Here is a 144179-nt window from a genome sequence, read left to right as displayed (position 1 = left end):
CCTATCCAAGGCCAAAACGATGACAGAAATGGTGGAAGGATACAAATTCTGTAAGGTTGAAAAGAGTTCTCTGTTTGGAAGAACAGTCCTCTGTTGTACGACCTGTTGTTCATCACTTATCCTCTCCCATAGGCTTCCCTCATTTTAACCACCCTCAACACTCAATACTGCAGAGCCAAGCCATGGAGGTTGTCATCACCAACACAAAGTTTAGCTTTGCAGGATTAAACCCATGTTACTGTCTTAGCAGCTTCATCCCAAATCACAAGCCCATGTTTGTGTTCCTCCCACCTTTTCTCCAATTGTAAGTTCCAATCTTTGCGCCTCAAATCGGCAGTACCATGAAGCTCTAGATTTTAAAGGATCTGGAAGTAGTTGTGAAAAAGGAAAATAAATTAGTAAAATAGTATAGGAAGAATTTTGTTTCATGTAATCCAAACTCAGGCTGAAGGGTTCCTTTATCCTGAGTTTGTGGGAGCTGCAGGGGTAGGGGTTGTTAACTGTAATTACTTGGTTATATAAGTTGCTAGGTTGCTGTTAATTGCTATATAAACACAAGTTGCATCAGATTGTTTTCACAGTTCTCAATATGAACTTTATTTGTGTTATTAAGAGATCTCTCATTTTGTTCCAACCACAAATACTTTCCCTTTGATGTGGACCCTGTATTATGTCATTTAAGGGGGGATAACTAAAAATCTTGCCAGCCTTTCACCCTTTTCGTGCCTTTTGTACCTGAGGTGGAATCAATATACCGCCACACTTAAGTCTTCCTTGACCAGATACAGTTGCGGCAGCACTTCTATCTCAATTGAAAGTTGAAACTTTGCCAGCCTTTCACCCTTTTCGTGCCTTTTGTACCTTCAGTCAAATTATCAAATACTCCAATCTCCTGTCTTTAAAGGAGTTACACTTGCATGCGTCTTCCTAGAGTTTTTTTTTTCAGTCACATAGGGATAAGGGCTGGCTGATGATGCTCAATAGGCTTACTCTATAGAAAAAAAAGGCCAAACCTTAAATTCAGTATTCCTAAAATCAAATACTTCAGCCTATCTGTTTTTATTTTTATGAAATAATCAAAAAAAGGGCAGTATCAATTATGCTTAACACTCAGACTTCTCACCTATGTTTATTCTACACTGAAATGTAATTCAGGAGAAAAGCAATGTTATCACTTTGAAGGAAATAATAGCATTAGATGCAAATTGAAATCTTTGAGATAAACTTGTGAGGTAGAAGTATTAATATCAATAGGGGAGTTTGAAGATATGTCTAACATTGCAAACCTTTACCTGGTGGAATTTGTACAGGATGGCAGTTTTTTGACCAATATATTAAAGAAAATAAAAAATTCACAGGTTAATAACCGGTAACCGAGCAAGAGGTTGAAAATTTTGATGAAGTGGTCAATGAATGAGAGTGTGATAATAAGAGTGTTTCAAAGGGTGTGTCCTTAGCATTCCTCTTAGGAAATTGAGGTTCTGTTTCAGAATATTGTGCTTAGTGTACTGTAGACTATTGATGTATCTAGGAGGTTAATTGTTCAAGCTAACTTAACAGCGTTTCCGAGACATGTATAAAATTGGTACGTAGAGAAAATTTTCTCTGATATGGAATGCCCAAAATTTTATACAACCTTCTATGCGTAGGGTTTTGTTGAGATTGAAGGTTGTGCGTGAACCGCTGTTTCAAGTATCCTTGCAATTGCTCATATTTGTTATACTACAATGAGTCAAAATTTGCATTATCTTGTTCTTATGTGAAACATGATTATAATTGTCACAATGCCAACTTTACTTTCTCAAGATCAATTATCTGAGATAATAAAACTGTCAGATATCCCTGAGCAAAATTCTTTTGACACATGATTTTATTTCTTCTATACAATAGATCTGATCTGAGGTTATCTGTCCGATTCTTCTTTATCATCATCTTATACCTAGCTAGTTAAGCCAGGGTTGGCATTGAACAGCTGGCATAAATTATGGTAATGTTACTGTTACAGTTGGATTCCAACTTCCAAGGTTGAAACAGTCTACATTTATGCTCGACTAGGTTTTCAGACCGAGTTCTGTATTTTGTGTGGAGGACAAAATAAAGAAAATCTGTTTGAAACTTTCAATGCCATCTGCCAACATATGTTACTAGAAAATTAGCAATGACTAAATAGGTGTATAATCAAACTTAAAAAATAACGGCTCCGAAGGTGAAACTTTTCTTCAAGATGGTAAAGAACCCATAAGCCAATAACGGGGTATTGAAATTGCTTTCCTTTTTTTTTATAATCTTTTTCAATAATTTTTCCTTTTGAGTGCACAAAGTTGGGTGATGACTTGGTCATTGAGGATCTTATATTCATTAGCTCATAATGGATTCTGTTAGAAGCAGTTATTCGAAATGGTAAATTTTAATTAGTGAAGGTCCATTTTGGCCTTAAAATTGTTGGGTGTTTGTTAGGTTTGTCTCTGAAATTAAGTTGACAGAAACGTCTCAAAAATTGAAATTTGTCAATCATTTTAATTACATGTTATGTTACCCTTGAGATTCACAAGTAATTTTTCCATGACTAATTTGATTATTAAGTATTTAACTTTAGGTAATAGTTTTAAACATTTGCTAATAAAAGGTAACATATGGAGTTCTGGGTTAAATGAAATACGATCTACAATTTGGGGACGTTTTTGGCCAATTTCTTAATTTTGAGGACCAACTTGAGCTGCCCCTACAATTTCAGGGACCAACGTGGAGATTCACTCAAACTTTGTAGGATTCGGTGAATGTACACTATAGACTAACCTGGTATCCAAATGGCACATTAGACCCCTATTAACCTGACTCGACCACGGTGAACCTATTTAAGGGGACAGAACTACAACTCTATTTAAAATAGGACATATCAATCAATATAAAAGGTTGCTAGAGTCTGATGTTTCCATGTGCACGGCATTGTTTTGACACATGAAGTTACAAATATTTCCATTTATATGAACATAATCCATCTATTGAAGTCCTTGGTATTATCATTACCACATTATATTTTGTTTGCAGAATAAAAAAGTATCTTATCTGTGAAATAATTTATAAATATCCTTTTGTTGATCTTTCAGGCGACATACATGGTCAATTTTCCGATCTTCTAAGGCTTTTTGAGTATGGTGGATTACCTCCTCAGGCCAACTACTTGTTTTTGGGTGATTATGTGGATCGAGGGAAGCAAAGTTTAGAAACAATATGCCTTCTCCTAGCATATAAAATAAAATATCCTGAGAATTTTTTTCTTTTAAGGGGAAACCACGAATGTGCTTCTATTAACCGTATTTATGGATTTTATGATGAGTGTAAAAGAAGGTTCAATGTAAGGATATGGAAGGTGTTTACGGAATGCTTCAATTGCCTACCTGTGGCAGCTCTCATTGATGAAAAGATTTTGTGTATGCATGGCGGACTTTCTCCTGACTTAAATAGTTTGGATCAGATTAGAAATCTACAGCGACCGACTGATGTGCCTGATACAGGTTTGCTTTGCGATCTCCTATGGTCAGATCCTAGCAAAGAAGTTCAAGGTTGGGGAATGAATGACAGGGGAGTATCATATACATTTGGTGCTGATAAGGTCTCAGAGTTTCTTCAGAAACATGATTTGGATCTTATTTGTCGAGCTCATCAGGTTAAACTTTTGTCTTTGGTTCTCAATATGTTGCTGGGTATTCAGGGTTGAGTTTATATCCCCATTTCTATATATCCTTATCTTTCTCTCAGTATTATTACAGTTGTGTTATCTATGGGAACTTAGAATTACTGTTTGATTTTGACAACATTTATGCATCGAGGATTAACTTCTCCCTTCAAATGCCATTTATTATCTATGCATTACGCTTCATTCTGTACATTCCTCTATTGGGATTTGAGAATAGCACATCTCAATCAGCTGTGTTGTTAAATTTAAATTGCATTATTATCTTTTGACCAGGTAGTGGAGGATGGATATGAGTTCTTTGCTAACCGTCAGCTTGTAACAATATTTTCGGCGCCTAATTACTGTGGGGAGTTTGACAATGCCGGTGCTATGATGAGTGTTGATGAGACACTAATGTGCTCTTTCCAAATATTAAAGCCAGCTGATAAAAAACCAAAGCTCAATTTCGGAAGTACAACCACTGCTAAACCAGGAAACTCTCCAGCAGGTGTAAAGGTAGGAAGATAGTTTAATATTTGCAGATGCAATACATGCACAAAATCAGGGGAAACATATTTTATGGTATGTGTGCAAGATATATGCATATATTTGTGAAGTTCAACCGTCAGAGTGAGTTGGCAATTCTATGCACTTGACATTTTTTTTCCCCTCTCTTTCTGGCTGGGACTTCTTGATTTGTCTGCGTATTATGGAGAGGTTATATTACAATCAAATAAATGCATGGCCATGCTTCTAGAATCTGATTTATTTTAAAAAGTAATTCTTACAATAGGTGCTTATCACGACACCACATAATATGGAGATAAGGTGACTAATTTGTTAAAGTAGACCTTCGCTGTTATGTGGTTTATTTCATGATAAATATATTTCTGGTGTACAATATTGTATCTTTGTGTGACTTCCATATTAATCGTATCTGGCATAATTGTAAATTATTGGAATGATCAGAGATTTTATGTGATAGTCGTGCAAGAAAGCATTTGGGGCATTGAATTTAGCAATGGAAAAAGCTACATGCATGGAGATTTTCTACTGAGAACTCTGAAGCAGCCAAAGCCATTGGATGAATCAATTGTTTCAAATGCTCCCTCCATATATACAGATACTGCTGCATTCATTTTTTTTCTTTCAGTATGAAAAGTTTATGCTAACTAAATAGCAGAGCTTTTAAGCAATTTCATTACCAATCACTTAATCTAGGTTATTGCTATATCGCAGAAGTTTGCATCGCTATTGTCAATGTTTTATATTTTTATTTGCTTGCCTTGATGCATTTACAAAATATATTTCTAAGTTTCCGCCCTTTTTGCTTCCTTGCAGTCCTTCCTTGGTACAAAAGTATGAAGTTGATTTTGGCGAAAAAGGTTGCTGTCACAACTGGTCAGCAAAGGAAAGTCGAGTTCCATATGTTATTTTGGAATTGTAAAAACAAAGGGAAACACCATCATGAACTATGCAGACCATTGTTTTTCACTGTTACAAATTTCTATTTTGAGATTAGACTGTCCATAATCTCCTCCTTGTTTTCTTTGTACACTAATTATCTGGTATATGTTCTGAGTTTTAAGCTTCTCAAGCATTCATATACATGCATCTGTTGCTGAAATTAAATGAAAATGCTCAAACGATTGATTTATGGGTGGAATTTGGGAATAAAGGATGGGATTAATTGTTATGCATTGACTTGACATGCAATTTATTTTACACATGTATTCAAATTAAACCCCGTTATTATGTCATTTTATTTTTTAATTATTTAAATATCTTCATAAATATCAATATGGTGTGTAAAAACAATTGCACCAAAAGTGCACATAATTTATATTAAAAGAAAATTTCAAAAAAAAAAAAATATTAAAAAAAGATATGATTGAATCTCCATATTACTTTTTTTTTCTGGATATCTGCTGTTTATGCATATCACTACGTCGTAAAATACTTTTAGGAAACCTTGATTCAAGACATTAAGACCTTACTAAAATGAGACACATGTCCTCACATTCAAAAGTTGTGACCAATTGAATAGTGACAATAAGAATACAGTTGGTTAAATGTGTGGTGGATAAGTAAAAGCGATTTAAGAGACATTTGAAATAACATATTTGAACTTGTAACACAAGTACTTGTGTAAGATGTTTTCTCTTCCGACCTTTTTATATTCTTGAATTTCCAATTTTGCTTTTGTAAAAAAATTCGGTTTTTAAAAACCGAATTTTTCTCTGAATTTGTACTATAAAAAATTCGGTTTCTGCGAATCGAAATTTTCTGCAAGGACAAAATTGAAATATTGGAGTGTTAAAAAGAATCACGGGGGTCGGATGAGAAAACATCCTTGTGTAATCGTTTAGAATAACTTACAAATTATGCAATGATTTGTGTATGAGTTATTTTTTTAATTTTTTTTTCTTCTAATAACACCTCTTAAAAATCTTTTAGCACCTAAAAATGACCAAAAATACTCTTACACCCCAAACACTTTCTCTCCTCTTCCAAAACCCCTAACCCCTTCGTCAAAACTGTTTGTTTTTCTCTTTCTAGGGAAATGATTCTCTCCTATCTTTTTTTCTCATGTTTCTCCGGTGGATACATTTCCACCATTAAACGCACTTTTGCTATTATTTTCTTTTTCTCTCCTATTACAGGAGGAGAATCCTTTCCCCTCTTTCTGTAACCCGATTTAAGCGTCTCATTTTGATTATATAAGCCAATTTTGCAAGTTTACAAATAACTCAATATGTGCAAGTTTTCTACTTTACGTGAACTTAGTTTACATAGGTTACATGAATTTATATGATGTACAATGTTTATAAAGCAATGCATACATCAGCTTATTTTACACATGCCTACTTAAGTCAGTTGGCAGGTATTATGTAACAAAAATTTGAGTTTCGGGACCTACGTAAACTCTAAAATTATAATTTTAAACAACACATATGATTCGTAGATGAAGAAAAAAATGCGACTATACATAAATCATTATTGAAAAAGCATAAATTCACTTATGATTCAATATTTAATGTTTTATTGAGATTGATCACAATTTTTTGGATGTTAGTATAAGAAAGGATGTGATAATTTAGAGTGAGAGACGAAAAGTAGATTTTTCAAAAAATTATATGAACAAAGGGCACTTTCGATAGTACTATGAAATTTTAATTTAATTTGGGATGCTTGTTTGACCAAATTTTTTCTGTATGAGTTTTACATATTTTACATAATAGGTTATGAAAAATAACATATATAGATATAATTATACAAAAACATATTTTGAGAGATAGTGAGGTATGTGGTATGTTCTAATTTTGACAGTGCCATGGATGGTTTTTATGAAACGATTTCTAATTTTGGTACGTGTTCTGTTTAGTAAAATTGTTCAGGACATGAAAGTTAAGCTTGACATGACCACAAGACATAGAACACTTTTTGGAAGTTTGTAAGCAGCACATGCTCAAGATTTTCTTCTTGCTATCTCTATTGATGGATTATGTAGCATATGTCACAATTGAAGTATCGTACTATCCTTAAATATCGTTTCATAATTCCTTTTTTTTTCGTTGATGAGGTTTGCTTTGTTTGTCGTAAGGTTGTCTGGATAACTTTGAAGAACACATAGTACATTGTTGAGAGCTTTCAGGCTTGAAATACATGTAAAACTTTGTTTGGAATGACCCTTTTAATATTTCTAAGTGAGCGAAAATATCTGTGAAAAATGAGGTGCCTGTCTCTTTTTATCTTTATTCATATGTAATTATTCATAATTATTCCAATATATATAAAAGTTACACAAAAAAAAAGAAACTTATATCTAGCTAGCCACATATTTGACAACGTTTAATTAAATCGTTTAGCCAAATACTTCCTTAACTAAGCACTTATTTCAAAAGTGCTTAACATTGATATACATCCCCTGTCGGAATATTCCTAGGATTGTGATAGATGTTCAGTGTAAAAATTGAATTGGTGGATGAAAATCTCTAATAACTTTGATTGAGACAATATTTTGTTTAATACCCAATATTTTGTAGACATTAGACAAGGTTTCCTTAACGTTTGTCTTCCTCAACTACATGAAGGAACACATAAATAATAGTGAGAGAATAATTATATGTCAAATCATCTCTCACTATTTGACTAACCTATTATAAGAGAATAATGTAAGGGATCATACAATGTTTTAGATGTAACATAATTTTGACTCTAACAATAATTTAATAGCTTCCAAACAATTATTCATAACTGCTATTAAACAAAAACTAAATATTTCCAATTGACTAGATAAATAAATATTATATTATTTCTAACATGTCAAATACTCATAAGTTTGTAATACATTCTTCATCAAGTATATCAAGGGTTAAAATATGCATATACTCTTATTTTAATATTTTTTGAAAGTGATATATTTTATAAACACTTATTTTAATATTTTTTGAAAATGATATATTTTATAAAGAAGTGAGAAATTATTGGATGGTGTCGTCAGTAGTTCATTTTAAATTGGAAAACTTCATGGTTCAGCCCATGGTTTTGGTCATGAATAATTGATTTTTCATTCATTTGATTATTATTTTTAATTTTTTGTTGGTGTGTTTGATGCAAGATAGTGAAATGGAAAATGCGGAGAATGAGCTGTGTCATTTTTTTTGTCGAGCTGATGTGTTTTTTTTGGAGAGTAATAAGAAAGAGACTGGTGATGTAGTTTCATCCTAGGATTGGCTGAGAGTATTTTCAGTGTCTCAAAGGTCAAGAGAGAAATAATAATAATAATGATGATGATGGAGGGAAAAAATTATTTATTAGTTTTTTTTAATATTTGTAGTAACTCATTTTTCAAAATCAATTTTTGGAAAGATGCCTCCCAAATATAAATTTAAATTCATTTTTATATCTCTATATTTAATGTGAAACTCTTAATACACCACTAATATGCATTGAGAAAATTGACCTCTTAAACGTGATTGTGGCGACAAGAAAAATGATGCGCTCGACCATGCATAAAAAAGAGAAGTAAAATTTTAATTTTATAAATGGCAAATATAATATTATATATACTACTTTAGATTTTTATATATCGAGTCTAATCATCCTTATAAACTCATTTGTACAGTGAGCGTGTCTACCTTTTTTATTTGTGTCTCTCACTTATAAGCTCATTTTAAGATCATATATCATCAAATATGAGTGAATATCTTAATAGTATTCATGAGTAGTTATATAATGGGTCAAGTTGGTCCTTTTTATTAAGATTTCTCCCTTTTTAGGTTCTAATGTGATTTGAGTTCTAATGTGATGTTTTATAAACTGTGTCCAACTTATATTAGTCATTTACTTATTGCCGATACTATTGGGACTAGTATTTCCAAATTAGTTAGTTTGCAATTTTTTTCTCCGAGCTCCAGCACTCCATTTTATCAACCAACAAAAAGGTTTATTCTATGTTTTCAAAAAAAAAAAAGGTTTATTCTATAAAAAATTCATGTATTGAGAGGGTTTAAACTCCCTCCTAACTAGAGCTGCAAATGGCACGACCCAGTCTAGCCCGATAGACTAAACTATATATACGAGCTAGACTAACCTGACATAATTATTATTGGGCTACACATTAACGATTTTGGCAGTGGCGGAGCCACAGTAGGGGCAAGGGGTGGCCACAGTCCCCCCCAACATTTCCAACTTTTTTTTACACTATATTGATATACTATTAAATTAGGCTTATGTACATTTTTTATTTGCCTGTATACATATTTTCTTTTTGCTGATAAAAAGCCATATCCTTGATCACATAAAAGAATATTAAAATAGACATATATGAAAGATTACTACTCCCATTTTATCATAGATTTAATTTGTATTTATGAATAGATAAAATAATTCTTACACCAACATTAATCATAAATGTTGAATTATTAAAATATGATTTTTTTTACCGTGATATTTAGTTAGGTATCAATATCTCATAGACAAAAATGTATTTAAAATGACATTTTAATATAATTAATATAAAATATGACATGACATTCAATTTTATCTATGAGAGTATTCAACTAAATTCCGAAGTACCAAAATATTCACCTTATTAAAAAAATACTCATCGTTAATAATATCTTTCTAAAAGAGATACGTTACTGGAAAAATATTGTATCAAAATGAATTTTTTTTACTATAATTTTTATAATCTCTTTTTAAGTGTTTTTTTGTCTTTTCACATGATATATTTCTTCGCACTGCTATATTCTAAATTTAATTGAAAAAATTAAGTTTAAAGATGGTTAGGTAAAAAATAATTCACTTATTTCATTTACTTATAAATTCTAAAATTATTTGTATATATTTAACATTAAAATTTATTTTTTCTCTTCGAAATTAAACTTGTTGGACTTGGTCCCCCCAAGTTTTAATTCCTGGCTCCGCCCCTGGATTTTGGCCCGGTCCATATGGGCCATTTGGGCTAGCCCGACCCATTTTATATAATAAATTTTTAATTAAATACTAATTTTTTATGTTATTCAATATTATTTTTACAATAATTGACATATTTTTTAATAATGAACCGGTCTAAAGACTTGCCCGGCCCAACCCAATTTTCATATCGACTACATGAGCTTGAACCCCAAACGGCTCAATTGCACTTGGCTAAGTTTTTTAGTCCCAATCCATCCAAGTTTGTGGACTGATGAGCCGACCGATTAGTCCGGCGAAATTTTGACGACTCTCCTCCCAACCCCAACTCTTGACCAATAAAACACTCATTAAATTTTTTTATAATATTTTGACTAAGATATTTAAATTTAGTAATTGAATTTATTGGAAAATATAGAAAAATAAAAAATACAGTGACGTGGGCTTCACTCTTGTAAGTGTTGTCTAGTCCAGGTTTACTTGATGGTCACGAGAAAGACTGACTGGTACGTAAGATACTCCTAACTTCCTTAACAGCACACCTCACACCAGTGACACCACAACTACATTCATTAGTGCATTATTATTTTTAGGAAAATGCTAACTAGTGTCCCGGGGCACTAGTTAAGGATACTAATTATAGTAAAATTATATTGAAACTTGTGTAGTTAATGTTTGTAAAGTATAAAAAGTGTCATTTTCAATGCAAAAATTACTTTTTTTGTATCCTTAACTAGTGCCCCGGGGGCACTAGTTAGCATGACCCTTATTTTTATAAAAAAAAAGGTCTTGCTAACGAGTGCCCCCGGGGCACTCTTTAAGCATTCCATTAAAAGAAACTTTTTATTCAAAAAATTAAACACTCCAATTACCAATGCATTGACTTTACGCATTTCCATAAAAATTCTATAAAAAACTTACTATTTAAGGGTTTAAAGAGTGCCCGGTGCACTATTTAGCATTTGCCAAAAAAAAAAAATTTATTATTATTATTTTTTGTTGATAAATGTTAGTATTTCTTCATTATTAGATTCTGATGACTCCTCCTCCAAAAATATATTAAAGACTAACTGATATGAATGTGATACCCCACTTATAATTAATAAATGATAATCCTATTCTATCCACTTTGTTTGGTTTTAAATATCTCTTAGTATTAGGACTCTTTATTTTTTAGCTACAAGTAGATAATAGTTAAATTATGGGTCACATGGGTAGGACCTTGCTTATCAGTTAGGACATGTGGAGATGTTGTGGGTTAACATTTGGTAGACCCTTCAATTATTGCTCTAACAACTATCCAATTTTTTAACACAAAAATTAAATCACTAGGTCGATGTTGGAATCTTTCTCAGCAACCTAAATAAAAATCAAAAACCATTATAAAAAACAGTTGAATCTTTTTGGGCCAACCCTACTACATGCGCTATCATTTGTTTTCCCAGAACTGCACGTAGAATATTACTTTTTTTTTCTTAATTAATTTATTGGTCCCTTAAAGTTATTTTAAGTTTCACAATGGTTCCTTAAAGAAAAAAAGTTCGGATTGGTCCCTTAAAAAATTGACGAAAAGAACCAATGTGAGAAACGGACGTGTCTTTAAGGGATCAATCTGGACTTTTTTTTCTTTAAGGGACCATTGTGAAATCTAAAATATCTTTAAGGGACCAATAGACTAATTAAGTTTTTTTTTTGTTTAAAAATAGTTTTTAAAGTTGATGATGTACGTACTACTATAAATTTTTGGAAATATAAAAAATAAATAAACTTGACTATGTCAACATTTTTATTAAATTAATTATGTTTTATTAACTTAATAAACATTTAAAAAAGGTTGACAAAAAAATTTAAATAGACTAAAAATATTGATTAAAAAAAAAGACTAAAAATATACCTTATTATTTTTAAAATTAATTTAAAATTATTAAGGTGATGATGCTCCATGAATCTTGCTCATATTAAAACAGAGATCATGTGTTTAAAAAATGAAAAATAGAAATTTGAGTTGCTTAGCCTCAAAATCACGCCGTTCTATTTCGTGTATTATATTTTAACGACTAATTACATCTAAAGTCCATAAGTTGTAAAAAAAAAAACTTGAAATCCAATTTTTAAGCTAGGAAATGTCCCTGTCAAAAAAAGAAGCAAGAACAATGTCACATATTTTCGAAACATTTTCTCAAATGACTTACAATATAAAATATTAATTTCATATTGAAAACTCAATTATATTTACTATTTAGAAATAATATAAAATATTGAAAATCATGCAAGTTGAAGTTCTGGTATGTTCAAAGTCTAATAAAATGTCTTGTGCTGTAACTAACGAAGAATCTTGTCTTGATTGATATATATAATGCACATGCTTATGATGGCTTAATTTACCAAACAAATTATTCTCCGCAGGTATCAGCAAATCAACTACCGATTAAATGATTAAATGAAGACAAATGGCAAGGCAAGCTGCAAAGAAAATTATGTGGGCGAGAAATTTTTATGTGATTCGTCAAAAAAATAAAATAAAAAAAAGAAGTGAAAAATATAAGAAATGAAGACAAAATAGTATATCTTAATTGAGATTAGACACTACAAAATTTAGTTTAGTTTTTTCTATGGTCGAACCCTACAAAAATTAGTTAACAGTTACTACAACTATCATATTATGAAATCCTATTCTAACAAAAGTTGCTCGTGGGAGACAGTGCGGTCTCCCTTGTTTTTCCATACAATGTAGTTGTGGGGGGGTTTTTTTTTTAATAGGACTCTCTTTGTTTTAAAATATAAGAATTAATTGAATATATTTAATTATTTATTAATAAAAATTATAAATTTTTGTTATTTTGAAAATATTTATTGAAATAAATTAAAAAAGATCTTATATAATTATATGATAGTAATATTTATATTTATATACTTTTAGAAAAATACGGTCAAAACAAGACACATATATATAGTGCATTTAGTCAAAACATTTCTTATAAAATAGGACGGAGGAAGAAGTACTATAAGTTAATCCAAAATTTCCGTATTTTTCTCTCTTTCTCTATTTCTTTCTTTGAAACCAAGCATACTCTAACCTTTCAATAATTAGATAAGTCATGATGCAATAACATTGTTAGCAACAACACTCAGCTATGATGTTTTTGTTTTAACATTTATTTTTTTATTGTGTGTTATTTAATGTGAGGCAAGGTTTTAAATTGCGGTTGGGGTCGCGGTTACGGTAACGGTTGCGGTTGTTGTGAATGCGTTCATTGTGGTTGCCGCAGCGCGCAATGCGGCTGTTGCGGCATGAAATCATTTTGAAATTTCACAAGCTATATATAATGAAACTACTATGTAATTACACTATTTATCCATCATTGCATAGTCTTAGTTTATTCCATAAACACTAATTTGAATGTTTTTAAAATACACGGTTGAAAGATTGTTAAAAGTAAGATTTTTCATTAGATTTGACACAAATTAAGATTTAAAATTCATAAATTTTATTTTTTTAGGGAAAATTTTAACGAACATAGCCGAAAATGTCTGATGCGGTTACGATGGATTCGTACACGTGAACTAAGCTCACACCACAACCGCATCAGCAATACTGCGGTCGCAATTGTGGAGGGAGACCGCAATTTAAAACCGTATATATTTTATATGAGAAGAGCCACTTAAATTTATTCAATAAAAAGTGAGTGTATGTAAAAAATAAAGGCTTAACTACACATTTGGTCCCTTACGTTTATTTTAGGTTTCAATTTGGTCCCTTACGTTTAAAAAGTATCAATTTGGTCCCTTATGTTTATTTTAGGTTTCAAGTTAGTCCTTTCCGTTAGTTTTGTCACTAACACCGTTTGAACAGTACACGTGTCAGCGTGTCCAAGTGCCACGTGTCAGTCCACGTATGCAAATTGACTGCCACATGTGACAAAATTGACGGAAAGGACTAACTTGAAACGTAAAATAAACGTAAGGGACCAAATTGACACTTTTTAAACGTAAGGGACCAAATTGAAACCTAAAATAAACGTAAGGGACCAAATGTATAGTTAAACCAAAAATAAAACATTAGAGTGAATAAGTTTTCTTTTTTGACGAAATATTACTAGCACTTGTCGCTAAATAACGTCATAGTGGAAGGTGGATTCCATTATGTGCTTTAATGAAAAGTTGGTCACTGGCAAACGTGGCAGAGGAAGTGATGATGATTTCCACTGCACTCTGCCCCCAGAGATATGTGTTTGGGTTTATGATGACAAAAATTGGGAAACAAATTTTTTTTTCAGTACATTTTTTTCCCTTTGATTTCATGGTAAAAGGTGATTTGATTATTTTCTTTGATCTCCGTAAAATTAGCGAATTTGAGTTTTAGTTAATGTAAAAAAATTCTCCCATTTTGCTCATATAATTTCAAATTAATTTCTATTTCTATTGTATGTTTTTTTTAACAAGGCAAAATGAGACACACATATTAATAAATTCAATTAATCTCCTCGGTACAAGATGTACCGAAGGAGATTATGAAAGATTACAAAAGAGTCATAGATAGAATTCCAAAAGAGCAAATGATACAAGACCCAAACAAAACAAAGGAATAAACCATCAGTTATGGTAATTTAAAGCTAAAGTAATACTCGTCACATTCAACCACCTATAAGAAAAAATCTTGATCTTGTCTAACATGTGATGTAATGAGTTTGTTGAGCCTTTGAACAATCTATGGTTTCTTTCGTTCCACACAACACACCCACAAACTAGTCAAATGAATTGTATAAAGGAACGGCGCGATCGAAAACCACATGCTGAATAAGTAAACTGAACAAAGTGATCTATTGTATGTTTTATATTTGCAATGTTAAATTCAACGTCACTAAATTAGTAGTATTTAGTTTAGGAAAATATTTTAATGAGTGTCTTGGGGGCACCAAATAAGCACATTAATAAAGAAATTTCATCTTGTGATCGACTTATGTATATTATATCTAAAAATATAAAAAGTTATTTTCTCAACATTAATTTTATCTTTAATTTTGTTAGTTTTCTTTTGTAATAAGTGTCCTTAAGTAATCGTTGTCACGATCCTTTAATTTATTTTATTTTTTTTGGTTAAATAGCTTAGTGGCTAGAAATTCTATCTTAAAAGTGGATAAGTGGGATGATCGGAGTTCAAGATTTGCCCCTTGTATATATAATGCAATGTCCTCGCTAACTAAACTAAGCTCACGGGACTCACCCTTTATTTTATTATAACTTTTTAATAAGTTTAATATCAATATCAAAATTATATTTTTATTTTATTAGAAAACAAGAGACAGAGTAATCTCTCTGGTCATTATTATAAGCAAATTTAACTTTTTTATACATTATTATTTCAATATAAAAATATCTTTTTTGTTTGTTAGGTAGAGTTTAGTGACTAGAAATTTCATCCATGAGATGAATAAGTGAGGTGTTTGAGGTTCGAACCTTGATCACTGCGTATAAAATGCGATGTGATCTATTTTTTAAGTTTACCAAGTATCATATGCACACAACTATTGAGACTAATACAAATTAATACCTTGTGCCTTATATATGATTTAAATGAGCGGCAAATTTTCCTAAACCAGAAATTGAATCCATAATACTTTGTATTTTTTTTTGCCTTTCACCATCAATTTAATCTAGTTCGGGGTCAGTTATGGCATCAAGTGGTTCCATAATACTTTGTATTAGTTAAACTATTCCCTTCGTCCCAAATATTTGGTTCTTTTAAGAAATCAAAGTAATTAATGATGTTTTATCATTTATACCCTTGCAAAAACTAAAACATTCATTACACAAAAATAAAAAACTAAAACATTCATTAAATAAATTATCTTTCTTAATAAAGTAAGAGTAAAAATGACTTAATTTTTCGATTTTTATTACTAGTACTGCGTGTGTAAAACTATAAAAAAAGACCAAAATTTTAGAATAAAAGTGTAAAAGAGACTCGTATTATCTCAAATAAATATTATTTTCTTATAATTACGACTAAATGGAATTTTTCTTAATCGGTGTGTAAAACTCTAAAAGAACCAAAATTTTATTACAAAAAGAATAAAAAAGACTTGTATTATCTCATGTAAATGTTCTTCGGTGATACTCCCTCCGTCCCAATTTGATTGACAAAGTTGACTGTTTTACGCATGCCTATGCATAACGTTGACAATTAATATTTTTAATTGTATAATAGTAAAAATTATAAAAATTTGATATTTTGAAAATACTCATCGAGACGAATCAAACAACATCTTATATGCAATTTATGTTTGTTTATTAGTAGAAAAATAAAGTGAAAGCAACATATGTGAATAATACACAACAGTCAACTGTATCAATCAAATTGAGACGAAAGGAGTATTATTTAAAGTTTTAATTAAAGAAAGTTTCACTTTTGAGCATAAAGAACAGTTTAATTTTTAACGGTGTTTGTTCATTTCAGACAGTCATCAAACGAATCACGTGCTAAACCAGACAGTCAAAGGCAGGCAGCAATAGCATGTGGTTAGTTCAAAATTTGAAACAGAACATGTCCCGCTGCAGTTGCACCCACCCAACACTCACTGATCATCATGTGATAAGTACAATATTCCTTATTTTAGACACCTTATCACATTAATCGCTATCACTTATATGTAGTATGCTAAAGCTAAACTCACACATTATTCCAATTCAACCCTAAGAGATTTCTAATCAAAGTAGTAGTAACTAAAAGTGAATTAAATATAATATAAAGTGATTTTATTTGATCAAATTTCTATATTTAACTATTACTTCATCCGGTTCTAAATATAAGAAGAAGTTTAGTTTTTAGATTAATTGAGAATCTAATATATCTAGACTATATTATGAATAACATACATTAGATTTTCAATAAATCTAAAAAGTAGACTTTCTCTTATATTTTGGATCGGAGGGAGTAATTACCAAAAGTAATTCTAACATCTTACATCTTATGTGTATGTATAAAAGTTTGTAAAAAACATCTCAAGAGTGTTTAAAGAAAGAGCATTTAAATGGTCCATAAATCATAGATTAACCGATAGAAATATCGAAATCGTTAGTGTCGGGCGTCACGATCGGGGTTCGAACTCAGGTCACTAAACTTTATTCATGTGAGTTTTAGTAATTTTATCATTTCGTCTATCAAAAAAAAAAATTAAGAGCGTTTAAATGAGATGCAAATCGATTCTAAGCTTGAATATAATACAATATTTGTAATATTTAGCAACGCTCGTTGTTGATACAAGATGTTAAAGACATTTTATTAATAATCTAAAATTCTAAATAAAGATGATTCCGATAAAAAGACATATGTCGATTGGGTTTGGTTATGGTGCATAAGCCCAAACTTATGCACCATGCATAAACTTGCTTCCTACACCCACCATATTTGCTTCCTACACCAAAAGTCAGCCCAAGCCCAAAATTAGGCAATTCATTACTCGCGCGCCCCCCATATACTACCTCATTACTTGCGCGCCCCTCATTTGCTTAGCGCACCCCCTAGTTTTTTTTCCCTAGATTTCTTGTGAGCCCCCCAATTTTTTTTTCCTCCCCTAGATTTCTAGCGCGTCCCCAATTTTTTTCCCTCCTCCAAACTTCTAGCGCACCCCCCAAATTTCTAGCGCGCCCCCCGTTTCCAATTAAATAATAACTTTTGTTTCTTTGAAGTATATATTATAAAAATCCATTTTTAATTAATTTTCGTCATACACCCCCTCGAATCCCAACATAATAACGAATGGTTCAAGTATATATAAAGCATACTTGTCAAACATACAATTTAATTTTAAGTTTTATCAATCATAATCACAATATAAATAAAATCTCATACATTAATTACATATATATATATATATATATATATATATATATATATATATATATATATATATATATGGGGGCTGCTAACTTAGACCCAGTTTGGTCTAAGTTAGCAAGGTGCACCTTTTGAGTTGGACAAAAATACCCATTTTTTTAATTTTTGAAAGAATAGAGCAACAGGGGCATTTCTGTAATTTTCTGCAATTTTACACGCGCCCCCCACTTCTTTTTCCCCCCCCAGGACATGTGGCAGCGTGTTAGTGGACAACATTCACGCGCGTGCACCACACGCGCCGACAGGCGCGCGTGGCTGAAGCCCAATCGCGGAGAGAGAAAGCCTTTTGAAAAGGCAAGCCACGTGTCAGCATATGATTGGCTGCGTTAATTTTTTTCCATTTTATACTTTAAACTCGATTATTTCGTCGTAAATTAATTTTTTATTTTTTATTTTTTATACCAAAATTCATAATTTTTTTTTCTCTACAAATAGAGACTTGTTTCGTTTGATTTGGACACCGAAAAAAAAAACGCAATTTTTCACTACTTTAAACTCGATTATTTCGTCGTAAATTAATTTTTTATTTTTTATACCAAAATTCATAATTTTTTTTTCTCTACAAATAGAGACTTGGTTCGTTTGATTTGGACACAGAAAAAAAAACCCAATTTTTCACTACCTTAATCTCATTTTTCACTACCTTATATCAACTCACTGAAACCATTCTACCAGAAAAATGGTTTCGGAGTACAAATCTCGGAAACCATTCTACAAGCTAAATGGTTTCAGAAGCAAATAACTAATAATCAACTTACTGAAACCATTTTACCAGCAAAATGGTTTCAGATTACAACTCTCTGAAACCATTCTACCAGATAAATGGTTTCAGAAGCAAACACAATTTATAAATTACTTACTGAAACCATTCTACCAGTAAAATGGTTTCAGAATACAACTATGTGCAACCATTCTACAAGCTAAATGGTTTCAGAAGCAAATAACTAATAATCAACTTACTGAAACCATTATACCAGCAAAATGGTTTCAGATTACAACTCTCTGAAACAATTGTACCAGATAAATGGTTTCAGAAGCAAACACAATTAATAAATTACTCACTGAAACCATTCTACCAGTAAAATGGTTTCAGAATACAACTATGTGCAACCATTCTACAAGCTAAATGGTTTCAGAAGCAAATAACTAATAATCAACTTACTGAAACCATTCTACCAGCAAAATGGTTTCAGATTACAACTCTCTGAAACCATTGTACCAGATAAATGGTTTCAGAAGCAAACACAATTAATAAATTACCCATTGAAACCATTCTACCAGTAAAATGGTTTCAGAATACAACTATGTGCAACCATTCTACCAATTAAATGGTTTCAGAAGCAAACATTAGTTTTTAATTACCGTTTTATCTCATTTAATTAACTAAAAATAGTTTCAGGTCTCCAAAAATTTCATAAAATATACCAAAAGTTCCAGAATATTATCTACTATTTTCCTGGTATAATGGTTTCAGTGAGTTGGTTGAGTTTACAACACACAAGTAACGTATTTAGTAAACAATAAAATGAGTTTAAAGTAGTGAAAAATTGCGTTTTTTTTTCGGTGTCCAAATCAAACGAACCAAGTCTCTATTTGTAGAGAAAAAAAAATTATGAATTTTGGTATAAAAAATAAAAAATAAAAAATTAATTTACGACGAAATAATCGAGTTTAAAGTATAAAATGGAAAAAATCACGCAGACCCATTCATATGCTGACACGTGGCCGCCTTTTCAAAAGCAAAATTTTCTCTCTCCAGCTTATAATCTAGTGTGGCGCAGACAGGATGATCTGATAGATCAGGATGATCTGGGCTGTCTGATTGATCAGACAGTCTTAATGAGATCACATCTTGGCTGTCTGATGGAAATCAACGGTCTGTAACCATGGTCCTTCCGTACGCGCGCGACACTGGATCCACGTCTATTAATTGTTTAAGAAGGTGGGGCGCGTGTTGTTATGTTTTTTTTTTAGGTAAAATTACAGAAATGCCCCTGTTGCTCTATTCTTTCAAAAATTAAAAGAATGGGTATTTTGGTCCAATTGAAAAGGTGCACCTTGCTAACTTAGACCAAACTAGGGTCTAAGTTAGAAAACCCCTATATATATATATATATATATATATATATATATATATATATATATATATATATATATATATATATATATATATATATATATATATATATATATATCGATTTTTCTTTACAATAAAAAAATGATCGAATCCAATATCTCATGCATACTATCCAAATTTTTTTCAACTAAACTAACCCTAATTGCTTTATATGATTTTTTGCTTTATGTAGCATGGTTTTGTAAAATGGTTATGTGATGTTTTACTTAATAACAATGGTTTCAGTGTATAACATCTTGGCACTAATGCCCATATGAAACCATTTAACTAAAATAATGGTTTCAGTGTATAACGCTATGAAACCATTTAACCAGACTAATGGTTTCAGTGTATAACATCTTGAAACCAAATAACAAGACTAATGGTTTCAGTGTATAACAGTATGAAACCATTTAACTAGACAAATGGTTTCAGTGTATAACATCTTGAAACCAATTAACAAGACTAATAGTTTCAGTGTATAACATCTTGACACTAATGCTCATATAAAACCATTTAACTATAATAATGGTTTTGATGTATAACGCCATGAAACCATTTAACTAGACTAATGGTTTCAGTGTATAACGGTATGAAACCATTTTTGCTGTGGAATGGTTTCAAAGAGTTGTTCTCCAAAAACATATTTAACCCTTAATAAAAATTGTGAAATAAATTAAAATTTTTAAGACGATATAAAACCGGAGAGAGTGAGGTATCTCCAACCGTTCCAAATAATTCAAAATACCCTAAATAAAATTTTGGGAAAATTTTATTAATATCTGATATTTATAAAAGCATATTTACCTCATTTAATTAACTAAAAATAGTTCCAGATCTCAGAAAAATACCTAACCGGTCCCAAAATTTCCAGAAAATTATTTACTATTTTTATGTAAAAACAATAAAAAAAATTGGAGTCTCCTTGGCACCGCACGCGCCCCCACGCGCCGCCAGTGAGAGTGGGCGTGGAGGCGCGTCACTGTTCATCATCTTCCTCACCCATTTTTCTGCAGAAACGGGTCGCGACGACCCGGTTCGTTGACCCGGTTCGTTCTCCCTCAATAATCAACGAAACTCGACGTTCTTTATACCGTTTTGATCGTCGTTCGATTTTATGAATGTTTCCGGTATTATTTTTCGAAATCGGTGATCGAATCGCATATAAAATGTGGCCGAAATTGAGCAAGCTTTTTGTTTTCGTTTTTGTGTTCTGTTACATGCTTGAATTTGTTGGTGGTTGTGATGCTCACGCTCGTGATCGTAGTGGCGATCGGAATGGTGGTCTGATTTCAGTTTGCGAGGTCACGGTGGCTCCGCCTCTTGCATAGATCGTGATCGTAGTGGTGAGTGTGAGCTGAAGAAGGCTATGATTAATACACGTGTAAAAAAAATCTAATGGTTGCCAAGGCCTTATGCACTGTGCATAAAAAAACCCTTATGGATATTAACTTTTGCCATGACGATTATGTGCAATGTCTTTCTAATAAAATTGTTAACTAATAAGTCATAATTCGGATGTGAGTTGGTCTAAACATAAATTTATAAGTAAAAGATAATTCTCAACTTACAAATCAATTTTGTAAGATTTTAGTTAGGCTCAATTCTAAAAAAAATTATATGCAATACTCATGGCCGGCTATGAGTATGTGCAAAGTGTGCTACATATGTCGGGCCTCCATTTTTTGGGGCCTCAACAAAAACTTATAGGGTAGTAGGTCTCTACAAAAATATGAAAAAAATTGATTCACAAAAATAAAATAAGAACTCAATATTTTTTCGGATCCGTCTTTGTTAAAAAATAATTTGAAAGGTCCAAATAAAATGGCTAAGCTCCAGAAAACACATAAAATGAACAAAAAAAATACAATATGAAGTTTTGTTTGGTGAGTTTACTTCAAAAACTGCTAGAAGTGAGGTGTTATTTTTACATAGTTAAAATGTATTTTTTTTTTTGACAAGCAATGTATTTTGTTGTTACTGATTAAAATATAAATAATTTATATGTTTGTTACATGGATGACAATTTTTTATATTATTAACGTTATTTAGAATTTCCTGTCAAAAAAAAAACGTTATTTAGAATTTAAATAAGAATTATTCCTTTTAAATTTTTTACATATTTTTTAATTAAGGCATCTATTCTTAATATTTGGAGTCAGGGGCCTCCAAATAGTCAGGACCGGCCTTACAATACTGTATACTTGTCTCCTAATAAAATTTGTTGATGTACTTGAATATAAGAATATGGGTATCAACATGGAGTCTTGTTGAAGAATGAATCTGCTTTACCACACTTATCATGGAATAAATTTGTAAACATTTAAATATGCAAGGCAATTTGGCAAATATTCTATTTAATCTCGAAGCTAATTAAGCAAAAAATATCGATCATATATTCGATCGTCTTAATATAATCAAATATAGTAGCTAGTTTTGTAATTTAATCATGTGTCATTTTTGAAATATTCCTAATTAAGTTGTACAAATTTTGTTTTTTAATAACTACTTTATTCTCATAAAACTATATTTTATGATGATGTTTTATTTTTTATTATGTAGGCGAAATAACAAATATTACTAAATTAAATTCTCACCCACAACTGTGCGGTCTCTAAAATGCGTCAAATTCTAATTATGAATATCTCTCTTAGATAGGAGTGTAATTAAGTGGATCATACAAAATCGATTAAAGCAAAGATCTAAGCAAATCCAAACTGGGGGAAAAATCAATTTGGTTTGGTTTGGAATTTGGTTCAAAAATTAAAGTGAACTGATAAAAATTGATCCAACTTGGTTCGATTCTCAATTTTTTATCTTAAAAATTGATTAGGCGAAACAATATGTATAATAAGTAATAACTATACTATTATGTTTATTTCAGTCTAACATGAAATGAAGTAATGAACCATGGTTCAAACTAAAGAGGAAACATGCTCACTTGAATCACTTCCTAAATTCTCCGTGTACTTCATTTAAGTACTTATACAATTTCTCTGTCTCACTCTCACAAACCCTAAACAACTTTTAAAAACACCGGGAAATATATGAAATAGTTTGTATATATGATGAAACGTATTGTTGAAAAATGTTAGTTGGGAATACACCGGGAAACAAACAAAAATAGCTGAGAATACACATGATAAATGTAATGTTAAAAAAAATTAGCATTTTAGGATAGGGATTATTCCCTCGAGCCTTGTGGGAGTCGAATGAGTGGCAATATCTCCCTACAAGTTTTAACAATATTGCATGTATAAGTTAGGGATTGAACCCCAAGACTTTGTTAAGTTAAAAAAAACTCTCGTATCATATCATCTAAGTGCTCTTAGGTGGTAATCTTTGTTGGTGCTGCCTATAATATATTATTATTTTACACAATTAATGGTAGAATTATTTTTTGACTAGTTTTTATTTGTATTCGTAATTGCGACCCGAATAAAGTAGGTGAGAGCATATCCGGTGGCATAATTGCATATGCCATTGGCATAGTATTTTCTTCATAAAAATGGCACTGTTTGTTGACATATATAAGCAGACCTTGTTTAGTTTCTAAAAGTACTAAGGTGTGAAATGTGAATAGTGAATATCCGCTGTTGAAGTTTGAATACCCTACAAACGTGTTCGTTAAGGTTCTCACTTTCATTTCCTTCCTTTTGACAATTGAAACATACATACATACCCGTTGGTCTCATCTGACGGTCTAAACTTTACTACTACTAAATAAAATTAAACAATATATTAATTAAGTAAATAAAAAGATATTTACTGTACTATTTATTTGGCTTAACTACACATTTGGTCCCTTACGTTTATTTTAGGTTTCAATTTGGTCCCTTACGTTTAAAAAGTATCAATTTGGTCCCTTACGTTTATTTTAGGTTTCAAGTTAGTCCTTTCCGTTAGTTTTGTCACTAACACCGTTTGAACAGTACACGTGTCAGCGTGTCAAAGTGCCACGTGTCAGTCCACGTATGCAAATTGACTGCCACATGTGACAAAATTGACGGAAAGGACTAACTTGAAACCTAAAATAAACGTAAGGGACCAAATTGATACTTTTTAAACGTAAGGGACCAAATTGAAACCTAAAATAAACGTAAGGGACCAAATGTATAGTTAAATCTATTTATTTTGATTTGAGGGATTCCCATCCCATGTGAATGGTGGTCCAAAATCCAAATACTAATAAATAAAATAAATAAATAAATAAGTGGTACCAACGTTGAGTACGTTACGTACTGAGAAGGGACCCACGATAAGTTACACTATTTGATTTGATAAGGGCATCGACATATTGCATGCCACGGCTTATATTTTCAATTTATTTCGTCAACACTCTCACTCGCCTCCACTGACATCACTGCCTACGCTCTTCTCTCTAAACCACCGGAATGTACTCCGACTTAAATTGAGTGACACGGTTGATCTTAGTGTATTATGTGCACATTTTGATTTGATTATATTTTTTTTCACAAATAATTAAAAATAAACATTAGCATATAAAAAATTATTTGATTTATTTCGATGATTATTTTCAAAATATAAATTGCTATTATACAATTAAATATATTAATCGTCAAAAAATTATGCATTGACATGCGTTAATCGTCAAAGATATGCAACATGCGTAAAACAATCAACTGAGTCACTCATTGTGGGACGGAGACAATATCTCTTTATTACTATCTTCGATCGTTTTTATAAAAAAATACATTTTCCTTATTTTTATGTTGGTTGACTACCCAACTGATAACCTAGTCCATACCACTCATCCGGAGCGATTTTGCCTCCTATCGAAGAAGGACTTTATCAATTATAATAATCTGATTACAATTACGTACTAGGATAAAATTTACCATAGATTTTCTTCCTCGGAGACTAGAAGATTTCCACATAGTAACTTCACCAAGATTTTCTACCTTACAAGCGAGGACTTCTCTTATCCAAGATAAGTTGTTGCTACTAATGGGTGGGTTACACAAAATGTTTGAGTTTGTATAAGTGTGATACAAAATTTGTTCTAGGAGTCTAACTCTCAATGAGAGGATATACAATTTAATCTTATATCAGTCTAAGTTATAATATGATCTAGGTAACTCTCCAATAAAGGATTTGTATGAAGATCGCTCATATCATATTCCTTGATGATGTGTTGTCTGGAGGATGGCGACCTTAGACTAGCACTTTTCTTCACGTGAAGTCTTCGTCGTTGTCCAGATGATTGACGGTCACTGACTTGAGTTTGTGTGATCTTCTATGGCGTCCTAAGGATGAGAAATAGTTTTGTTTCAACCTTGTTATGTAGAGGATCATGAGAATGTATAAAGAATACTTTATATTTTTATTTTTGAAAAAACCAATTTTAGTAATTATTATTGTTAATTTTTGTTGAGGGTACGTAAAAATCGAAACTCTGACCTCCTTATCATTTCACTCCCTATCACATCCATCCTCGCCACCAAACCATGACCTCCATGTTGATTTGTTATCGTCAAAACCATCATGAATGATATATTGTCTTAAATATATTTTATTCTAACAATCTAATGACACCGAGCTGAAAATTTCAATGACATATTTGAGGTCACACACAAAGTTTCCCCGAGTATTAGTGATGTTAAATTACAGTTAAAATCGAACAATTATAATATGGAAAAAAATTAGGAAATATTAAATACATTTTAATAAGAGGGCGTTTGTTTCAAGTTTACTAAATTTAAATTTAATTTCTAGGAATAACTTTTCTCGTTTAAATATTCTCATAAACCTTTATAATAGGGATATTAGTCGATAGTATACATGTATTTATTCCCATATTTGACGAAAATTGTTTCCCACCATTTTTATTTGCGAGAATTATTCTTTTTTCAAGAAATCTTTTATATTAGGAATAAAATTTAACAAACTTGTAACAAACACAAAAATGTATTTTCCTAGCACTTTATTTTCAAGAGTAAAAAAATATAACTTAAAACAAACGACCAAAGTTTGAGGATTTACAACATTGCACTACATTTAAAGAATACTCCTTAAAGCATTCGGGATAATGAATATTTATATATGACGATTAAGAGTTATTGGTGAGACTCATTTAAAACTTTTTAAATTAATGGTGCATTCGAATGATTAAGTGCTTATTAAATACTATTATGAAGTATATACTCCACTTATTCACCTTTAAAACAGCGAATTCTAGCAACTAGGATATTGAAAAGAAAAAAAAAAACTATTATTTTAGTAATATGGTCAAATTATTATTTCACCAACAACTCGAGTTCTCGGTAACCAAAAACAACTCGAGTTCTCCTGAACGAATTTAACTCGCATTAACTACTATTATATTCTATAAATAGATAAAATGAATTTAGTCATTTTTCTTGACTAGAATATAGTGATCGATCGATCATATTTATTATTCCTCTGTTTCCTTATGGTAAAAATTTATATGAACACATTGAAACACAAATCCACACAATAAAAATATTAAAAGCACTTCTCATAAAAAAAATAAAATATTAAAAGCATTTCTCATAAAAAAAATAAAATATTAAAAGCACTTATCATTCAAAATTATGATACCATAGTACTATTATACAAAAAAGTAACCCAGATCTACATCATTTTATTCAACAAAAAAAAAGTTTGATTCTTCAGATAGAAAATTAAAAATCCCTGAAGATTCTCTCAACTAAACAAACTCATCTACAGAGTCTTCTTCGATTCCTAAACCGAAGAAATACTCTTCTTAAAAAAGTAACAAAAAAAAAAAAACTACTCGCATCGCTTCATCGGAATTTACACTATCGTATGCTCTGTTTCCTCTGCCTCCGGTAGCCATACTTTCTACATCTTCTTTCAATTCTGATTTGTTGTTTCACCTCCACTCACTATCCAAGGGTGTCCTGAAAATTCATAACAAAAAAAAACCCATCAAAATCAATAATAATCGATTATTTCCTTAATTAATTCATAATGAATAATTGAAAAATTAGTTGAAAAAGTATTAAAAGCGAAAAGTGATTATTAGAAGACATACTCAAGGCTTGTTCTGCAGAAAATCTTCTAGAATCATCTCTACAAATCATCTTTCTCAACAGATCTTTAGCACCAGAAGAAACAGAACGGAAGATTCTAGAAGGAAATCTGAGATTCCCTCTAATAACCGCCTCAAAAATCTCAGACGCAGAATCACCGTAAAAAGGCGGAATCCCGCTCAACATTATATACAGTATCACACCACAGCTCCACACATCAACTTTCTCTGTATAATCTCTTCCTAAAAGAACCTCCGGAGCAACGTAATACGGCGTTCCAACAACTCCGTTCATCGTTCTTCCGTCGCCGAACCATTCAGCCGAACCGAAATCAGCTAATTTAAGATTATCATCAGCATCGAAGAGAATGTTGTCCGGTTTAATATCACGGTGAGCGACACCGAGACGGTGACAGTGAACAACGGCTTCTAGAAGCTTCTTGATGAGAGAAGAAGCTTGTTGTTCAGAGAAAGGATTAGAAACGATACGATCGAGAAGAGTTAACGGTTGACAAAGCTCTAAAACGATTGATAAGAAATCGTCGTTTTCGAAAACATCCAAGATTTGAAGAACGTTAGGGTGAGGTGAAAGAAGAGAAAGAAATTTTGGTTCGTTTTCAAGACACTCACGATCGGTTGAATCTGAGAGGAGAGATTTGTCGATCACTTTGCAGGCGTAAGGTACGGCGGAGTTAGGGTGGAAGCACCGGAAGATGGTGCCGAAACGGCCGCGACCGATTTCTTCGGTGAGTTGGTACTTTGATTTTAGGGTTTCGCACATTTCAACAATTTTTGATCAATTTTGTGAATTTGAGTTTTGAGTTAAATGTGTTGAGGTTAGTTTAATTTATAGAAAAAAAATAAGATAACTGAAGAGAGAGTGAGAGGGTGAATTTTTTTGGAATGTGCTTTTGGCATATTAGAAAAACGAATATTCTTTCGGTGGATACTACCATTAAGAATGTGACACGTAGCATATAACTGACGGGATTGGTTTATTCTGAATTGTATACCTGCTTATCAAAAAAACTAACTGGTTGTTTAGTTACGGCGTAACGTCCGTTTTCTATTTTTTTTCTGTTTTTGAATTTCAATGAAATTGGGTTTACTTGGTGAATTTTTGTTATATTTTGTTGATTGTGAAACAAGAAAAAAAACAGAAAGAGAGAAAATAGGGAAAAACAAACTAATTTCTAATTAAAGATATTTTTGATCATTGCATTTGACTGAAATTGAATTATAAATAAAAAATTAATTAACAAATAATGAAATATATGTTATTTTAAAATAAATTTATTTAAAAATTTATTCTAAGAAATTATAAATATGTCCTTTGATGTATCAAAAATTTAAAATTGATTGATATATTGTTTTTGGTAGAGATCTATAGTTACTACTGTATTTATTAAAGCTCTATAACTTTATTGGTCAAATAAATAAGTTAAGGTTATATATTTTTTAAAGGAAAATGCTAAACATTGCTCCCGAGCAGTAGTTAAGCACATAAATGAGGAAATTCTACCTTGAAACATGTGCATTGAATATCTTGAATGTGTAAAATATTCTCTTACCAGCATTAATTTTATACTTTATTTCCTTTTTGGGTATGCTTAATAAGTACCCCGAGGGCATTGTTTAGCATGTCCTTTTCTTAAAAAAGGCATTTTATGATTACAACTCAAATTTAAACTTTTAAGAGCCATTTTGTTACATACTAGTATAATATTTTTTTTTTTGGGTACATTGTTACATACTTCACATTTTTGGTTCATCAAAATATCAAATAATTAATGTATTTGGTCTATATTATAGACTAGATACATAATTATTCCATAAATTTAAAAAGTGTGATTTTTTTGTTTATAATGAAGAATCTAGTGACCAATTGTTTTTTTCCTTCTCAAAGGAGTAAAACATCGAACACAAGACCTCATGCATATTATCAAAATTCCTTACCATTAAACGAAATCTAGTAATTTTAATGACCTATTTTTTTTTATCCAAAACACAAGTTTGCCAAGAATAAAAAATACAATTACATCATGCGTATGAAGAAACTTCGGTTGGGAGAGAGCCTTATGTGCCCCACAGGTTCCCCGACGAAGATTAACGACGGTGAAAACTAGGGATGACAATTTGACCCATACCCAGAGGATACCCGCAAAAATTACCTGCAACAGGTAGGGTAAAAACCCGCAGTTTGGGTACGGGTACGAGTATGGGTAAACTTCGTACTATCATAACCCAAAAAAGAAAAAATACAATTACAAGTCACAAAACATCTAATCAAAGCCAAAAAAAAACAAACCACCGCCACTCAATTCATAACAAAAACTCCATAAAAGACTAAAAAATAACATTTAAGCTAAGGATCTCAAACACGTACATTATAGGAAAATGTTTATAAGGGATTTAAAATAGGAAAATGGATAATTTTTAAAGTTGAAACTAAAATTCTTAAAGTTTTTTTGTTGATATTAACTCTCTAATTTTAAAGAAAATTTCTAGCAATTCCATGACGTTTATCATTTCACATAATTAAGTTGTGCGATATTTAAAATGTGCCACATTGTAATGTTTTAGTTTTAAGAAAATAGGGGATGGACTGCCCCTTCATTATGCAAAAAAAAAAAAAAAAAAATAGGGGATGGACCAAAATTGAATTTTTTTAAATAGGGTGACCAATATTATTAGCAGGTTAAATTAAAATGACTAAAACCGTAATCAAGCTAATTTTAAATCATCACCAGAGGTCCACAACTTAATTGTTTCTATGCTACCCAAGACAATCTCTCTGTCAAACTAAAAAAAAATCTCACACACAAGCTCTTTATGAATTTTTAAAATATGCAACAAACATCCTAGAAACAATTACTAGATTATAAAAAAAAAAAATACATTTTTTATGGACTAATCTTAAAATAACTTAACCCTAGAAAACTGGATTGGACTAAGATAAACATTTTGAAGTTTGAAGTTTGAAGTTTGAACCCATTGGGTCACGGCTACGGCAAAGAAATACTGTATATTTTGTTGATAATGTCTGCAAAGAAATTTACAATCTCAGTCAACTTATTTTATTTTTATAGTAAAAGGGATAATTAATGGACTAAACGAGGGGTGGAAACCCCCTTATAATTCAACACCAAAAATGTACGTAAAAAATTAAAATCCGAATTAACTAAAACTTGAGAGAAAGATCATCAAAGTCTAAGAAATCCGCATATGAGTTGGCTTTTCTGAAGCAATGTTAAATAGTGGCAGACCAATTCTAAAGGCGAAATAAGTTAAGAACCTCTTCTAAGAGAGGTTTGAGATAAGAGATGGTGATAGAACAATTAAGGACAACGGTTGCAACAAGACTAGAATTCGTTTAAAAAATAACTCGATCAAGGTGGAGATGACAATACGCATAACATGAATAATCTCCGCATCTCAGCATCCTGAGAATTATTACGGCCAAGAAATTCTATGAGCTCCATCTTCAGCGTAGCTCAACTCGACCACGAGCTCCATCTTCAGCCTAGATCAACTCGACCATGAGCTCCATCTTCAGCCTAACTCAACTCAAACCATGATCCTCACCTTCAACACAACAAGCTCATCATGGCCATTAAGGTCATGTAGAGCGCAATCTTTGGTTCAACTATGCAAGTCATGTTGACTTCGTCTTGGCCTGCCAAAGCCTCCTCTACGAAGGAACATAGTGACATAACACAGACGGATGCGTGAGCTACGCGTGCTTCGACTCTACGTGTTTTGCACGTGACACGCGTCAGCTCCACGTGTCCTGTACGAGCGAGCTGCGTATGGAATATGAGTCATAGCTTATTGGGCTTGACACCCAAATCTAAGAAAAGCTCATTAGGTCAAGGAATGATGGACTATAAAAGGAGGCACTTTGGAAAAGAAAAAAAAAGAGATCCATTCTAAGGTAAAACCGTGGATTGTAACGGTCATATATTTAGAATGCTCCAAAACTCTTTAAGACAACTCACCTTATATATTAGTCTTGTATTTACATACGTGAACAACAGACAATACCTAAAAACGCAGCTATTAATTAATTTTCATAAAAAGGAGAATTAATTTATGTATGCCTTTTCCTGGAGAGCTTAAAATGGATAGACACTATACTTGAAAATAAACTTTAGATTGCTTTCATGCAAAATTGTGTACATGCCATCCCTTAATTGGATAATGTAACTGAGCTTAACTTTATAGCCACCTACACATACAATTCATCACAAACAGACAATCTATCTTCTCTTACTATATGAATCATGATATGATTTCACCTTATTTTATTTCTCTTCCTAGGCGTACGTGTATTCATGTTATTTTTTCATTGTTATAAAACTATGAAACGTGGCTTGATGATAAAAATACAATAAAATTCTTAAAATTGAGTATTGGGCTTAACTCAACCTTACAAAACCGGTTTGTAAGGTGATGATTGCCTCTAGTATATATTATAAACACTTATTCAGGTCATCTCGCAACCGATGTGGGACTTCTTAACACACCATATCACGCCCAGCACTATTGGGCTTGGTGCGTGGATATAAACGGTAGGTGGCCCGATAGCGGAAACCTGATAATAGGTGGCCCAGCGGATCGTGGAGATGCTTTGATACCAACTTAAAATTGAGTATTGGGCCTAACCCAACCTTACAAAGCCGGTTTTGTAAGGATGAGTTAGGCTCAATACTCAATTCTAAGATGGTATCAGAGCCTCTATGACTAAGTGGTCTAGAGTTCGATCCCCGCTCCCCTCACTTTCTAATTAAAAAGTGGAATTTAAGCATATGGTAGGTGGGCCTATGCATTATCCACGCTTCAAGTCTAAGTGAGACTCTTAACACACCCCCTCACGCCCAACACTATTGGGCTTGGTGCGTGAATATAAACGGTGAGTGGTCCGATAGCGGAAACCTGATAACAGGTGGCCCAGCGGATCGTGGAGAGGCTCTGATACCATCTTGAAATTGAGTATTGGGCCTAACTCAACCTTACAAAGCCGATTTTGTAAGGATGAGTTAAGCCATGTATGAAAATATATCCCCATATACTTTAAGACTTATTACGAAATTTAGCTAATCACAATAAATCTAATTATTCCCATAAAAAAATAAAGGCATTTCTAAAAGTATCATTCATACGTACCAACTCATTTCATAGAAATAAAATAGTTATTGAAGAATACCATTCTGTATATAAGCTTACATTTAAAACCACTAAATATAAACATACATTTTTATGGTTTAAATTCAATATCAGAGTATACTACTAAGCATATCCAAAGGTATTTATATTCTTTCCAGAGATATATGAAAATAATCTTTTTTCGGAATCTAACCAAATATAAATATTTTTTGTCAAATAATTTAGTAGTTAGAATTTTATTTTTTAAAAAATGAATAAGTAAATTTCCGCAACTGCAATCGAGAAGGGACTGAAATCACTTGATGCCAGAACTGGCCACCGAACCCAATTAAACTGGTGGTGAAAGCCAAAAAAAAAATGAATAAGTTAATGTATCAAAATTCGAACTTAAATTTTATATATTACATACAATATCCGTAGTATCAACTGAATTATGCTCACGAAAAGTTGCAAAAAAAAATTTCAATATATGCACGATATTTTGTTTCAAATAAACAAATTAAGGATTCGTGGGGTACCCAATAAGTGTTGCTCTCACCAACATGTCAATTATTCTTTTTATGAAACCATTTCACTTTGAGGTCCTTTCTTACACACAAACCTTATCGTGGAATCCATTGTCACTTACTAAATAAAACAAAAGGTATTAATATTGGGGTCCAACATAAATGATGATAAGGATATGCACCAAAAAATTTCCATTGAGCACCTTAAAAAGATTATGATAATTTTTTTTCTTAAATAATTGGTGCCCCATGACTTACCGGACAATGTAAGGTACATGGCTAGGACAATCACTTTATACGAATGAGCACTATAAGTAACACGTCCACCACAACACAACATTCCAAAATAGGTACGGAAAAAATCACTTTGTACCAAAATAAAAAATCTTATGTTTATAAAAGTGTTCCTCAAAATTGCTTAGATTGTCCAAAATCATACATTTAAACACAAAAAATTGATTGTCTTATTTGATGACTTTTCTGAATGCATGATGTTGAGTGTGTGTGAAAAGTATCCCAAAAGAGATTACGTGATTTAAATGGGCTTGTTTTGTGCCTCTTTTTTTTTCATGAGTGGCTTGTTTTGAGCCTTAATTTTCAAATTCACCAAAATAAATTTTATTTTTTTAATTAACAAGATATAGAATAGAAGTTTATTCATTTAATTTCTTTTACCGTCACTGTAAAAAAAATTGTCAGTCAATTATAAACATATATTAAAAACGTCTTACTTCACAATTCAAAAATTACACATTTTTTTTAATCAAATTCAAAATTACACATTAATGCTTATATATGGTTATAATTTCTTGAGTGTGATTTTAATTTTATATTTTCAACTTAGTATCGTATTCAACTTATTTAATATGTGAATATAAGCTCGTGCACTTATATAAGTTGAAATTTGACTCGATAGAGTCGCCAAAATGGCCACCTACCTCAAATTGTTAACAAGACTTGTCAATTAGTCAACAAATGAAAAAACACATTGACAAAATAAATTAAGAAAATATCAAAACAAAGAGGCTAGGAATTGATCAAATGATACGCGTATACTCACACCAATTCAATTGACTTCCAAAGAGTCTCTGCTCTTAAAAATAATTAGTACTATAAAATTAATAAATCAGATGCTGACTTAGTCATTTATTTATTTCTTATAATTACCTAGAAGTTAGTAGGAAATGACACTTGAGAGTAATAAGGCCTGTTTAAATAATCCTGCATAAACTCCAGTAAAAAAGATCCTACACATAAATCTTGAAAGATAAGTTTGTTTGTCGAAAAATAAGCGACATTTTATTTGTCTAGCATTATTTTCTAAATTCTTCAATTCCTAGAAAAAAAATAAAATAAAAATCATTGAAAGACAACAACCAAATGCACATATGAAAAACTAATGTACTCTTTGACAGATGCGGGACAACCGGGACTTGATCATTGAAGCAAACCACTAAAAGATCGAAACGTGAGAAAAATCCTGCTATTTATTTAAGTTCCTAAACAAATTAGATGCCCCTAAATAACAACATACTCAATGATGTCTATAATTCATTCTGCCAAATCACTTCTCAGCAAACCTCCTCACTTTGCATGGATATTGGTACACGGCAGCAAAACTTTCATGATCAATTTATGTCACTACCAGCAAATCTGAATATATTCATGGAGCCCGCCAATAAAAAACACATTCCATAGTGAAGCTTGGAATTTCCCACTATTAGAAGCAAAGCTGGTACAATCCAACTTAAAAGCTGATCCTGTGGCCAGTATCTGAACAAAGGCCAGTCCATAAATTTTGGGGCGCTAATCTCTTTTCATCCCTATATATCGAGCAAAATAAGAGAATATTAGACAGGGTCCGTTACTATATGTTTTTAAACATGAATAAAGGAGGGAATATACGCTACAGTGAACAAAGACTACAGCTTTCTGTATTCAAGTGTGTCACACAAATAGAACTTCTGAGCATGTACTACGTTCAGAAGATTGGTCGCATTTCAAAAGTACTTACATAAATTATTTTAAAAGGGAGCCTCTAGTGATTCATCCCAGACTTCTGCACTTCCATTAGAGACATCTTCTACATCTTCTTCCATTGAAAGCCTAATATATTCTCTATGAGCAAATCGATCCCACTCTGTCAATGTTGGATTCTCACGTTCCTATTCAAACAAGACACGCATATCAATTACCACAGAACTCATCAATAACGGTCAACCATACTTAATAATGCAATAATTATTAACAAATATTTTATGCACCTGACGAATCAAAAATGGGTCACGAGTTTCAAAGGCCATGAACTTGTTCAGATTGAACAGGATGTTGAAAACACTTCCTGAAAGTTTACTTCCTTTCAAGTCACGCAGAGTTACATAGCTATCATCCTGCCAACGCAAAAAATATTACAATTTGAAAATATCAGAAACGACATGATGTAAATAAAATAAGTTTGGGATATGCCAATGATCAAACAGCCAGTCAAAGATGAAAAGGCAAACCTCGGGATGAATCATGTCAATTATCTGGCACAATATATCCTCAAAAAGCACAGGCTCTTGGGCCATGCACTCCATCCGATGCAATTGCTCCTCATAAAAAAATTGAAGCTCATTCCTTGTCAGAATCCCATTTGCATCCAAATCTATGCACTTGAACCTAATTGAGATGAGTTCAAATCAGCTCATACCTTGATGATTTAAAATTTTTAGGAATAAGGCAACCATAAAGTCAAATATTCAAGTGTTTCAAATTGCATGCATAGTAGTGAATTTTGGAAATGGAGAGAGAAATGACAATGTAAAGCATTTCATTATCACTCTTTAATACCTACGTAATGTTTGGTTGGGGGAAAATGGAGAGGAGGGAAGCAAATTTGCCCCTTGATATTTTTAATCCCCTCTAATATTGGAGGGGGATTAGCAGAGGAGAGGTGAGCTTGTAAAATTTTAAATGTACCGATTAATTTAACACTGAATGTTCCTTATAAAGAAAAATATAAACATGCATAATTTTACATCAAACAATCCTTTACATTTGCAGCTGCGTATCAACTAGTCTGATAACTACTTTCAGAAAAAGAAATTGACAAATGAAACCAATCATGAATGGGAAATAAATACCAATACTCAAGACTAGGTTCAGATGATTTGTCCTCCTCTGAGAGTATGAAGTAAACAAAATCTTCATATCCCATCTTTCCCTCAACCTTACTGGTAAACTTTCTTGGGACCTGAGATAATATTAAAGCAAGTCAAAATCTGAACTACAATAAATAATCTGATAAATCATATATAAACAAAATTGGATGGACAGTGAACCAAACGCAACTTGTATTCAGAAAGAGAAGGGGTGTAGGGTTTGTGGCTAAAGACGGAAAATTTCAAGACAGGAGAAACGTGTAGTTCTCACAAACCTGAGAAAATATTCTGTCAACAATTCGATAGGTAAGCGCATGGTTACCATATCTGATAAGATTCTCTTTGTCTATCAAGAAATCATGATCCGTATCCAGCTCCCAAAACTTGCAGTATATAACATAAAAATGCTCATAAGAGAAATACCTGAAGACAATTATTAGGAAAAGTAAAATCGATTAATGCACTTCAGTAATAATGTGTTTTGGATAAAAAGACACGGTCATTATGCGTGAAGTTAATAATAATGATAGTATATCTACCTCAAAACCTTGTTGATGTCTTCCTCTTCATCAGCATGTTGCATTGCATCAATTATGTTTCCACGCTTAAGCTCCCTCAGAGTCATACGACCATTTCCGGTTCTATTAATGTAATAATAGATTCGGTATACTACAGTTTCAGCTGGGCCATTGGAAAAACAATTTAAGAATATTGCACCCAGTAAACAAAATAAAACAAATTTACACCAGAAACCAGACTTTGCATAGATTTCATTTCAACAGTTGACTTTAATGAGGAACTCCCCTAAATTGAGATGCGTGAAGAGTTAAATGCATAAAAATATATGCAATATACATTATAATCGCAATTATCAGTGATAATAGTAAATAAACTATATACAAAAAGTATGTAAATGGTATTCATTGCATAATTTATATATATTGGCTAGTAATTGATTGAAAATTTAACTTCAAAAATGGAAAACGTTTAAAATATGAAAGAAACGAGATGTATTCCTTCGCTGCAAGGCATTTCTGTATAAACTAGTTGTGCTAGTATTATGTCGATGAAATATGAAACAAACATACAAGGCAAGATTGGTTTCAGATGGGCATGATTAGAGAAGCTTTGTCATGTAATAACAAACAAATGTTGTAGAAGCTCAGATGATGGTGGTGACAACATATTGGTGAGACTGGTATAGATGGAAACACACAAGTCGGTATCTTGGAATAGGATACACATATATACTCTATTGATGTGCAAAAGTTTGACTAAATTCAAATATTTGGATATCGGAAAAGGCAACAAATAAAGTATTAAAATAAAATGGACGAAAATTCTTTCTGCAAGAAACTTTAGAAAAACATGCAAGAAAATAACTGATAGATCTCAGTTGAGTTCAAAATCTCATAATACAAAATTATGCATTGATTTAGACTTCAGGAAATAAATTATGAAACCCAAAGTGAAGATTATTTTTGTTCAACAAGCACTAGATAATGAAATGTGCCTCCAAATCCAATGTCACTCTTGTTTCATTTTGAATCATGACATAAGATGCCAAACAAAATTTTAGAAAAAATCTCATGTATGGGGTAACTATTTGTCCCTTTCTACTTTAGATAATTTTTGTATTTAATATTTATAAAATATTATCCAGTTACACAAACTTATTTGTAATAAACAAAGAATTGATTTTTACCTAACATTATTAACTAGGAACGTATCACAAAAATACCGTCTACAGTCACAAAGGGACTACATCCCAGGTATTTCTCAAGGAAACTGATTATCAGTAAAAAAGAAATAAAAACTCCTCAAGTAAAACAAAGTTTCTACGGAACTAATTATTGCAAGAATTTAAATTCATTTGCATCAATAAAAAATCACAAACCATATCTTTCTTGAAACTCAGGTGTGCTCTGCAGGAACTCCAGGCCCGGATGACTTGCTAAAAGCTCGCGTAGGACAGGTTTAAAATCATCCTGAAATGTGGTACAATATTGTTTTGATGTGAGAGAAATGGAGACTGGTCTATAATATCAAAGCTAATGAAATATATAGACACTATACAGGGCCAAAAATAACAGTCATCATAGTATGTATCAGGGCGTGAATAGATGACATTTTTGATAAATTGACTAAGGCTGAGAGCACTTTTTGGAGGAGTAGAAGGTAATTAAATGAAATGAAAAACAGAAGAAATAGAATAATTAAGGAGAAAAAAACCTGAGTTAGGTAATTCAGCTGTGGTTGCTTTAAAATTGTGAATATTTGAGTAGCTAAATCCATCGTCAACAGGTTGCCATTAATCCAATAATCAATAAATGCTTCCCTGCAGGAAACATTAAATCACAGATTTAAGCATAAAGAAATACTAGGAAATAAAAATTACAAGGCACAAGATTATTCAACAAAAATTTCCTACACCAACAGAAAAAAGAGAATCAAATAAACCATGTTTACTTTTTATTTTTTGCTATAATCTAAGGTTTCACACAACAATTCAACCAGAAAAATATATGGTGTCAAAAAAAGATGAAGTGGTTGAACATGATGTACTTCCAAATATGAGTAGGATGCCTAGAAACATACAGGCCGACTAAGATTGCAATTCGTCAAGGAGAATTCTTGTTTAGTGCCAAGCACAGCAACAGGCACCCTCTCAACAAATCAGTGTATAATTAATTTAACAGGTAAATTAGTTAATTAGGTTTAGCAGGTTAGAGGGTTATTGTGATGTATATAAATAAGAGGAATGGGAGAAGAAAAAGACTATTTGTCATTTGAAATAGAGTTCAGTTTCGCATGACATATGCAGACCCTAGAAGTTGTGCATTATCTTTATAATAAAAATACCAATTCCTATCAATTGGTACAAAGCTCCAATCTTGGAGCAATGAGTCATGTGTATCAACAAATTCAAGTTTGTTAGAGTCAACAAGAATGAAGGATGCCATTATTGACATTCTTGGAGAATACAAGGAGCTTGCATGTTTCAGAGGAGAGCTCAAGGAGCAACATTTAGGAAGAACAGGTAAAGAACAGAGGCTATCAGAGACTGTAAAACTACCAAGAGGTTGTTCTTTCTCACTTGGTACCTATTTTGGGTTTTGCTCAATCCAAGTGCAACATGGTGGAGTTTTGTGAAGGAAATTCTTAAGTGATTTCAACCTGTGTAACAAAATAAAAAGGAACGATGAAGGTCTAAAATTCAAGAACCAGAACCATGGTGATGGAGGGGAGACTGTTAAAGGGGAATCAAAAGAACAAAGAAGAAAACAAAGCTGGTTTTAAATACAATGCAGGAAGAACTTCATCAACCTGTAGAAGACAAGACACAACAGTTGTACAAAGTACAAAATATAATTCTAAAGATCGTCCCTGAGTAATCAATGGGGAGGTGAAGGCAGAACTGAAAGCTGCAACTTGTGCGACCAACCCATTGCGGCCACCGAATCCACTAGTCTAAGATTCTGTCATAGTGGGGGTGGATCATAAACAATAGCTGAGTTTTAGTCTCATGTCTCTCAGGTAAAGCTTCCCCTGCCGAACCACCGGTCAACAACACTTGCAAATGGGCTGAAGCAACATCAGTGACAGGGGTTTCACTGCCTGAACTACTAAACACGGATCACAGAACGGGGATTTCATTTCACAACCTTCATGGTGTAACTGTCACGTTAAAAAACCAGACAGTTTCTTGGGTTAAACAAAAATGACACTTGACTGGTTTCCAATTCAAGTAGTTGAACCAGTTTTCAAAACTGTGAACTGGGGAGTTGATCCCTTTTTCTTTCTAATAAAAATACTAATTCCTATTTAATGGCTTCCATATTATGAGTTGCTGCTTCCCTTCACCTTGGTCACTCCTAATTAATTTTTGTCCCTTCCTTCTTTAAGCCTTGGGCATACAGTGTCAAAAGTTATATATCATACACACTAGTACAAGGAATAAACAATACTCATAATTAAAGAAGATTTAGAAAATAAAATATAGGTCTAGTAAAACTAAACTCAGTTCGGAAATGCAATTAATCAGCATTAAAGATAATGAAATATTGAAGAACTTGTAGGCTTGCGACATTATTCATGTGGTATTGAAGAATTCAATATACCAAACAATCACAAAGATAGCAAGAGAACGTCTTGAATAGACGCACCCCAACACTTCACTTTAAAGGGGAATCTGTTAAAGGGGAAGCAAAAGAACAAAGAAGAAAACAGAATTATCTCTGAATTCGTTTCTATTTGTTTTTTAACCGTCTCTCTCATTTCTCAATAAAAAAATTCCCAACCCTCTTCTTCAAGATGCAGACTCGGATCCATCATTATTCACTAGATCTTATTTTCCAAACTTTTTCCATTTGATTGTGTTATTGCTGTTCAAATTTTGGTTTTTCCGAGTGAGATAGGAGAGATTGGAGATAGCTCCGGGATAAGGTTGATTAAAGGGCGATATTTCTTTTGATAAGTTCGTTGTGGGAAGAAGTGGAAACGTTTTACTGCAGAGATTGGGGGGAAAGAAGACGAAGAGTGGAGAGAGAATAAAAAAACACTTATTTTTAAAAAAACATAAAAAATTATGTGCAGTCAAAATTTTATTTGATGTGCACCCAAATGCCATGTGTTGGGTTTGTGACCAAGTAAGACTTTCTTTGATAGTAACTCATTCAAACACACTTCTAGTTGTACATTGAGAACCTTTTTTTAAAAAGGAATATAACAAACTAGGGGAAATGGACAATGTAGATAAGAAGCCAAGCAAAGGGACAACTTTCCATTTGATTCACTGGTGAAAGAGAGTTCAAAATCATCCTTTTACAAAAACAAATACTGCAATAATAAGGTCTCCACAGCTCAGTTGTGGAAAAATCTTTCTGAATGATTCACAAAAATTGTGATGCTACTCCAACATCTAGACCAAAAACTTAAAAGTGCCTAACAGCCCAAACAAGAATCACCATCCATGACACAAAGGCGTTAAATGTTGTGCCCAGAAAAATAAAGCACTCACCTTGTCACAACACCGGCTCCGTTGTCAATTTTTCTGAAAAGAGAAGTGGAAAAAAATGATGGCAGCTTGCATACTTCCTTAGTAATTGATTTGAATTCTGACATACCAATGAAACAAATAAAACAATTCTCAGAACTGGCTGTTACAACGCTTTATTACATTATAAAGTGAATTTATACAGATCATCACTTTTTTACTACAGCAAAATTTAAAATCAGTAATTTTCACTCAACTTAAAGAGGGAAGAGTGCATAATTCTTAACTTACCATGCACCTGCAGTCCATCCAAGTGATCGTGGAATAACTGATCAGTTTTAAACAAACATTGTTCTTTTAGATCATTTGGAGGTGGCCGTCCATGTTGAAAGAAAAACTGCAGTTGGGCAAATACTTATGTTGTAAGGATAACGTAACAGACAGGAATAGAAAGGAAGAAAAAAAAACAGACACACATTGACACACCAGACCGGGTATAAGAGAAAAGCGTTGTTGAATAAAGTATTAAGAGAACTGAACAGTAGTCATTAAAAGTTCATCAGGTGTTAGTGGGTGTTTGGTGTAATTAGTAGTCATTAAAAGTTCATTAGGTACCCCTTAAGCAAAACAAGGCAAAAGTTTTGTGCAATCTACACAGTCTAAGCAATTCTTTGGCACATTTGGTTTTAGTGCAATCTACACAGTCTATGCAATTCTTTGGCACATTATCCATTTCCTCTAGTTTGTTATATACTTTTCTAAAGGGTATGATATTATATGGCCTTGCATTGGCGTTCTGCAAATGACTGTCTCGAGAAAAGTTGCCGTATCATTTATGCAATGATATTGGTCAACTTGGCTGCAATAGTTTTCTTCCTCGCCGATGAACTTTTCTTTTTCTGTTTTGGAGAATAGCTTATTCTCTTTTAATCTTTTATACTTCCCCTCCCCATTTTCTAATAAATTTTAATTTTACTACATGTAAAAATAAAAAAAAATAAAAAAATATCAGATTTGTAGAACCTGGGGTATCACTTCTTTAATTGGCTCGCTGACAACTTTCAAAGGAGAGCCCAAATTAGAAGGGCCGGCTCTCTGTTTCACAATGCGAGGAGAACCGGATGAACTTCTTGGTGAAAGTGGCGGAGCAGTGCCAGCCGGAAACATGGAAGGCAATGTATTACTCGCAGCATTTGGGCTAGAGCAACTCCCAGGAACATTCAAAGGAGCCCCTGACTTAGCATCATTGAGCAATGATGTTACCTACAGAATTAACAAGAGAAACAATAAAATGGGATTGCAAGTGCATATGTTATATTTGTCTCTATTCAAGAAGAACAACTAAAATATTGAAGTAAACCCAAAAAAAAATAACACAAATGGTATAGCATTATAACCATGATTACATTTCAAGTATCACTAGAAGCTCACTCATTTACATGGCTTGAGTAAGTAAAGCAGGATTGACAAGAATTCGCGACAGCAATCCTCATAAGAGTAAAAACTATAACAGATGAAACCGACTACTACTTAATATGCCGACGATAAAAGCAGACTCAGATCAAATTCATAATTCCTCATGAAGTTTGTCGGGTGCACTAAAACCTATGGTATCCGATTAAAAAATTTTGACCAGAAGTAGCAGCAGCATTTCCTGTTGATATTACTATTCTATCGAATTTTTTTAATGATAAATGTTACAATATTTGTTATTGGAGAGAATTCAACCATGATATCCTTAACACCCCAACCCTTATGTCCCTCCTCCAAACCACCAAATCATCTTAACACTCTCGTTACTATTATGTAAATTAATTAACTCTAAATAACTTTAATGTAAGAATGACGCATCTTTCTCACAAACCTTTATCATCTAAATTGTAAATAATCATTACTTATTTTTCAAAAACAAAATCATTACTTAATAACCACAATTACTATCTCACCCTTTCAACCCCACCCACCAGCAATTTCAGATCAATTCTCATGAAGTAAGTTTGTCAACTGCACTAAAACCTATGGTATCTGATTAACAAATTTTGACCAGAAGTAGCAGCAGCATTTCCTATTGATATTACTATTCTATCGATTTTTTTTAAGCATAAATGTTACAAAATTTGTTATTGGAGAGAATTCAACCATGGTATCCTTATCACCCCCACCCCTATTTCCCTCCTCCAAACCATCAAATCATCTTACCTACCACTCTCACTACAATTATGTAAATTAGTTAACTTTAAATAACTTAGGATGATGCATCTTTCTCACAAACCTTTATTATCTAAATTCTAAACAATCATTACTCAATAACCACAATTACTATCTCACCCCTTTCAGCAATTTCAGATCAATTCATTCTCCATGCACAAAAATGCATATATACGAAAATGTAGCAATTTTTGCATATAAAGTTTCATAATTGAATGAAAAATGAAACATTACCAATCGATTACTTTCAGGAAGCGACAACCACTGTTCAAATAGCTTCTCAACGAAATTGATATTAGTTTTGAGAGCCAAAGTGGAAAATTCAGGGAGCTGCAACAATTCGACGTCCAACGACGCCGCATCAGTAACTACCTCCATACTCATCTAAACCAATCTCTCATTCAAAAAACCAAATCACAGAAAGCACAAAACTCAAAAAACGAATCCTGAATTTGATTTTGATTCTAATTTTTTTTTCTCCCTTTTTCTAACACTGAAATGAGTTGAATTTCAATGCATTCGAATCGAAGCGGTGTAATCGAAATGGAAGAAAAGAAATGCGGTTGAGATTTGGAGGTGCAGATTGAGAACGGAACCCTAGATCTTTCTGATGAATGAATTAGCAATATCTGTGGCAGTGATCTGAAATGGAATCGATGGAATTTTGCAGAGATCTAACGCGAATTTGGAGGGAGAAGGAGAAGGAACAAATAATTGAGATCGAAGAAGGAAAAGAGAGACTTTTCTTTTTGCCAAACTATAAAGAGAGACGTGTTGTTTGTCTTTTTTTTTTTTTTTTTTTTTTTTTGTAAAGTGTTATAAAATGTTTAATGGATAATATTTGGTCAAGAAAAAGTTTAATGGATAATACATCAATTATTATTATCTTTTTATCTAATTTTTATTTTATTTTGGAAAGGGAAGGGGTCTAAGAGGAAAAAACTATGATCGAATAAGAAATAGAAATTCCAAAGTTATCGATAAATAATAAGTAATTAATACTGTAGGAGTAAGCTCATTAAGGAGGGTCGACTATCATGATTAATATTGGTTAGAAGCATCGGCGCAACAATTTGCTTCATAATAATCATGATAAATATTAACTTCTCAATTCATATGTAAAAAGTCTTTGAATCTTTTGTAGCAACTGAAGATTTCAAATATAAACCTTGAAATTATAAATTTTCTTCACCACCACATTTGAATCTGATTGTAGATCAGTTGCAAGAAAAAATATTAAAAAAAAAAACATCTTTTTCAAGTCATCTTCAGACTTTCGTACACTCTGAAGTATCCGCATTACAACTATCAACGAATGTAGATAAACCTCCAAGTCATTCGCCATTAAGACATGAAAAACACCACAAACTACATCTATGTCGCCAAAGCACCATTGTATTTAATTAAACCCAACTCGATACAATGACGATGATAACCTAAGTTTTAACGATGATAGTGAACCCAACCCGACTTAAGGGATTGATGATAGTGAATAACCCACATATGACCCTCCACCCATGGACAATGACGATGTTCAAAGGAATCAAAATGCAAATCCTTGTTTCACCATTATTGTAAAGAATGACAACAATTTTTCCATCTTCCGTCAAAAAAACAAATTTTCCATCTATATTTCAATTTCAACCTAAAACAAACTCTCCATTCAAATTTAATAAAAAGTTATACTTTAAATATCTTCAAAATTTACTCAATTTTTTTCAAGTACAACCGTTCTTAATACTCCTTCTGATATTTAATAATATAAAAACTTTATTTTTAGATTCATTAAAAATCTAATTTATCTAGTCATTAATATGGATTATTATCAATATTATTGACTAGATATATTAGATTTTCATTAAAAAAAAGTATATTAGATTTTCAATAAATCTAAAAAGTAAAATTTCGCTTATATTAAGAATCAAAGGGAGTAATAATTTTTCCTTCACCCGACTTTCCATATTTAACATCCCTAAATACCAAATTAATATATTCACTTTTCAAGTCTAACTTTATTTGTCACCGTGAACATAGCTCAATTAACAGCGATATTGCAAATTCATTATAGAGAAAGAGAAAAAAAAAAAAAAACAATGACATTGCAAATTATTGTATTAATCGGGTATTCTCACTTATTCACCTTAAAAAAGTGAAATTTTAGCTATTAAAAAAAAAAAATCCTAACTTTATTTTATTTTTTTGCTGAAAATCAATTTTATACATAGGGTACCATATAATTAGGATAAAGTAAAAAATTCAAAATAAAATACTCCTAAATAAAATAATTAAGGTCTGAATTCATTTGTATATTGTGTTGGATTGAATTCAAACCCACTTCTTACCCTAACTTGTGTTGCAGACCCTTATCCATAGTAACATAAAATATCCACACACACACACACACTATGCAGCGGCAGCAACATATTTTTCTCCAAACCCCAATCCATGAATCAATGACAACAACATTTTCAACTGAATTCCTCTCAAACACTCTCAATTTCACCACAATCAACCCAAATCGTACTTCATGGCATTCAAAACCCAACAAAATCATAATTTCCTCAACCCCATTCCTAAACGAAGGTAACAACTACCGAAGAAGAATCAACAAAGAACAAAAAAAATTCTGGGGCAATAATGAAATAAGACCAAAAACCTACCCAGATTACGATCTTACCGACCAAAATTTCATGTATCAACTCAACAAATCATGCAAATTAGCTAAGTATGATGAATCTCTCTATTATCTTCAGCATATGGTTGATAGAGGTTATAAACCTGATGTTATTCTTTGTACTAAATTGTTAAAAGGTTTTTTCAATTCCAAAAAACTCGAAAAAGCTATTCATGTTATGGAGATTTTGGAAAAATATGGTGAGCCTGATGTTTTTTCTTATAATGCTGTTATAAGTGGGTTTTGTAAAGCTGATAGAATTGATGATGCTAATAAGGTGCTTGATAGAATGAAAAAGAGAGGTTTTTTACCTGATGTTGTTACTTATAATATTCTCATTGGGAATCTTTGTGGGAGGGGGAAACTTGATTCGGCTTTAGCGGTTATGGATCAGTTGTTGAAAGATAATTGTAAGCCAACTGTTATAACTTATACTATTTTGATTGAAGCAACTATTTTTCAAGGTGGTATTGATCAGGCTATGAAGCTTTTGGATGAGATGTTGTCCAGAGGGCTTCGACCTGATATGTTTACTTATAATGTTGTTGTTAATGGTATGTGTAAACAAGGGTTGATAGATAGAGCTTTTGAGTTTCTTAGTAGTATAAGTAAGCAGGGTTGTGTTGCTGGTGTGAGTACTTATAATATTCTGTTGAGGGGTCTTTTGAATGAAGGGAAATGGGAATATGGGGTGAAGTTGATGTCTGATATGTTGGATAAGGGCTGCGAGCCGAATTCTGTGACGTATAGCACGATGATTAGTTCGCTTTGTCGTGATGGTCAAATTGAAGAGGCTAAGAGTGTGTTGAATGCTATGAAGGAAAGAGGCTTGGCTCCTGATACTTATAGCTATGATCCATTGATTTCTGCTTTTTGCAGAGAAGGAAAAGTGAACGTGGCTATTGAGTTTTTGGATGATATGATATCGGGTGGTCATATGCCTGATATTCTTAGCTATAATTCTATCTTGGCTTCTTTGTGTAAGAATGGATATGCTAATGAGGCTTTGAACATCTTTGAGAAGCTCGGTGAAATGGGCTGTCCTCCAAATGCAAGTTCTTATAATACACTGTTTGGTGCGTTGTGGAGTAGCGGCGATAAAATTAGAGCGTTACAGATGATTTTGGAGATGTTAAGCAGCGACATTGATCCTGATGGGATCACTTATAATTCGCTTATATCTTGCTTGTGCAGAGATGGATTGGTGGATCAGGCCATTGATTTGTTGGGCGACATGTTGGAGAGTCGCAAGTGTCAACCGACAGTTATTAGTTATAATACTGTTCTTCTTGGATTGTGCAAGTTGCAAAGAGTCATAGATGCTGTTGAGGTGCTGGCTGCTATGGTTGACAAAGGATGTTTACCGAATGAAACCTCCTACACATTGTTGATCCAAGGGATTGGTTTTGCTGGATGGCGAAATGAGGCGATGGAGCTGGCTAACTCACTTGTTAATTTGGATGCTATTTCAGAAAATTCATTCAAACGTTTGTGCAAAACATTTCCTGGCTTTGATGCGCACAAGGAGCTCGCATTATCATCAGAATGAACCAACTTTCTAGCCATAAAATTGATGTATGCAGGTCTTCTCAATAAGGTTTTTGTTCAATTCAATGAATACCAACTTACCGCTTGCTCCCAATTTGTTGTTTAAAGGTTGTTTGAAGTTCACACAAATATCAAACGGATGGTTACTTCTGACAAACATGTTATTATCGAATATATGTTGGTTGCAATTTGCGTAGAGTTTGTATTTAATTGTTACACAATGACTTGGAAAAGTTGCGGAAATTTGTACACCATAGAAATGTAATATCGTAACTTTTTTTGTTGAGGCAATGGTTTAGATTTCTGCTTTCTGCAGAGAAAGAAGGAAAGCATATGGTTTAGATTTATGCAAATTATTTGAGTAATGATAATATTAATGGAAGCAAATCTTACAAAGAAGGAAATTGACCTATTTGGATGTTTTTCAGTAGAATCGGTTTTGCTTTCACCATTGATTATAATTTGAAGCTGAGATTTATAGTTTTTGACTCCAAACGTGATTTTTTACAACTTTATTGTTCAAGCGCATTGTGTTCCTCATTTAAACAGTCACTTGCTTACCTGTGACTTTGTATGCAATAGCACAACTTCCACTCTACATTGATCTTCTGAGAGGTATTGTAACCACAGTGCAGAAGACAAGTGATAAGGGTGAGGACTTATAAAGTATAAGATAAATCGGAAATGTGTTCGATTGTTTAACAAATAACGACGGTGACTTGAGTAGTACTACCTATGTTTGGAGCAGTATACTTATATGTATAATATTTGGAATAGTATATTTATATGTATGATTGTGGTCTTTTAGTGAGATTCTATTATTATGTGCTCTGTCAATGCTTAAAGCTGGTAGATTATTTTAGCATTCACACCCTTTATTGCCATTTTTCTGCTTGATTAATTTGGCCGCCTGATGATTTTTTTCAAGTGCAGGGATGGTGTAAAGGGGTGTTTGTGGAGCTGTTTGTTTACACTTTACTCGTCAAAATGTTTCGCTTTAGTTGCATCTCATAATGTCTTTGCCCGGTTATCTCGGGAGTCGGGACGGAAGCTTTCCTTCTGCAGCCTGAGCGTTCTTTTTTGGCTGGACGCGATATCCTAAGGTGTAATATTTTCGACATGTTAAATGAAGACATGATTCACAATTTTAAAAATTGAAAGGAAAGAGTCGTATGCAACGGTGAAAGTAAAACATATATTTAATTTATTTATAATTTAAAAAGTAAGTATTTAATTGTTTGAAGGAAGAAAAAAAACTCCATGTGCACACTTATGTGGCACTTAAGAGCTGTTGGTGCACAAAGACACGATCTTTAGTGTAGAAACGGTGGAAAACATTGAATAATCCATCTTGTCCGACAAGACACGGTAATGTGCAGTTAAGCCACAATACTATATGTACCGATAATCATGCTCTTAGATTACGCAAGATCAAAATTAGTTATCTAAGGTTTTGCAGTCTTTTCTTTAGCACAAAACGAAATAGCAAGAATATTGAGAATTCCAAAATTCAAAATAAGGTGGCCATGAATTAGTGAAGTTTGCATATCAAAGTCAAATTTTGACATTAGTATAGATAAAATAAGTTATTACATAGAAGGGAACTGTTAGTACAGATGGAAAGGATGTTTTAGGCATTAATGTTAATGGTTTTTAAATCCAGTGGAGTTTGTAAAGTTGTCGACAGCGATATTGAGGACGGAGAGTACCTTTATGAAGCACCGCAGTTGAACTGAAGCACGCGGTTGTCGCTCCATACAACTTCCGGATGTTTCATTACAATCATCTGCTGTTTCAGATCAACAACGAAAAATTCTGATCGACCAAACCAGGTCTTCACCAGAATACAATATTTCCCTACCCACTCTGAATCCGAATTACCACCACTATTATTCCACCAATCCTTCTTTTTGCTGCCTCCGCCCTTATTCCGCCGATTATTCTTTTTGCCGCCTCCCATTCTTCAGCCTTTGCGCCCAAACCCTAATTGTATATGTATCTGTTCTATTCGATTCTATATTCTACTTTAATTAGTAGTAGACCTAAGTAATACGTAACAACAGTTTTTGGTATTGAGCTGCCGAGAGATGCTGCTTGATGGACTTGTTCAAATTTGCCAAATTACGCGGTAACTATCTCCTGTCTCCTATCTATCCAACAAATATTTATAGTGCGGTTATAAAATAAAAAAACAAACTAACCATAACATAAGCCACATAATTTTTTAGTAGCAAAAATCTTTTAATAACAAACTCACCATAACATAAGTATATCTTTTTCTTATATATAAGTTAGACACGGCAGACACGGCCGCTAGTAATAATATAATAATAATAATATTAAGGGAGATAGGTGTGATTGTGATTTTTTTTTAATTTATTTTTAGAATTAGGGAGATAGGTGTGATGGTTTTATTCTTGTGTTTTTTTTAGGCTTAAATATGAAAACGGTCTTGCAATTACGGCTTGTTTTGATTTTAGCCATTGCAAAATAAAAAGTTTGATTTTAGACCCTGCAAATTACCAAAACTTTTAAAAAGGTCATTGAGGTGAATTTTTGGCTATCATATACGGGACAAATTATCACTGATAAAAAATTCACAATAATTATTATATGTGATGCAAGTTCTAACTAACAAAAATTTCAAAAAAACTATTTTACACGTGATAAATTCTAACTGATATATAAATATGTTCTATGTAATTGCAACCAATTTTGATTACTAAACTATAACTTAAAAAAAATATTGTCTCGCACAGGTCTCTTACTAGTATGATAATAAAAGGGTGGGCAGAATTTAGCGTACGACAATCTCTATTTTTTTTTTTTTGGATTGAGACAATCTCTATTTCTACTCATATGTTAGTACACATGTCTATTTTTTCTTTAATTTTTACGGGGACATATATTTCTACTTATATTAATACAACTGTTGATTTTTAATAATTTATATGGGAACTTATAGTTTTACTCATATATTAATAAAAGTGTAATTTTTATAATTTTTACGGGGATCTATAGTTCTAATCATATAAAAATATGCATGCTTATTTTTTCTTTATAATTTTTATGGGAAGCTATATTTCTAATCATATATTAATACGAAGACCTATTTTTCGAACTTCTGACCTTATCACTCCACATTCCAACTCATCCACCCCAACGTCCAACTCATTTTAAATTTCCATATTAGATAAAGGTTTAAATATGTACTGCATTTATACTGTTATTTTATTTTAGTCCCTATACTACCTATATTTAGACAAATTCTCCTTTCTAAAATGTACCTAATATATTTGGTTAATATCACAAGAAACGCAAAAAGGCTTGAACTCAGACTGTTTTTAGAGCATTTCTAATGAGCAAATTTTAAGCAACTCAACATTTCATATTAGATCTAAAGGTTAGTTGATTATTACAAGATAGAAAACAACTTTTTATTTCTATGCAACCGTTCTTTATAAAAGTAGCATTGAAAACTCGCAAAAAAGAAAAATGTAATTTTTTTTGTGTTAACTCTCCGGTTCTCAGAAGAAAAAGCTTCGGTAATTTAGAATTCGGCCGTGAAGTAAGTAAAATCTGACAAATTATAAAAGATATATTTTATTAGAAATTATTAGAATTAGAATAATTATAAAAGTAGCTACAACAAAATAAAAATGGCATGAACTTGAATCTTAAAACATACTATGTAAATACACTATGAAGTCAATATAGATGAACTTACAGCCACCAAAACAAGCTTAAAGCACAACCAAAACGTCAACAAAGAACGAAGTTATCCTAAAATCTGCAAAATGTGAAGATTAAATGAACATTACATTAACTAGCGATGAAGGCAAGTATGTCGACTTCCCCTTCCACTGTCAAAATTTAACTCAATGCTGAGTTTATATCAGCATATGGTGTTGGACATTGTAATACTCGGGAGAGCACGAAATCCAACTAGCTTTTCCTGAGTCCTGACATTGACAAAGGCACAATAAAATCAGTCAACCTTAAAACATGAAAGTTACAATGCTACTTTCAGTTTTCAAAGAGCAAAGAGACAATTAGTGAAAAAGCAACCTTTATAATCAAACAAAAAAGATTAGAAGAATCACCTGATAGGAATGTATAATTTGTGCATGGCCATAAAAAGTATCGAATTTGGCCAATCTAAGTGTGAACTCCAACTAAATCAAACGAATCCTCTTTTAGAATCTTCCATTCGATCAACCTCTGATGCAAATCATTAGCCTCTTTTACCATACCTTCATTAGCAACAGTCTTCATTAAAGCATAATATATTTTCTCATTTGGCTGAGATCGACTTTTTACCATCAAGTCTAGAGCTTGAATTGCAACATCAAGCTTCTTTTGCTTACATAATCCTAGGATAACACATTCATAAGCATTATTTTTAATCTTTTGTCTTTTCCTATACACCACTTTCAATAGCTCCACTGCTTCTTCAAATCGATATACCCGGCAAAGAGCCCATATCAAAGTACTGTGGGTAACAACATCAGGATCAATTCCTTTTTTCACCATTTCGCCGAACATTTCTTTTGCTGAATTCATAGATCTCATTCTAGCTAACCCATCAATTACTATGTTATAAGTGACCGTTCCAGGCGAACAATTAGTACCGGACAAAGAGCGAAGTAATTGAATGCTCTCATCAATAAACCCTTCTTTACATAAAGCATTTAGAAGAGTATTGTAAGTTATAATGTCGGCTGAACAATTCTCAGAAACCATTTTGACGTATAAGCTTATGGAACGATCCAGAAATCCAGATTTACATGAACTATTCAACAGAATATTGTAAGTAACAACTGTAGGTGATATGGAAGTCTCATTCATAATCTTCAAAATATCATTGACTACATCTGAATGCCCATGGAGATTAAGAGAGTGGATAAGGATATTGTATGTCGCAACATTCGGTTGCATCCCACGAGAGAGGAAATTGGATATAATCAAAGCAGTATCATTATATTTCCCTTGTTTAGAACTAAAACTTACAAGAGAATTGTACATAGTGATATTAGGATCGCAACCTTCCCTCGCCATATCTTCCAATACTTCAAGCGCTCGAGTAGCCCCACAATGTTTGCAAACCAGATCAATAAGCAATGTATAGGTAAATAAATAAGGAGGGAACCCTTTTCTCAATTGATCCTTCCAAAAACTAACAGCCAAATTTGAATCTCCTTTATCAAACATGCAACGAATTATTGTATTATAAGTAATTGCATCCGGGAAGCAACCACTGAAGCTCATATTTTCAAGCAATTCAAGAGCAGATTTTAAATGACCTCTTTTACAAAGGCTTCCGATAACCATGTTGAATGTAATTATATCAGGAACACCGCCAGACATAACCATGATATTCATGATTTGGCAAGCTTTGTCTATGCGACCGATATTGCTTAAACCTCGAATCAAGTTTGTGCAAGAAGGGAAATGAGGTATTTGACTTTTACGTGCCATAATATCAATTATTCTTGCTGCATCCGTTAACTTCCCGTTATTGCATAGATTTTGGAGAATCTTATTGTTGGCCATCTCACTGTTTCTGACAAATGGTCCATCTGATGACAAAGTTGGAGAGTTGAGAGACTTGAAAGACTTCACTTGTTCACTAGATTTTCTCCTTTTGTCAGTGTAACTTTCAAAGCCAAAATCTTCATGGTCAACTTCATCAACTCTTTCATTTAAAACGGTAGCATACAAACTTCTACACTGCAATCCTTTCCAAGATGAACAACATTTATTTGTAGAAAAATAATCACTGAAAGAAATTTGGCGCAATCGCAATGTAGACAGTTTTTTAATTGAACTATGATTAAAACTCGCGTCAAAAACACAACTCCCTTGATTGTTACGACCATGCAGATCATTCAAAGAGTGAAAATTGAAACTCTTATTTTGGAAAGAAGTTGTATAACTCATCTTTGTTGCTGTGGTATACTGATTGGAATCTTTCAAGCTGCAAAGATAGGATATATTATTTAGCATCTGAAGTGAAAAAACATTTCTAATCTGCACACATATTTATACCTCGCTTGATTAAGCCTAATACACAGCTATGGAAGATTGACACAATATGCGTAGACAATGTATATGTTTGTAGCAAAAGTTCAAAATAAGAGAAACCTACAAATATACGACACAACAGCTATATTGACACAATAGCTACAAATATACGATAAATTACCTACAAATAGGAGAAACCTAAAATAATACTCCATCTTTACCATATATCTAACTATGAAGCACAAACACGGACATTGAACACGACACAGACACTAACATATCGACACTGATAATAGTTTGACAAAATGCTATAATTCAATGTAATGTCCGGGACACGCCTAATCCAAATGTCCATCCTTCATATCTAATAAATGAAAACACTTCACAGTTCACATATTATGAAAAGTAATGATACCTAAGGAATAAACTTCAGGAAAATATAAATCGAATTCAAGCTTTCCACCTATAAAGCACGGACTCCGACACAGACATGTAAACACGGCTAATATAAAAAACATAGGACACCAACACCGCTACACAGTCTCTTACCGGTGTCGGACACCGATGCAAAGGAAAAAATGATTTTTTATTGGACACATGTCTGAGCTATCCAAAGAGTGTTATACGAGTGTCGGACACCGACGCGTGTCAGACAGGTGTCGTGCTTGATAGCTTTCCACTTCATTTTAAGACAAGATGTAACAGCTTACAGCAGTCACCAGTACAAGTCACAATCAATAAAATGCAAATAATAGGAACGATAAGAACAGAACAGTAGAATAGAATCAGCTAAACATTTTAAGATAAATTGTGTTTAAGAGGAAAACCTGGACGGACGGAATTTGTCGCTGTTTATGGCTGCCGGCGACCAATTCCCACGCTGCGTTGAGTTCACTGCGACTTCAGCTTGTTTCTGATACAATTCCGAAGCAGTAGCCGCTGCATTTTGTTTTTATGTTTTTATTTTTTTATTTTTTATGGAATGGATTGGGCTTTGGTATTAGAATGCCATTTTTTTGAATTTTTCTCTTTCCCGTGAATCTTTCCTCCTAATTTTCTCTTTTGCATTTGAATAAAAATTTCGGAATATATTTTTTGAAGTTTTTTTTCTAGTTTAAATTTAAAAAAATTTGAGAAACACATTACGAAGTCTTTATTTGAAAAACGCATCCGAAGTTTTTATTCAAGGATTAAAATAGAAATTCGGATGGAGAAAAAGACACGGGAAAGAGAAAAATTCCAATTTTTTTTTCTCAAAAACAAAAGTTTGATTATAATAAATCATTTTTTTCCACAACTTATTCTAAATAGTATTGCAAAAAAATATTTAAAAATTTAAAAGTTTAAAGATAGCTAAACAGATTTGAATTTAGTAGGATTAAAACTGTGTTGTAAAATTTCATAGGAACTTAAGCGAACATCATATGCATGTTGATATAGAGTTACATTTTTTTTTTCCTTCTAAGCCTTGTTTGCAAGTTTGGAGGGGAATGGGTAGGAGGAATTTAGAGAAAAGAAAGTAGATGAAAAAAATAGAGAATTTTTCACATTATTTAAGAGAGTATTTTAACAACATAAATTAAATTTAAAGAATTAATATAAAACACTCCAAAGTCCAAACTTCTCCTCTTCCAAACTCTTCTAATCCTTCTACTTGTTTCTTCTTTCAAAACCCTCCTCTATCTTCCACTTTAATCTCACAAACAAAGCCTAAATGATGTTTAATACATATGTTCCTATTAGAATACTTTACATGTTAAAGATTTTACTTTGTGTGTACAAATTTCTTAATCTGTCTCTGTTAAAAATACTCTATAATTCTATAATTTCAGAGTAAGTTTATTCTAATGAAAAAACAATGCTTGTTTTATAGGAGGGAGCACATAAAGGCACTCCACAAGTTAAAGAGTGATTTAAGAAATTAAAATAAAATACAATAAACATAAAAATCAAATAATATCTTCTTTTTTTAAGTTAAAAATAATTTCATTAATAAAAGTCGGGCAACAAATCAAAAACCAAGACTGCATAAATATAAGGCGGAAAGTCTATTCAATCCATATGTAGTCTGAATTGTAAAGGACATGTTTAGCTAAATAATAGGCAGTATGGTTAGCTTCACGCCTAATATGAACAAAATTTAAACTATGAAAGTAAACATTAAAATTAATACAATCTTCAATAATAGAACCAACATAGTGGGAAGATTGTCGACGATTATGCAACGCCAAAACCACATTTGAAGCATCTGATTCCGCTATAAGATTCACAAAAGACACATCTTTTGCAAATTTCAAATTCTTCCGCATAGCTAAAACTTCTGCTACTTCTGAGTCTGGTAATGAAAGAATTTACCAACAACTAGCGGCAACCACGACACCATCAGCATCCCTCACCACAAACACCAATACCCCACTTACCTTCCTCAGTCGGACCTCTGCATCAACACTAAACTTATAATAATCACTAAGTGGGGTTGTCCAATGAACATCAGATATAGACATATTGACCTCCACTTAATAATGAGTAAATATTTCAACACACGCATTCAAGTGCATAGATATCAACCTATCTCCATCTTGCTAATCAAATAAATACTCAAAAGTTATTTTGCTAAGTTATTGGTCAAAATAAAGAACTGATTTGAATGCACAAATTACTCCTTAATCTAACAACCCACACTACTATATTATGTATCTGATGAACATCTTCCACCAACGTTCTGTAATGATGAGTAGCAACACAATCCTCCTGAAAGAGAGTGACACTATTCGGTGTGGTGGCCTCAACACAGATATGGTGTGGTTATCCTTAATGAAACTTTAGCTTTTTGTGGAGTTCTTAAAAATGATAATGGTTATTTCCTCTGCACCTTTGCAGCAAAATAAATATAAGGTACCATGGACTTTTCAGTTTTTCCTTATCAATAATAAAGAAAGGGGTCCTTTGGTTTTTATATTTGATTAAAATACACATATTTTACAAAATAAAAATATTTTATCTATCTTGAGCTTCAGATCAAATGTAATGAAATACAGTAGTACTCATGCATGACATTGAAAAGGGCGAGGCAAACCAATAAACTCACCAGTATGGTATCTACCAAATATCCTTTCAATACATGGAGTTGCCTGAGGCATAACCTAAAGAAAGGTTTACACACAAGATTTTTAAATAGAACATATTCTTGGGAAAGAAAATCTTAAATTTGTTACATTAGAACATTTCAGATGAATAATACGGATCATTTGAAAACAATGTAATGTTCTATTTGATAAAAACGCAATTTATACAGATTGTGGCCTATTTTCACTTGTGCAGAATACCCTTCCTTGACATTTTCGGTTTCTTCTGAATATGGTTCTGCAATGCAAACAACAAAGGAATCAGGTTGGACATACAAGAAAATGCATCAACAAATTTCAGCTCATTGACAAAGTAAATTGCTAACCTTCTGTTTCTCCAGTGCGTCAAAATCAGTTCTCTCCCTCCACTTACTCTTGCGTAGCTTTATTGGCCGATTTCCAACATATTTACCTGAAACCAAGATATCAAAGGCAGGGTAACGTATGTTATTTATTACATTTGCCACAATCATCTCTACGTACAAGGACAACAACACCCAAAGGATCTTCCAAGTAGATGAGATCAATTATTTAAATCAATGACTACATAATGTCTCGTGAATAATATCAAACGAATAATAGGCCATAATATAACTCAAAACTTCCCTTAATGATTTGACTCTTAACGGTGGTGGTGGTGCTTGTATGGACTATGGATCTTCTCCACACATGTCCAAACTACCTAGAACAAGATTCTGCCAGCCAGTTTTCTACAATGGGAAGTGGGAAGGGAACTGCTGTTACATTTCTGCTGATAGTGATAATATCAGTCTTAATCCTATCTTGCCTGGTGTAACTAATCATCATAGTATTATCATTCGAGCAACATTAACCTTTGCTTCTCGTTGGCTTATTGATAGAATTCAACTATGGGATTGTATATTCCATAAAACCATTTATTTTATGCATAAAAGAAACAAGTATGATTGTGTCTGCATAGAATTATCAAACTTCATATTTTAATTTTTTACTTCCAAACCTTGCTGTTGATTTTGGCAAACTTATATACTCTAATTCAAGTCATTATATCTGATTCTTGCATGGAACTATATACATATATCAGACATGACATAATAATGCTTAAAAGAGCAGGCTCCTTGTTGATTTTGGCAAACCTATAGCCCTAACTCAAAAGTCAATATAATCTCGCATTACACAATTTACATTTAAATATTGAACCAAAACACGTATATGTTAGCAATAGACCTATTCTAGATTTCTAGAAGAAAGGCCATTAATACAATTGGGCCCGGTGGGACAGAAAATGTGTAACTATAAATAGTAGTTTGTTAATTTAAATAGGTGTGGAATTTATTAAGTGCGAACCAGTTGGTTTGGGAGAGGGCAGGCTCTCAATTTCCTGTCATTTGTTTAGCTCTGTAACTGCCGTAAATATGTAACTGCACCGTCAGAAACTCCCCTATACAGTTTTGGCCAGACAGAACTGCTACTGTAGTATTTGTGTATTCCTTATTGTTCATCAATATTATCCTAGCGTATTCAGTATATATATATATATATATATATATATATATATATATATATATATATATATATATATATATATATACAGTTGATTTAGATACAAGTTCTAACAATATATTTAGCCATGATAGAATAATACTTATAATAGAGGCTATGCATGCAATATTCATAAAAGGGTCATCAGAAGAAAATAAAGCAGCATAACACACGACACAACGAGAGAAAATATGTTCATAGAAGTCTGTAAATTACTGACCATTCATTTCTTTAAGAGCAGCAGCAAGATCAGCAGGGTTGGCAAAGCTTATAAATCCATAACCCTTTGTTTTTCCAGTCCGCTTATCTCTAACAACCTAGACAAGATCAAAGATACCTTAATTACAACAAATTACACAGAAATAATGCATCACAGACATATTTGCAAATAATAAACACAATGTTAGTTAGCAAACAAGCAAAACATGGAAATTACAAATATCAGAAAGGCTACCATTAATAATACAAGTTCTTCATATGAAATTAACTGTATCTTGACTCTCAAATAACACATCCTCTTCCTGCTTTTATTGCAGCTCCTAGTACAATTTTCTCTCTATAAGTATGTCTTATGCTTATGGTAGAGTTTATATCAATATATTTGCTGATTAAAAAAAAAAATGAATCGGTCCTTGTACAGCTCAAGTCTTTAATAACTGTTATATAATAACCAATTTCCTCATCACAAATGAATTTTGTGTGCATCCGTATCTCTGGTAGACACTCAAGAACTGAGTCTCTCCTGTCCTTCGTTCTAGGTGGGACCATTTCAATGCCACACTTAACAGTCTCTTTGCTAGCACATTATTTGAATCCGTGTTGCCATATGAGCTTATTTGGGAGAGCTCATGGAAACAACTTATGACAGTTCATAAGCTATTTTTAGCCTATTTCCATAAGCTTTCCGTGATAGCTTATGAGATCAACTTATAGCTTACATGAAAACAATTTGACTTTTATTTTGTCTTTTCTTACATAAATACAGTTTATACATAAGCACTTATAAGATAAACGATTATGCTATAAGTGCTTAGTTAAGCTGTTTATTCAAACAGGGTCATATTATTGAATGAATTCTACAATATTTTTTAGGGGAAAAATCCTAATTTGCATCCAAACTTGTAAATTTATACCTAGCTAACCAACACCAGAAAGTTAATCCAACTGCAACTGACTTTTGAGATCCCATAACAAAACAAAGTAAACAATAGACACAACATTGATTTAAAACAAATTGAGCATTTAAATTCAATCACATTAAACTATGTCACCGTTTAATAATTTCAAGTGCCCTTGATTAGTGAACAATGAGCAATGATGAAGGACGCCCTGAGATGACAAAATAGTGCATCAATTAAATCGTAAAAATGACTGATAAAATTTAAATTATTAAGCAAGACCTACCTTAAGATACACAAATCATTAACAACTCTGTCCCTTCAAACAAAAATCTGAAGAGGAAATACAAAATGCTAAAACTAACCCAATCATTTACCAAAAATAAAAGAATTTCAGTTAGATAAGACGTCCACTTACTCTAGCCATGTTAAAAGAAGGGAATCTTGTGAATGCTTTTGAAAGAACATCGTCGTTGACTTCATTACCAAGATCACCGCAGAAGAGTCGATAATCATCTGATTATACAAAGCAGTAAAGATAAATCAATCCATGAATAGTTATCTAACTTGTGTAAATGTTACAAAAAGAAAATGATACACTACTAAGTCTCTGCATAAAAATGATAAGAGCAATTCCTAAAGAAAAGAATCCATCATAAATTAACAAAACTGAATAAATTAACTTGCAATAACAAAAACATAATGATAAAATACCTTCAGGCCACTCAGCAAGTATAGGATCCTCCCAAGATTGTCCAGCAGCTTTACGGGGAACCGCTTTCTTTTTCGTCTCAGCTTTATGCTCAACGTCGCTACTCGCAATAGCTGCCTTCACATTCTCAAGAGCCTCCGGCGTAATTATCTGTGCATCCCTCTCAAATAACTGTTGTGCCTGTTCAATCACAACACAACACGATTAATCAATTAATCAAATTAATAAGAAATTCTCTCTAAATTCAAAATTAATACCAATTAATAAAAAAAACAAAAACAAAGAAGCTACCTGATATTGCGGAACGGAGTAAGCAGCCGGAGGTGGAACGGGACCGACGACTGGTGGCGGAGGAAGTTGAACAGCAGGGGTGGCAACGTACGGTGCGGCGGCGTAGTGAGTGGTGGTTGCGGGTTGTTGAAGATGGAAGGGAACGGGGAAGTAAGGGGCGTTGGAATATACGAATTGCGATTGAGAAGATGATGAAGAAGGTGGTGTCGTCATGGAATTCGAACGAATCGAAATTCGATGGAATTGCAGTGTTTGATTGATCGAATTGGGAAAATCCGTTTGGTTTAGGGTTTCGAATTTCAATTTCGTGCTTGTTTGGAACAGCGGTACATTCAGCTAGAAAACCACGTTAACTCAGAATCGCGTTCTTTCAAGAGAAAAAAACTCAGAATCGCGTTTGGTGGTTTTTGGTCGAAAATATTTTTGTTATGGATTAAAAAAATAGTGATTTTTATCTAAAATAATTTAGATATTAGTTTTTAGATATTTTTAGAAAAGTTAAATTTTATTATTTTGTGTTTGTTTGTTATAATAAAAATTATTATTTTTAAATAAAATAATTTTTAGTTTGTTTGGATACAACTTATAAAAGTGCTTTTTTTAATTACAAATAACTTTTTTTTTTAACATTTCTTTTCTCTCTCCTCTAAAAAAAATCTATTATTTTATAAGCTACTCTTAGTAGTTTCTCAATTTTTAGCTGTTTTCTGATTATTTTTAACTTCTGATTATTTTAAAAATCTGTAACAAACAGATGCAAAATAATTAAAGATTATTATTTTTATAAAAAAAATGATTTTTTTAAAAAATAAGCTATAGCAAACGGCCTCAGTTGATTCCAGATTTTTTGTATGGGCTTATTTTTTATATTCCCTCCGTCCCATTTTATAAGAGTTCAATTGACTAAATGATATTATTCACTTATCTTACTTTGACCATATTTTTTTAATAATATATAGATATAAATATTAGCATATCTTGCTTGATTTGTTTTGAAGTGTATTTTTAAAATATCAAGTTTTTATAATTTTTACTAGTAGACAATTAAATATATTAATGATCAAAATTATGTGTTGACATACGTGCAGTAGTCAAACTAATTCTTATATTTCGGGAATGAACAAGGGAAATGCTACCGAGACCTTGTTTTATCATACCCAACTTTCTTTTGATAATTTTGAGAATACATCACCAATTTAATTAGTCCAAGAAATTGTAAAAGTAGGTATTTTGGTCCTTAAAAATTGAGAATATATGAAAAATGATATTTAAAATTTTGTGATCTTTAATCCGTCTCACTTGTTTTTATTCCACTCATTTCGTGGTATTTTCCGTTTTCCTTATCCACATGTGCAACTTTTTCTTAGAATGTGTCTCTACAAAGATAGTTGTTTCAGTTGACCTTTTAAACCTCTGTGGACTTGAAAAAAAACTTTCTCGTCTTGCAATTGCCTATTTTTATTCGACCAACCTTCATTTTGCTATAGAAAATTTGAGTGAACCTTAGTTTGACTGCTTGTCATTATTGTCTAACAACGTAATTATTCCATGTGAAAATGATTTCATTTAATTATTAAAAAATAATCTCTTTCAAATCAACACTAATCACCTTTCTCAAGTTTCCTATTCCGTCATCATTGTTGTCCCCATTGCTCCATCTTGTATTGCAATCGTTGTTGTTGTCACTTCTGTAACATTCAAAAATTAACCCTCTCTATGTATTTTTGAAAATATAATATGAAGTTATGTAGTAGTTACCAAGTGTCTAGCATTAACCTTGCGAGCCTTAGAATTAATAATTAGAAGGTTGGTTAGTCTACAAGCATCTCAATCCTCGAGAATTTCTATTTTATGGTTGTGTGCACAAAGCAACGATAACCCAGTTTTTTGCATTGGTAGACAAAATCACTTCATTTCTCTCATTCACTCAAAAATTATACAAAAATTCTCCTAAGGATTGAGTGAATGAGAGAAATGAAGTGATTCTGCACAACAATTCATAAAGAGGTTGAGTGTTTGATTTTTTTTTTTTAATGACAAACATATATATACCGCAAGACTAAAAGCATACACCATAGCTAAATCAAAAGTAAGGAGAAAAAATCACATCAAGCCAAAAGCCCCCACCAAGTTGTAGGCTAAGGGAAACGAAAAAAACCACTCAACACCAGATTAAGCAACATAGATATTATTGGAGTGGCCGGAGTTCGAACTTCGAACTTCGATTTTCAAATTTCTCCACATTTAAATATGTGAGTTTAGTCACTAGGCTATTTGACAAAAAAAATTGTTCATAATAAATACGTTCTAACTACACTTAATAAATAATATCAAGTTTTTCTATCATATGTTACTTTTATAATCGTTTAAATAAAATGATTCTGTCTATAAATTAATTCAAACGGAAGCATGAATTTAACATGCACATTCTTTGTGGAGGATGCCTTTCTTAATAGCATTATATATAGAGAGAGACCATTATATGTTGCTCTATTTTTTTCTTTGCAAATTTTTTTTTTAAGATGTGTTCGTTCCCTTAAAAAATAAGGGAGTAAATACTAAATAGGATAATTTAGTTGCGTTATGTTTTTTGATTTGAAAATCGTTTCTAAGATAGTATAAATTGGGAGCAAGGGACAATCACAAAACTATAAGATAAATTTTTGTCTTAAGTTGTCTAAAACACAAAAATGGAGAGCTTCATTTTGGATGTTCTTAAAAATATTATATATTTTTATGTCTTGTGTTGTTTTGTCTAGTACTTTTTTTTAATATCGCAAATGAGTGCAAGAAGTTTTGTCTAGTATTTTACTTTTGTAAATGAAACACTTTTATATTCTTAATTGGAAACTACTATTTTAGTTTCTAGAAGTGTAACCAGTTATCATATTGGTTTCTATATGTATCAAATTGCAAATATATCTCAAATGTCTATTTTGTTAGTAATTTTATGGACTAAATTAACTAACAAAAAAACATTTGAAAATCGAATTGACTATTGGTTCGCTCATTCTTAATTATTATTTATCGGTCCTCCTTTTTAAAGATAAAGTTTTTCTCTAAGTAGTATAAGTTATTTTTAAATCCCTAAACATATTTATTAATATTTTTTCAAACATAACCCTATTTTACATTGAAATTCGAACGGTCAACTGCAAATACATATTTTCATCAATACCAATGAAGAACTTAAATTCTGAACCTCTAACTCTTTAACATTTAGTTCAACTAGTTTAACCAATTAAGTTATCCATCTCACCCAAGACGGAGGGAATATTATTAGTGTTGAAAAGAGAATGGAAGAGGTAGCAGAAGTGCATGCACGCTCCTAAAAGAGGAGTGAAGTAAGAAAATTGAAATTGCAAAATTTGAAATGTCTGGTCATCTTTGGTCACAATCATGACTGCTTACTGCCAAACTTTGTCCTTTTTTGTAACAGCAAACTCCTTTCCTCTTCTTTAACCCTTGGTCATTTCCTTTCTTCAACACACACACACATTCTCACACCACATTTAACAAGGAACTATCACTTGTTTCCCCTTTTCTGGAAACAAACACCATTCACCCTTTTACCCTGCAGTCTAGGAATCTTCATTCCATTCCATTTCCACCAATTACTAGGATTCCTTCATTCATTCATTCCATCTCAAAAACAAAAACAAAAACAAAAACTCCATTCCATATTTAACAACTTCAACACACAACAACCTCAACTAAACTAAAACTAAAACTAAAACTAAACTAAAACACTCAGTTTATTAGTTTAGTTCCCTTGAATTCTGATCCTCAACATACATACACATGTCACTGCACATCACTGCACATCTCACGTTTCCATATTTAATCTCTTTCTCTGCATCATTATCTACCTATTAATATTTGTCCTTTTTTGTTTTCTAATATATTAAAAAACAAAACCCTAGTACTTCCCCTTAACTTCATATTCAGATCCAAACCTACAAGTCTTTTTAAATAATTAAAAAGAAAAATAACAACAAAAATAGAAAGATCTTGTTCTTGTTCTTGTTCTCTCCATGGATTTGGTTTCAACAACAAACACAAGCTTAGAGAGTCCAACAAGTGGATCTTCAATAACAAACAATGGAAGTGCAAGTGGAAGTGGAAGTGGAAGTGGAAGTGGGAGTGGTAGTGGAAGTTTAACACCATCTTCAAGCCGTTATGAAAACCAAAAGAGAAGAGATTGGAACACATTTTGTCAGTATTTAAGAAACCATCGTCCACCACTATCATTAGCACTATGTAGTGGTTCTCATGTTCTTGAGTTTCTTAACTACTTAGATCAATTTGGGAAAACTAAAGTTCATAACCATCCTTGTCCTTTTTTTGGTATTCCTAATCCACCTGCTCCTTGTCCTTGTCCTCTTAGACAAGCTTGGGGTAGTCTCGACGCTCTCATCGGTCGTCTTCGTGCTGCTTACGAAGAGAACGGTGGGAGGCCTGAGACTAACCCTTTTGGTTCTCGTTGTGTTAGGATTTATTTAAGAGATGTTCGTGATTATCAAGCTAAAGCTAGAGGTGTTAGCTATGAAAAGAAAAGAAAGAGGCCTAAGCCTAAGGTAACTGCACCCACTACTGATGGTTAACAGGTATGTATATATCACTTCAATCACAAACACATATATTCTTTTTTATAGAAAAAATATCAGCAATTAGTTTTCTAGTTAGGGAGAGAGATAAAGTCTATTTTTGGTATCACATTGGATAGACTGTAGGTAATTAAGCATAATTTTTCAAAAACTACACTAAGTAACCTCTGCATAATCATGTTGAGTCACTCTGATTCTAACATAGTCACCCGTGATATCAAACATATACTAATTGTTAGTAGGAGAGACGGAACCCTAGTCTTTTTAATATAACTTGTTGGGTGTCCCTACACAAACCATTAACATTGTATATATCCTAAAATATAGGAAAATATTTGGTTTACAATAGAACCGAAGATCCAAACCCCTCATCACTAGATCAAATCTGGTAACTTTGATAAATTGATGATGTGATATAGGGTGAGAGACAAAAATAAAATTAGGTGTTGAATGAATGTTAGATAATATGCTGCATACAAATATAATTGTTGTTGAGATTTCCCTCAGCCGTATCTTTGAAAGAAACCGAATTCGGTTTTTTATGAAAACAATTTTTTGATTAAGTTTTACTTACTTCTTAACTGAGTTCTGAATTATCATGATGCTTCTCTTAATTATAAAACAAATGATTAATAAAAAAAATATAATTGTCGTAAAATATATTTTGTTATATTTTTTATTTTGAATGTTGATGTTTATGGTTTTGTGTAATTTGATTAGGTTTTCTGTGTCTAAGAGGTATTCTATGCTGATAATCAAGATTATTGTTGAGATGGGTTTGGAATCAATTTTCTCGAGTACTTATTGAGTTAAGGTGAAGTAGATCCATGGTGGAAATTGTTGAGCTAGCTGAAGTATGTACCTAGTAGTACTAGCTACGGACAATTATGCTTTCAGATTCATGTAATGAATAACTACTACTACCACTACCAGTAGAAGAAGAAAATGTTATGATTTAATTCTGGTACAATTTACTGAATCAATCTTTGTACGAACATCTAATGTATTTGTGAAGCATGCACTTTTATTTTATTCTCATCTAGGAGATTATAATATGTTGAAGTTGAAAATTATTAAACTTTTCGTGGGATTATGATCATTAATACAATTGGGTGTGGTTGGTCAAGATATTTATTTGTCTTCCATTAAATTAAACATATATTAATCAATGTTGTGTATGTATGACTTATCCAAATTAAGGAACTGTAAAAGGGGAGATGATGCTGGTCTGTGGGATTCTTTTTCCTATTTTGATATTCATTATAGTTTCATGGTTTTTTTTTTTCACCACCACCGGTATCCGCAGCTAATTTGATTCGGAGGTCAGTTCTGGTATCAAGTGGTTCCAGCCCCTCATGATTGCATTTGGACGGGATCGAACCATATAATCCCCTCTATTAATTAGTTCAGTGTTAATTGTCACTAAACCAAAACTAACACCCAAGGACGGAACCTGAAAAAATCATTGAAGGTGGCGGTTAAATTGGATTTATATACAAAAAATAAAAATAATAATAACATTAAATTGATGATACGATACCTTATTTAAGGTACCGGTATCATCAATTTTAATACGCTCTGTGTCACGTCATGAAACTCCAATGATAAAAAAGTTAAGGTACCGTATTATCAGTCTATGAAACTCTCTTAGATATCCTTATTGGAGATGCTCTAAGTCAAATATTTTTTTCGTATATCTTATTGTTAAAAAATAAATGACTGAATATGACAACTTCAACAATTTTGTGTTTAATTGTAAAATTATTCATGTGATTAGACAAGTGGGATCAAGAAAATTGATAATTTTTTTTTATCCCCCACTTAACCATATGATAAGTTGGTTACTAATACTTTACTATTAGTTTACTGGTCAGTGGTTTCTTGCTTTGCTTGTTAGTTACTATCTCACTTTATTACTTCCTATTGTAACTTTTTTAATGAATTTTTAAAAAGTCATTTTTTAGGCACATATTGCCGGATAGAGTACTAATTAGTGACTTCAAATAAAATGATAAGATTATGAGGAGTGACCGAATGGTGCAAGAAGGAGAGGGTGGCAGACTCTAATTTCTTCTTTGAATGGAAGGGGTATATATACACAAAGGGGTAACCAATTGTCGGTTGGTAGGAAAGACCGTGGTTCGATCCTTGTAACTACGATTGGGAGGGACTGAAACCACTTGATGTCAGAACTGACTCCCGAACCAAATTAAACTGGTGGTGAAAAAGAAAATAGTATAATAGTCTTATATATATTTGATAGGTGGCGTCGTGGCGGACGCCCCTTTTAAACATTATCCGGGTCCGTAACACCTTTTTTTGCAAATATTGAAAGTTTGCTTCATAATATAGTTCATAATATCTCTCTCTTGGTCTAACAATTTACAACCGTGCTATAAAGCAATAAAGCAGTTGATAGAGGAATGTTTGTGGGGTATTCCGGGCTGAGATGAAGAAGTTTGATTAATTAGGAAAGTATACTTGAGGATTTAGATGAGCTAAAAATAGTATTGATTAAGGTGAACTATAATATGTGTAGGCATATAATATGATTACATAGATAAGATAAAGCAAATAAATCTATTTGAAAGGAAGTAAATAGAAGACTCACGAGCCTAATATAGTAATATGTCAATGATCAAATTCAGTAATATTATACTCCCTCTATCCCAAAATATAAGGACTAATTGACCACTGCACGCACATCAATACATAATTTTGATTACGAATATCTTTAATTGCGTATTGGTAAAAATTATAGAATTTTGATATTTTGAAAATACTCGTCGAAACAAATCAAACAAGATCTTATATGATAATATTTACGTTTATATATTTTTTTAAAAAATATGATCAAAACAAGACATGTGAATAATGCATTTAGTCAAATAAACTCTTATAAAATGAAACGGAGGGAGTAGTTAAAGATGATCTAGCAAAATACTACTGCCTACCAGTAATAGCTGTATACCCTTTAGGAATGAGACAAAACATAGATTGTCGAGTGTTGCCTATAATTTTGTATTTAATAAAGATACAAAATAATTAATATTTTAAAATTAAATTTACAAATTTTAAAAGTATATTTTTATATTTGTATCTTTAATATAATATTACGTATCTTTAAAAAGGTGAATTTCTAGTAACTTTTATTTGTTACCATAATGATGTTCTTACATTAGTTGAAGCAGAAGCTTGGGGTTTACTTCAAAGTGTCAAACAAATTGCAACGTTAGGCTATGATAAAGTGATTGTTGAGATGAATTGCAAAATAATTGTGCTTATAGTGCACATGTTAACATTCTCCATTAATTATTATGCATAAAAAGTGGTTTTCTTTAGTGTGCGCTGATGATGGATTATGGATTTGTTTGATAAAAACAAAGAAAGGGTTGATAAGCTAGTTTATAGTAGATGAATTTATAATAAATAAGTTAGTTGATTAAATTTGTAATGTTTGGTAAAATTAACGGTTAAACTAATTTATAAATACGAAATGACGTAAAAAAATATGTTTAATTTTAATATTTAATTTTTTTCAAGTAAGATTGTCGGAGTAAAATTAAAAGAAAAGATGATAAGTTATTTATTAAAATAGCATTTAAAAAATAAACTATAAACTCTTTTTGAAAAATATTTACCAAACTTTTTTTTTTGGTCATATAAACTTCTAAGATATAAACTCAAACTTTTTTTTAGGCCATCTTGAGTATAATTGGAAACAATTTATTCAAAGAATTTGACTATTTAAAATGAATTCATTTTAAAATGTAAAATGAGTAATTTTAATTATTAATTAATATATTAAAAGTAACTACTACCTCAGTCCCTAATTATAAGTCTCTGTTTGACAAAAATGTACTATTCATTTACCTTGTTTTGACCGTATTTTTTTAATAATATAGAAATGTAAATATTAGCGTATAAAATATTGTTCAATTTGTTTTGATGAGTATTTTCAAAATATTAAATTTTTATAAATTTTACTAATATACAATTAAAAATATTAGTGATCAAAATTGTGCATTGGTGTACGTGCAGTGGTCAAACACGTTCTCATAATTAGGAACGGAGGTAATATTAAAGGTACACTAATAAATTATAGGTTGTTGACATAATAATTTTTATTTTTTTCACTTTACAATTGATTCACTTTTTTGAAAAATAAATTTTTTTCACTTTACCGATATACTCCCTCCGTCCCATAATATAAGCAAAAAAAATATTTTCACACTTATTAAGAAAAGTAAAATATGATAATTTCAAGATAACTTTTTGTGTTTTTGTTGAAATAAGTTTCATGAGAGATGTAAAAAGAGTTTTTATTGGTTATTGATATGGGAAAAAGAAAGAGAGAGTAAATTAAGTAAAAGTCTATTTTGAAAATGATAAAATTTAGTTTTTTTTTTCTTATAATTTGGGACATGAAAAAATGATTTTTTTTGCTTATAATATGGGACGGAGGGAGTAATTTTTTAATTAATTATTTGAAAAGATCAAGACCAACCGTTGACAGAATCAGCAAAAGTTGATATAATTACATCTTTTGAAATATTATTAGGAAGTGTTTGGTTTATGATGATAATAATAATTACTCTCCATGGTTCATTGTTCCTGCACAAGACAAAAAAAACGATTAGAAAGAAATTGGCCGTATACATACTTTGAAATGACTATTAATTGCTGTAAAATAAAAAGAATACTAAGTGTGTATATCATTTTGAAATTCTTCTAAGGAGTTTGTAAATTTGTTGAGATGGTATATCAAGTATTGGTTGAAAGAATTGAAGTTAAACAACATATAAGTGTGAGATGACTTATAAGCTTATATAATAACCTAAAGTTTTGTGTGTCAAAGTCATTAGTAAGGTTGTTAAAGTTTTAATGTGTTGGTTCAACCCAATGAGACTCTCTCCCTCATGGCCTAACAAAATAATATATGGAATATACTTTTATTTTACAATCATATGGAGCTTGCAATTTTTTATTTGTCTATTGTATATGGAGTTTGCAATTATTGTATATGGCCTAACAAGATTGAGATTTAGACGGATAAATGAAGGAGATGTAAACCCTAATTACTTTTTGTAGGTGTGTGAAATCTATAATCAAGAGGAACAAACTCTATCACAACTCTTCAAGTGGCGGAAAATTGGATTCTTACTCCAATCCAAATAAAAGAGCCAATGAAATGCTATTGTACAAAGTACAAACCATGTCGCGGCCTCGATTTCGGGAGCGCCCAAAGTTAGATGGGGTGGAGATCATGACGCTTTCAAATAGTGTTCTTACAAATCATTTCAAGTTTTAGTTCAAATTATTTGGTTCACGAAACAATTTCAATGAATTAATTGTCAAGTTAAGTCTCAAACTTTGTTTGAGTTGACTCGGTTCATTGTCAACTCTTAATACTACAGCTGTGAATCCTATTTAATAGGTGTTATAGTTTTAATTTATATTAAAATTGTTTGCTCGATCAGTTTTGATCAAAATCATGCAGGTTTTGGACAGAAAATAATTTATGTAAACAAAATATAAAATTAAGTTCTCGTGAGTATTTAAAAGTGATTCTTGAGTTCTTGCTAATTTAGGTGTAGTGTTAGCAAAAACTAACTATTGTATTATGAAGAGTATTAGATATATGAGACCAACTGCACCTATAACTAACATGTGGTGGTGAAATATTCTTTTAAATCTCGCATTTGTACGCTTTAGTCAAATTCAATAAATTCTTTTGGTTCTCAATTTTATTTTATTATCGGTCATACTTATTTGTTTTATATTTCTCTTTCATTTATTGTTTGAGATAATTTTATGTCTAATTTTTCCAATGAGGTCAATGATGTTTCAGATTGTTAAGGTGTTAAGGAGTGTGATAGAAATAAAAATTCGGTCTCATAATGTTTCAATTTTGCTTTCGTGAAGTATTATTGTTATTGGTATCTTTTGAACAATAAAATGCGAATTATATTTGATCAATTTTACGGTAATGATTGTCTGTCTAAAAGCTTCTTGTTTTATTTCGTAGTGTTGATTTCAAAGGTGATATAGATGAATCGTAGTAATTCTTCAATCCTAATGAAGTAGTTCCTTCGATATCTAATGAACACCAACAATGATTGCGTAGTATCAATTTGCAAATTTGTGGCATCATCTATAAAATCATTACTTGTGGCACGTTGCGGGCCTAAGTGAAAAAAGACAATATTACGAGCTTTGTTATGCTGAAACTTAAATGTTAAGTCAGCAACACTTTCAAATCTTCCTTCATCCCATAGCATCCATCTTCGGGGCGATCTTTTTTATCTTGTTCTTTGCGTGTTTTCGGCCAATTCCTAGACTAATTTCAAAGGGTAATGAATTCGGTAACTTATCCTACTTAAAGAAATGCAACTAAGTTTTGTCCGACAAAAAATTGGTCAAAACACCAATTGAGTTACCACCGATTCCCGTGGCTATAAGAGTACTGGGCTGGGCCATGGATTAACGACAACTTAAGTTGTCTTTGCCAAACACCGTACAAACATTTCCGCAATCAAAGGTCATGTGACACGTGCAACTCATCTGTAAAGTCGTGTGCTCCCACGTGTCAATTGTACTACTTGTCGGAATTCATTGGATAACACTATGTCTTCTTTGACATTCAATGCCACGTGGACATCCCTTCCAAACTTAGAACTGTGCATTCGTTTTGTTTCTACCTTAGTACCTTGTACTAAGTGTGCTCTTATTTTCCTTCTTTTGCTTTCTTCAACTTTTTCCATTTTTGTTTTAAATTCTACAATGATTTTCTTGCGTACATTTATATTGTTGTGTTCCTATTATTGATGATAGAGAATATCATAAGAAAAACACATATAATGCTGTAGTTGAGTTTTGTCTTTCTTTTTTGTTTGTTATATATGACAAATGACAATGAATTTTTTTATGATGAGTTTTGGTTATTTACAGAAAAATATTTAATCAAGGAAATGTACAAATTATATGATGGAGCTGGTTGTGTAGTCAGAAATCTTAGTTTAGCCTATGTTTGCTTTTACATCTGGAGCAATCATAATTAATTTTTAACGTGTCAATTGCCTCTGACATGTTTGGTTTTTCTCAAATAGAAATAATTTTGTCACGAGAATTGATTTTAACTTGAAGTTAAGATCAGTAGCTTTTGAGAATAAACATAATTTTTACACTAAAATTTATTATTCAACTTATTTTTATATTAATATATCCAAAGATAAATCACATTACATTCAATTCAAATTTAATCAGAATCAATTAACTCAAAATAAACTATAGTTACCATAGAACCAAACATACACTTATGTACTGAACATCGATCAGGTTCGGGTCGAAAATTATCAAATCGATAAAAACTACAACCTCTTAATTTGGACTCAATTTCGACCCTCTACATCTTCGGTTTGTTCGGGTGTCAGGTCATATGCGTGATGGGTAGAACGGGTCGGTTTTAACCAGTGGTGTCTCCGAGTTTTTGGAGGCTCTGTGCAAAATATAAAAGTGGATCTTTAATAAAAAAAATGTAACTTTTTTTTTATAAAAAAACCATCATCGATTTAAATTGCAAATAACATAAAACTATAATCATTCTTGTAATTAACATAAAAAAGATTCATAGTCTAACAATAACAACAAAATACATTATAGCTACTTTGCTTATAAAAAAAACATTCTCGCTACTTAAATCAACTCATTCTTGCTGCATTTTTTGAAGCAAATTCATTCAACTTTAATGGAGTTTTTGAGAATAGAAGGAAGGAGGTTAACCGACGTTAATGTCGCCGGTGATGGTGGTAGGTCGATACCTGGTGATGGTGAATTAATGAAGTTTTTGAGAAAGAATACGTAGAACGCAAAACGCAAAATGCAAGATAGACTTCTCTTGTCTGCCTTTTTTTTTTTACTTAGGAAAACGGGTTGGGCTGGGCTTTACTGCCCTTACAACATTTTCTAACATAAATAATTAATTTTTACACCCCCTAAATTTTTACTTACTAATACTACTACCCTATAAATTTTTTTTGTGACCCTCATTTTTAAGAGACCTTGTGCCACGGCCCATGTCGCACATGGGCCTAGACCGCCCCTGGTTTTAACAAGTTAGCTTGAAACTTTGTTGCTAAATCTAAAATTTCATTAATCCACAATTTCTATTTTTCAAATAATTCAAGACCTCGTACAAAGGGCAACAAAAGATAGAAAACTAAATGGACAACAAAGATTGTGAAATGCAATTATTTTGTTTGAAATTTATAGATCCAAAGACAATAATAGATCTACTAGATGAAAAATAGAAATTAAAAAAGACCTATAATATTAGAGTATATTTTGACCTCATTCTTCAACATAAAATGTTATAAAATATAACATTTCTCTCATCTATTAAAGATAGATAAAAACCTTCATAAAAAAAAAGGTGGATAATAAAAACAACAAAGCAAAGATCGAGAGAGAGGGAGAGAGGTGGAGTGAGAGACTTGAAATCGAAGAAAATATTAATTTACATCTTAATTTGTTATCCGGTCGATTTCGATTATTAAGATATAAATTTTTAGAGACTCTCGCACCCGTTCATATGCAACCGTTCATAATAAGTTTTTTACAATCATTGACCTGGAACTCGACTAGCATCCAACCAAATGCTTCAATTTATTGACGATTATGTCAATTTTAAGTCGGATCGTGTGTCCATGCTCAACCCTACGCTTATGATTGCAAAAAAAATTCCTCTTCACATAAGGTAATTAATTCTATGCTCCCATTGACTGGTTTTATTTTTGGGACGAGATCATCTTAGGAGAGAGATTAATGTGGAGACCTTAGCCTTTCAATAATTTTTTTATAACATAGTCATATTGAAAAAAAAATTGTGGTTGGGATTTAACCGGATCTACTTTACAATGATTCTCTCCCTTTTTTATGGTAGGTTGAGTTGGGATTGCCAATTGCTAGTATTGTTATAAATGGTACTCTTCCTAATTATAAGCACTCTTTTAAAGAAAAAATTTGTCCATAAATATAAGTCTCTATTCAATTCTCTAGACATGTTTATTTTTATTTATTCAATAACCCTACTTTGCATTGAAATACGTAAAGTTAACTACAAATACATCTTTTCGTCAAGGACAATATAATAATTGTAATATCCAAAAAATACACATTTATTACACTGCAAACTTTTCTTAATAAGCGTGAAATATTACAAAGGATGCTTATATTAAGGGACTGAGGGAGTATAAAATAATGTTTTAAAAACCGGACCGGCCGGTTCGACCGGTTCGGCCGTGAACCGGACATAGCACCGGTCCGGAATGAGGGACAGAACTGTTAGTCAGTAAAACCGGTTAAAAACCGCTTTGAACCGGTACAAACCGTTGTGAACCGGGAAACCGGAAAAACCGGCCGGTTCTCTCAGATATTGAAAAAAATATTGTTTTTTTTTTGTTTTTTGCGAGAAGTGGATGAAAAGAGGAAGAAGAAGATGAAAATCGTAAATGTATCAAATATTCAAGGTAAAGGTGTGGAGAAGAAGATACTAGAGACAGTAACAATTTCCATCATTAGAAATCAAAATCTATTAAGTGAAAAATGTCATGAATCTTTGAAATATAACTAGTTAGGAGTAATTGGTGAAACAGAGATGAAAAAACTAAACACACAAAAGGCGATGATGAATGCATAAATATATATTGGTGTCCTTTCTCATTATTATTATTTTTTTTGAAGCAACCTTTTCTCATTGATAAAGAAGAATAGGTGAAGAAACAGGAGAAAAGAAAGAGGTGGAGACGCTGTAGTTGTTGTTAAAACAAGTGATAATATATGTTGTTTCTTGTTACTGACAAATTAGGGTTATCTATAATATTGGGCTTTTTTTTAGTCATGGGCCTTGTAACAATTGACTTTTGAAATGGAAGATTTTTGAAAGGGCTTTACTTTTTGACACATTAAAAGGAATTCTTAAGACTATATCTATTAAAATATTTACTATTTATTTATTATTTATTATCCGGTTCAAACGGTTCAATAACGATTGAACTGGTTGAACCAATTAAACCATGAACCGGAGGCTATACCGGTTCGACTTCCAGTCCGGTTCTTAAAACATTACTATAAATCTTGGCATTTGTTCTGTTCCACTATAGGGAGTATCGATCCATCCTTTATAACATAGTCATGTTGCAAAAAAAAAATATTGTGGTTGGAATTTAACTTGATCTACTTTATAATGACCCTCTCCCTTTTTTTTTATTTTTTATTTTTTATTTTTATGGTAGGTTGAATTGGCATTGCCAATTGTTAGTATTGTTATAAATGGTACTTCTTCCGTCCCATTTTATAAGATCCACTTTAACTTAATGCACTATTTATATGTTTTGTTTTGACCGTATTTTTAAAAAAATATATAAATATAAATATTATCATATAAGATCTTGTTTGATTTGTTTCGATGAGTATTTTCAAAATATCAAATATTTATGATTTTTACTAATACACAATTAAAAATATTTGTAATCAAAATTATGTATTGGCATACGAACAATGATCAATAAGATCTTATATTTTGGGACGGATGATGTATAAATCTTGGCATTTGGTCTGTTCCACCTTAGGGCAGGAAACAGAACACTTTTGTATTTGTAATCTCAAAACCTACAAATAAGGGCAGACCAGCATGAGTGATTTAGGGATGTCAAAAGGATTGGTCGTTTAGGAATGTAGATGTTGCAGGAACCAATAAATACATATCTATGTATGCTTGTAGTTAAAGTAAACTAACTTTCTACCTTAAATGGAAAGAATAAAATGTTTGTTTAAGATTTAGTGTGGTCACAACATGACTTAATTTGTCCATGATGTAAGTGTAATGCTCTTACAACGGTTCAAATATTGATTAAATATTCAAAGATTAGGATATTCTAACGATATTTTATTGATGCATGGACATTATTTTGTGACGGTTGTTTGGGTTAAGTGGTCCTCAAAGAACGTTGTAATTATAACTATGAGTTTTGATGTTTTCTCTATAGGCTTTCCATGTATTTTTTATACACCTAAATATTCTAATTTTGTCCTTGCTAAAAACTTCGGTTCACAGAAATTAAGTTTTTTCTAGTTCAAATTCAGGGGAAATTCGGTTAACAGAAACCAATTTTTTTTATAAAGGTCTATCTTAGTATCATGTACTTTTTTCTTTTTGACCAAATAAGTAATAACCATTTTTTTACACCCCATCAAAATAAAAATAACACCTTTTCATTCTCCTTCAATAATCCATCTCAATCAAGAGAAAATAATTGAATGTTGATAAACGGAGACAATGGATAGTGGGGCATCCTGGCCGACGGTGACAAAGACGACGAGGGAGTGGACGGAGCGGTAGTCGGAGAAGACAACGAAGGGTGAGGAGAGAGAAAGAGAGAGTTGTTCGATCTATTTTTATTTTTCTGTCTTATATTATTAAATGACAGTTTTGTTCCTTACCTTTGACTCTTTCAAAAAACAAAAAACGTATTTGGTCCAAAAGTAAAAAATGCATGATAATTTTAATAGTTACAGTTAAAATTAAATATTTTAATCTGATGATTACAATTATGATTAATTGATAGTGTAAATTTCTCTTATTGACAATGTATATGAGTTAAATTCTTTATAAAATAGTTTTGAAAAAATGAAGATAATTGTTAATAGTTAATTTGTTAGGTTGGAAAAATGTCATTAGTAGTAGAGATCAAACCCATCAATCTACTTCATAAAATTTCAACGTCATCCCAGCTCAACTACCTATTTATCCATAAAAATAATTTAGACATCCAATCACCATGATTGATGATATTGGTTATGTAACAGGAAGAGATATATATATAAAGATAAAAAATGAAGTTTTAAATGAGTGTTGAAGAGTTAAGACTTAGGAGTATTTAAATACAAGTGTGGAATTATCAAAGGACATTCAAGTGAATCTGAATTGAGTTTTTCTATTTTTTTTTTTATTTTTTTTTTGTAAATTGAGTATTTTCTACCTACTATTGTAAATTATCCATAACACAATATTTCTCTTTTCTCTAAGAACGCCCAAAAAGGTGTACAAATGAGTAATTATTGATATTTTGAGTGTTAATTCACTTAACCCATACTCCTATAATCATATTTCTTGCTTCAAGTTTTACTCTAATATATATCTCTATTTAAAATCGATTACTACCAAAGTTACTAATTTATCCATATTACTTTTAACCACGTTACAAGTTTTATATCATTTATTGTAATTTCACTAAAAAAATAAATATATATAGAAATAGAGTCAGGATCCGTTGACACCAACTAGTTTGACACCAAATGTTACACCTCTCAATAACGTTTTAACCGATATAAATTTTATAAAATCCACCGTTGGATTGAAAGTTTACATCATATAGATCATTTGTGTAAAATTTCAGACAAATCCAAAATCATTTGATATGCTATTGAGACACATAAAGATTAACGGCATTTAAAAAAATACAAAAACCGTTAATTTTGATGTATCTCAATAACATATCAAATGATTTTGGATTTATTTGAAATTTTACACAAATGATCTATATGATGTAAACTTTCAATCCAACGGTGGATTTTATAAAATTTATATCGGTTAAAACGTTATTGAGAGGTGTAACATTTGGTGTCAAACTAGTTGGTGTCAACGGATCCTGACTCATAGAAATGAGTCAGGATCCGTTGACACCAACTAGTTTGACACCAAATGTTACACCTCTCAATAACGTTTTAACCGATATAAATTTTATAAAATCCACCGTTGGATTGAAAGTTTACATCATATAGATCATTTGTGTAAAATTTCAGACAAATCCAAAATCATTTGATATGCTATTGAGACACATAAAGATTAACGGCATTTAAAAAAATACAAAAACCGTTAATTTTGATGTATCTCAATAACATATCAAATGATTTTGCATTTATTTGAAATTTTACACAAATGATCTATATGATGTAAACTTTCAATCCAACGGTGGATTTTATAAAATTTATATCGGTTAAAACGTTATTGAGAGGTGTAACATTTGGTGTCAAACTAGTTGGTGTCAACGGATCCTGACTCATAGAAATGAGTCAGGATCCGTTGACACCAACTAGTTTGACACCAAATGTTACACCTCTCAATAACGTTTTAACCGATATAAATTTTATAAAATCCACCGTTGGATTGAAAGTTTACATCATATAGATCATTTGTGTAAAATTTCAGACAAATCCAAAATCATTTGATATGCTATTGAGACACATAAAGATTAACGGCATTTAAAAAAATACAAAAACCGTTAATTTTGATGTATCTCAATAACATATCAAATGATTTTGGATTTATTTGAAATTTTACACAAATGATCTATATGATGTAAACTTTCAATCCAACGGTGGATTTTATAAAATTTATATCGGTTAAAACGTTATTGAGAGGTGTAACATTTGGTGTCAAACTAGTTGGTGTCAACGGATCCTGACTCATAGAAATGAGTCAGGATCCGTTGACACCAACTAGTTTGACACCAAATGTTACACCTCTCAATAACGTTTTAACCGATATAAATTTTATAAAATCCACCGTTGGATTGAAAGTTTACATCATATAGATCATTTGTGTAAAATTTCAGACAAATCCAAAATCATTTGATATGCTATTGAGACACATAAAGATTAACGGCATTTAAAAAAATACAAAAACCGTTAATTTTGATGTATCTCAATAACATATCAAATGATTTTGGATTTATTTGAAATTTTACACAAATGATCTATATGATGTAAACTTTCAATCCAACGGTGGATTTTATAAAATTTATATCGGTTAAAACGTTATTGAGAGGTGTAACATTTGGTGTCAAACTAGTTGGTGTCAACGGATCCTGACTCATAGAAATACAAAAAAATATGATATGCTTAAAAATAGAAACAAAACATATTATAAATTGGAATAAAATAGAACAATCTATACTCATAAAAATAGCGACAAAACATATTAATATGATAAACTCAATATAATCTATTAAAAGAAAAAAAAGAATAAAATAGTCAGTAAAAAATTATAGAAAAAAATAAGATGAATATGCATATAATTAGGAATATGGAAATAGAAACATTCATAAAAAAAAAAAAGTAGAAACATAAACAATATTTTTATAAAAAAAATACTATTAATATCAATATTAATAATAATAATACAATAAAGTTAATTACTAACAAATTTACTAAATTATCCTAAATATTCCTAATCAAAATTCTAATTTTTTTATTAAAAACAATACACAAGACTATTATTTGTGATGGATACATTAAAAATTGGATAATTTACCATTGATAATTATAATCAAATTCTTTCATTTAATAAAATTTACAAAAAGTAGCACAATAGTTTCACTTATATTTTAACAATATTATATAACAAATTTTTAAATATTTTATTATAAATAAATTTTATATCATAATATAATGACAAACTTAAATATGGAATAAAAATCAATGATCCGTGCGAATGCACAGGTATTTAAACTAGTTATAAAAAAAAGTTTTACTCTAAATATTGAATTTGAACGAAATACAAACCTTTTGCTCTACTTAATTAATCGTAGGGGTATATGTGGTAATTTTGTAAGTGTTTGTTCCAAAAATAAACACGCATTAGACCCGTGATTATTTTCATTCTTAGTGTCACAAGGTTTGGGCTTTTTCCGATCTCTGACCCAAAGATATCTTGACCGGGCTCCTAAGACCAGAGTTACTTTTGAAATATTATCCCCACCCCCCTCCCTCAAGACTACTTTTTCTCCCTGAATTTTTAATTTTGCTGTTGCGTAAAAATTTTGGAACACATTTCCCGAAATTTTTTTGCTTTTAAAAAAAAAATTAAATAAGAAAACTTCGAAAAACACCTTTCTAATTTTTTTCGCAAGGGCAAAAATGAAAAGTCGAAAGGAAAAAGAGAGTCTTGCGGGGTTGGACCTATTACTTTTAAGTCATAGGGTCCGTTTGATTTGCAAAATATAAATATTGGACAGAACAGTACAGTACAAGACAGAACAGCACAAGACAAACGTTTAAGGTATTGAACAAACTTTGTGTTGTACGATGTTTGGTGGACAAAATGTTATTTTGGTATTTTAGACAACTTGTGCTGGGGACAAAAAGTTGTCCCGTGGTTCTGTGGGGGACAAGAATTTCAAGTTTTGTCCTGTCCCTTGACCCCCAGTTTGTCCAGTACCAGGAACAGTTTTAAAATCAAACACAGTACAGCAGGAGTTGTCCTGTCCAGCCCCTTATTTTTTAGCAGATCAAACGCATCCATAGAGTACATTTGGTGTAATATAAGTAACTGGTATTTTAAGTATTGTTCAGTAAATAATGTTTATTTTATCGTACTAAATAGTATTTGTCATCATATATTATGGCATTTTGAATATTCTGATTACTTTTCTAACAGCATTCAACTAAATATCATCCAAAACTCAGTTGAAAGCCTTAAATAAGTATATAGACACTTCACATTTTGTGAAATTTTCTTGGATTACAAATTTAGTAATAATGTAATAATTTTGTTTTCTTTTTTGGTGTTAATCTAAAGTTCGTCCGAAAAATAAGTAAAATTTTACCCAATATTATTTCACTCAAAAATTGAATTCAGATTCTTCCGAACAATTCGTTCATAAGTAGAACTCATTAACTACTACTAGTATTCAACTAGTTGGTTTAATAATATAATAAATTAATAGATCAAATTAATGATGTCAGAGCTACATAGGTAGAAAGCTATAAACTTTTGAAAGAAACCATAATTTTTTTTTTTAGGGTTATGCTAACCGGTGCCTCCGGGGCACTGGTTAAGGAAACCAAAAAAAGAAATTTTTAAATTGAAAATAATACTTTTTAGACTTTCGAGGCGTTGACCGCACAAATTTCAATGTCATATTACTATATTTGCTTCCTTAAATAGTGTCCCCGACACTGTTTAGCATTTTTAATTTTTTTTATAAACTTTTGAAAGGGAAAAAAAAAGGTAGAAGCTAAGCTATAACTAGAACTTTGACCCATGCGGCGCATGGGTCTAATTAGGTGTAATATGTAACAATAAAAAATAAAATACAAAAATTCTAAGAGCGTTTTCAATAAGAGTAGTATAAGGAATTTCATGGACTAAATATTCTATATTTGTTTATGTGCTTATTTTATATTTTATATATTTTTTAAATAATTCTGGAACCCCATCGTTTTGTTTACTTATTAAAAAAAATTGTTGATAACTAAAGGTTAAAAAATTGATGATAATTAAAGGTTAAAAAAAAAATCAAAGACATAATCAAGAACATAAACTTAAGTAGACATTCATAAATAAATAAAAATTGTGATTAATTCCGCCGTTCAAATTTATTGAAAATAGGGTTAACATATTAGGATTCTTAAATTCTTTCATAATTGAAGCACACGTTTTAGCAGTTGAAAGGTTTTATTGTAAGTAAGGGATGCAGGTTCGATGACAAATCTGTATTTTTTTAATATAAAGCTGCAATAAAAAGAAAGAGAAAATGAGAGGGGAAAAATTTGGTTTAGGGTTAGCTTATGTTAGCAAGCTTATAATATAAGAGATTATCGGTTTTTAATTGTTTAAATTGTGCAATGAAAATTGATGGTGCTTAATTGTCGTATGAAATCTTTCCTATGAAAGTTGATAGAGGTTAACACTTTGTGGACATAATTTAAATCACAATTGGTCTGCTAGTGCATATTGTATCAATTGATCATCTGTTAATATTAAATCTGCAATGTTAAAATCAAAATAATGAATGTGATTAGTGACATGACTATGGTTGTATTGCAAAAAAAAAATTGATTTAGCAGAATTGAGTTTGATAATAACTTTCTAAATTACACGTGATAATAACTTTCCAAATCTCACATGATAATTATTCTCTAAATTTATGATCCGGTAGAAAAAAAATATTGATCAGGAAAGACATAAAAATATTTCGTGATGAATAATATAGTCAACAATAATTTTGATATGATATACTTTTAAAATTAATGGTGCTTATCAATTATTGCACATAATTTTAATCATGATTGCTATACATGCCATATTGGTTGGAAATATTGCCTTGCATTGAAGGGTTGCAGGTTCGAATTCTAATCAAGATAAAATTGTATTATTTTTTAATAAAAATTGCAAGATAAGATGGAGGGAAAACAGGAAAAACAAATTAGGGTTTAGAGTTTGCTTGTGTATACAAGCTTATAATATAAAAGATGAACATCTTATTAATGATTGGACATTAACAATGACCCATAAGCCAAGAAACAACGGTTACAGTCAAAAGTAAAAAATAAAATAAAATAAACAAAGACAAATGGAATTTGGATTTCCCTTGTGATAAACCAATAATACACAGGCAAAGTGTTATTCTTCCACTAGTTGCCATTTTCAATTTGTAATGCTTGCTGCAATATTCCACAAAAATTGAATTTAATACATCTAACATTTAAGCTATAGTATGCATAAAATTGGAAAAGAACAATGTATATTGATCAATTTGAATCCAATATTCAATGAATCTTTTTTGAAAAAGAATATTCAATGAATCTGTACACAAACCTGAAAGCATGACAAGGTGTACTGCACATCACTTGCTGATATTTGGTGGTGGAGGACCACTCTCAATCTGGAAGATACATTCATACACTATCATTAGCCTCTTTCTTATTAAGCATATTGTCCATACAGTAAAATGGTTTTTTATATTGTCAAATTCACAGAACAAACTGCGGTAATAAAAAAAACACTACAATTCTCGTGAATTTGACTCAGTTGGTAGGGACTAGGGACATCACATTTTATATGCAGGGGCTAGAGTTTGAACCCTAAAAGGACACATGTTTTGTGTGATGATTAATTGCACAAAATCTCAGTGAAACTAACAGTAGTGGCCCTGATTTCATTTTAGAGTGGAACAATTATTTCAATTATTTATAACAGACTAAATGTTTAGAAGCCAAACAATACCTTAATGACTTTTCTTGCATCACAAGGATACCGCGTTCTTCCAAGTACTTGGATATCTTTTCTGCTGTAGTCCGTGAACCCGCTTCAATGTCAATAAATATCTAGTAAAATGGAAAGAAAGAACTTATTGTTAGGCTAATAAAGGTATATAAAGAGGGACACTCGAACTCACAAGTCACAAATACTTCAAGTTGCTAGCACTTGTCACTGTAGGCCTAGTATAAAGGTTTTTCAAAAGAATAAAAATTATGTAATCACAGAAAAAAAAATGCAGTTCCACTCGTATAAACAAGATACAATAGACTAAATACTCACTATATTGGTCTCCACAGAGCACGGATTAACTCTGAGTCCTTTAATTTCATTCAACCCATCTGGAACGAATGAGAAGAATTTTAGGAGACAGAAAAGTAAGGTTCAAAAGAAGAAGAAAAACGTTTCTGATTTCTGAAAATCTTATAATTTCTCATGCAGACTTAGGACTGCATGTGCCTCATTTTGAATTGCATACTCTTACCAGCCAAAAATCTAGCTTTCTTGTGATCACTTTCAAGCTTTCCAACATTTTCCTTTAAGGCAACAAGTGCAGCAGCACAAAGGATGCCAATCTGTCTCATTCCACCACCTAAGGTTTTCCGGAGTCGCTTAGCCTAAAATGAAATAGACAAGCTAGACTTAAATATCATTCATTCGAGAAGAATATAGCTGCTAATTAATGTCCGCACCCCTCAAAGTTTTGAACTACCTTGGTAATGAAGTTCTTGGAACCAACAATAATAGATCCAACTGGAGCACCTATACCTTTAGATAGGCAAACCTAATTCATATTGTCAAATGAATTATTAGTCTGTTAGCTTGATTATTGTTCAATAAGATATGGATGTAACTAAGTTTGATAGGCAATAAAATTATCCCGTCGATAAGATAGATAACACTGCCAAAGACAGAAGCAATATTGAATCGCAGTCAAAAAAAGAAGAAAGGAAAAACATACTGAAACCGTATCAGCTGCTTCAACAAGCCTATCCACAGGAACACCAAGTGCCTGGAAATCCACAAAAAACAACTTTTATTTACATATAATTGCATATAATGCAAAAATGAGAAACAAAAAAGCAGTAATAGGAGAAGTTAGATGAGGGAACTTATGAAAAAGATGAGGTGTTATGTGAGAAGCTATTGTTTACAATACATAGAGAAAATGAAAGTTCAAAACAAATTATTTATTTAAGTTATATAAATCAACTATATTGTCATTTAGCATTTCATTGCAGTTAACAGAGACAGATCAAGAAAAACGATTATATCTTCGTAGATCATTTACCGTCATATGTTATTTTCACAAATGTATATACTAAGTAAAACAAATCATCTGATGCGCTATAAAGAAAAAAGCTTTTTAGTGAAATCATAATAAAATACAAATTTACTTACAGCTGATGCATTAAAAATACGGGCTCCATCAATGTGAAGCTTCAGTCCGTACTTCTTAGCAACCTCTCCAACTCTATCCGTATATTCAACCGAGAGACACCTTCCACCCGAGCTGCATTGAGGAAATTTATCAGCCATAAGTCATAAAAAAACCCATGTAAAATGAAGAAAATGTGAACTATAAAAGTGAAAGCAGAACAAAAAAAAACAAACATTGCTCACTTTGCATGACTGTTTTCAAGGCAAATAAGCCTGGTGGTTGGAAACAATAGCTCCCCCCTAGGATCTCTGATAGCAGACTCGATCAAATCAACGTCTATGGTTCCATCATCATTAGTTTTCACCTGTCTCGGATGCACACCTCCAATAGTCGCAATACCACCGTTCTCATAAATATTAATATGACTAGTATCTCCAAGAATAACCTCACTTCCCCTAATATCACAATGAACAAGTACACAAATAAGGTTCCCCATCGTCCCTGATGGAACAAAAAGAGCCGCTTCCTTTCCCATTATCTTCGCCATCTCTGTCTCTAGACGTAAAGCAGTCGGATCATAACCAAGAACATCATCATCAACTTCAGCAGTTGCCATAGCAGCCCTCATTGCTTCAGTCGGCTTTGTCACCGTATCTGATCGAAGATCCACCGTTCTAGTCACCATTTTCTCTAGAACTACAACAAACCAAAAGCAAAAAATCAATTGCCATTACAAGTTCATCACAATTTCAAAATCCACTCCCAGTATTCACACAGTCGGGACATTGATGACCGTTCAATCAAGAACAGGCAGCCTAAATTCAAACTAGGTATTTTTAATTATAAAATTAAAATCTTCATTTTTTCTTAGACCATCCTATCTCGATTGATCGGTTACCGATGTCCCAACAGCGTAATGGGAATACCCTAAAAATCCATGGAATATCCATACCACAATTTCCATATGTTACAAAATTAATGATCAAAATAATAATAATAATAATAATAATAATAATAATATCAAATCACCAGTGACATTTCTCTGCCAACATTGTTGGCTTGAAATTCAATAATTGAGAAACCCTTAAAAATTCATATAAAATTCCGATTAAAATCTAACAAATTATAAACAGAAACACAGTTACATGTATGTAACTGTATTAATTAACTAATTTTTTTTTTTTTGACAATCTGTATTAATTAATTCACTAACTAATCTCCCTAATCCACGTGAAATAAAATCCTTAAAAAAATGATTAAAAAAAGGGGTAAAGTCCCAAAGAATTGGATTGAATTGAATAACAAAGTAACCAAACAAACCTTTCACCGTTTCATCATGTAAACTTGGAGGAGCCATATCTACGAAATTGAACAAGAACAAGAACAAGAAAAACAAGAAGAATAATAAGAAGAAGAAGAATGAAGTGAAATTATTGAAACAAATTGTTGATATAGAAAGAAAGTGACACGTAACATAGCTTTGTTTGTGACACTAAAACAGAGACAAGTCACATGAATTGCTATGAACATGACGCATGCATGACAAAAATGAAATAGAGATTTTGTCTTCTTCGTTTTGTTGAAATTTCGTAATGTTGTTCTTTTATGGGTAAAAAATAAAATTAGGTGGTTGAGAAAAGAACAATAGCATGCATGATGATGAAATTGAAAAGGAGTGAAATTACCTTTGATGAGATTGATTGTTGATTTAGCTGTTTCTGTAATCTGTAATTATAATTTGTATTTGTATATGTGTAGTTTAGAGTTCAACTACATGCAGAGTACAAGGAAACAAAGAAAGAATGGAAGAGGGAATTGTGTGAGTGACTTTAGTCTATCTAAAACTTTTAACTTAATGATAAGCATATCCTCATTCCTTCACATTTTATAAGTATTTCACCATCTTAATTTTATCGTGTAATTCATGTATCTGACGTAGAGATACATTAATTATGCAACCAAGTAAAAATGTGAAATTTACTTATAAAATTTATGGAGAGTATTTTTAGATTTATTTGAAATAAAATAATTGATGTATTTGACTTATAATATAGACTAAATATATATTATTAATCATATATATATATATATATATATATATATATATATATATATATCAGTTATTCAATGAATAATCTGAAACGCAAGTCCCAACTCAATTAACGAATGATGTGATGTTATTAAGTAGGAATACCTTCACTCCGGGTTTGAATTCAAGTTGTATTAGAAAGATGAAAAACTATATAAGCCACTTCTTATATATTTTTTTGTTTTCACTATCAATATCCGGTTAATTGGACTGCTTAATCAGGTTCTAAGGTCAATTTTAGCATCAAGTGGCTCAAGCCTTCCCCGATCGCAGTTGCGGTGGATCGAACTGTGATCATTTCTAATAAGTTTAGTGTCAATCACCATTGGACCAACTAACTATTGATCACTTCTCTTCCATATTTAATCTATGGAAATACATATGTTATCATTTGAAGAAATATGAGTAATGCACAATTTTTAAGAGTAATATATTTAGGGTAAATAAAAAACTTAATCTATTCATAAATGATGCACTAACTACATTCATATTTAAGTCTAACAATTTTACTAGTTAGTTTAGCGGTGATCGAAGCTGAATTTAGTAGGGAGGACCACGATTCGATCCCCTGCAACTGTGATCGGGAAAGAGCTGGAACCACTTGATATCAGAACTGACCGTCGAATCAGATTAAACTGATGGTGAAAGCAAAAAAAAATTAAAAGTCTAACAATTTTAGTTCTAAAGCATTCTTATTGGTGTATTTGATTCGTAAAATAGTAAGGATTGAACAGAACAGTACATGACAAAACTGTATCGAAGAGATATAGGGCGATGATATTTTTATATTCGAAAATAAAATGGGTATTTTCATATTTTTTTATAGTTGTACTGTGGACAAAAAGTTGTCTTGCGGTTCAGTGAGAGACAAAAAAAATCTAGATTTTGTCCTAACCCTTGCTATCTAATTTGTCAAATCTCATAATCAGTTTCAAATCAAACAGAGTACAACAAAAGTTGTTTCATGGTTCCTGTTTTTTTAGCAAATCAAACTTTCAAAAGAATAAAATAACTTGTAGTTGCACAGAATTACTTCATCCATCTCATTACGTCTATTTGATAATTTTAGACCAATCAGGAAACAAAATTATAAATGAAAGATAGATATAGCAATAGTTTGACTAAATTATGACTAAGTTATTTTTTATGACTAGATTATGTTTATACTGAAATGTTGCGTATACGAGTGAGCGTATTGACAATTATTACCATTAATACAAAGTAGTATTAATTGTGGGAGGAGGTTTAAGGTTTAAAAACCACATTTAAGAGTAACTTTCTTTCCTGATTTTTCATAAGCATGAATTGAGCCACATGCTTACCATTCGAATCATATTAATTTGGTATTCTATCCAGTTTTAGATATAAACAACAAGTCAAGTGTATCTTATCTAGATATGTACTAAATACATTTGAATTTAACTTTTTTCCTTTTAAATATACAATTTTTTCTTGAATACATATACATTTAATATATATTTTTGGTATACATTGTATTTTCTAAATATACAATTTAACATTTCCTTTTCAATATTAATCCTCTAATTCCTATGAGAATGAGATTCTCCTAATCTAAAGTTAAACTAGAAAATAAGTAAAATCTTAGGAGAAATTGTTCACACAAAAAATAAACATGTGATTGTAATTAATGTTTGGTGTAAACCGGATATTTGGTAAATATGGGCAATTGGGCAAACCATTAGAGTTTATCCAGTTTTTTGTCATTTTGCTCTTTTGAGGACTCACATCTATAATGTTGAATTCAACTCATTATATAAGTATTTCTTTTTTATGAAGTAAATAATTATAAATTGTTGGCAATGAGTCAGCTCAACAATCCTCATCTTATCTTATTTGTCAAAATAAAAATCCTCATTTTAATTATAAATTATAAGAATACAAAATTTATCTATTTATTCCTTTAACAAATGCTCTTTAAGTAAAAGATATATTATATATTTTTTTCATGAAGAAGAAAATATCTATAATATATATTATGCTAGAAAGATGTGTTTCTCCATCTGTTTATTTAATTATGTTTTGTTGTGTATAACTTTTACTATTATATAGGACAAATATATATATACAATCAAATACTAGCGGGTCCCGTGTCTGCCTGTGTCTAACTTATGTACAAAATAAAAAGACATGTCTTATGTTATTGTGAGTTTGTTAATAAAAGATTTTTGCTGCAAAAAAAAAAAATTTTTGTTGCTACTAAAAAAAAAAGTATTGGTGGTATTATGAAAAGTCGACACCAAAACTTTTATATCCTCTTTATACATAGGTATAGATAATAAAAAATACACATGTTTTTTTTACACAAAAAAAATATCCATGTTGTATATTTTAAAATTGAATTTAAAAATAAACTAGTTAAAAGACCCGTGCATTCGCATGGGGTCTATTGATTTTTAATCGATATTTAAATTTGTCATTATATTAAGGTAAAAATTTATTTAGAATAAAATATTTAAAATTTTATTATATAATATTGTTCAAATATAAGTGAAACTATTGTGTAATTTATTGTAAAACTTATTAAATGGATAAATTATCATTGACGGATATTTATTCAATTTTTGATGTATTAGTGACAAATAATGGTCCGGTGTATATTTTTTAATAAAAAAATAGAAATTTGATTAGAAATATTTATGGTAATTTAGTAAATTTGATGGCATTTTGTTTTGTTCCGATCTATAATCTGTTTTGTTTCTATTTTTAAGCATATAATCTTTTTTTATTTGTAATTATCTTATATTATTCTTTATACTTTTTCTGTATTTATCTTATATTTCTTCTATATATTTTTTTTATTATTTTTTTTAGTGAAATTACAATGAAGGATATAAAATTTACAATGTGGTTAAAAGTAATAATGATAAATTAATAACTTTGATGATAATCAATTTTAATATATTAGTAATAGATTATGTTTGTTACCGTAAATATGTATATTTAAATATCCTTATTGTCATAAAAAAATGTATATTTAAATATCCTACTACTTTCCTTACCAAAAAACATATTCTACTATTTTTAAAAAAGGAATTCAGTCTTGATTGTCAAAAAAAAAAAAAATAGTCAAAATTGACCCTCAATCAACCCTCTCCAAAAAATAAAAATAAATTAGAAATTTAACTTGATATAAAAAAATATTAAATTGAAAAAAATATATTGTTTTATTTGATGATAATTTTTTTTCAAGCAACATATATTATTTACTTCTTAGCCCGAGTGGCATATTGCTCGCTGTATTGATAAAAAAAAAAGATATTGTTTTATTTGATTATTTTAATTTACTCCTTAGGACAAGCGGCATATGCCATGTCTAGTCGCCGTATTTTTTAGTCGATTCTTTATTGTATTCATAACTTTAATTAATTTTACTTTGGGTAAAAAAAAAGTGTCTATAAATCTTAAACAATAAACAAAACCAATATTATTTTTTAGGCTTAATTATTAAATTGGTCCCTTAAAGATATTTTTGGTTTCAAATTGGTCCCTTAAAGAAAAAAAGGCCCAAATTGGTCCCTTAAAGACTTTGCCGTTAAACATTTTGGTCCTTTTCGTCCAGAAACTGTTAATTTGTACATGTGGCAAACTGAGTGTTTACATGGCTGCTTACATGGTTGCTTACATGAATGCTTACTTGGTAAATCATTTAGGGTGCACAAATCATGCACAAAGTTTCAAAACATAAGATGGAGGGTTGGATTAAGTGGAAGCACAAATGTTGTTATATTCTGCCCACACTATATCTTTTTCACATTTTCTTCAAATCGTATTAACTTCATCCGACTCAGTAAACTCACCCACCAACCCACTGAGTCAACTCGCTGGAAACATGTTCAACAACAACTAACATCATGCTTGAATCAACTTGCCCCACAACCCACAGTTTCTCTCCTCTTAGTAATCATCATGTCCTCCTCCACAAAGGGCAAGAATCAGTTGTTGCAAATAAACAATCTTTGATACTAAAATTGAACTTTGAGTTGCCGATGAAAGTAGGAATGTTGGTGAGAAAAAGACGATGAAGTTCTTCATTAAAAATTGAAAGTAGGAAATGTTGGGAAGAAGACGATGAAGTTCTTCATTAAAAATTGTAATTTTATTCTTATTTGAGAATTTTTTTTGTTATAATAATGTCACAAAAAAAAGCCTTAGATTAAGACATTTTCCGGTGTTTATTTATTTTTTTTAAAAAAATTCAGAGTTAAAAATTGTTCTTTTTTTAAGTCCTTTTGAAATCATGGGTTTGAGAAAAATTTTACTTTTTTCATGTTCTAAAATTCATCTACACTCTTTCAACACAACAGAGATCCTTCATTCTCACACTAACTCTCTCTCTCACTCACTCACACCTTTCTCACCAACTCACAATTTCACACCAAACCAATCGAATGATGGTGGAAACCTCAACATTAGGTCGGTTCCACCGCCAAAGACTCGACTTTAAACGCTGCGTTCCGGTGCTTGCACTGGTGCTTGCCATTTTTTGTGGGTAACAAGACAAGTGTTTCGATGAGAGAAGAAGAAGAAGAGGATTTGAATGTAGAAGATGATCGAATGATAATGAGAGAATGGATGAAGATGAAGATGAAGATGAAGATGAAGAACCCTAATGTTTCTTATGTTTTGTTTGTATAATTTTTTATTTTATTTTAAATTTTAACTTTAAGTTTTTTTTTTTAACTTAAATGATTTACCTAGTAAGCATCCATGTAAGTAGCCATGTAAGCAGCCATATAAGAAGCCATGTAAGCACTCAATTTGCCACATATACAAATTAACCGTTTCTGGACGGAAAGGACCAAAATGTTTAACGGCAAAGTCTTTAAGGGACCAATTTGAGCCTTTTTTTCTTTAAGGGACCAATTTAAAACCAAAAATATCTTTAAGGGACCAATTTAGTAATTAAGCCTATTTTTTATAAGAAAGTCACTCATTTAAATGTTTTCCTACCAGAACTGGATTACATGCAGTCCGACCGCATGCAGTCAATGATTCTGAACTGTCAGATTACGATCAGAAGGTTCAACTCTTAAGACAATTGTTTGTTTTGTTTAATATAAAATTTTGAAATGACATCCGAATCTTCTAATCAAGATCGAACGACCTAAAATTTACTAACTGCATGATTGCACCATTTTCCGACTTTACAAAATCCAAGTCCGTTTCTTACCAAGTTATAATCGGTCGGAATATCAGAGTTGTATGTGTGCTTGAAAAAAATTATTATAGGAGAATAGTATTAGTAAATTAGAAAATATAAAAATTAATTACATTACAACTCTGTAAGGCCCAGACCCAATTTTTCTTAAAGAAAAAAAAAAAGAAAAAGAAAAAGGAATAGTAACAAGCGCGTGTGATCAAAAGAAGAAACCAATTAGCCTGCTTACATCACCACCACCGTCCAGCAAGCACGACAGCGGCCTGCCACTGCCACCCATCACCGGCGGCGCTACACTACTCCTCCTCCTATTATTAGAAACTCAATCTCCATAACTCTATTGAAATTGAAATAAAGGTAAAAATCAAAATTTTATAAGTTAGGGTTTCTAAAATTTGAAAATAAAAACCACAATTTGTGGATGAATTTGTGAAAGAGATGAGTTTGTTTTTTACAATTTTACTATTTTAGTGGTGTTGTGTTATTTTTTGAAGTGATGAGTTCATTGAGTTGTTATTGAATTGTTGGTACTTGAGAGTAATGTCCATTCACCTTTCAACATGTTTCTATGGTGCTTCCAGGATTGTGTTTTTATTATTTTTTTTAAGTGTTGTAGAAATCGTTACCTGTTGTGTAAGTAAGTCTTTAGGATTAAGCTTGTTTTTGGCTTTGCTTGTAGCCTTGTATTTTTTATATAGAATGTATTTTTATTAAAAAGGTTACTTTTATATTTTGTACATACATAAACTCCAAAAACTCGGAAATGCCCGTGTTGGTTTTCACTACCCCGCTGCCAAAAACAGTTTAGATTTGATTTAACTGACCATAAGTACTGTACTGGAGTGGATTTAATGTTCCACTTGCACGTATCTTGGCTACGTAGCACTAGTAGCAGTTACTACTACTCCATGGCAGATTCTGTTAGGTCTATCATCAATGCACCATATTTTTTATCCATTGGATGAAATGGATTGAATGAGATGCATGATATTATGATGTACTGTCAGTATTATATAATTTCCATAAAAAATAAAATAAAATTCCCGAAAAGACTTTCCAATATTTTTTATGGAAAAATTTTCGATTTTTTTTTTTGAAAAAAAGTTCCCGATTTTTCTTGAAAAAACTTTTCGATCTTTTTCGGAAAAAAAATTTCAATTTTATTTTCTGAAAAAGTTCCTGGTTTTTGGGGGAATTTTTTTTTGATTTCAAATAAAAATAATCCTGGAGTTTTCTCTGGAAAAAAGCTCCGATATTTTATTCGGAAAATTTTTTTGGATATTTTTCAGGAAAATGTTTTTAATCTTTTTTTCTGGGAAAAGTTCCGATATTTTATTCGGAATTTTTTTTTTTGGAAAAAAAGTTCTCGATTTTTTCAGGGAAAAAATGTTCTCGATTTTTTCAGGAAAAATTAATTTAAATTTGGATCCCGAAGAATTTGGACATAAAATTTAGTTGCGATAATCCACCAATATTGCTGATACAAAATAGAGTGAAAAAAAAGAAAATTATATAATACTGACAGTACACCATAATATCATGCATCTCATTTAATTCACTCCATCCAATCCATAAAAGATACGGTGTATTGGTGAGAGGGTCTCCCACCCTAGAATCCGCCCTACTCCATAACTATCTTTTCAAAAACTCAAAAAACCCACTAATTCAATAAAGTTAGTTAAGGAATAATGCTTAGGGGTAATATAGGAATTTAACAAAATTATAAGCTTTTATAATTAATAATTAAAACAAAAATAAAATAAAATAAATAAATAAAGTAAAACCCTGCGAGGTTTGTGAATTCCGTAGAACAACAACGCAACCGTTTCTCCCTCGCGTATCTCACCGTTGACGGCGATTCTCTCTCTCTCTCGCGCGCGTGATCAGACTGAGTCTGGGATTGTTGATTGAATGAGTGATTGAACATTGTTGATTTTATTCCTATTCATACTTCGTTTTTTCTTCTTAGTTTAACATCCTCATTGGAATGAGTGATTGAACATCCTCACTGCAGAAAAAGGAAGAGTTAGAATTTGCTTTCTCTTTCTCGATCCCTCTCTCTCAAAATCGCTGTTCCTCTCTCACCCACCGCCACCGGCCGCCGCTCTCTCACTGCTCTCAATCTCTCTCCCTCACCTCGCCGTAACGCCGTTCAATCTTCCGCCGCAGCCGCACCACTGCTCAGCTCACCGCGCCGCACCGCACTCACTCTTTCTCTTCGTCTCGTTTCAGGTAAGCAAACTAACATACTGCAATTAATTTTTAACAACCTAACCTTCTCAATCTAGAATCTTTGTTTGATGATTTGGTGTTGTTTTGAATTTTAAATTTATTAAGCTGTTTTGATTGTTAAGTGATTATATAAATAAGCTGTTTTGGTTATATAAATAAGTAGTTTTGGTTGGTTCTGCAATAGTGTTTTTGTTCTAAAATAGTGAGAATGAAGGGTTTTTGTTCTAAAAACTATTTGATTTCATGATGCCTCTTGTTGTAAACTAACTTGGTGATTTTCTACTTTGTGATATTATTGTCATCGTAACTGCAACTAAAACTTTGTTTAATTGTGGACATTTGTGTTGTGTTCACTTTGATGGATCAAAATCACCTTTGTTGATGAAGCACTTTCTTTCTTTTATAAGCTGATGACAAACCTTGTATTCTTGATCTTAATTTTTCTCTTATACACAATATTAAATAAGAATAAGATAGTCTTGTGATATTTGTATTCAGTTTGAAATGTAGTCTCGTTGATCAGATATCAGTTTCTTTCTCACAGTTGTTTGTTATGGATTTCTTTCATTAGGGGAAATTACATTCTATTATGTTGATTTCATAATTGACCAAGCCTTACAATAGGCATACTACAAGTGTATATTGTGAAGAATATTTTCTTTTGCATAAAAAGAGATGTACTAATGTAATTTAAATATGTTTTTGAATTGCAGAAACAACTTTGTCTTTTAAATATTATTGTATCTAGAAATTTGGTTGATAAAATTCCCTCCAAAATTTTGCCTAGGCTCTCTAATATTACTGGAATCGCCACTGATTGGAAGGAATATCATGGATTCAAAGCCTTCAAAAGGAAGAAAGGTTTGATTTGATTTCACTATGTTCAATATTCTATTTGTTTCATTGTTCTTTTCATCAATTACATCAGTTTTGTTTTTTTTTTTTTTCAGGTAAAATTTCAACCTAAAATTCCACCTCGTAGAGTGCCAAAGATAGAAGTTAAAAGGTATGTATCAAGATGTTTAGCAATAGTTTTATGTTAATCACAATGTTATCAATTGCGGTTTGTAGGAAATAGCGGTTTGTTCAAATTCTGCTATGCAACATTGCTATAGCAATGTCTCTTTAGCTGTTGTTTGACAATATTTTGTACTAAATAATGATTTGTTTAAATTCTGTTACACTATAGCCGTTATTAAACAATACTGATTGCCGACCCATGCCGACCCATTTGGGTCGGCCGAGTGGTGTTGGCTTGGGACCTTGGAGTGTGCTCCTCTCAGGTTCGATTCCCCTTGTGCCAATTTCGGTGGGCTAGTACATACAATTTAAATGGCCCCCCCGCAAGTGGACGGTGGGATTGTATCCCTTGGATTATTAGGTCCTAGGGTAGGATACCTAGTTTAAAAAACAAAAAACAAAAAAATGCTGATTGCCCAATTTAATTTGATGTTCCTTTAATTTGTTATGTTTCTGCAGTGAAGTGGTTGAGGAGGATATTAAAGACACATCAGCAAAGGCTAGCGAAATCCTTCGAAATCTCGAAGTATGTGTTATTTCAATTTTATTGATAATCTGTTGTTTGATTTTTCTTTGATTTTAATTTAATTTTGTTATGTTGAAATTTTATTGATTATATTTTTGTAGGAGAATAAGGCAAGGATGAAGGTTGAGAAGAAAGGTATAGTATGTTAGCCCTTTTGGTTATTGAAATTGTGATGACCAACTTTATGTGACTTTTAAATTGGAACCATTGATTTTCTGTTTCCATGATTTTGAAATTTATTTTAAAACAAATTGTACTTTTCTGAAAAATCCTCAAATATTAAAGGTACACAGGGATGTTTGAACCATTAAAGTAATTAATTTGAATTTACTGATAAATAACCATCTTTAAAATGACCATCTTTACTACTACTTTACCTTCGTTTGTGATTGAGTTTGCTTAGAGATGAGCAATTGAGGAACATTTACTATGAATATTGTGCAAAACAATTGGAGAAAACGAAAGTAATCTCATTTTTAGTAAATAATTTCAGCTTTTATATTTTAAGTGAACAACATATCATACTTGTTTCTTCGAGAGTTAACATTTACTGCTTTAAATGTTTGTGCCATTCGTATGAATGCTCGGTTGATTAAAGATAAATATGAAGTTGGACAATATGAATGCTTACCATCTAGTCTGTCTTTGTAGAGATCTCATGATGATGCCCTTTTCATGTAGAATTAAAATCAACCTTTTTGCTTTCTAATATTGCTTTGCCCATTTTATGGTTTGCAGTGTTAGCTTCACGTGTTGGTGGTGGTTTTGGTTCTGGTGCCCAATCAACTTCTTTCAAATCATATGCTTTTCACAAAAGCGAGAGCAAGACCAACGGCGGTGAAAATTCAGCATTTGATGGTATGTCTCCATTAAGGCATTTTCATTGAATAAACTGTCACAATGTGATTTACTCCTGCTGCACGGTCCTTCCTTTTATTGACCATATTTATTTGATGCTTTAACCACAGGTGCAAATGTGAAAGAATACAAAGAACCATGGGTAAGTGTACTGAGTCAAACAAAATATGCTGTTTTATTCATTTATTGTTTCTATTTGTTTCCTCTCTGTGCGTGCGTGTGCGTGCGCATACGTAACTGCAAGTGTAATTTGTTCATGCTTGTTTCATCCTGAAATATTGGTTGTTGGATGTTGCTACAGGACCTTTACAGTGACTATCCATTAGTTCTTCCCTTGAGGAAACCATATTCAGGCAACCCAGGTAAATTCCAGGAATCATCTTTGATATAAAGCAAAAAAGGAAAGAATAAAAGTAGAGTAAATTAGATGGAATTTCGATGTCACCAGAGTTATGATATTTTAGTTTTACAGTTACACTCGAGTTAGTTAGGTTGAAAATAAAACACACTTTATATTATGCTATGTTGCTAAGTCAAGTGGCTTTAACTTCACATATTCTTCTGATAGAATATCTTAATGAGGAGGAATTTGGGGAGGCTGCAGAATCCAGAGCTTATGATGAAAGCAAGGCAAATTCAGCAATAGAGCTTGGCCTTTTGGTAACTAAACCGAACTTTAAGAAATCAAATCTATTAAGTTCAATTTGTTTTAAATTATTATAATAGTGTTTTGGGCAAATTTTTGGCAGGAGGAAAACCCAGAGGCAAGTGCATTCTTCATGAAATTACCACCAGTTATTCCCATGCTTAAAAAGGTTCAAGATGTTAAGGAGAACGTTAAGCGTCCTGGAGGTCCTAGAGGTGCTGCGAAGCTCGTCAGGTTGAACGAATTGCCAGCTGGCTTTATTGGCAAAATGCTTGTGTATAAGAGTGGTAAAGTTAAGCTGAAACTTGGAGACACTCTTTATGATGTAAGTACTGCATTCATAAGATAAATTACAAGATGCATATCTAAGCATTATTTTCACAGTTCCTATTTTCAACCTAATGTATCTAGAAAATAAGGGCATTAGTCAAGAATGTTGTTTTTGCGGTTTTCCCGACTAATATTTGAAGAGAGTGCTAACAACACTTGATCTATTAAGTGAGTTATAATGCATAGCTTGACTATAATAATATTGCTGTCTGTTTAAGCTAAAATTGTGTTTTTTATTAAATGGTTGCAGGTTTCGTCGGGTATGAATTGTACATTTTCTCAAGAGTTGGTTGCGATGAATGCTGCTGAAAAGCATTGTTGCGCAATTGGGGAGATCAACGCGCTTGCTACTGTAACCCCCGACATAGATGCTGCGCTTGATTGTCTTAGTGATTTAGATTTATAAGAGTTTTCTTTAAATTCATGAAATTGTTGAAGTTAGATATTCTTAAACAATAAATAGAGATGGAAAAATAGAAATCAGTTATGTTTTTTATTTCATTGAACATGAACAAAGATGACAATTTTTAACGAGGAAAGATAATAGTTTTTACTTGGGGTGGTGGAAGGAAAATAGAAAAATGATTGACTATGTTTTTAATTTGGAGTAGAGATCCTCTTCATTTCTTAAAACTTTAAAGGAAGGAGATGATACAATACAATACTTTGAGAATACAAGAATGAAATCTTTATGTAATATGAGGAGTTTTATTATAATGTTGATCCTGTTGATTTTCAATTTGTTTCTTGGCTTTTGTTTTTGGATTACAATATTACATAGACTATTTATTTTTCGGCTTGATTTACCGCCAAGCTTATAGCGTGAAGCTGTTTTGGAACTTGTATAGAAATTGGTTCAACGTGGATACATGGTAACACCTTTTCCCGTGACAAGTTAACAGGGCTAGTGAGGATCTCTACTTCTTTATTTATTACGAATTTTTCTCTTCTCATCCTCCTCCGTGCTTCTTTTCCACTCTATGTTTTTTCCATTTTTGGCGTGTATAAAAATTTCGGAACATGTTTTTCTAGTTCAAATTCAGAAATATTTGGAAAAACACATTCTGAAGTTTAAAAATTGGGACCTTATCTATCTTCTTAGGTAAAGAGACTATCAGTTATTTTTTTAGTACAATTATCAATGATACGAGAGTGAAAAACAATTAGAATGAATCAATGAAAGGAACATGCTAACACTCTTGCTAGGTACAAACCCTAACAAAGTGTAATTCTCATAAAAATTTGACATAAATGAATACTTCAAGTTCAAAGGTTTAAATATATGATTTTAATTCCCACAAATGTAGTGTTTTTTTGGTTTTGGTCATGTAAATTTTTTTCTTTGGTTTCAATTCCAACAATTTCAAGAATTGATGATTTTAGTAGCGTATGTGATTCAGTATAATGATAGGTATGTGACCCAATAAAATAATTTTAAGGACTCAAAACAAAAACTACTTCAAAATAACATCTCAACAACATTTAAATGATTTATAAACAATCAAAAGATTCAAAACAACATTTGAAAGAAATAATATAAGTCCTATCAATTTAATAATATGTCTCTGAGTTAAACCTTTAAAAAAACATTAGTGTCAAAACTTTCGAAGAAGAACAATCGTAATATCCATCTGAATATATACAAAAATTAGCAACCAAACTTTTGGCACAAATGAATATTTTTATTAAATAAAATTTTTTCAATACATATTTTATTTAAATACTAGCGGCCAGACAGGCCACGTTCCGCGCCTATTATGCAAACTTATGTCATGGTAATTTTGTTAACAAACGATTTTTGTTGCTAAAGAAAAGTCAGGGTAATAAGATATAGTATTCAAATAATATTGAATCTGTCAAATAATTATGTAGCGCGGTGTTTGTTCGGTTCAGATCGACAGATTAGATTCGACTCATTGCATATTCAATCAATGACTTTGCAGTCATCAACGTTGCATACTCAGAGACATGATATTCCGAACATTTCAATTTCGTCATATTTGTTGGCTTTGTGACATTTGTAGGCATTTTGCTGTTGTAATGATATTAATGTGGGTGCCGTGAGTTTGTTCGCTAATTCATCCTTATTAGTTTTAGCAATTTTGAATTGTATTATTCAATGTATTATATATATTTGAACATTTAGTAAAAAAGAAAAATGCGGATGTTCAATTTGTTGAGTAAAATGCCAAATTCCCCCTGAAATTTGGAAATGAGCAAATATCTCACTGGAATTGTAAAACTCAATCAAATTGTCTCATGCTTCGTTTGCTACGTCTATTTTGAGCCTTGTAAAGTACATTGTTTGAACCTTCAACCAAGTGAATAACAACTAACCAAAACAATAAAACTATCATTACCAGAATCATCATCATTATCATTGTTTTCAAAATCAGAACCAGGAGGTTCTAACAACACAATAGACCAATCGGATTCATAACCGGACAAAAAAAGTGGGGCACACTCTTGGTCACAATTGAGGCCACCAGAGCAACAAGAAGCAGACCAACTGACGACGACGACGACGCCAGTTCTGACTCGACTGTCTCTCCCTCGTTCCGTTCCTGCTGTGCTGTGCTGTGCTTTGCTTTCATGTGACTGTGCTTTTTCACTTTCTTCTCTTTTCTCACTCACTCACTCACTCACTCACTCTTTAGATCCAATCCAATCTCTCTTCATTTCAACCCTAAATTCCTCTTCCTTTCATTTTCATTCAATTCTCACATCTCGTTAATCCAAATTACCGAAACTTCCACTTCTTTTGTTCCATTCTTCACCAAACTCTCACTACAACACAACCTTATCTATTAATGCATAAACCGTTTCTCGCAATTCATTACTAACTAACTAACTAACTAACTCAGATTCAATTTCACTTTCACTTTCAGATGGAAGATATTTCCAAATACGCACACAGTCCTGCACACGTGGCAGTTTTCAATCGCGATCACGCTTCACTCCGCCGTCTCGTTTCCACCATCCCCAATCTTCTCCGCACCGGCGACGTCACAACAGAACCCGAATCACTCGCCGCCGAGATTCTCGCTGATAAAGTATCCGCCGTAATAGATCGCCGCGATGTTCCAGGTAGAGAAACTCCTCTCCATCTAGCTGTACGTCTTAGGGATCCAATCTCCGCCGAGATTTTGATGTCTTCCGGCGCCGATTGGAGTTTGCAGAACGAACAAGGCTGGAGTGCTTTACAAGAAGCTGTTTGCAATAGAGAGGAAGCGATTGCGGTTGTTATTGCTCGTCATTATCAGCCTCTAGCGTGGGCGAAATGGTGCCGTAGATTGCCGAGGATTATTGCTTCGGCGTCTCGAATTCGTGATTTTTATATGGAGATTTCTTTTCATTTTGAGAGTTCTGTTATTCCTTTTATAGGTAGAATTGCTCCTTCTGATACTTACCGTATTTGGAAACGTGGTTCTAATCTTCGTGCTGATATGACATTAGCTGGTTTTGATGGATTTCGAATTCAGCGTTCGGATCAGAGTTTTTTGTTTCTCGGTGATGGTTATACTTCGGAGGATGGTAATGTGAATCTTCCGCGTGGTTCTTTGATTTCGCTTGCTCATAAGGAGAAGGAAGTTACCAATGCTTTGGAAGGTGCTGGTGCACAGCCTACAGAAGCTGAAGTTGCTCATGAAGTTTCTATGATGTTTCAGACGAATATGTATCGGCCGGGGATTGATGTTACGCAAGCTGAGCTTGTTCCGAATTTGAATTGGAGGCGACAGGAGAAGACTGAGGTTGTTGGGAATTGGAAGGCTAGGGTTTATGATATGCTCAATGTTATGGTGAGTGTGAAATCGAGGCGGGTTCCTGGTGCTTTGAATGATGAAGAGGTTTTTTCGAATGGAGAGGGATATGATGATGTGTTGACTGCCGAGGAAAAGATGCAATTGGATTCAGCATTAAGGATGGGGAACTCTGATGGTGTGGGGAACTCTGATGGTGTTTGTCAGGATGAGGAACAAGGAGGAGGATTTGATGGTCATGAAAATGTACATGAGAATTGTGAACCCAATGGTGCGGCTAAAGAGAAGAAGGGTTGGTTTGGTTGGAACAAGAAAAACTTGAAGAGTGGTGGTGATGAACATGAGGATTCAAAGTCTTCGAAGAAATTCTCGATGTTGGGTTCAGAAGGTAGCAACGAGAGATCGAGTGATCAGCAAAAGCTACAGCCTGAGTTTCTGAAGGAGGGTCATGTAGAAAAGAACTCGAAGAAAGGAAAGGATCAAAACTTGAAAAAGAAAAAGAAGAAAGGAGCGAGTAACGAGTCTAAGAGTGAGAGTGAGTTCAAACGAGGTGTGAGACCTGTCTTGTGGTTGACACAAGACTTCCCTTTGAAAACAGATGAGCTTCTGCCCTTACTTGACATCTTAGCAAACAAGGTGAAGGCTATTAGGAGACTCAGAGAACTTTTGACAACTAAACTTCCTCAAGGAACCTTTCCTGTCAAGGTAACCCAAATACTATCATAACCTTAAGTACTTCATTTTACAATGTGCTTGTATTATCTGTTTCTTATTTTTTGATAAGGCTAGTTAGCTGTGATTTTGTTCATATATTTATTACATACATTAGGCTAGATATGTTATGATCCTTTCTTTAGATAAGAAAGAATTCCCATGATAGAACAATACTACAGAATCAAAAGGATGATGATTGCAAAAGAGATACTAGAATTCTTTATTTTACAGCAATAGGAAAAGAAAATTACAGAATAGTCTCAAAGGAGCACTCTCCTTTCACACTGGATGAACCAGCCATAAAACTCAATTATTCAACGCTATCCCTCCCCTCTACCACCTGAGGGATATTTAAAGTCTTTCTAAGAATAACCAAAATAACAACTGAACTTAATGATCACTGAACAAATTAATCAACTAACTAACTTTCCTAATAACTCTTAACTACTTTAATTACCCTTAATTCTATATCCTAACAAGATACCGAATATTTCAAATGTCCATTATTCTGCTTATTAGATGGTTTTTCCATCATGGTTTGTTTGGTTGGTTTCAGGAAATGTTATCTGTTTCCATTTTCTGTTTTCATTTCTAGTTACAAAAATGTCTTATTGTACATAAAAAATGAGTGAAAACAGTTTTTTTTAAAACTATTTTCTGTACAAATATTTGAAAACAGAGAACATAATGCTAATAATGTGACCTTTTTCGTTTTGTAATTAAAAGGGGAAAATAGGAATTGACAACTAATGTTTTTCTCAAACCAAACAGGCTATGGTTCCTCAATAATGCAAAGTGACATTACATTTGTCATCCATACCTGTTGTACACCAACTTAGTCGCACGACGATGCAAATTATCATCAATTTAGTCTCAAGAATGCAAAATGTCAAGAACTAGTTCCTAAATAAAGGCTCCTCCGCGTCATTCATTTATGTCATTCTGATGAAGAACCAATTTTGGTGACATTTTGCATAACTGAATTGATAACAAAATTTTCCGAGACCTAAAAAGTGATGTCACTTGTACCATATGAGGATGAAAATAGGAGTTTATTCTATAACTTTTTTTTTTAAAACGTTTTCTGTTGTCTAGGCATTCCTCCCCTTCCTTGAAAGTTCTTTATTTCCTATTGGTTGGTTGGGGGATTGGGTTTTATACTTTTCTTTGATAGTGCATGAGTGACAAATTCTTTCTCTATTGTCATAAGTGGGTTCAAATCAATTTCTTTGATTTCATCAGTCTAGTTCCAAATATTGTTGGTTTTCTATGGGGGGATAGATACTATAGTCTATAACCATTCTATTGTCAAATATGTGACTTGAGCTTCTTTGCATCATTATTTGAGATATTTATGATTCCTACTTTGTTTCTCCCTTTGAATCCCTGTCCAACTGCACACTTGCATGGAGTTTTGTTAAAAGAATGAGAAGCTTCTCAAGTCAATTATATGATTCCAGCTTCTTAGCATCATTATTTAAGATAGTTATGGCTCCTAGTTTGTTTCTCCCGTTGAATCCTTGTCTAATTAAACACTTGCATGGAGTTGTGCTAAAAGAATGAGAAGCTTCTCAAGTCCCTGGCTTATACCCAGTATTCTTTAGGCTGACACATGGAGGTGCCCTTCTGTAGATCAAAACCTGAAGATATATAGCTTTTCATCATCCATACAGCACAATGTATTGCAAAGCAAATTCCATATGTTGCCCAAACGTCATTAAACTTGTAGTGGTGTCTTTTCTATTTTGCTCCTAGATATGAAAACTCTAGCACTCCAAGAGTAAAGTTACAGTGGCGTTCTAATTCTAATGGACATCAATACGCAAACCAACACTTATTTCTATGTATAGGTTTTCAAATTGCATTACAGAAAGAATGCCAAAATCTGCTGTCTCGTCCTTTTTGAACATTTTAGAGACTCTTTCAACTGGTCAGATAAATATAGGATATATTTTCATATGTCTGTTACACTTTTCTTTTTTTTATGACAAATTGTATTGTATTGTAAAATAAAATTAATTAATGTTGGGTCCTTGTTTGTATGTTGTGGCATTGTTTCACATATCTCTGGTTATGCTACGGCTATGCAGGTAGCTATTCCTATCGTCCCTACTGTAAGGGTTATTGTCACTTTTACAAAATTTGAGGAGCTTCAGACACCAGAGGAGTTTTCAACTCCACCCTCTAGCCCAGTCTACTTCCAGGATGCTAAATCCAAGGAATCAGAAGGGTCGACATCCTGGGTTTCGTGGATGAAAGGAAGTCGTGGTACGCTATCTAGTGACTCTGATAGTCGTAGTCACAGTCACAGATATAAGGATGAAGTAGACCCTTTCATTATTCCTTCAGACTACAAATGGGTGGATGCAAATGAGAGGAAACGCCGTATGAAGGCAAAAAGAGCCAAACTTAAGAAAAATAAGAAGCAAACTGTGGCTAAAGGAAGCGATGGAGTGCATCAGGGAAGTTCTGATTTGGGAGAATTATGCCAATAGTGATGTGGTCTTTATCGGCTACTTTGATATAACCGTCGCCAAAGCGAGTTTAAAGACAGTATTTTTAAACAGCTGACTATACTTTCCACATTGGATGATCTCTCCAAGAATTTACTGGGAACTTTACGCCTTGATGATTTTTGCCTATTCGCTATATCGGATCATGAAAAGAGCTTTCATCATTTGAAAATTGTTGTATTTTAATGTGAAGTGAAAATGAAGAGAGTATCACCTTCAATTAGTTGGTTACTTGGCTTCATTCTAATTTTCTCCACGATACCAATATTTGTATCTACATCAATATCGTTGGTTATTATTGATCTTGCATTTCATTGAGTTCTATCTCAGTCAGTATTCATTGTTCATTCATCAAGTTTTGGCTATTTTTTGAACTGCCATTGACATTGTAAAATTTGTTGATTTCTGTAACTCTTCATTTTCATAGTTTGGATCCTCTTTGTTACTTTTTCTTTTCACCTTTGATGAGTGGTTACTTTAATTTATGTAAAACAAAAAAGAAAAAGAATTCTTTCATATTTATAGAAGTTCTTTCATAAATGTATAAATCAGTTTGAATAATTGAGCCTTTCATAACTCTTACGATTAGAGATTGCGTTTTTGTAATTATACATACTCTACTTGGTCTTAAATATAATCAAAAGTTGGTAAGAAAAAGATGATGGATGTTCCAAAATATTGTACCAAATACATCAACTTTATTTGATCAATTTATATTTGAGACAAGTAGTGTCAATTAAACATATTTCTTTGTTGAACATTAATCAATCATATTTACAAAAATGTTAAAATTTACAAGACATTACCAAAATCTATCCTTGTTAACACTCAAATATCCAGACATTACCTTTCCCCCTGTATTTCTCATCCCATCTATAAGGAAAGACCAAGTAGAACCCAATGTGCCAACAAAAAAATCTGAATCAGCAGCCATCAAGAAATTAACTAGTGGATAATTAGTGCTGATCTCTCTACCTAGGCTGCCTTCATATTCTGCCATTGACATATTAGCCCTAGCTTGCCGTCTTACCTTGGTATAGTGAAAGTTCCAATGCGAATATTCTCTGGTTTTGTCAATCACTTGCTGAATCAAATCAAGAGTAGTACTTGTGTTAAACAAAGGATTTGAATTCTCAATCCTATATGTGTCGTAGTTAAACAATTCAGACTATCGGATCAAGATCAAATGGTTCACATCCAACTTTACATTTTAGTCTTGACATACTCGATTTGAAATGTGAATCATCTGATCTTGGTTCGATAGTCCAAATTGTCTAACTGCAGTCATGCAGAATTCCATGACTGCAAGAAGTTCTGATAGATTTCTAGTACCTGCATCTCTGTAGAAAGCCAAATGTTATTAAGGTTTGGAAAGTGTCTCCGAGTCTGATCAGCAAGCTGCATGTATTCTTCAAATTCAACTACCTTCATTTCACTTGCTTTGTCTCCCATCCTTACATGCATGCTTAGAAGAGGCCTAGGGATCCATGGTTTATGATTGGACCATACATATTCTTCAATATCAGACCTTGGCTTGTCACTGCTTTCCTGAGACAGGACCAGTATATAATTTTCATGAATACTGACTCATGCAAAACTTCTGCTGTGATTATCCTGAGGCAAAATTTAGGTAGTTTTTCTTATAGGACAGTTTTTCATGGTTCCTCTTTTAATTATGATGAAAAGCAATGTTAAATATATAAATATACTTTTTAACTCTTAATACTCTTACATATTATGTTCAATAAGAAAAATAGTGCAACAAATTTAACAACCACCTTGGGCCAGTCTGCAGTAAGACTTTGAAGAACCATTTTTGCAGCTAATTTTCCAAAGGCGGCGTGGCGGGCCTCATTCATTAAGTTGCACGTGTATTCGGTTGGAAATCTCGTGAAGTAGCGTACAGCCTGGAAACGATATTTATGACAGCAAGATTATGGTATGTTTGGATTGACTTATTTGAACTTATATACTAAAATAAGCACTTGGAAGATTGCTTGGAAGAACTTACGAAAACAACATATGGCATGTACATTGTTTTCAGCTTATTTCCATAAACTCTCCAGGATAGCTTATGAAAACAGCTTATATAAAAATATTTTAACTTTATATTATCTTTTGTTATATAAAAAACTTATGCATAAACACTAAACACTTCTATGATAAGCGCTTATACCAGAATGGCTTAATTAAACTGTTTATCCGAAAATGACATAAATCATAAACATAACCAAAATAAGGACATAGACTCCTTTTCATGCATGTCTAACAAGTACCTGTGCCCTCCACCACTGTCTATCCATTTTTCTATGAGAAACCAACAAACTCCCATTTATAGAAGTTGTAGGTTGCAAATAACTCCATGGAAGTCCCCATTTCCTGAAGTATATATTACAATCGGAAGAACAAAACAACTGTAAGTACTTTCAGAATCTCAGTATTGAAGCAATCATAGACTTTAATTCTGAGAGATTTACCTAGGAGTTGGTCCATTCCATATATACTTGGATGTATAACTTTCTTTTGCGGTCACGACTCCTTTGTTCCACGACTCTTCGCTTTTCATAAGTTCAAATGCACGTTGACGACATTCAAGTGATGTTTCCGGAAAGAAGTAACAACTCCAACTAGACCGGGAAAACCCTGCATATGATAAAGTGACCTTTTCCATATCAATGCATTCATATTGTTTTCTTGTTTCGCAACATTTTCATAATATATGAACATTGTCGATATTCATAGCGACATGATTTTTCTTACAGAATCGTATACCTTTGCAACCATCATGATGGGCCCTGTTGTAATGGTTAGTTACAAGAACTCTTCCTTCATTGATTGCAATACTAAGAAGTCCACACATTGAAGCAATCTGAGCCCCAATGCCAAATCCAGGTAACCTCTCCCAATCAGCAACAAGGAACTTGACATTCGGGTCGCTGCAGTTTAAAGGGTGCTGATGGATCCAAATGTCGCGTTGCACTTTTCTAGTCAAGGGATAGTTATCTTCATCAGATCCTACAATCTGCAAAAGCTTATATTTCAATTCTATTTGTTTTTTATCATTAGTATCGTAAGTGTCCTATTTAAAAAATACCGAAATCAAGTTCAATAGTTGAAAAACGCACCCAGGGTGGATAAGCCCCTTTGGATACAGCCTCATTGTGGTTTGGATTTTGTATATGCTCGTTTGGAACAACAGGGAATGTCTGCAAAAACCCCTTCCAACTTGTCCATGGTGGAAACCTCTCATTTCCTATACGCTTGTCAAAATCGCGATATAGTTGCGTTTTCGACTTGCAGTTTTCCAAATGTGGAGCATTAGGCAAATTAAAACCTCTAATTCCAAATTTGCGCTCCAAGTCTCCGTTATCTCCAGTTGTAGATTTATTCAATAGTTCACTCCAAGATGAGTAAAGCAACGAAACTCTCTCATCGGTCTCTTGCTCTCTAGTGCTCTTCAAATACAATAATCTCTCAGTTTCCTTAAGCTTAAAATTGCAGTTGGATCCTGTAACCATGTCTAAGAAAACAAACATAAGTGATTATTAAAATAATGTCATCATAAAACTAATAGGATTATTTCTATAAACTCTCCGGATAGCTCATGGAAACAACTTATAACTTAATACGGAAAAAGTTGACTCTATTTTATCTTCTATTATAGAACTCATGCATAAACATTGATATAATAAGCGCTTAATTAAATTGTTTATCTAAACAGAAAGTCATAGTAAAAAAAGGCTTTTGGGAGGGGGCTGGAACCCACTTGATGTCAGAATTGACCTCCGAATCAGATTAGGCGATTCAGTGGACCGGATACAAATTGAAAATAATAAATGATACAAATTGACTTACTAATATTGTTATGAGAAGTTGAATTAGCCATTGATGACATTGATGAAAACAAAATGGGACCAAACTGAAAGGTACCAAAAGAAGTCAAAGCAGCTAAGAACAAAGAAGTTAGACAAATTCCACAGAGAAATCCAACAACACAAATTTGACATGGAAATGAACTTCCCATTTGTAATGCTTTTTGAGAAACCACTCTTTCAATAGATTTCTGATTCATTCCCTCCATTTTTCACTTTCTCTATTTCAATGTCTCAAACCAAACACTTGTATTGTATTGCACTGTGCCAACAACTTCAATGATATTTAACAAACCTTAAAAATCAAACAATCATTTGAACTTGTTTCCTTAAATAAACACATTTGTGGGCCATCCCTTTGATGTGATGATTCATATAACTGTAACATTAATGTAAGTTTCCATCAAAATTTATGAAAGTTACACACAAACTAAAGAGTCAGCAAGAAAAACACTATACACAATTTTGTGTGAAATTGATAATATGCTTAAGAACTACAATTAAATAAAATTGGAAAATTTGAAAAATATTTGGAGAAGAAAGGTAGCTTTGAGTTTCTGACCTTGATAGCTTGTTATGAAAAGAAAATCAAATGCAAAGTTGAAAGGAAAAGAATCATCAAAGAACATACAAACACATGCAGTGAAAAGGACAAAAGTGGAGTTATAATCAAGGAAGAAGATAAGAATATGATGTAACAACTTTATTAGAAACCTTAGGAATATTAATGCACATTTTTATATCTAACATGTGTTTGTGACATATTATTATTATACTAGTAAGTTATGAATCACTAACACATATAATAACCACAACAATAGCATGTTGACAATGATATCAATATTAGTTTAAAAATAAAAATAATTAAATGCAACTATCTCAATGAATTCAATGATAATTTTAGAAAAATAAAAGTAATTAAATGTAACTACATGCTTGTTAGTATCGTGTTGGTGTTTCACGAGACTGGATTCTCGCCTGTGACATGAGAGGTCTAGTAAAATCTGCACCGCTTATTATATCTAATATATAAGTGATGAATTAATTTGAAATGAGGTTGTACCAAAAAAATAAAATTGAAATGGGGTAAAAGGATTGGACATTTGGTCTGGCCAAAACAAAAAGGAGGAAAAGTGTTGGAAATGTGAAGGAACAGGTGGAGTATATTTCTGCATGGGAAGCATAGGAAGAGAACAAAACAAAGGGAAAATACCAATGCAGTGCTTCAAAGTTGTAACCATGAAAGGATTCTTGAGTTGAGGGGTGGAGTGTGGTGGGTCCCAATGGACAAGAGATTAATTTGGTGCAGTTGCCACATACATTTATCTTCTTTTTTCACTCACATTTTATTAATTTTTTATTTTCATATATAGAATCAAATTTAAGTAAGGTACGTCGTTAGTTGGCGCTAGATTTATTAAGAAGGATTACTGTTCGATCTCCCGCAACTACAATTAAAAGTGGGTTGATAGTTCAGTGGACAAGATACTCATAGTGAAAACAAAAGAAATTAGGTAAGTTGAGTTTAATGGAATAATCATATTTAAGACAAATGTTAAGATTCAAAGAAGTGTATCAAAATCCTCACACATCGTGTTGAATCAGTTGATAGTGAGAGTTGAATTTAAGTGTATTAGTTAATCTAAGTGTATATAGTGTATCTTACTGTCTTGGATGCAAAGATGTTAATAAGGTTTCTTTTTTCATAGTGGAAGTTTTCAATTTTCATTACCTACAAAAGGGGCACTTCATATGGTAGAGACTATCTAGTCATTTTTTTATATTAATTTGTTTTGTTTACGATGAGCTGGGGATCGAACCCAGGACCTACAACGTACTACCCAAACCCCCCACTACTAGATCAATCCTAGTGGCTTTTTTCTATATTAATTTAATCAATAGATTATAATTTTTTGCTCGATAAAATACATAAACACATGACAGAGCAATTTGTTTCATATGATATATTTATAATGTTTAAAGAGTGTTTTAGGGGCACTCGTTAGCATTTTTCAAAAGAGTAAATGCTAAGAAATAATTCATTATAACATGCGTGTTAAAAAAATGATTTTTTAAAATGTAATCCCTCTGGCCATAAATATAAGCAAAAATGAACTTTTTAGATTTATTGAATAACATATGTATTTAGACTATAAGACCAAATACATATGTTATTTAATGAATTAAAAAATGCAATTTTATTTATATTTGTGGTCGGAGGGAGTATTTGTTAAACGGTTAGAGATTGAACATTGAACTAAAATAATTAAAAGATACATTTTTTTTGTTACAAAAAGATACAAATATTTACTACGTGTTGTTGGTATTCTTGTTCATATTTATTTGTTAGTGTTATCAGTTATCACTTATCAAAGTTCAAAATAACACGAGTAGACTTTCTAGTGTTTTTTTAATTAATTGATTAATTAATTATGTTTTCTTTCCTAGATAAAATCAATAAAAATGTTATTGTAGATCCATTTATTTCGTATGGTCAATTTGCAAAACATAGTCACCTTTTAAGAATTGTTAACATTTTGTTTTTGGTCTTGAGAATTGTTAACATTTACCATCGTCTAATTTCTTATTTAAAAAAAGACTTTCATATAAAATATCATTTATGTATAGACTTTCATAATCAATCATAGCAAGCATGTAATGCGAGATAGAATAATGGTAGTGGACTAGTGGTATGGGAATTGCTCTCATGAAGAAGATTTGGTGCCTTCTTGATTTTTTGGGAATCAAACAAATGTGCAGATATGTTTGGGGAAATGAAGATAAATGTATGATTATGTTCTTTGAAAACTCTTTATAGGATTGCTCAGAGGCTAAGTTTACGATGCACAAGCTCTTTATGTTGTGCATTAGGCACAAATAATGATTTATATTATAATGAATACGAATTTTATAAAATTTATTGTTGGATTGAAAATTTATTGAGACTTATCAAGATTAACGACCGGTAACGACCGTTAATCTTGATGAATCTCAATAACATATCAAATAATTTTCAAAAAAATTTCAATTTTTTTATGGATGATTTATATGATATATAAACTTTCAATCTAACAGTGAATTTTGTAAAATTCGTATTTGTTATAATATAAATCCTCCTTGCACCATGCAAACTTGAATGGCTTGTGTATAGTATACAAAGCCTTGCTCAGATTGTGGAAGAGGATTGTAGGGGTGCTTCTTATCCTAGTTTATTCTATGTAAACTTTTCCTTTTTTGGGCTTAGGCCCCGTTGAATACTAAAAAGTAAATAAATTATTTTTATGAAATACAAATAAACGTATATTTTAAGGATAATATATAGGTTGGTATTTAGGAGTGTCAATTGGGCAGAGTATTTTTCTCATTCTTTTTTATCATCATCATCATCATCTAAAAAATACTTTTCAACTTCATTTTTCATCCCGGGGAGTATTCTCTTCCATCCCTGCAGATCTCCATGGTTCTCGTGAAGACTCTATCAACATTAAAAATGTATAAATTTTTTATTATTTTTCAATCAAACTAATAGTCAAAAAAATTAAATTTCAATTATAGAACAAATAAAAACTTCCGACATTATTGTGAGTCTTATAACAATAATAAACCTCATATATAAACGAAATTTGGATTCACAAACCCAGAGATGCTCTCCAAAATGCGCTCCCTACTAAATCAATGCTCTCTCAGTGAGGGATGCTCCAAGATATCTTCTGCCCTAGGTGCAACACGGACGAAGAGACAACGCTGCACTGTTTAAGAGACCGTGAATTCGTGAAGGGCTTATGGAAATCATTTGGATTCACAAACCACACTTTCTTCCAAGAAAATAACTTATATAGCTGGTTGCGACATAGCATCGATGGGCCATCTATTTTCCTATTTCTAGCAACGGTTTGGTGGTTATGGAGAGCAAGAAATCAGATGTGGACGAAAAACAAGGTTATGTCTTACTTTACTCTCAGGATGTACATCGATAATTATGCACATCTTCTTAAAAAGTGCTTTTTCAATCTTAATGTGAGTTTGGACACTCGAATGGTTCGCTGGAATGCTCAGAGGGTACATGCATGATCTTGAACGTTGATGGAAGTAGTATCGGTAATCCTGGAGTTTCCGGTTTCGGAGGCTTGATTCGTAACTCGGATGGTGCGTGGGTACAAAGTTTTGCTGGTAATATAGGATTCTCGAATATCCTTCACGTGGAATTATTGACAGTTTATCACGGTTTAACTTTGGCTTGAGAGCTGGACATCAAAGAGCTTTGGTGCTATGTGGACTATTTAGCCAAACATGGAACACGAAACCCCCGAAGTTTATTCTCCTGTAGCTATTCCACCTATGGAATGAGTCTCATCCTGTTAGCCGATGTTTGTGGGACTTTATTTTCTAGATAATTTGTTTGTTAATCACTGATGTTTTCCCTTTTCTTTCCCTCCTTGTACCAAACAAAAAAAATATATAAACGAAATTGATATACTTGTGTAAAAATACAAATAATATATGGCATGTAAGGTACTTGAATATATACATATAAAAATCACTTTTAAAAAAGTGTTTGGGAACAGGGTCCTACAGGACAAGAGTCGAGAGTTAAAATCGCATCCTCACCCCCAAATCCCTCGGGGGGGGCCCTTTTCTCCCCATCCATGCGGGGGATAATTCTTCACATTCAAGCCCCAAACAAGGTAGTTCCTACAAATATACAAATTGAATAGAGTGGCAAAGCGGGTGGCCCACCCCATTTAAGCCCATCCAAAAGTGGGGCAGGACTGCCCAACTTAGGTGTCCAAGCTCAAAATTGAATAGGGTGGAATTCTTCGCATTCACCTTTTTTTTTGTTGACAATTGCCTCTTGTTCACTCAAGCCAGCCAGGCTCATCTTGTCAAAGAGGCCCTTCATTCCTTTTGCCATGCCTCTGCAGTGCACCTCAATCACCATAATCATGTGGGAAAATATTTTCGCTTTCCTAACAATTCTTAGGAGAGCATATTACCTTCTTCATGTTAACTTTCAAAAGTTAACTTCTGGAATGTAAAAAACCTTGTTCCAAAAGTTAAATACTGGGATGCAAGATGAATTTGTTCAACCTTCTTGATGCTAACTTTCATATCATATTTTTACATTCTAGAAGTTAACTACTGAAAGACATTAACAGTTCCAAAATTAAGTTATATAATACATTACATCGGGAAGTGAATGCATACATAAATATCTGAAGTTATAGACATTATGTATTCTATAACTTCCCGATGTAATGTTTTTTTTTCTTGTTCAAAAACATTACATCGGGAAGTTATAGAATACATAAATATCTGCTCTTATATTTTTAAAACAAGTTCACTACCACTTTTAAGAGAATATAATTACACTTGGTCACTTTCCTTGCTCTCTAATTTGAAAATTAACTTACATAAGTATTTACCGCAGGAAGATTCGGCCAAACCATTCACTGTATCTCTACTACTCTGCTTGGTTCTTGCCCTTCTTCTCAATATAACTAGCTGCATTCATCTCAAAGATAGTTATGTTATACTAGTAGGTAATCATAGGAAGGAGAAGGGAAAGAGGAAAGGGAAAATGATGGGAAAGAGATTTCAAAAGTTTACTTCCCAAAAAGATGAGGATAGATTGAGGAAGTTATGTACCAAAAAATAAAACGGAAGGGAATTATCGGAAAAATAGGGAATGCAGATAGCTCCCATAACTTAAAAAACACTAATAATATAGTTGAAACATCCCAGGATCCAAAAATATTTCTAGAAGTTCTAGTGTTCAAACATTCCAAGAATATGCAACAAATATCTGGAGTGAAGTTTCCCAATGCAAATTATACCAAACCACTGATTAAGGAAGCCATAGTCAAAATCAGAAAGGGAAATTCCAGCATGTTATCTGCGGAAGCAGACACACTAGAAGCCTTATGCCTTTACAGGGTTGGAAATTATTCTTCTTTACTCGTCAGTCTTCGCTCGTTTTGAGGGTGGTGCGACAAATTGGCCTTCTTCCAGCTCAAGTTCATCAGTAACTTTAGCATCATCTCCCTTTTGCTTTGTGCTTGTATCCTGGGAACTTCCTTCAGGCTTGTTATCTGGAGTGCTACCATTTGTTCCAAGTTTCTCATGACCTTCATTTTTGTTTTCTAAATTTTCAACTGTTGGAGGTGCCACTACGCTTGATAGTGGAGCAGAAGGATCATTCGACTTGATCTGTTGCTCAAACATCATTTGTAGATGTTTCCCTTGGTTCTCAATTTGAATCTGTAAATTTCTTTGAATCTGCATAATAGGTATTGTAGTTATAATAACAGAACACACCGTCATCTTCCTTACAAAGTATGGGGTGCTAAAAACCACCTCGTCGCCCAAAATCACACGGTAAAGACAAAGTGAATTTTAGCAACTAAAATATACCTCAAGTTGTTCATGAAGCCGCTTCTGGAGTTCCATCTGCAACCGCAATGCTTCAGTAATTCCCTTAGGTCTGCATAACCACAATCCAAAGTATGTTTCCAGACATTGATATATCATCTCAACACAATTAAAGCAAAAGGAATAACTTTCAAATATTGGAAATGAGGACAACAAATATTGGAAATGAGGACAACAAGTATCATACCATAGCAAACACTAGATCTATATGGATCAGTTTTTAAGTCACATCCTTGTCATAGGTTAAATCTTAAATTCAAATATATGATACTCCCTTCCTCCTACAATATAAATCATTCTAGCCAACAAAAATTGTCTCATTTTATATGCCGTTTTACAATATCAATAAAGTATTAATAGCGTTTTTCCTATTATAATGCTTACTATCTATTATTCTCTCATTTTCCGATTCTCGTAATTTACCTTAATTTGTGTCATTGACATATTTTGGAACCGAGTGAGTAAATGACAAAAGTTATTTTGATTGAACATTACACATTTATACTCAAACTCTATGCATACAATTGAAGGATGTTATTGTCAGAAAAAATATCAACAATTAAGAAAAAAAAATCTAGATAAGTTGAGGAGGGACTCAGTCCATCAAAAAAAAAAAAAAAAGGAGGGACTCACGTTTTTAAGTCTATAGTTGTCATTTCATCGATTGAAGTCAACTTCTTCTCTTCAATTCCTGAAGGTAAGGAAAAAAAGGTCATTCACACCATTATTCTCAGATTCATCCAAAAACTTGTTGCATATCCACGAGCTTATTAAGTGTTTTTAAACCCTAAAGATAACAGGATAAATAAATTTGAACAGATACGTAAGCATGAAAAGCGACAATACATAACAACTGGTTTTCCCATCCTGGTGTTAAGGAAGTTGTAGGAGTTAACATATCATGATTCAAACCTTGGTAAAGGAAACAAAATTCTAACAAAACTAATTTACTAATATTTGCCTTTTAAAAAAAACAATTATATATCACAAATAACACATCTTTCTGGAAACTTTACAGGTGATGACTGAAGAAACCCTAAACCATAGATATAAACAAAAAGCAACCTGATTTATATGAACATTAAACAGCCATATAGATTTGCACATACCTTCTGATGGTTCCGGTTTGTATCTGGCAGTTCTATATTTCTGAAATTGAAAGAACAAATAATTAATTATAACACTTTGACTAAAACAGACCCAAGGATAGAAGAAAAATAAAAAATGTACCTGCAGATGGCTTTTCACATGATAGATGGTAAGGCCCTCAACTTTCATCAAGTTCAAGACACCCTTTGGTGTAGCCTCTACATGTATATTAACACCATGAGATAACAAGGTAAATCTCTAGTAAGAAGGACAATAAGTACAAGATTAAGGAGAAGCGAACATACTCTCACTACCACCAAGCTGATTGACTGCTTCCACAAAGGCCTCATGAAGTTCTGGAGTCCAACGCATTCTAGGCTTAGATTGTGATGTAGTCGACACAGAAGAATTAGGAAGACCATTAACTTCTTTAGATGGTACATACTGCTGCAGTGAAACCTGGGTCTCTTGCATCAAGAGAGAAGGCTGTATTTCTGGATCCTACACATTAAAACAAATTAATTATAAAAAAAAATTTAGATGGACAAAGAGTTAAGTGAAAATAAACAGCATATTTCAAACGGTAAAGAAGCACATACAAAGCGAAAGGATGGAAAGAGGGAATGAACTATATACACATACTTATACTCACAAGGCAATGATTGATGAATGGATTTTTTTAAAGAAAAATAAACCTAACACACACCAACGCAAATCACATGGCATGTTTATATTATAATGCCGACAACTGGATAGTTGCAGATAATTATACACATACCACTTGACCTGATTTTCATCAGCATCATAAACTAGTTCATTCATAATAAACAACCATGATCCTTAACTATACAGAGGCCTGAGATTCCGCCTCATATTCTAGTAAGAAACAAACCTGTTCTGCTATATTGTTATCACTGAGAAGTTCATTCCAATTCGGCTGAGGAGATTCATCAACAGACATTAACTGATCAACCCACTCCTTGAAATCAGTTGTTTTGGCGTTTCCACCTAAGACGTCGGAACCACTGTATTCCACATGATCATTCTGGATGGGAGCATCAGGAAACTGAAGAATATCATCAAATGGATCTGTTCCCCAGGAAAGAACATCACTTTCTTGAGGGAATGGCGTAGAATGTATTTCTGAAGCAGAGGCAAACGGGACGTTATCAGGGAGTTGATCAGCAGAGGTTGAAAACATGTGCCCAACACTTCTGATGTTGGAATTAATTGATGCAGCCTGCATCGAGGACGAGGGATAAGATGAAGACATAGCTCCAACCAAAGGCTTCCAATTGAATCAATCAACTTTATATGACCTGATTTCAATATGAAAAGTAAGTTGTATGTCAACTATCTCCTCCTCCTGTTTGGATAAATTAATAAACTAAACGCTAATAACATAAGTGCTTATCATATAATTGCTCATGTCATGTGCATGTGTAAGCTATTTTTATAACAAAAGATAAAAGAAAATAAAATTGTTTTCACACTTGAGGTGTAAGCTCACTGTTTAGCTTTATAATGTCAAGGTGCCAAGTTCGAATCCCATCAGAGACAGTTGTAAAATTGTCATTATTGCCACTCGAATTAATAAAAATTTCTCCTTCCCCAATTTTTTTATTAAAACAAAAAAAATTGTTTTCATATAATTTCATAAGATATCCTTACAGAGAACTTATTGGAATAAGCTGAAAACAACTTTGGACATATCATAAGTTGTTTTCATAAGCTCTCTCACCCAGTCTCACAGGTTTTTACGTCAGTCAGTATATAAGCTCAATTCTCAAATAAGTCAATCCAATCAATCCAAACCGAACCTAATAGTAATCACTAATCACTAATCAGAGAATTACAATTATAATTGCCAATCACATAACTATACAAAATATAATCCAATAATTTCATACATCTTAAAAGAAAATAGCTTAATCACAAAAACACCAACAAAAAAAAAAAAAAACAGATAGTAGTAAACTAATGCTTGTTTTGCAAGTGGAATATATTCGTAAGACTTGTGGCAATAAAATATGCAGAAACACAACAACATTGATTTGAAGAGTTCACGTAAACAAAATCAATGGAAAATTGAAGACGATTCACCGTTCACTGCACAATCACCGTCGAAAAGGACGAAAAGCAATAATAACAAATCAAAAACAGTTACATGATTTATTCATTTTTATTGAATTGAAAGGAATAAAATTGAAGAGATTAAAGTTGAATTGAATTGAGAGAATATAAAAGAAAGATTGATCGAACCTTGGGAAGAGTAGCAGAAAGAAGCGTTAGTGCATAATTTAATTAATTAATTAATTAATTAATTATGAATTGGGGGATTGTGGTTTGTTAAGTTTGTCTCATAAGATGAACGAGAGGACGTAAGAATAAGAGGCTAACCCCACCACCTCACCTCATCATCCTCCCACTTTGTTTTTCGCCTCTTTTATATCATTTCTCACTTGTCACATTCCCACTGTGACGTAGGTTTTTTTTTTTTTTTTTTTTACATATCAGAGCGTTTCTCTCTTTAAGTTTTATCGATAAATCGAATATTCTTCGTATCAAATGTGTTCGGTATAAAAATTGAATAATGCTAGCAACACACTCTTTAACAAACACACTCCAACACACTCTTTTTTATTGGTTGAAATTCACTTGGATCCCATAAAAAGATGTGGACCCATATAACTTTTATGGGACCCATAAAAATTTTAACCAATAAAAAGAGTGTGTGTTAGAGTGTGTTTGTTAAAAAGTGTGTTGCTAGTACTCCTCATAAAAATTTGTTCAGCTTTCACTTGAGTCTTGAGAATCGTGGGATTAGTCGCACAAATTAGTACGGTCAATTCATATAAAATTTTATTCCGTCTTCAGTTGAGTCTACGAATTAATTTAATAATTTAATAATTCTTTAAATTGGATATCGAATTTTGTTGAAGAAAATATGAAATATGTTTTTCTGCACCTTGGTTGCAACCATCTGATTCAGATGTATCTTGACTTTTATAAATTTTTGACTTTATCTTGTTCAAAAAAATAAATTGTTGACTTTATTAATACTACAATGTTTTAAGTTTTATTTTGAGAAATAATAGTAGAATTTTTTTTATTTTGAAAAATAATATAAAAAATATATCAATGTCAAATGTGATTTTTGTTTTGTCAAACGTGTTTTTAATTAGAGTCACACACTTTAACTGTGCAAAAATAAGAGATTCGTGGTTCGAATCTCGACCCTTACAAAATATTTCTAGTAGTTAACAATTGGGCTACATTAGTTAACACAAAAAATTGTTTAGTACATAGAATTTTAATTTAATTGCAAGTTTAACCCCTTAAATTTCACAAATGTACAAACTATAACCTCACAATTTTAAGACAAGCGATTTTGACCTCAATTTTATGTCCTTTCTAATTTACCACCCCTCACACATATTTTAACCCAATTTCATCTTTCACCGCCACCATAGTGATGCTTATTTAGTACGGATGGCAAAAAAATTCAAACCCAAAAGACCCACCCGAACCCAAACCTAAGTCAACGGGCGAAACCCGATTTGACTGAGTTTGGGTTTGGGTTCGGGTGACCCCCGATAATATGGGTGTGAGTTTGGTAACAGTCAAACCCACACCCGAAACACATACACCCATCCGAAATATTTTATAATTACCTAATTACCCTTATAGTCTTCCTCAATTTCCTTAGAAGACCTTAAATTTTAGTTGTAATTTAATTTCTTGAAAGTCTATATTGTAATTTCTTGAAAGTCTATGTTTGAATTTCCTTGGAAGACCTTAATTTTAGTTGTAATTTAATTCAAAGTCTATGTTGGAATTTAATTTCTTAAATTTGCAAATTATTTTCAAATGTGTTGCGGGTTTGGTTGAAAAAAACCTGAACCCAATGGGTGTGGGCGTGAGTGTTGTTTTGCCACCCGAACAGTCTTTGGGTTTGGGTTTGAGTTTGGGTGATGATTTCGGATGTGGGTTTGGTAAGTGTCAAACCCGCACCCATGGGCGCCCGTTGCCATCCCTATTATTTAATATGGTGTTATGTAACCGTCAACAAACCATAAATGAAGAATTGATTTTGCCTTCAACGCAGAAGCTACGATTTTCTGCTTCTAATAGAATCGATTCTACACAAGAGAATCACGTTGAAGGACAGAAATCCAAACAAGATCCTAAGATGAGAAAATCACGTTGAATGGTGAAAACGTGCGTTAAAGGGCTGCAAACGTCAAACCAAACATACACAAAAATCCCTTTATGATACTGTTGAGACCCATTTATTTAATTCTGTTTTTTACGTGTTGTGTTGAAAATATTATAAATGATATTATATGTGTAGATATGCTAGAGCTACTTAATCACTTAATTGGAAGCTCCATTATTCCTTGTCAAGAACAGTACTCGCCGTTTGTCCCCCATGGATCCACTTTTGATTTCTTGATGTAGGATGGCATTTTGGTTTCTTGAAGCTCTTTTGGCCAATGGTGCTACACAATAAACAGTGTTAAGTAACACATTAACACATATTTTTGGGCATGGGTCTCCCGTAGGCCGTAGCAGTTTCACGGGAGGGAATAAAGTGCTAATCTATGCCATTCATTTTATAAATTTTAAATAATAAAACACTTGCAAGAAAAATATCAATGGTTGTGATTTCATGGGAGGTTGATTTCACTTGAGACAATCACCTCCCCATATTTTTCGATACAATGTATTTTTTATGTTCAAAATGTATACGAATGTCAAATCAATATGTATCTTAACAAAAGTTATGTTAAAAAATGTATAACTAACATTATCATCCTCACAGCACACTTTTCAAAACATTTTTTAGTTGGTTATAATTTATATGGAAGCGATCAAATCATACGAATTTACATATAAACTAGAACTTTGACTCATGCGATGCTTGAGTCTAATTAGGTATAATATGTAACAATAAAAAATAAAATATAAAAATTCTAAGAGCATTTTCAATAAGAGTAGTATAGGGAATTTCATGGATTAATTATTCTATATTTGTTTATGTGCTTATTTTATATATTTTTTAAATAATTTTTGAACCCCATCGTTTTGTTTACTTATTAAAAAAAATTGCTGATAACTAAAGGTTAAAAAATTGATGATAATTAAAGGTAAAAAAAAAAATTAAAGACGTAATCAAGAACATAAACTTAAGTAGACATCCATAAATAAATAAAAATTGTGATTAATTCCGCCGTTCAAATTTTATTGAAAAACAGGGTTAACATATTAGGATTCCTAAATTCTTTCATAATTGAAGCACATGTTTTAGCGGTTGAAAGGTTTTATTGTAAGTAAGAGATGCAGGTTCGATGACAAATCTGTATATTTTTAATATAAAGCTGCAATAAAAAGAAAGAGAAAATGAGGGGGAAAAATTTGGTTTAGGGTTAGCTTATGTTAGCAAGCTTATAATATAAGAGATTATCGGTTTTTAATTGTTTAAATTGTGCAATGAAAATTGATGGTGCTTAATTGTCGTATAAAATCTTTCCTATGAAAGTTGATGGAGCTTAACACCCTCTGGACATAATTTAAATCACAATTGGTCTGCTAGTGCATATTATATCAATTGATCATCGGTTAATATTAAATCTGCAATATTAAAAACAAAATAATGAATGTGATTAGTGACATGACTATGGTTGTGTTTGGTTGTATTGCAAAAAAAAATTGATTTAGTAGAATTGAGTTTGATAATAACTTTCCAAATTACACGTGAAAATAACTTTCCAAATCTCACATGATAATTATTCTCTAAATTTATGATCCGGTAGAAAAAAAATCATTGATGGTGCTTATCAATTATTGCACATAATTTTAATCACAATTGGTATTCTTGCCATAATGGTTGAAAATATTGGCTTGCATTGTGAAGGGTTGCGGGTTCGAATCCTAGCAAGACAAAATTTTTTATATTATAAGCTTGTATACACAGGCAAACTCTAAACCCTAATTTATTTTCTCTGTTTCCCTCCATTTTATTTTGCAATTTTTATTAAAAAATAATACAATTTTATCTTGAATAGGATTCGAACCCGCAACCATTTTGTGCAAGGCAATATTTCCAACCACTATGGCAAGTATACCAATTGTGATTAAAATTATGTGCAATAATTGTTAAACACCATCAATTTTAAAAGTATATCATATCAAAATTATTGTTGACTATATTATTCATCACGAAATATTTTTATGTCTTTCCTGATCAATGATTTTTTTTCTACCGGATCATAAATTTAGAGAATAATTATCATGTGAGATTTAGAAAGTTATTATCACGTGTAATTTGGAAAGTTATTATCAAACTCAATTTTGCTAAATCAATTTTTTTTGCAATATACAACCAAACACAACCATAGTCATGTCACTAATCACATTCATTATTTTGATTTTAACATTGCAAATTTAATATTAACCGATGATCAATTGATACAATATGCACTAGCAGACCAATTGTGATTTAAACTATGTCCACAAAGTGTTAAGCTTCATCAACTTTCATAGGAAATATTTCATACGACAATTAAGCACCATCAATTTTCATTGCACAATTTAAACAATTAAAAACCGATAATATCATATATTATAAGCTTGCTAACATAAGCTAACCCTAAACCAAATTTTTTCCCCTCTCATTTTCTCTTTCTTTTTATTGCAGCTTTATATTAACAAAATACAGATTTGTCATTGAACCTGCATCCCTTACTTACAATAAAACCTTTCAACCGCTAAAACATGTGCTTCAATTATGAAAGAATTTAGGAATCCTAATATGTTAACCCTGTTTTCAATAAATTTGAACGGCAGAATTAATCACAATTTTTATTTATTTATGGATGTCTACTTAAGTTTATGTTCTTGATTATGTCTTTAATTTTTTTTTAACCTTTAATTATCATCAATTTTTTAACCTTTAGTTATCAGTAATTTTTTTTTTAATAAGTAAACAAAACGACGGGGTTCCAAAATTATTTAAAAAATATATAAAATATAAAATAAGCACATAAACAAATATAGAATAATTAGTCCATGAAATTTCCTATACTACTCTTATTGAAAATGCTCTTAAAATTTTTGTATTTTATTTTTTATTGTTACATATTACGCCCAATTAGACTCATGCACCGCATGGGTCAAAGTTCTAGTTGTATTATTTTTTAATGAAAATTGCAAGATAAAATCGAGGGAAAACAGGGAAAACAAATTAGGGTTTAGAGTTTGCTTGTGTATACAAGCTTATAATATAAAAGATTTTTGGGTTAAATATATTTTTCGTTTTTATAAATATTGCAACTTTTATTTTTAGTCCCTTAAATTTTTTTAGTCGAATAATAATCCCTTAAAATTTTCCATCCGCAAAATTGATCCCTACCATTAAATGAGACTAACATAGAAAATGATATGCTGATATGTCAGTTTTTAATGAAGAAGAATGCTAAAAACATATTTTTCAACACACTATTTATTAGCTAAACCATTCAAAAACTATTTATTAGCTAAAATTTATATGTACCCTACCAAATCATGTACTTCCTATATAAACTTTGTGTGATACTTATAAATTTTAACCAATAAAAAGATGTGTTTTGACATGTGTTTCTAACTTTTTTTTTACTATGTTTTAAGTACAAAATTTTCATCATTGTTCGGCCGTTTAGTAGTGACTAATTTTCATTAGAAAACTTGTGGAGCACACACATTGTAAGTTCTCCCTCTCAACTATATTTTTTTTTCAAATGTAAGAGATAAAGATCGAATTAATAACCACTTACTTAAGAAATTCAAATCCCTTATCACTTAAACCAATTCATTATTGGTAGTGTGTTACTAATATTATCCATTGACAAAAGTAATCAATGATAACAACACATTCTCTAACATTTTTCAGCATTAAAATAAATGTTCTTTCTATATTATTTTTTTTCCCTGTTTTATAATTTTTTTAAAAAATGCTTTCTCAAAATTTGGGAACTGTTGGAGGATTTCTATCATAAATTTCTTACAAGTTTCACCTACATGGCTGCCATGTACCGTAACAGCAACAATACTATACCAATAAAATCTCAACTGTTTCTGTACTTTATGTGAGTTGCTTCCTCGTATGTGAGTTGCTTCGGCGAGAAGTAATCGTACTTGAGACACTGTCGGACATTGAATGTGAACATTTCTTGCAATTAAGATTCGAATTTTAGTTCTCCGTGTAGTGAAAGTCTCTAACCCATTCCGGTAGACTCAACCTCTTGATAAAACTCAACTACTCTATATATGTATGCTTGAGTTTTCTAGTTCCTGCATAAACATAACAAAATGAAAGCAACGTAGTTTTTTAGCTAACCTTTATTTGAGTGTTTAGAATAAAAGGGAGGGAGCTAAAAGGAGTGAAGGAAAAAGACAGGTGAGTAGTAGTCCCCCACTTTGCATGAAATTTTATTCATTTCATTGAACTAAAAATCTAAAACCCTCAAATATATAGAAACTCCAAAATTTTATCAAACTGACCTTTTTGTTTCTTATCACGGCAGAAAGCGCTTCCACAACAACATTTGAATGCTTTAATAGGATGGGTATGATCATCAAAGTCAATACCATAATCCTGCAAACAATGTCGCACATAAATGACATCAAAACAACTTCTGATGAATGCAAAGTTAAAAGAGTTTAGTACACTATCATCTTCATCTAGGGACCTAGGAGTCAAGAATCATAGCTACTTTTTAGATGCCTTTGTTTTGTGTACTTATGTCATTTAAACAACAAAAATTGAACAACTTTTGCAACAATTTAAAGGGTTAAATATGATTTTGATCCCTATAATATAGAGACTTTTTCTCCTGAACAATTTATCTTTAGATGAATTCATTAATCACTTGAACTAAGCTACCTAATTAATTCCATTATTCCTGCATTCTTAACTCATCATATGCTATACCCTTTGTTCAAGATATTTGCGGATGGAGAGTGTACCAAACATCTTCATAGAATTTAAACGACAGAAAATTAAGAATTCAATATCAGAAACCATATTTACAATACAAATACACAATCAAAAGGATGCTTTATATGTCACTATTTTAATGCAACTACTTAAACACAAATAAGAAGCAAATGTCATGTGTTGGTCTAATGGACTTACCCATGTCAACTCCTCGTATGCACTCACATCTCTGTTTGTAAAGAGGGCAAGCTGCAGACAATGACCAAAATAAACTATAAATTCATCCTCAAAAGTCAACTTTCGTAGTCCTCCGTTGATTTGAGTACATTATAGAATAAAAATCATCAATTTAGTCCGTAAATTATCACAATTTCTTCAATCCCTAAACTATATAAATATAATAAGTAGTCTCTAGAGTATATGAAATCCGTCAATCAAAATTTTAAAGTGAATGAAAATTCGTCAATTAGTCTCTAACATCGTAATAGAAGACTAAATTGTTGGATTTTATATACTTCAAGCACTAGTTATTCCTTCCTCCGTACCACAATGTAAGTCACTTTGGCCAAATTACACAAAATAATAAATATAATTGATGTTGTATGGAAAAGAGAAATTATGAGTTAGTTTACAAAATTGTCCTTCATTAATGGTATTGAAAAGATAAAGTGAAGAATTGAAAGAAAAAAGAGTAATAAATAGTTAAGGGTATAATAGGAAAAATACATTGATAATGTAAAGTGACTTATAATTTAGTACAATTTTTTTTTCTCAAACTGACTTACAATTTGGTACGAAGGCAGTACTATATATTTAGGAAAATGTTAACCAGTATCTTAAATGATCAAATATTTGTATTCTCCGGGTTTTATGCCCTCTTTGTAACAAAAAAAAATTTGTATACTCTTTGTTAAGAAGTTTTTGTTAAGAAGTTGCACATCGGATGTGAGTTTGTCTGACATGAGTCTATAAGTAAGAGATAATTCTCATCTTACAAACCGTTTTTATAAGGTTGAGTTTGATTCAACACTTAATTCTAAAAGACTCTTCAACACAACTTATTTTTTGGTTCTTTTGGTATTAGCATGAACCTTGTATTTATATAGTTTTCAGAGATTAAATCAGATATTAATAATTTAATGAGAAAAGTGATGATTTAATCTACATTAATATGTTAAAATAAAAGCCTATAAAAACAAATTCTCACATGATAATAGTGGCGGTCAGGTGTCTCCACTTCAACAGGAATATCTATCAGATTTGAATCATAGCATCTAGAATTAAGAACATGGAAATCATATTAACTCCAAAGTTAACTATTAACAGTAACTATTAACTACTAATTTCGGTCGGCCATTTTTCTAGTTAAATATAAATTTAAATAACATAGATAGGTGTATGCAATAAAATATATATATATATATATATAGACACACACAAATGCACAATAGAAAAAATATATTATATAGAGAGAATTTTAAAGTTAACTATCAGTAAATACTAAATTAATTTTGGTTGGACATTTTTTCTAAACAAACTTTTACCTTTAACAAATCAAAGGGAACTCCAAGACTAACTACAAACTTTAGTTGGACATTTTTCTGTACAAATTTATCCCTTAACAACACAATTTTTTTTTTCTCAATTTCAAATTTAGAAACATCAATCATGAGGACATGTCTAACCTGAAAGAGTCGTTCAAGTGGTGCAAACCATTAATCTTGATGAGTCTCAATAACATATTAAATGATTTTCAATTTCTTTAAAAAAAATTATGGATGATCTATGATATAAACTTTCAATCCAACAGTGGATTTTGTAAAATTCGTATTCGTTATAATGTTATTCATGACTTGCACACCATGCACCTGAATCATTCTTTCATGTTAGAAAAAGCCAAATGATGAATATTGAAACTGAAATTTAGATGACATAGTAGATATTATGGCTAATGCGACGGTGGACCACCTTCACAAGTGGTCCATCGTGGACAAGTGATCTACCGAATATGAATTTTATGAAATTTACTGTTGGATTGAAAGTTTATATCCTATATCATCCATAATTTTTTTAAATTTTTTTTAAAATCATTTGATATGTTATTGAGCCCATCAAGATTTACGTCATTTAATAAACCGTTAATCTTGATGAGTCTCAATAACGTATCAAATGATTTTCAATTTTTCTAAATTTTTTTTATGGGTGATCTATATGATATAAACTTTCAATCCAACAGTGGATTTTGTAAAATTCGTATTCGTTATAATGTTATTCATGACTGGTCCGCCATGAACCACTTGATGAAGTGGTCCATATTAGAATTTACCAGATATTATAAATTAACATAATACAAAGAAAAACAATTGGAAAGGGACATCGCAAGACATTAAGGGTGGAATTCTAGCCAGGCTTGACAAAAAAAATATTGGCTGTACGGAAGAACAAAAAAGATGAATGCAAAACGGTACAAGTGATGGACTTCAATCAATCTTGGGTTAAAACAAAAAGTGGAAAGTGAAAATGCTATTTCATAGTAGACTCTGACATAAATGAAACAAAAAATAACAATCATAATGGAAAACAAAGAGAAATTTCGGATGCAGAAAATAGGTATTGTTAGTCCAGAATGATCAGGATAGCACCCTAGCGGAATTTCAGGCAAAAAGCATTTGAGGCTATTCAATTTCGTCCAAATTAGAAAAATGTTATTGAATTTTAAAGAGTACCTATGATTGATGAATCTTGCCACATTCCCATTATATGTTGCATCCAAGCATAATGCCTCTTCATCCTTTAATCCCACTTCTGAGCCCCAGTCTGCATCAAGCGTTACAGGATATGTATGTCTGTCATTGCCGGTACCTAGTACAATCCTTTCATACAATTCTGTATTTGTTAAAATTTCCCCGGCGTATTCACATACAAAGGATCCCTTGGGCAAATCTTCTAGTGGTCTAACGCCCCAGCCCTTTCCTTCTTCAGTCAAGAACACCTGAAGAATAAAAGGTAATAACGTGCCAATCATAGATCAAACACAATAAGTTTAGCAACAATAATAGAACCAAAGTAATTTAGTGATCCAAATCCTTTGATACAATAACATGATTCCACAAACTTTACTTTTTAATCTAGTAGTCTGAATTTCTGACTTCATTATGATATCTTCATTATATTATAAGGGTGTAGAGTAAAAAAATAGATAACCTTCCTTAAACGTATTGTAATTTTCCATAACTTAATCTAATAACCATAACAAAATAAAACTAACAAAAGTAAATAACTTTTTCAACAAAGGAGTTGCAAAAGTATTCAGAGAATAGTTTTTATAGAAATAGTGGATCAAAGACACAAATGATTCCCTAAACATATTGCAAGTCTCATTTGCCTTCATCTACCAATAAACCATTAATCTTGATGGGTCTCAATAACATATCAAATGATTTTCAATTTCTTTAAAAAAAATTATCGATAATCTATATGATATAAACTTTCAACCCAACGGTGGATTTTGTAAAATTTGTATTCGTTATAATGTTATTCACTACTTGTGCATCATGCACCACTTGAGAGGCTCGTACATGTTAGACAAAGCCTCATAACAAAATGTTAAAACAAAGGAAAGTAAATAAAATTCTCATCAAATAAGTTGCAAGTTATTCAGAGAATAGTTTACCTGCAATTTACGGCTTATACCCCGTTGCACTACCCGATTTCCACACTGCATGTCACATCCACATTTCCTCCAGCACTCCTTTATAAACTTCCTAACTAGATGTCCCTTGCATGGTTCAGGTTTCGTCTCATTCTTAGACCTCTCAATTGGGCATTCATTACAGTACACATAATGATGATCTTGAGGTTCCTTTATCATAGACATGCAATCTTTTAAAAACTTTTCTTTCAATAAACCTTGTGAAGAGTAAGCAAACTCCCCACCAGTGTCTTGAGAGCATGCACAAGGAAATGGTAAGGAAAGGCAGTCGCCTGAACAATCAGCACAGCAACCTTGATCCGCAATCCGAGCAAGTGCAATGTTGACATTAGCACTTTGATACGTTGTATTACATGGAATGTAATTAAACTTCGGAAAATCCTCACTTTCAGTTTCATCTAATAATGATATTTTAACATTTTCTGAACCTTTTGTTATGTCATCGACATATCGAAAGGATTTCTTTTTATCCTCAGCAGGAGCTTGCGTTGACCCCTTTCGATTCAAATTCAAGCCCATCTTCAAAACACTTCTGCATAAATCGTTTAATAGCTTCGTCACCGATAATTGGGGCTCAACAGTCTTGGAAGTCCTCAGGTATTTCTCCTCCACAGATTTCATAACACCATCCAAATTAGGAATATGGAAATTTGTTTGTCTGATTGCAGCATCAAAATTTAAAGAAATTTTAACTTCTCCCAAAGGTGAAGAAGCAATATCAATATTACCCTTACTGGTTCTGGTGTTATTATTGCATGTTGACTTATCTTCTATCTTGTGTGTATTCTGATACACCTCTGTGAGGGATTTGATAGAGTGATTTCCATTTGAAGCATCAGGCAAACCTATAGAAAATCAACAAGAAATTCACAAAGCAGCATACATATCAAGAAACTTCAAACTAAGTGTACAACAACATCAGCCTTTCTTAGGCAGCAGCCACAGAAAACTATAAGTTGATGAATATAATCTAGTTATAGGGCACAATACATCAGAGTAGCTCACTTTTCGGACATTTTTTCTTTAAAGTCCGTTGCAAAAAAGATAGGAAACATTGATATTACAAACAAACTGATTTCAGGAACTCCACTCCTAGTATCCTACCTTTCTTGAAGACAAATGAAAGAAAGATGGGAGACCTTTCAGGACTCAAAATGGTAGAAAACTCAATCATAATTGATGTTAAACAACAACAAAGAAAAATAGTAAAAGCCGTGACGTTAGAAAGCCTGTCATGATTACCATTGTAACTTGTCGAAACAGATCCAAGATGAAGCTTAGGTTTCTCAGTTCCTGATGTTATAAGCTTCTTCTGATAGTGATCAGTTGACATGTTTTTCCTCTGAATACAAGGATTTATAGGTTCATCAATTGGGTCCTCGTGATGCCCTGCAGATGATGCTGCCCCAGGATAACTTTTTCTATCTCTAGCAGTCATGTGAGGTAAACTTGGGATCCTTTTTTCGTCACTCAACCTTCTCTGAAATGCATGTGAACTGGTTGCGGACTTCATACCTTGCCTGGAAGTTTGTGGTGGTTTCATAGTTTCCTGTTTAAAAGTCTTTGGAGGTATGCCAGTGTCTTCTACAGATAACACTTGTCTTGAGTTGTCAGCTGATGAAACCTGGTTGTCTGTATCTACCAAGTGACGTTTCTGTTTTGGTCTTTCACCATCATGACAACTTATTGGAGCTTTTCTCTTATGTTCTTCTTGCTTTCAGAAAGAATATAATAAGGTATCAGAAAAAAACTGATCAATGTAGATATAAAGTATAAACGGGCAAAGGTTTTTAGAGAAACCTTATCTTCCTTTGACTCAAAGTATGCATCTATAAGTGCCCGATAGTTGTCGTCTTCAATAAGCTCCCATTTGTTATCATACAGTTTAAGCAAATTTATCAACACTGGTTTCACCTCTTTCTTCGAGATTCCTAAGGCCTCCATAGCATTAAAGGCCATAATAACCCTTGGACTAACAGGCATGGTAGTTCCAAAAGTAATTTCACACAATTCTACACTAACAAAACAGCTACTCGTATGCCAAGACTTTATTGCTCTTCCAAATGGCCTTTTACCAGTCCTTGCTATCAACTTGAACTTTATGTCACAATAGTTAATTTTTTTTCCTGCACATCACAAAACGGAACCGGAGCAACACCAACAAGAGGATCAGTGAAATGAAAGGAAAGTTATTGAAAACCAAACTAAAAACATATACACTATTATCAGTATATTTCAAGGGAACTTTGCATACAAATAAAAATAAAGGAAAACGTCAAAGATACATCTTTCTTAATAGACTCATGAACTGGAATATTACAATTTTGGCAACTTTCAGAATAGGACACAGAAGCATAACAAATATAGTATGAAAACTAAAGGGAAAACAACTGTTTTCATTGTTAAGTAACATTTTAGAAGTAGGGGAGGCCATTTCATTTTGAATTTACAGCAAGGGCAGATTAAAAGTTGTGGTAAGGGTTTATAGTGGTCCTTCGTGTTACATGCTTACGTACCAAGGTAAATACTGAGGCATGCTTTATGGCAAAGGATAAGTAAGAAAACAAAAACAAGATGAACAAGAAGAACCAAGCCTAAAATGAAACTCTATCTTCTTTCTTTTCTAATTGGTCTCTATCTTAAAACTGCCAAATGCTTTTTTTTTTCATCTCGTGCAATCATTCCAGCCATCATAATATCCTCGTCTCTACAACACTAAGCTTACTTTGTTGTTAGCAATTTACCATCAATTACTCAGTTTCATATCATACGACATTATAAGCCTTGTAAGTGTTCAATAAAGTTTTCTTTTAAGCTAGAATAGTACATTTATGCCACAAATTACATATGCAGTATCCCTCCATTTCCTCCACCTTGTTGAGATCATATGTTGATTTATCTCTCTATCTTCTTGTCTTTGTGTAATGGACCTAAGTTAAGGTTTATTCGCTTAGTTAAAGTTATATACAGCCATGTGAACTTAACCCACTATAATTCAAGAAAAGATAAACACATACTTTTGCAGTGTGCTTTTCAAAGATAATGTCATTTTAGAGGAACTTTATCCAATTTTTCATCACTTTCATCTACCAAAAAAATGCAATATGCTCCTACAGTAATGCAACTATGTTACCTGGAGAAAAAAAAACTGGATTATCTCTTTGCTCTTCTAGAAAAGGAACGTCTGTTCTGCATCAAAACAGAGGAAGTGTGGTGCCAAAGTCATATATTACGGTGAGCATTGAAATTCCAAACTCTTGAGTTCAATATATAAAAACTGTTTGGATAAACAGTTTGATTAAGCACTTATCAGATAAATGTTTATGATTAAGTTATTTCTATAACAAAAGATAAAATAAAGGCATAATGTATTCACATAAACTATAAGTTGTTTTCATAAGCTATCTTGTGGAGCTTATGAAAATAATGGACATGTCGCTAACTCACAATCTGTTTCCCAAAACTTTCCCAAACAATCTCACAAGTGTTTATGTCATTAAATAAGTTCAAATAAGTCATTCCAAACAGTTTCACAGGTGCTTATGTCAATAGATAAATTCAAATAAGTCAATCCAAACATGCCCAAAGTGAGATATAAGTAATGGATAGTGTATGATGCTCCAGGGACCAGACCCTTCAATAAATTGGTTTCATTCTGCAGTGAGAAAAAATGATTTTGTAACATTGATTTTGACTAAAATTGAGTTGAAAGTAAAGTAATTTGTGTTTGGATACATTCATATAAAAGTGAGTTGAATTGTAAATTTAAGTGTAAAAATCAATTCTAGAATCAAAAGCTACAATTTCTACCTTAAGTAGAATCAATTCCAAAGAAAAAATTAATTCTACTCTAGATAATCCAAACATGTCAAAATCAATTTTACCTCGCTAGAATCAACTTTGGCTCCTCTAAAAATGGAATCAAACATAAACTTAAGTCATGTGATGAAAGATTGGCACAATTTAACAAGTAGCAAGTGAGGACTTACATTGATACCTACAAATAGTAAACTTTCAACGAAGCATTTACCAACTGCACTGTTCCATTGAATTGAATCGAATTCTACACAAATGCAAACAAATTATTCATTTATTACATAATAATTTCAAATTAAAAATGAATTTCAGTCGACAGTTATGAAGCACAGACGCCAGACACTTGGACACTGACACATGTTGGTACCGGTAATCATATGAGAAAATGATATAATTAAAGTAACTGTATGTGTCGGTGTCAGACACCACGCAAAGACGTCTAATCAGAAGAGAGTGTTTGTGCTAACAGTCTCGAAAACAAAACCCTCCATGCAAGCATTTCATGTTATCGTGTGAAAGTGGAAACAAATAGAAGCAAAAATTAAAAATAGAAAGCAATAAAAAGAGTGAAAATCGATTTGACATTTGACATACACATAATCAAACAATAATACATTGAAGAGTAGAAGCGATGAAATTGAAAAGGTAGAAAATGCGGTTTTGCAGTTAAAGCGGAAATAAAAAGCTTCGCTAACACGGAAGCTATATAACGGAGTGAAGAATTTGGAGAGAAAAAAGGGTAGAGAAGAAGGAGCTAAAGTCCAAACCCTTGAAATGAATGAGAATGAATGTGTGTGTATTTAATATTTAATTATTTTTCGAAAATTTCACGGAAAATCAGAGAATGAAGTGTTTGTGACTGCGCTGTTGTATTTATTCAGGAGAAGTTGTAGGGTCGCGGGTCCCATTTCTATTGGGCCTGGAGAAGCGAGTAAAGGGGGAAGGCATTTTTTAGGATTTTGATTTCCGTGTTGTTTTTTTCACCACCACTATTCGGCCTGCTGGACCGCCTAATTTAATTCGCATGTTAGTTTTGACATCAAGTTGTTCAAATCTTCTCCTGATCGTAAGTGCGGGATCGAACTTTTGTCCTCTCTACCAAGTATAATATCAATTATTACTGAACCAACTAACTATCGATGATTTCATTGTATTTATGTTTGAATTTGAGACTTTTTAGTGGTGTGTATGGTTTTTTTTTTTTTAATAATTGTTATTGTATCCACGAATGAAAAAAATGGTGTCAATCTAACGCATATGGATGGTGTGCGACGGATGTGAGTATAGTAAATTTTGGGATATGGTTCGGTTTATCATCATAAGAAAAAAATGGTCAACACAGTTACACACATTAATTAATCACATTATACATTTGCCAAATTATGGGAGTACTGACTCTATTTACAAACCAACTGTCAAAAAAAAAAAAACTCTACAGTATTTACAAACCAGTGTCAGGCTAACGCAAGTTTCGAGATATTGGATTTGACTTTTTTTTTTAGAATCAAACAAACTTAATTCATTTCATTAGTAACTAATAAATGTTCAATATATAAGGGAATAATCTCAAATCTATGGAAACTAGCCCAAACATTGGCCGCCCTAGCAAGAGTATGAGCAACCAAATTCGCTTGTCTCCTAACAAACTTAACCTCAAAGTTTACAGAAGATGACATAAGAAGAATAATGTCGTTAACAATTAAACTAAATTCCGAATTGCCCCGTCTTCTCAAATGGATGGCGTCAACCAACAACTTTGAGTCACTTTCAAATTGGAGTCGCTCAAATCCACGATGGATAGCCTCTTTCATTGCATGTAATAGTGTCAATGTTTCGCCTTCCACTATGGAATAAAAAGGCTGCTGTCATTGAGTCAAGCCAGCCACAAAATGCCCATTGGTATCACGAAAACAAAGACTCATAGAAGTAACACCTGACCCAACCACAAACGCAGCATCAACATTACACTTTATCCATTCCGCTTCTGGTTTCTCCCACCGAACCGGCCTAGGATCCTCAATTGGGTTTGACTTTTTATTAAATAAAAAAATGGTCAATTCACTTACATTTATTTATCTCATTCATCTATATTTCTATTTTTTTTAGGAAAATACTAAAAAGTGCCCTCATGGCCAGGGGCGGACCCAGCCACAAATTTCTAGTGGGGCTAAAAAAAATTAGACATTACAATTTTTTTCATCTTGATAACAATTCAGTTAAACAACAAACATTATGTGAGAGTTACAATATGTATATCCAAAAAAAGAACAACAAACCAGAAACTATTTATTCAAAAAAAGAAACCAATAAACTACTCCCTCCGACCTTATTTATAAACAAAAGTTGCTTTTTAGATTCATTGGAAAACCAATGTATCTAGCCAATATTTAATCCAGATACATTAATTTTTCAATTAATCAAAAAATCAACTTTTGCTTATAAATAAAGCCGGAGGGAGTATATCTAAAAACCACAAAATTTCTATTCGAAAAAAAAGAAGAAAAAACTATAATTTATTGAATATATGTTAAATCATGCATATCACCTGTTTAACTCAATCAGCTTATAACTTATTAATTTTTATTCCAATTTTACCCGTATTATCTTACTTGAAAAAATTAAATATATTAAACATTTTTTAATGTCATATTATATTTACATGCTAGTTCAATTGCTAATTTTACCCAAATCCTATAAATTCAATTAGTTGTCCACTATTTTTTGACAAAAAACCCAAAGTTGATTTTTATAAAATTAAAGGCTTAATTACATATTTGGTTCCTTATATTTATTTTAGGTTTCAATTTGGTCCCCTATCTTTAAAAAGTTTCAATTTGGTCATTTTCGTCAAATTTTTGTTTAAATCGTCGACATATCTAATGAATTTGCGTACATGAACCACTTAGGAGAATACTATGTGAAATGTTAGAAGAAATTAACTCAAAATTTAACAAAAAGTTCGAAAAAATTAACTCAATTTAACAAAAAGGACCAACTTATGTTGAGATCAATAACATAAGGGTCCAACTTGAAATTTTTTAAACATAAGGGACCAAATTGAAATCTAAAATAAACATAAGGGACTAAATATGCAATTAAGCCAAAATTAAACTATATAACTTAAAATAATACTTCATGTATAACCAAAAACTTGAAATCATCAACAATAGACTATGAACTAATATTTGCACTAAAAATTAAACTAATATGTATACGAGATACTTACGGTTATGAATAATAAACTCTAAACTAATATTTACATTAATATTTGTATGAATATGTATACAAAATGACTTAAAATTATTTATAAAATTTTTATTTTTTATTTTTAGAAAAATTTGGGCTGGGCTGGTGTGGTTACAGCCACATCAAGTCTTGAACAGGTCCGCCCCTGCTCATGGCACTGGTTAAGGAAGCAAAAATAGTAATTTGGCATTGGAACTTGTGCAGTCAACTTCTCAAAAGTTTAAAAAATGTTATTTTCTATTCAAAACTTTCTTTTTTCGGTTAGCATGACCTTTTTTTTATTCATCTATATTTCTATCTTTTTTATATGTAAATCAAGTATAGTATGCATGAAACTGTAGAGAGTAATCCCTGAATTTTGTGGGATTCAAATGTATGACAAACTCTCCTTAAGAGTTTTAACACTGCTACGTGCTCAAGTCATAAATCGAACTCAGGACATTGGCTAAGTTATTTACTACTCCCTCCGGTCCTTTTTATAAGGGGAACATTTTGAAAAAATTACACATGTCAAGGAAGCACATTGTATATACTCCCACCGGACATAAATATAAGCAAAAAAACACTTCAAATTTTGGTCACTATTATAAGCAAAAGTTAATTAATTTTAAACTAATTAATACTACTATTCCTAATATACTCTTATTTAATTCTATTTTATTTTAAGCATTTATTTCACTTTTACACTTTTTAAAATGGGTAATATAGTAAACTTAACTCATGTTTTGCATTAAATCAAGAAAATTAACTACACTTAACTAAATTTTTTAAAAATCGCGTAAACAGTTTTTTTTTCTTATATTTGTGTCCGGAGGGAGTAGTTATTTTCATTTAATACTCTTCTAAATTTAAATTTATTTCATGTATACCCTTATTTAATTAATTTTATTCAATTAATTTACTAATTTTTAATATTCTCTCATAATAAATAAGGGCATAAGTGAAATTAAACATTTTAAATATTTAAAAATTGGTCAAAATTTCTTATAAAAAATACCAAAATTTCCCCCCAAAATATTCCTTATAAAAATAACCGAAGGAACTATAAGCTTCATTAAATGGTCATGTACACATGGCACTCACCTCAAAGAACCATTGTATAAAATTGCATTAAATTTGTCTGTTTAAAAAGGAAATAATTCAAATTCAAATATTAATTTTAATATTAAAAATATAATTATGACCTAATAAATAAGATTTATTATAAATAATTTATCTTGCATGTATTTTTTTACTGTAAAAATGACTTTTAGTGAAATAAAGTATTTAAACAATTCGTCAAAAAAATATTTAAAAAAATATATATTTTGAAGCATGATGTAAAATAGTAAAAAAATAATAATATTATCTTTCAAATTAAATAAAAAGGATGAATTTGTATTTTATGTGTATATCTTTAATTTTAAATTATTGAATTTTTTTTTCATCTAGTAGCGTAGTTGCAAATTATTGAAATTTAAATGGGACATAATGAGTAAATAAATTATAAAATTAATATATCTATAAATTAATGAATTATATTATAATAAAAAATCTAATTCTAATTTTTTTTGACACACTAATTCTAAATATTATTAAATATTATGAATTGTTGTTAGTTTATTGTAAGAAAATGAATTTAAAAACTTTATATATTTAAAAAATCTACTAATACATTAATACATATTATAAATTGAAATAATAAAGAAAATAATTACTAACATATTCTCAAAATTATAACCAGTTTATATATTTTATAAAATATAGTATTTGTAAAAATTATTTTAATAATAGTACAAATTTACGAAATAATTAAAAAATAAAATAGCTCTGGCACATATTCACTAACTTTTTTTTTGGTACAATGAGTGAAAAGGAAAAGGAAAGAAATAAAAAAAAAACTATCTAGAAAATAAAGTCCCACTAGCATCGGCTAGCAGGAGCAGGTCCTTCCAGCAGGCGGAACAACTAAAGGAGAATAAGACTCGTGGTTTCTAGCTCCAAGCTTGGCTAAGTAATCTGCACATGCATTACCCTCTCGAAGGGTGTGAACAACTTTGACTCTCTAGTCTCTCGCAAGGAGATCCTTGATATTGTGGATAATAGCAACATAATGGTGCCAAGCATTAATAGGATCAAATATCAACTTGATAACGATCTTCAAGTCAGAATAGCACAACAACTCTTTGATCTTGTCAAGACTAAGCCATGGTATATTGTCATTAGTTCTGCATGAAGGATGTTCGAGAAACCTATATTACCAGCAAAATCGTGGGCCCACATGCCGTCAAAATTCCGAATCAAACCTCCAAAACCGGAGATTCCAAGATTACCGATGCTACTCCATATGAGCACCTTGTTACTAGTTAATTAATTTGCAAGTTAACCGCACCAAGAAGCCAATATTTTGGCTCATTGCCAATAAGCCAATTAGAATATTTATCAATGATATATGTGTATTGTGACTTGATACTACTTCAAGGCAGGGATGAAAATAGGTAGGATATCATTTTTATATTGTAGTTTGAAAAAATATTTGTACTCATTTTTGTCGACATATTTATATTGTATTTTATATTATATTATATTATAAATAAATATTTTTATTAAAAATATGTAATAGTTTACCAATGTTTCAACTCCATGTGAAATTTGAGGTCCAAGTCTCGATTGTTTTGAGTAAAGAGATAGGTCAAGCATAGACTCAAATGCTAGAGATGAGATGACACTTAATTAACTCAATCTTACCATCAACTATACCAATTGAGAGGAAATTCTTCTACGAAACATAACAGAATGAGAGATAGTGGATCTCCTTATAAGGGAGAAAAATCACACTCATTAAAAAAAAATAAAACATTACAACTGTGTTAGAATTCCAGTTTAGTATTTCCCTTTTATTTAATTAGTTAATCAGATAATAATCCAAATCACTCTACTCATAGTCATCTTTTCTAAGCCGAGAGTTAAGTAGGGAGACAAATATCAGACCCAAAAACAGAGTTGCAGCCCCTCCAACTATTATTGCTATCAATTTTTGGGACTTTTGACTGTTGTTGTTTCTGCTTGCCCCTGCATCACGAATTTCATGTAAAATTATTACAAGTTAGAGTTAAATAAACCAAGGAAAATACTATTCTTTTTATGGAGTGAAGCCACTCTAGTTAAAATCATAACTAATTACTTAAAATTTGGGTTAGACACTAACTCAACTCCTATAAAATTACATTGTACACATTAAATTTCGAGCCCCAATGTAACAAAAAAAAAATATCGAGCCCCAAAATCAGATTAACAATATATAATTGTTATTGTAGAACCTAAAAATTTCGAGACCCCAAAATTTTCTAAAATTTAAAGGTATTTAAAGGTCTGATGTCGTCGCACACCCGACACATGGTATTGAGCTAGACCTGATAATCGGTGTGGCGAACAGCCCACCTCTCTACTCCACGGCTCTACTCTACCATGTTCGGTTCAATGACTCTTATTTAGTTGATTTTTGAATAAACTCTACTCTACGGCTCTACCATATAGATGACCCTATCTATCATAGCATTTGCAATTTAAAGACTAATGTTCTGAATTCAATTTAACAATAAATTACCTGGAACATAGCTATCATCATCACCATTACCTGATTTGAGCATATATGTATAGCTTATAAAACACTTATCAAAATATATTTTTGCTGAAGCTGAACCGTCACATTCTTCCTTGGCAACCATAACTGCATCATTAACACATTCACTACAATCACAAGTTCTCAAACCACTTTCACACTGTGCCATCAATTTCACTTTTTTATAATCCATTGCATAAAACCCATCACTATTTATAATCCCATTTTCAAGCATCATAAATGCTTCTTCCATCAACTCTTTAAACTCAACATAATATTCTACAACAGGTACTCGACAAATCTTGTGGAACATTTCGTTGTTTTTGGATTCACGAATAGTTTTTTCTTGAAATTGTTCCGTTCGATATTGAACGTAGCAACCTTGAAGTTGTAATCGTGCGGACGTGGAATCGTTGCACAAGGTGTTTGATATATGAGGAAGTAAAGATGTTACACATGTGAAACAATCTTCGTTGTTGATGTCGTTTCTACATTGAAAAAAGCCGGATATGAAGGTGTGGTCGTTGATAGCTTCGTTGGTTTTGAAGAATTTGTGTTGAGATGATTGTGTTATGAGTTGTTGGAATAAGGAATCTAGTGATTGAGAATAAGATTCATGGTTGAAGGTTTGTGTTGAACATGTTTTGTATACTAATGTGTTGTAATTGGAAATTGGTTTTGAAGAAGGTAAAAAGAGCAAGAAAGTGATACTAATGAAGAAGATTGTGGTGGAATATTGGAAAAAATTCATTTTGGTTCTATAAGATTTAATTTTGGTGGTTTAATTTTGAGACATTGATTTGGGTTGGAGGAACCAACATTGAATATTTTATGATGTGTTGTGTGGTTTGTTGTTACTAATTTAATTTGGAATTGTGGTGATAGTGGCAATGAGGAGTTGGGTTTTGGTTTGCATTTTCTTTCCTAATTCTATCTACCGAATGAATTGGTAGTGACTATGAATTGACATAGATTTAAAGTTGAATATATTTTTATTTTTTCTCGTAATTGTTGAACTTTGTAAAATTTAAATTTAGAATTTTAACGTTGTTGTATGCTCAGACTAAAGATTGGACCCATGACCTTGATTAAATTAAGGCAAATGCTAACCTATGTCCTAAGGACACATTTTAAGATGCAATTAATGAACTAATATCCCACTTAATGTGTTTCAAAAATAGTAGTAATAAGTAAGTTTATTAATTAAAAGATATGATCCACAATATTTATTAATTATTTAAATCAATTACAAAAGCAAATTGTGATACTTGTCAACCATCATCATATGATTACACGCGCAGCTAAATTATTTTGGTACAAAAGCAATTTTTTTTTTTGGTCAAATCTTTTTTTTTAAGTTGAAAACAAATTATTTTTTTTACTTAAAAAAAAAAATAAATTATTAGTATTATAAAATTCTAAAACATATTATCAATTCAAAATCCAAAATAGCAATATCAATCGTTACCATCACAACATAATACTCAATCTTATTCCCCGAAAAAAAACTTAAATGATTAATTAAATAAAAAAAACTTAGATAATTAATTTTTGGTCATATGTTGGATGCATAAAGATATGCTGATTTTTTTTTTACAATAGGATATCCTGATTGTTAATAAAACGAAAAAAATTAGATTATTAAGGATGCATATAATGTCAGGCGCATGTAATCATGATAATGGTCGACAAAAAATTAGATCACAATTTGCCTTTGTAATTGATTTAAATAATTAATAAATATTGTGTACGGTATCTTTTAATTAATAAACTTGATTATTACTAATTTTGAAACACATTAAGTGGAATACTAGTTCATTAATTGTATCTTAAAATGTGCCCTTAGGGCACATGTTAGCGGAACCCTTAAATTAAAATAGACTGGCGTCATCTCATCTAGGTATTTTTTGATATTTCCAATTTAAGGGGGGTGTATTTAATTAGGATTTCAATAGATTTTAAAAGACTTTTTTATGATGATAAAATCTTGTGGTATTCAATTAGGATTTTAAAAGACTTTAAAAAAGTCTAGTGGTATTCAATTAGGATTTTAAAAGACTTTAAAAAAGTCTAGTGGTATTCAATCAAGACTCTTTACAACTTACAAAAAGTTTTGTGGTATTCAAAAATATTCTAATTTCGATGGATTGTTTAAAAAAATAGGATTTTAATGGATTTTGATGGACTTTTTAGTGAATTTTAAGCTACAAAAAATCTTTCCTCATATCATGAGATTTTGATGGATTCTCATTTTTTTTCCACCTTTCCTCATGTTTCTATTTCATGTTTTTTATAATCGCTTATATTTTCACCCTACCTCTCTATCACGTTTGTTGTCCTGCTACCATAGATAGTGTCACGATTCATTATAGGATATAGACATTGAAAATATATACAACAACAACATGTTTCAACAACAACAACAAATCTTGTTCGTCATTTTTTTTTAATTGTTTTTTTGTTTATTCATTGATTTTTTTTTGTAGAATTTTATTCATTGATTTTTTTATTATATTAATGATTGTTGATTTTTTTAAGGAATGATTAATTTTCATTGATTGATTCATTATTATTTTAGAAGGAATTTATATCGAATTTATTGACTCATTTAAATTTTAAAAGTCTATAAAGTACTCCAAAATCTCAAAAGTCTGTGTCATAAAATCTCACAAATTCTTGTGTTAAGAATCTTGATTGAAAAAGTCATTCATAAAAATCTTCTAAAATCTCATAAAATCAATACAATCTCACAAAATCTTTTAAAATCTTTTAAAATCTTCAAGATTTTTTTTGCTAAAATTATCTTGTGAAATCTTAATCTAATACTCCCCCCTAATACTCCCCCCCTAAAATCTCATAAAATAAATACAATCTCACAAAATCTTTTAAAAAGATTTTTTTTTTTAAAATTTTCTTGGGAAATCATAATCCAATACTCCGCGCTAAGTATAAATATTCACACAACACCGTGTTCTTGATATATTGATTCTTCACTCGTTTTGTTTATTAGAAACTCGAAAACTCTCTCGCTTCGATTCATTTTTCTCATTCTGTATCCCAATCGCATTCATTCCATAACTGCATCGTTCGATTTCTCTTTCGCTACATCCAATTTTGCATTCTCTCTGCGTTTCAATCATGCCTAGAGGTGTAATTTCTGACGACGAAGGTGAACCCTAGAATTTCCCCCTATAAATTCTCATCTTCGATGCGTTTCTAGGTTTTTTGTTGGAACCCTAATTTTTTCGGTTATTCAATGTCTGCAGATGAGGTTGAGGTCGATATGGAAGAGAGAGAGCCTGTTGATGGTGAAGAATTGGAGGAAGAAGGTCGTGAGATGGATGACGATGATGAGGATGAAGAAGAGGGTATGAATATGAACTTTGATTCAGTACAAATTTATGTGATTTTCGATGTTTGAGTTTTTTTTTTTTGGTTTTTTGGTTCGATATTTGCTTTTTTGTGCTCAGTGGCGGCGTTGTTTTGGTGATTTTTGAGAATATTAGGGTTTCGGCATTCAAATTAGGGTTTTCTTATGTTACATTGTTTGATGCTGGTACGGACTGTGGCTTTTGGTGAGTGCTGGAAAGTTGTTTTTGTTAGATTGGCGTGGTGTAAGTTTGGAAACGGAAGCAAATTTGCAATTTTGATGTTTTGTATGAAGAAAACTGAAAATACATGTAAAATGGATGCGGCTATGTTGTTTTTTTTCTGTTGGGATGAGATTTGTTGTATCTGGCTATGAAAGGTGAAAGCTAAGTCTCATGCATTGTGCCAAGACTAGTTTGGTATGTGGGAACTTGTGGGAAACGAAGGGAATTGATTACTTCCATTGGAATCCTCTCTATTTTTCTCAACCATCAAAGTCAATCTCCATTTTTGTTAATAATTGCATCTCTCTCTGTTTCATGTTTGAATGTTTGAGATATTTCATTTTGTTTTTGCTGCTGCTATATGAACTTTTATTCGGATGGTGTCTTTCTGTGTGGACTGTAGAGCTAGTCATGTGCATGGAATTATCTCTACATGGGGTTTATTTGATGCTATCTTATTGTGCTGATATTATTTTTTCTTTCCCCCCTCACTTCAGAAGGGCAGGATGAATATGAAAAGGATGGATTTATAGTTGATGACATTGAGGAAGAAGAGGAGCACGATGAAGAAGAAAGAGCAGAAAGTGACGAAGAGCGTCAGAAGAAGAAAAAGAGGAAGAAAAAGTTGGTTCTTTATCCTTTATGTTCTTTCCACCTATCCTAATGGTTGATATTAATAAACATGTTTTCAGAAAACAAAGAACAATGCTTGATAATATGTAGATAGTTTTTATATTAATCTAGATAAGCTGTGAGTATAATCTCTCTTGCATCATGTAACTGATAACTCTTTTTCATCCAAACTTTTTCATCCAAACTTTTTCAAGTGTTTTTTGTATTATCTTATTCTTTATTCTACTATTTATAAAATCATGACATGCATGTCGATTGCAATGCGCATGGTCTGGCATCCGCTCTTGTTCTTTTTCTCTCTTTCCCTCTTGGAGCAGATGGACATGTGATTGACAAATGTTGGATGTATATTTTCATATGCACCTTTTGTTTAAAATTGTTACATATACATTTCATTTTCTAATCAAATTCGTTCCTGCTATTTTAGGGAGGAGTATGTCCTTGATGAAGATGATTATGAGTTGCTGGAGGACAATAATATCAATATTCATCGTCGAAAGGTTTTCTAACTTTTGTATATATTTTTGTTATTTATTGATGTTGGCCTTTAAGTTGCTAATACTTTGCTTAATGAACATTTTATTGAAAACATTTTCCGTCTTGCCTTTATTAGGACAGCAAAAAGTTCAAGCGACTGAAAAAGGGCCAAAGGGACACTGAGGAGGGGCACTCTGGACAAGATGATGAAGAGGAGTTTTTTCGAAGTGGTAAAGTTGGGCGAACTGCCGAGGAGAAGCTTAAACACAGTTTATTTGGCGATGATGAAGGTATGTCCTAGTCCTGGTCTGTGTTATTGGCTTTTTATTGACATCATTCGATAGTTGGTGAAAATTAGTTCTGTGTTTGATTTGACTTGTGTAGCATAATTTTTAATGTGAAATTACTTAAAACACAATTAGTATAAATTTATTTTGAAATGCATTGTTGAAATTGTATGCTGAAAAATACACCAAAAAACAAACATGCTTTTCAGGATCTCATCTTGAAGACATTGCTGAAGAGGAGGAGCAAGTAGAAGAGGAGGAGGATGCCGACATCGGAGATGAAGATGAAATGGCCGACTTTATTGTGGATGAAG

The 144179-nt window shown here is 31.9% G+C and overlaps 15 protein-coding genes across 26 annotated transcripts in view; 6 read left to right on the top strand and 9 right to left on the bottom strand.

Annotated features, from left to right (window-relative positions):
* Positions 1-5372, top strand: part of LOC123903170 (serine/threonine-protein phosphatase PP1-like) — a 7202-nt gene extending 1830 nt beyond the window's left edge. For both annotated transcript variants that reach the window (XM_045953087.1, XM_045953086.1), the window contains exons 3-5: positions 3108-3667; positions 3971-4192; positions 5018-5372. In XM_045953087.1, the coding sequence (XP_045809043.1) occupies positions 3108-3667; positions 3971-4192; positions 5018-5041 (806 nt within the window). In that variant the 3' untranslated portion in view covers positions 5042-5372. The remainder of the gene's footprint in view (positions 1-3107; positions 3668-3970; positions 4193-5017) is intronic.
* A 21280-nt stretch (positions 5373-26652) lies between these two features.
* LOC123903169 (phosphoenolpyruvate carboxylase kinase 1) lies at positions 26653-27976 on the bottom strand. The gene is made up of 2 exons (XM_045953085.1): positions 27149-27976; positions 26653-27014 (listed from the first exon to the last, which is right to left on the bottom strand). Exons 1-2 carry the CDS (start codon positions 27924-27926, stop codon positions 26968-26970), a joined length of 825 nt encoding a protein of 274 aa, XP_045809041.1. The 5' UTR covers positions 27927-27976; the 3' UTR covers positions 26653-26967.
* Positions 27977-34077: 6101 nt separating this feature from the next.
* On the bottom strand, positions 34078-44011 carry LOC123903168 (probable serine/threonine protein phosphatase 2A regulatory subunit B''delta). The gene is made up of 13 exons (XM_045953084.1): positions 43399-44011; positions 41980-42219; positions 41248-41353; positions 40981-41077; positions 38193-38298; positions 37858-37948; positions 36500-36641; positions 36236-36383; positions 35943-36052; positions 35322-35478; positions 35082-35207; positions 34832-34982; positions 34078-34640 (listed from the first exon to the last, which is right to left on the bottom strand). Exons 1-12 carry the CDS (start codon positions 43546-43548, stop codon positions 34842-34844), a joined length of 1614 nt encoding a protein of 537 aa, XP_045809040.1. The 5' UTR covers positions 43549-44011; the 3' UTR covers positions 34078-34640; positions 34832-34841.
* A 1448-nt stretch (positions 44012-45459) lies between these two features.
* LOC123903167 (pentatricopeptide repeat-containing protein At3g04760, chloroplastic-like) lies at positions 45460-47715 on the top strand. The gene has a single exon (XM_045953083.1). It carries the CDS (start codon positions 45570-45572, stop codon positions 47385-47387), a length of 1818 nt encoding a protein of 605 aa, XP_045809039.1. The 5' UTR covers positions 45460-45569; the 3' UTR covers positions 47388-47715.
* Positions 47716-50987: 3272 nt separating this feature from the next.
* On the bottom strand, positions 50988-54422 carry LOC123903166 (pentatricopeptide repeat-containing protein At1g08610). Its single transcript, XM_045953082.1, has 3 exons — positions 54238-54422; positions 51490-53363; positions 50988-51348 (listed from the first exon to the last, which is right to left on the bottom strand). Exon 2 carries the CDS (start codon positions 53324-53326, stop codon positions 51545-51547), a length of 1782 nt encoding a protein of 593 aa, XP_045809038.1. The 5' UTR covers positions 53327-53363; positions 54238-54422; the 3' UTR covers positions 50988-51348; positions 51490-51544.
* Positions 54423-56435: 2013 nt separating this feature from the next.
* LOC123903165 (RNA-binding protein 42) lies at positions 56436-60620 on the bottom strand. 2 transcript variants are annotated; one of them, XM_045953080.1, is made up of 6 exons: positions 60178-60620; positions 59889-60066; positions 59593-59690; positions 58277-58373; positions 56862-56947; positions 56436-56773 (listed from the first exon to the last, which is right to left on the bottom strand). In XM_045953080.1, exons 1-6 carry the CDS (start codon positions 60388-60390, stop codon positions 56720-56722), a joined length of 726 nt encoding a protein of 241 aa, XP_045809036.1. In that variant the 5' UTR covers positions 60391-60620; the 3' UTR covers positions 56436-56719. The 2 variants fall into 2 exon arrangements, 1 of the variants encoding a protein (XP_045809036.1); XR_006807847.1 differs by lacking the exon at positions 56436-56773 and adding an exon at positions 59461-59507 and having other exon boundaries at positions 56863-56947; positions 60178-60597.
* Positions 60621-63642: 3022 nt separating this feature from the next.
* Positions 63643-65912, top strand: LOC123903164 (protein LIGHT-DEPENDENT SHORT HYPOCOTYLS 4-like). Its single transcript, XM_045953079.1, has 2 exons — positions 63643-64784; positions 65505-65912. The coding sequence occupies exon 1, from the start codon at positions 64212-64214 to the stop codon at positions 64779-64781; it is 570 nt and encodes a 189-aa protein (XP_045809035.1). The 5' UTR covers positions 63643-64211; the 3' UTR covers positions 64782-64784; positions 65505-65912.
* Positions 65913-82086: 16174 nt separating this feature from the next.
* On the bottom strand, positions 82087-86182 carry LOC123903163 (probable low-specificity L-threonine aldolase 1). 3 transcript variants are annotated; one of them, XM_045953076.1, is made up of 11 exons: positions 85951-86182; positions 85586-85624; positions 84508-84961; positions 84286-84397; positions 83846-83896; positions 83597-83668; positions 83369-83501; positions 83167-83225; positions 82852-82952; positions 82444-82510; positions 82087-82289 (listed from the first exon to the last, which is right to left on the bottom strand). In XM_045953076.1, the coding sequence occupies exons 2-11, from the start codon at positions 85620-85622 to the stop codon at positions 82260-82262; spliced, it is 1116 nt and encodes a 371-aa protein (XP_045809032.1). In that variant the 5' UTR covers positions 85623-85624; positions 85951-86182; the 3' UTR covers positions 82087-82259. The 3 variants fall into 3 exon arrangements, with proteins under 3 accessions (XP_045809032.1, XP_045809034.1, XP_045809031.1); XM_045953078.1 differs by lacking the exon at positions 85586-85624 and having other exon boundaries at positions 85951-86113; XM_045953075.1 differs by lacking the exon at positions 85951-86182 and having other exon boundaries at positions 85586-85837.
* A 7151-nt stretch (positions 86183-93333) lies between these two features.
* On the top strand, positions 93334-97842 carry LOC123903162 (DNA-directed RNA polymerase III subunit RPC4-like). Of its 2 annotated transcripts, XM_045953074.1 has the most exons (12): positions 93551-93587; positions 93638-93765; positions 94553-94626; positions 94716-94771; positions 95245-95311; positions 95413-95446; positions 96050-96169; positions 96280-96311; positions 96471-96531; positions 96738-96829; positions 96919-97140; positions 97396-97842. In XM_045953074.1, exons 3-12 carry the CDS (start codon positions 94597-94599, stop codon positions 97549-97551), a joined length of 870 nt encoding a protein of 289 aa, XP_045809030.1. In that variant the 5' UTR covers positions 93551-93587; positions 93638-93765; positions 94553-94596; the 3' UTR covers positions 97552-97842. The 2 variants fall into 2 exon arrangements, with proteins under 2 accessions (XP_045809029.1, XP_045809030.1); XM_045953073.1 differs by having other exon boundaries at positions 93334-93765; positions 94479-94626.
* A 1658-nt stretch (positions 97843-99500) lies between these two features.
* On the top strand, positions 99501-104564 carry LOC123903159 (ankyrin repeat domain-containing protein 13C-like). The gene is made up of 2 exons (XM_045953070.1): positions 99501-101611; positions 103711-104564. Exons 1-2 carry the CDS (start codon positions 100034-100036, stop codon positions 104113-104115), a joined length of 1983 nt encoding a protein of 660 aa, XP_045809026.1. The 5' UTR covers positions 99501-100033; the 3' UTR covers positions 104116-104564.
* Positions 104565-104685: 121 nt separating this feature from the next.
* LOC123903160 lies at positions 104686-108737 on the bottom strand. 2 transcript variants are annotated; one of them, XM_045953071.1, is made up of 9 exons: positions 108568-108737; positions 107989-108384; positions 107259-107653; positions 106906-107155; positions 106611-106776; positions 106410-106512; positions 105912-106040; positions 105466-105681; positions 104686-105217 (listed from the first exon to the last, which is right to left on the bottom strand). In XM_045953071.1, the coding sequence occupies exons 2-9, from the start codon at positions 108212-108214 to the stop codon at positions 104936-104938; spliced, it is 1767 nt and encodes a 588-aa protein (XP_045809027.1). In that variant the 5' UTR covers positions 108215-108384; positions 108568-108737; the 3' UTR covers positions 104686-104935. The 2 variants fall into 2 exon arrangements, with proteins under 2 accessions (XP_045809027.1, XP_045809028.1); XM_045953072.1 differs by having other exon boundaries at positions 104813-105217; positions 107989-108737.
* Positions 108738-113648: 4911 nt separating this feature from the next.
* LOC123903158 (protein PHR1-LIKE 1-like) lies at positions 113649-118030 on the bottom strand. 3 transcript variants are annotated; one of them, XM_045953069.1, is made up of 8 exons: positions 117786-118030; positions 116416-116842; positions 115829-116024; positions 115665-115741; positions 115544-115583; positions 115068-115125; positions 114417-114486; positions 113649-114281 (listed from the first exon to the last, which is right to left on the bottom strand). In XM_045953069.1, exons 2-8 carry the CDS (start codon positions 116794-116796, stop codon positions 113958-113960), a joined length of 1146 nt encoding a protein of 381 aa, XP_045809025.1. In that variant the 5' UTR covers positions 116797-116842; positions 117786-118030; the 3' UTR covers positions 113649-113957. The 3 variants fall into 3 exon arrangements, with proteins under 3 accessions (XP_045809025.1, XP_045809023.1, XP_045809024.1); XM_045953067.1 differs by lacking the exon at positions 117786-118030 and adding an exon at positions 117627-117766; XM_045953068.1 differs by lacking the exon at positions 117786-118030 and adding an exon at positions 117034-117725.
* Positions 118031-123522: 5492 nt separating this feature from the next.
* LOC123903157 (histone-lysine N-methyltransferase SUVR4) lies at positions 123523-131380 on the bottom strand. The gene is given in 11 exon segments (XM_045953066.1): positions 123523-123854; positions 124065-124158; positions 124699-124749; positions 125708-125774; positions 127227-127492; positions 128174-128732; positions 128871-129057; positions 129455-129687; positions 129808-129962; positions 130013-130338; positions 131346-131380. Coding segments are annotated over 10 exon segments (1830 nt in total). The 5' UTR covers positions 130196-130338; positions 131346-131380; the 3' UTR covers positions 123523-123819.
* A 6658-nt stretch (positions 131381-138038) lies between these two features.
* LOC123903156 (plasmodesmata-located protein 2-like) lies at positions 138039-139685 on the bottom strand. Of its 2 annotated transcripts, none has more exons than XM_045953063.1 (2): positions 138861-139685; positions 138039-138325 (listed from the first exon to the last, which is right to left on the bottom strand). In XM_045953063.1, exons 1-2 carry the CDS (start codon positions 139624-139626, stop codon positions 138189-138191), a joined length of 903 nt encoding a protein of 300 aa, XP_045809019.1. In that variant the 5' UTR covers positions 139627-139685; the 3' UTR covers positions 138039-138188. The 2 variants fall into 2 exon arrangements, with proteins under 2 accessions (XP_045809019.1, XP_045809021.1); XM_045953065.1 differs by having other exon boundaries at positions 138891-139685.
* A 2080-nt stretch (positions 139686-141765) lies between these two features.
* LOC123903155 (transcription elongation factor SPT6 homolog) overlaps positions 141766-144179 on the top strand; it is a 14467-nt gene continuing 12053 nt past the window's right edge. The window contains exons 1-6 of one of the 3 annotated variants that reach the window (XM_045953060.1): positions 141766-142044; positions 142142-142243; positions 142966-143092; positions 143529-143601; positions 143715-143868; positions 144075-144179. The exon at positions 144075-144179 is cut by the window's right edge and continues 31 nt beyond it. In XM_045953060.1, the coding sequence (XP_045809016.1) occupies positions 142014-142044; positions 142142-142243; positions 142966-143092; positions 143529-143601; positions 143715-143868; positions 144075-144179 (592 nt within the window). In that variant the 5' untranslated portion in view covers positions 141766-142013. The remainder of the gene's footprint in view (positions 142045-142141; positions 142244-142965; positions 143093-143528; positions 143602-143714; positions 143869-144074) is intronic. The other 2 variants (XM_045953061.1, XM_045953062.1) reach the window with 2 other exon arrangements.

The sequence above is a fragment of the Trifolium pratense genome, linkage group LG1 (assembly GCF_020283565.1).
Source record: "Trifolium pratense cultivar HEN17-A07 linkage group LG1, ARS_RC_1.1, whole genome shotgun sequence".
Lineage (NCBI taxonomy): Eukaryota > Viridiplantae > Streptophyta > Magnoliopsida > Fabales > Fabaceae > Trifolium > Trifolium pratense.
Note: the sequence above shows the minus strand (reverse complement) of the source record. Positions and strands in the feature narration are given on the sequence as shown.

What these genes read in the sequence shown, in the direction of transcription:
- LOC123903169 (XM_045953085.1), bottom strand. Translation starts at nt 27,926, where the DNA reads ATGTGCGAAACCCTAAAATCAAAGTACCAACTCACCGAAGAAATCGGT. An exon ending in TTCTGCAGAACAAGCCTTGA is followed by an intron (nt 27,015 to 27,148) that starts GTATGTCTTCTA and finishes ATGAATTTTCAG; the next exon opens with GACACCCTTGGATAGTGAGT.
- LOC123903168 (XM_045953084.1), bottom strand. Translation starts at nt 43,548, where the DNA reads ATGAGTATGGAGGTAGTTACTGATGCGGCGTCGTTGGACGTCGAATTG. An exon ending in TTAAAGAAGTGATACCCCAG is followed by an intron (nt 41,354 to 41,979) that starts GTTCTACAAATC and finishes GCCCAACTGCAG; the next exon opens with TTTTTCTTTCAACATGGACG. An exon ending in AGCTGAATTACCTAACTCAG is followed by an intron (nt 37,949 to 38,192) that starts GTTTTTTTCTCC and finishes ACCACATTTCAG; the next exon opens with GATGATTTTAAACCTGTCCT.
- LOC123903167 (XM_045953083.1), top strand. Translation starts at nt 45,570, where the DNA reads ATGCAGCGGCAGCAACATATTTTTCTCCAAACCCCAATCCATGAATCA.
- LOC123903166 (XM_045953082.1), bottom strand. Translation starts at nt 53,326, where the DNA reads ATGAGTTATACAACTTCTTTCCAAAATAAGAGTTTCAATTTTCACTCT.
- LOC123903165 (XM_045953080.1), bottom strand. Translation starts at nt 60,390, where the DNA reads ATGACGACACCACCTTCTTCATCATCTTCTCAATCGCAATTCGTATAT. An exon ending in ACTCCGTTCCGCAATATCAG is followed by an intron (nt 60,067 to 60,177) that starts GTAGCTTCTTTG and finishes GTGATTGAACAG; the next exon opens with GCACAACAGTTATTTGAGAG. An exon ending in ACGCACTGGAGAAACAGAAG is followed by an intron (nt 56,774 to 56,861) that starts GTTAGCAATTTA and finishes TTTGCATTGCAG; the next exon opens with AACCATATTCAGAAGAAACC.
- LOC123903164 (XM_045953079.1), top strand. Translation starts at nt 64,212, where the DNA reads ATGGATTTGGTTTCAACAACAAACACAAGCTTAGAGAGTCCAACAAGT.
- LOC123903163 (XM_045953076.1), bottom strand. Translation starts at nt 85,622, where the DNA reads ATGGCTCCTCCAAGTTTACATGATGAAACGGTGAAAG. An exon ending in GTATTTTTAATGCATCAGCT is followed by an intron (nt 83,897 to 84,285) that starts GTAAGTAAATTT and finishes GTGGATTTCCAG; the next exon opens with GCACTTGGTGTTCCTGTGGA. An exon ending in ACACCTTGTCATGCTTTCAG is followed by an intron (nt 82,290 to 82,443) that starts GTTTGTGTACAG and finishes GGAATATTGCAG; the next exon opens with CAAGCATTACAAATTGAAAA.
- LOC123903162 (XM_045953073.1), top strand. Translation starts at nt 94,597, where the DNA reads ATGGATTCAAAGCCTTCAAAAGGAAGAAAG. An exon ending in GATGAAGGTTGAGAAGAAAG is followed by an intron (nt 95,447 to 96,049) that starts GTATAGTATGTT and finishes TATGGTTTGCAG; the next exon opens with TGTTAGCTTCACGTGTTGGT. An exon ending in ACCATATTCAGGCAACCCAG is followed by an intron (nt 96,532 to 96,737) that starts GTAAATTCCAGG and finishes TTCTTCTGATAG; the next exon opens with AATATCTTAATGAGGAGGAA.
- LOC123903159 (XM_045953070.1), top strand. Translation starts at nt 100,034, where the DNA reads ATGGAAGATATTTCCAAATACGCACACAGTCCTGCACACGTGGCAGTT. An exon ending in AAGGAACCTTTCCTGTCAAG is followed by an intron (nt 101,612 to 103,710) that starts GTAACCCAAATA and finishes ACGGCTATGCAG; the next exon opens with GTAGCTATTCCTATCGTCCC.
- LOC123903160 (XM_045953071.1), bottom strand. Translation starts at nt 108,214, where the DNA reads ATGGAGGGAATGAATCAGAAATCTATTGAAAGAGTGGTTTCTCAAAAA. An exon ending in AACTTCTCATAACAATATTA is followed by an intron (nt 107,654 to 107,988) that starts GTAAGTCAATTT and finishes TTGTTTTCTTAG; the next exon opens with ACATGGTTACAGGATCCAAC. An exon ending in TTACTGCAGACTGGCCCAAG is followed by an intron (nt 105,682 to 105,911) that starts GTGGTTGTTAAA and finishes GTCCTGTCTCAG; the next exon opens with GAAAGCAGTGACAAGCCAAG.
- LOC123903158 (XM_045953069.1), bottom strand. Translation starts at nt 116,796, where the DNA reads ATGTCTTCATCTTATCCCTCGTCCTCGATGCAGGCTGCATCAATTAAT. An exon ending in ATAACAATATAGCAGAACAG is followed by an intron (nt 116,025 to 116,415) that starts GTTTGTTTCTTA and finishes TTTAATGTGTAG; the next exon opens with GATCCAGAAATACAGCCTTC. An exon ending in ATGTGAAAAGCCATCTGCAG is followed by an intron (nt 115,584 to 115,664) that starts GTACATTTTTTA and finishes TTTCAATTTCAG; the next exon opens with AAATATAGAACTGCCAGATA.
- LOC123903156 (XM_045953063.1), bottom strand. Translation starts at nt 139,626, where the DNA reads ATGAATTTTTTCCAATATTCCACCACAATCTTCTTCATTAGTATCACT. An exon ending in TGATGATAGCTATGTTCCAG is followed by an intron (nt 138,326 to 138,860) that starts GTAATTTATTGT and finishes TTCGTGATGCAG; the next exon opens with GGGCAAGCAGAAACAACAAC.